We start from the raw sequence: 122820 nt of genomic DNA on the forward strand, positions 1-122820 counted from the left end.
GTCATACTAGGCCTCTAATGCAAGAGTTTATGTTTCAGGGCCTCATCTTACTACACCTCCCATTGACTAGGACAATTGGTCGTGAATGGCTCTGTTCACTGAAACATAAACTCTTGCATTAGAGGCCTGGTATGACGCCTAAGGCCTGAACTAAAGTAATGGTCAAGACTTTGCTAACATAAAGCAAAGTTAAGCTGTGAGCCAGAGGAAAGCCCTGCTCACAGAATCTGGCAAGAAGAGGGCTAATGTTGCAAAAATACACGTACCTAAAATGGTACTGGGCACTAGTTATGGAAACACGTGCCAGGATAGTACCAGAACATGCCGGTACTTGCACATTCCCCAGATAACAGGGACAGGCTGACCTATCCTAAAGACAGGGGCAGAAAGGTAATATGGTAGAGCTGTTTTGTGAGAGGCAGCAGCCTCACATGTAGGGGGGATTGCACCTCTACATGTCAGGAGTGATCTGTAACTTGTTTGAACCTGTGTCTAAGAATGCATCCCTGAGCGGATGTCTGTCTGGCGTAGGGGGCAGTGGTAAATCCCGCCACTGACCAAGCCCGTCCTTTGTCAGGGAGCACATATGTACTAGGAGAACTGCAGACATCTGAACCGGGGAGCCAGAGACTGTGTTTCGTTTGGCAATAAACCTGGCCGGGTGCCTTCATACCTTATCAGAGTCTGTGGTCATTGGGGGTTCTCTCGGGGTTGCTGTGTCAGCGATCTGCACAGAGCTGAGGCAGCACACAGAGGGAACACCCCCCCCCCCCCGCAACCAACTGTTATCAACATTGAACAGAGCAGAACATCACACCCGTGACTTGTGACACCAGGAGCCATCAAGATTCTAAACCGCCATCAGTGGCCCACACTTTGCATAATTACAATAGGACCTCAGAGTTATACTTCATATTTCTAGCTTCAGATACAAGAATGATACATGGATACAAATAGGATGACCACACACAGTAGATTATAAGCTTTGTAATGATACCTTACAAGAGACCTTTTGCCTAAAGCATGTTGCAGTTACATCATTTTCACGTTCTTAAGCACATTTCCATAAAACATATGGAGTGCTACGTCACACCCACACCGGAGGTTTTAATCACTGGCAAAGTGTCTAGAAGCTAGGGTGGAGGTTGGGCTGCAGGGACTGGAAGGATGGGTAAAAATAAATGAAAGGTTTTTGCTAATTTGCTAATGCAAATGGACTTACCAGCATGAAGTTTGCCTCTTTAAACACGGGGATGATTTTGTTGTTTGCATTTCATTTAGGAAGTGAAGGTAGCTTCAGTGTAGGTGGCATTGACACAGTTATTTGCAATTGTGCAAAACACCAGGGATGGCCCCTAATCCTGGCAAAACAAATGGCACTTCAGTGAGCAGTGCCATGCCAGTAGTGAATCAAACAGAAGTTGTCCTGTGTCTTGCTTTAATTCAGCTCCAATTTCACACCACAAAAGGCATATTATCAAGAGTTATTCAAAGCAAATCAGTCGACAAGCGAATTGCCAACGAAGCAAGAAGGAAAACCATGCTTGCTAACATTTCTAAAGGGAAAAATTTCCAAAAGTAATTTTTGTTGTCGATTAAATCCTCCAAATTGTAACTCCCTTTCTGGGTTATTTATTTATCAAACTGAAGGTATGACTATCAGTGTTAGAGAGGGCAGACAATTTACGAGTTTGCCCTGTAGAAGCTTTATACAGAGAAAAATGGATTTATTTGGGGTTTGGATCCCATTGGGAGCTTGCGTATCTGGGTGCTGGAGATAGATAACCTGCTGAGCTGTTTTTAATTAAAGTCTGAAGTTTTGGAGGCATGGACCAGTCCTAGGTTTGTGTTGCAGCAGTCTAGCATGTCTGGCTCCACCAGGCAGGGTTCTGGAGTCCCAAGCTGGCCGGGAAAACGGGCTCAGAGGTAATTCCAGTACGTCAGGTGACAGTCCCAAGGGGGTCTCTGTAACTGAGCCCATCACAGGGGGCAGGACATTGCAGGGACTATCACAGTTTAAAATAAAATACCGCTCCACCACCAAAATGCCAGTCAACAAAACAGAATGATCCCTTCCGGATTGCAAGCACAGAAGCCTGAGCAAACAGGGCTTCCGTTGTTATGACTTCTGTGGTCAAGTTTTAGTAGAGATGAGGCTCACAAAGGCTTTGGCCGCTGTGCTGTCGGGGAAAACCCGGACATATGGGAACCCTATTGAAATGATCCTGGGATCCTTCGCAGAGGACAGCCCATCAGCAGCGCCTCTCTTTTCAAGCAGGGTTCCAGCTCAAGCGGGGGGTGTTGTTTGCTATCACGGCACCGGGAGGCACCAGGTCTGGCAGGCAGATGCGTGCCGAGATATCCACACACACACCCCCGTTCTCTTGCAGTGCAAAGCACCGCCCATCCCTGTCCCCACGGACAGTAAACACAATACACAGGAGACTTCCTCTGTATTTCATGGTCTTCACACAGCCTTGAGCAGTGCACCATACCACATCCGGTCCACACTCACCCCCTGCTCAACCCCCAGCCCTGCCCCAGGCTCCAACCCTTCCCTCAAGGCCCCACCCCAGCCCCACCTCTTCACACCCCCGCCTCACCTTTTCCTGCCCTGTTCTATCCGTTCCCCCAAGCCCTGCGTCCTCCCCCCTCCCCCTCCCCCCAGCCTCCTGCACGCCGCAAAACAGCTGATTGAGGCAGGCGGGAGGGTGGGAGGGAGAAGCACTGATCGGTGGAGCCCGCCAGCAGGCAGGAGGCGCTGGCGGGAGGGAGAGGTGCTGATAGGGGGAATGTGTCCTCTTCTTGGCCTCCAGCCATGTCATCAGCATGTTTTCCCCCTTCCAGGGGTGAAGTAGCTCAGTTCAATAGACCAGCCCCTCCCACAGTGGCAAGTGGGGGGATACCCGGGTCCACCCACTACTCTGGGTCCTGACCCAGGGACCCTGTAGATAACAGCTTCCTTCAGCATCTCCTTAACCTTGCTCCATGCTGCTTCTATTTCCTGGGCCACTTCCCTGCCGCCCCAGCACCTTCTTTCCCCTCTTCTCAGAGTACCCAGCCAGCAAGTCCCAGCAGTCAGCCAGCAGCTCCCTCTCGCTCTGTGCATCCTCCCTCCAATTGGCTGCTCCCTGCACAGCCTGGCTAGGCTGCTTGGAGGACTTGCCTCCACTGCTTTTTTCTGGGACAGGGTGAGGAGGGCCCATGAGGCCTCCATTAACCCCATCTTCTCTGGTGTGGGGTGAACACCTGTAGCCAGACAGCCAGCCCACCCCCCCTCAGACCAGCATTGCTGGAAACACAGGAGGAAGCCGGAGCAGGGCACTTAACATATATTCCAGCCCAGCCTTTGAAGCTGTGAAAGCCCAGGTGTGCTGCTACAATGTGCCTCTGGGAACAGATACAAGGATTAAGCTCACAGCAGGCAGAGGCCCGGTGACAGACATGGCTCTTAGCCCCTACTAAATAGCGTGATGCACACACCCCAACATCCTAGGTGGGAAAATATTTACCCTGATAAAAGAAATGTCCAGTAGTCGACACTTATTGTTTCTCTCCCTTGCAAGTGTAAACTACTCTTGCGAAAGCTGGCGTCACCCAGACAGACCAGCCTCAATTTGGCATAAGAAAGGAGAAAGAGAATAAAGGAGTACAGAGGTATAAGTAGGGGACCTACAGCACCATGATTTTTGAGTGCTTTTCACTATCTATCTGCTGGTCAGATAAGTGACAGCCTCCCAAGGCTTCTGCAGCTAAGAGGGTCCCTACGCCTTGTCCCTTATTCGTCTTTCCGCGGAATTGAGTGACCGATCCTGGCTTGGCACCGCTGGAATCGAGAGATGCAAGGAGGGTAAGAAGCACCCACACCTGATCTCCTATCTTTAGTGTACACATATTTTGAAATAGAGCTCTATACTTTGTTTTCTTTCTTTGGGATTGTGGCTTCAGTTTTGTAACTTGTTTGTGTGTGTAACATCTCTACATTTAAATAAGTAGGCACTAACAATTTTGTAACCACATGATTAGAATCTAGCTTAATAAATTTTGGTAACCATTTGTGCATAAGCCTGACTTGTTTTCTCTGGTTTACTGTAAAGCAGCCAACACAATTAAAGAACCTCAGCCGTTTTGGCTCTAAAGCCTGGCCATTAGGTGAGAGTACTAAGAGCCTAGCGTTGAGTTGTGCCGCCTCCACGGGGCAAACTCTTGGGGCACCTGTCAGTCAATCCTGGCTGCCCGCTGCAAAGGAGCTCTGAGCTCTAGCAGTTAAAGTCACGGGTGTGGAGAGGCTCTTAGTGCTGCCATTGGGGCACCTATCAGTCAGTATTGACTGCCCGCTGCGAAGGAGCTCTGGGCTCTAGCAGTTAAAGTCACGGGTGGTTAGGACCTTGGGGCATCCGTCAGCCTAGCCCAGGCTGCCCGCCGCGAAGGGACAGTGCGTCCTAGCGGTTAAAGTCACGGATGGTATAAACGGGCATAGCTGGCACCTCACCAAACATCCTTGGCCGTCGGCTAACAACACCCCATCACAGAGATGAAGAGATGGAAGGATGTGTGGGTGAGTAGGTAGGGGATATAGGGATGGGTGGGTGGGTGAGTAGCTGGGTTTGTAGAGGCTTGGAGGGATGGATTTTTGAGTAGTTGGGTCCATAGGGAGATGGAGGGTTAGATAGTTGGGTCCATAGGGGGATGGAGGGTTAGATCATTGAGTCCATAGGGAAATGGAGGGATGGGTAGTTGGGCCCATAGGGGGATGGAGGGTTAGGTAGTTGATCCGTAGGAGGTTGGAAAGATGGGTAATAGGGTCCATGGGGGGTGGAGGAAAGGATAATTAGGTAGATGGGTCCGTATGGTGAGGGAGGGAGGGAAGGATAGGTTGTTGGATCCACAGGAGAATGGAGGGAGGGATAGCTGGGTCCATAGAAGGATGGATGGAGGGACGCATGGATGGGTAGTTGGTCCCACAGCGGGATGGGTAGTTGGCTCTGTAGGGTGATGGAGGGATGGGTAGTTGGGTCTGAAGGGTGATGGAGGGATGGATAATTGGGTCTCTCGGGTGATGGAGGGATGGGTAGTTGGATCCAGAGGGGGATGGATAGTTGGGTCTGTAGGGGTATGGAGGGATGGGTAGTTGTCTCTGAAGATTGATGGAGGGATGGATAGTTGGCTCCATAGGGTGATGGAGGGGTGGAGGGATGGGTAGTTGGCTCTGAAGATTGATGGAGGAATGGGTAATTGGCAATGTGGAGGGATGGACAGGTAGTTGGCTCTTAGAGGGATGGAGGGATGGATAGATAGTTGGGTTAATGAGGGGCATAGATACATACCTAGAGGAGGGTGTAGAGTGATGGATAGACATGTAGGTGGCTCAGCATGAGGATGGATGGAAGGAAAGCTAAATCAATCTTCTGGAGCCCTCCTTGCCTGACTCCCCCTTTGCCCCCTCCCCTGTGACAACCCTCCCATGGCAGAAGCCTCCTCCCCATCCCCTAGGAAGCACAGGGTAGTAGGGGGCACTCACCAGCAGTGCACGTTTCTGCCTGGCTCAGCTCAGCCTCACTCTGCTTCTCCTTGGAGAACACTTCAGCTGGCTCAGAACATGGGCTCTGCTCCACCCAGCTACCAGGGAACGGTGGGGCAGAGACGGCAAGGGAAGGAGGAGGGACAAGGCTAATCGCACTCTAGAGACACCCCTGCTCTGATACTAGCCACTGGCACATGGTGACTCAACCCAGAGCCAGTGCCTGGCCCAACAATGGGTCTGGAATCAGGACTCCTGCGTTCTGTCCCCAACTCAGGGCGGGACTGGGAGTCAGGATTCCTTCGTTCTAGTCTACTTCTCCCCTCCCCGCCGTCTCTGGGTTGGTTAATCACAGATCCAGCCCCATGACCAAGTTTGCTATTAACCATCCCCGCTGGCCCCTGGGGACCCTTCCAGGAGGTGTCATTTCGGTTCAGGGAGAGAGACCGCAACAGTATGGAGGGGGTGCCACAGTCCAGGGCCGTCATCAACAACCCGGCCGACATCAGCGTCATCGTGGGCTACTTCGTCCTGGTCATCTGCGTAGGGCTCTGGGTAGGTGAGCTGGGGACACAGCCCTTTGCCCCAGTCCCCTCTCTCCCACCCCCCAACACTGGGCACCAGGGGGAGAAATTGCACAGGGTAGAGACCTGAGCCACTCTTCTGGGACCCAGAACCACCAGGCGGAGAACGAGAACTGACCACCCCAAAATTAGACCCAAAACTTGAGTCAAGGACATCCCCATATACACCCTGCTATCCAGCCATCTATCCACCCATCCCCATATACACCCCTCTATCTATCCCCCATCCCCATATACACCCCTCTATCTATCCATCCATCCACTCATCCACATACACACCTTGCTATCTATCCACCCATCCCCATAAACACTCTCTATCTATCCCCCATCCCCATATGCACCCATCCAGCCATTCCCATATACACCCCTCTCTCTAGTTGTCCATCCATCCTTTCCCATACACCCCTCGCTTTCTATCCCTCTATCCATCCCCATACACACACCCCATCCATCCTTCATTCCCCAAACACACCCCTCTTTCTAGCCATCCCCATACACACCCCTCTGTCTATCCATTCATCCCTCCCCGTACACACCTCTCTCTCTATCCCTTTATCAGACTCCATAGGCACCTCCCTACCTATCTATCCACCCTAATACCCAACCTTCTATCCATCCAGCCCCAAGCAGAGCCCGCTCTTTATCCAGCTACACAACCCTCTGTCCACCCATCCATCCCACTGCTCACCCCTCTCTCCATCCCCATACACACCCCTCTAGCCAGCTGTCTATCCCCATACACACACACATCTACCTATCTCCATACACACCCCTCTATCCATCAGTCTCCAGAACCCCCCCACACTTATCCATCCATCCCAGAATCAAGCATCATCACCCAGGAACTCAGTCTCTGAAACTTGAATTTCCATCTCAACCCTAGCATGTCTCTGTTGTTGGCAGATCCCAGAATCAAAGCCCAGGGCTCGACCCTGGAAATCTGACCCCAGAACTTGAACTGTGGCCCGGGAAGCCCATCCACAAAACAGTGGGGCTCAGAAGGGCCTGCGGCTGAGGCCCACATCCACAGAGGACTTAGATGCCCAAGTCCTAGTTTTAGGCTCCCCTGAGATCCACAAAACTCTCACTCGGCTCCCACCCAACACCTAAGTCATTGTAGTCGAAGTTTCATACCCGCCGGAGTTTCTGCCTCGGGGCACATGAGCTGCTGCCTCCCTCTGGGTGTCCAGGAGGACACGCATTCATGCTACCCACTGGGCTATGCTGATGTGGGACCCCCTCAGTCCCTCCTGGTACAGCTGTTCCACAGTGCCTCAGTGAAGGAGTGGGTACAGCCAGGGGACTGGCCCCAGGAGTCTCCCACCTCCCAGCTGGATGTCCCAAGCACCGGCCCATAGAGTTCTTCTCAAGCTCTGGCCTGCTCTCTCTCTGGCCCAGGGACTCTTGTTCTTTAAAGCCACCATGGAGGAGAAGCTGCACCAGGAGAGACCAAGGGAGCTCGCACGTCTGACTATCCCATTATTGCTCCGTGGCTTCTCTTCAGGCAGAAGGGGGAATTGAACCAGGAGCTTCCACAACCCAGGCTGAGTGCTATAAGCACTGGGCTGGAAGTCGTAAGCTGGGCACCTCCTCCTGTGGCTGGTTTGTGGGGAGCGAGGCAGGCGCCCAACTCATTCTCACAAGGAACAACGGAGATACCAAAGCTGCCCGACCCCAGGAGAGGGATTCCCAGCTCTGGGCCGCTGGCAGAGCGAGGCGCCTCTCTGCAGCTTGGACTAAGGGGGCAAACTGCATGAGAGGGGCAGGACTTAGGACCTCCCATCTCCCACTGCCTGGCTCATCTGGCTCCCTGCCTAGCACGCCTAGCACCCATTCATTATATAGGGAGCCTGGCGCCTAGCTCAGGCTTTCTGGATCCCAGTGTTGGTCCAGTGATTTTTCTCAGCACCTAAACATTAGGTGTTCCCGTGCCGAGCACCATGATGCCTAAGTCCCTTTGTGGAGCCGGACCTTAGAACCCAACAATCTCATGTGATTGACATGCCTAGAACACAAGTCACTGGCATGATTGATGTACCTAGAACCCAAGCCGCTAGGATCTCGGATGGGGCTGTCCTTGTTCCACCACTCCCATGACATTTCTGTCCCTTCTCCCGCTTATCACTCCCTCTACTCCACCCCAGGAGGGCCCCATCTCACAGTGGAAGGGCTGGTGGGGCCTCATCCCGGCTGTACAGTTGGTTTTTTGCTCTTCTCATAGTCTTAGCTCTTTGATCTCAGCTCCAGATTGGGCAGGGACAGGGGAAGAGGTTGTTAATTATTACTGGGAAGTACATGGTCCATGCTCATGAGGCCTGTAATGAGGTGTTGTAAATTTAGCAGATTAGTCAGGGAGCAGAAATGTACGGCGTATGCCCCCTGCATCACTTTGCCACACAAAGTCCCCCGACCGTTGACCCATGGCTTTAATAAGTCACTGCAGCCCCTCCAACTAGCCAGCCCCATCCCCTCACAGCCCCGAGTGCTGGATCCTCCCCCCGCGGACACCTCAGCTTGCTGCAGTACATGGCAAAGACCCAAAATGACGGGACACACTAGAATTACTCAGGCAAGACACATGCACGGCAGTGGGATTCCTCACTCAGTGCCAGGCTGGCTCACAACTGAGGCCCATCTAACTCAGCCTCCAGCAAAGGAAAATGTGACACACACACCCCCCCCCCCCCGCAATATACATCTCAACCTGGTCTCTAACAGGGACCCCCCTGAAGCCTTGCGGCAGGAAGCTGTGTCACCAACTCTGGCTAGTTTCAGCCACTGAAATACCCAGTCCCTCTTTGAATCTTGGCCCCCCACAACTTCTGGTGGCAGGCAGTTCCGAAGGCCGATCACGCCTCGGGTGAAAGTGCATTTCCTGCCTCCTTGTGATTGACTCCAGGAGCTCAATCTATTTAGCGAAACCAAGAGCAGGTTAAGGGGTGGGCTGATCACAGTCTGTACGTACCTCCATAGGGAACAAATCATTAATACGGGGCTCTTTAGTGGACGAAGGTCTGACACGACCCAGTGGCTGGACGTAGGCAAATTCAGCCTGGAACTAAGGGGTACGTTTTTAAGAGTGTGGGGAATTAACCATTGGAACAGCTCACCCAGGGCTGTGGCTGATTTGCCATCGCTGGGAAGTTGGTGCCCCAGTTCAGCCAGGAACGATTTGGGGCAGTTCCCTGGCCTGTGCTACCCGGGAGGTCAGACCTGGCCGGCCTGAGAATCTCTGAGCCCCAGGTCAGTCACTCTCCAGAGGAGATTTGCTCCAGCCCGCTGAGCCGTCCCATCGCCCTTCTCGGAGCCTGGCATCCCCAGACAGAGCTGGGGGGGCTCACCCCATGGAGGGAGACAGAGCTGGCGGGGTATCTCTGAAGCTGGGGGAGAAACCCAGCATCCAGCCCATGAAAACGCCCTCCTCCCGCTCTCGCCCCTGCAGTCTATGTGCCGCACCAACCGCAGCACCATCGGGGGTTACTTCCTGGCTGGTAGGAACATGGTCTGGGGGCCGGTGAGTATTGCAGTGGGGGCGGGGGAGATAGACAGACAGACAGATAGATGGGTGCGTATGGGGCTAACCGTCGATCTCGGGAACGGATTCAGAGATGGATTTAGGGAAGAGGGTTAATACTTGACCCTAGAAGCAACTGGGGTGAGGATGGGGCAGTGTGGGGCGGGGCAGGGGATTGATGTCAGGGGGCCCATAGCAAGGGTATGAGGTTGAGTGGCAGGGGGTTGGCGTTAGGGGCAGTGCCTGGGGGCAGGGGGTGGCATTAGGGGCAGTGCCCAGAGGCAGGGGCTGGCATTCGGGCAGTGCCCAGGGGCAGGGGTTCGTGTTAGGGGCAGTGCCCAGGAGCAGGGGGTGGCATTAGGGGCAGTGCCCAGGGGCAGGGGGTTGGCATTAGGGGCAGTGCCCAGGGGCAGGGGGTTGGGGTTAGGGGCAGTGCCCGGGGGCAGGCGGTTGGGGTTAGGGGCAGTGCCCGGGGGCAGGGGCTGGCTTTAGGGGCAGTGCCCGGGGCAGGGGGTTGGCATTAGGGGCAGTGCCAGGGGCAGGAGGTTGGGGTTGGTGCAGTGCCCGGGGGCAGGGGGTTGGGGTTAGGGGCAGTGCCCGGGGCAGGGGGTTGGGGTTAGGGGCAGTGCCCAGGGGCAGGGGGCTGGCATTAGGGGCAGTGCCCGGGGCAGGGGGTTGGCATTAGGGGCAGTGCCCGGGGCAGGGGGTTGGCATTAGGGGCAGTGCCTGGGGGCAGGGGGTTGGCGTTAGGGGCAGTACCCGGGGCAGGGGGTGGTGTTAGGGGCAGTGCCCGAGGCAGGGGGTTGGGGTTAGGGGCAGTGCCCAGGGGCAGGGGGTTGGCATTAGGGGCAGTGCCCGGGTGCAGGGGGTTGGCATTAGGGGCATTGCCCGGGGCAGGGGTTGGCGTTAGTGGCAGTGCCCGGGGCAGGGGGTTGGGGTTAGGGGCAGAGCCTGGGGGCAGGGGGTTGGCATTAGGGGCAGTGCCCAGGGGCAGGGGCTTGCTTTAGGGGCAGTGCCCGGGGGCAGGGGCTGGCTTTAGGGGCAGTGCCCGGGGGCAGGGGGTTGGGGTTAGGGGCAGTGCCCGGGGCAGGGGGTTGGCATTAGGGGCAGTGCCTGGGGGCAGGGGGTTGGGGTTAGGGGCAGTGCCTGGGGCAGGGGGTTGGGGTTAGGGGCAGTGCCCGGGGGCAGGGGGTTGGCGTTAGGGGCAGTGCCCGGGGGCAGGGGGTTGGGGTTAGGGGCAGTGCCCGGGGTCAGGGGGTTGGGGTTAGGGGCAGTGCCCGGGGGCAGGGGGTTGGGGTTAGGGGCAGGGGGCAGGGGGTTGGTGTTTGGGGCAGTGCCCGGGGGCAGGGGGTTGGGGTTAGGGGCAGTGCCCAGGGGCAGGGGGTTGGGGTTAGGGGCAGTGCTCAGTGCACCTATCCATAGCCCAGTCCCTCTCCCTCCGGCTATGCTGCAGGTGGGCGCGTCTCTCTTTGCCAGCAACATCGGCAGTGGGCACTTCGTGGGGCTGGCTGGCACCGGTGCCGCCAGTGGCCTGGCTGTGGCCGGCTTCGAATGGAATGTAAGTGATTTCGAGTGCCCAGAACTCCCTCCCCCCCCATCACTCCCTCCCTGACCCCACTGCCCCTCCCTGACCCCTCTCCTCTCTCCCTGCCAGGCTCTCTTCGTGGTTCTCCTCCTGGGATGGCTCTTCGTACCTGTCTACCTCACTGCCGGGGTGAGCATCACACTGGGTATAGGCTGGGGTGGCTGGGAGCCAGGACTCCTGGGTTCTATCCCAATCCTGGGAGAGGAGTGGGCTCTGGTGGGTTAGAGCCGGGGGCTGGGAGCCAGGACTCCGGGGTTTTATCCTCAGCTCCAGGAGGGGAGGGCAGTGGGGTCTAGTGGGTTAGAGCAACGGTGGCTGGAAGCCAGGACTCCTGGGTTCTATCCCAACTCTGGGAGAGGAGTGGGGTCTCGTGGGTTAGACCGGGGGGCTGGGAGCCAGGACTCCGGGGTTTTATCCTCAGCTCTGGGAGGGGAGGGCAGCGGGGTCTGGTGGGTTAGAGCATTGGGGGCTGGGAGCCAGGACACCTGGGTTCCATTCTGTTCTCCCTTTACCTGCAGGTGATCACGATGCCCCAGTATCTGAAGAAGCGATTTGGGGGCCGGCGAATCCGGATCTATCTGTCCATCCTGTCCCTCTTTCTCTACATCTTCACTAAAATCTCAGTACGTAATTAATCCTCTTCCAGGGGGTGGGCAGGAGCACCGGCTGTGGGTGGTGTTCCTGGCTTCTCCCAGCAGGGGGTGCTGTGTACATTGGCCCAATGCTGAGACCCCCCATCCTGTATCGCCCCCCCGTAGGTGGACATGTTCTCGGGGGCTGTTTTTATCCAGCAGGCTCTGGGCTGGAATATCTATGTCGCTGTCATTGCCCTGCTTGTAATTACCACCATATACACTGTGACAGGTAATGGGGATGCATCTGGGGTGGGGGCCCAGGGGCTGCTCCAGCTGGGCCCTGGAGAGCGGGGGGGGGGGAGCACAGGTGGGCACCGTTTCACCCCACCCCTTGTTGCTCTCCCAGGGGGGCTGGCAGCCCTGATGTACACCGACACAGTGCAAACCTTCGTCATCATTGGGGGAGCCTTCGTCCTCATGGGCTTTGGTGAGTGAGATCCACCCACTGCTCCCCCACGGACAGGGGCAGGAATTGCAGCTGAAAGGAAGCCGCCGGTGCCTCCAGACCCAGCAGGGAGTGCTGTAGGGAGTGAGGAGGGGGTGCCAGTTGTGGGGGGCTCCCGGTGCCTCCATACCCAGCAGGGGGTGCTGTAGGGAGTGGGGAGGGGGTGCCAGTTGTGGGGGGCTCCCGGTGACTCCAGTCCCGGCAGGAGATGCTATAGGAAGCAGGGCGGGCGTCCTGACTGGGACGGGGGGGGCTCCTGGTGACTCCAGTCCCAGCAGGGGGTGCTGTAGGGAGTGGGGAGGGGGTGCCAGTTGTGGGGGGCTCCCGGTGCCTCCATACCCAGCTGGGGGTGCTGTAGGGAGTGGGGAGGGGGTGCCAGTTGTGGGGGGCTCCCGGTGCCTCCATACCCAGCAGGGGGTGCTGTAGGGAGTGGGGAGGGGGTGCCAGTTGTGGGGGGCTCCCGGTGCCTCCATACCCAGCAGGGGGTGCTGTAGGGAGTGGGGAGGGGGTGCCAGTTGTGGGGGGCTCCCGGTGACTCCAGTCCCGGCAGGAGATGCTATAGGAAGCAGGGCGGGCGTCCTGACTGGGGTGGGGGGGGCTCCTGGTGACTCCAGTCCCAGCAGGAGATGCTATAGGAAGCAGGGCGGGCGTCCTGACTGGGGTGAGGGGGGGCTCCTGGTGACTCCAGTCCCAGCAGGGGGTGCTGTAGGAAGTAGGGAAGGGGTGCTGGTTGTGGGGGCTCCCGGTGACTCCAGCCCCGAGTTCTCCCAGATGTTGGGGGCAGGCTGCCGCGGTCACTCTTGGTCACAGTGCCCCCTGTTGGTTGCTTTGCAGCATTTCACGAGGTGGGGGGCTACCAGGGGCTCTTTGACAAGTACCTGGAGGCCATTCCCAGCAAGACCCTCTCTCCAGCCCCGGCCCTGTACAACATCTCAGCCACCTGCTACCAGCCCCGCCCCGACGCCTTCCACCTCCTCCGCGACCCCCTGACGGGAGACCTCCCCTGGCCAGCGCTAATCTTCGGCCTCACCATCATCTCCACCTGGTACTGGTGCAGCGACCAGGTATGGGGGCGGGGAGTGGGGCCCGGGGCCTTTCCCCTCTGGGGGCGCCGGTTCCCATCCAGCCCCAGGGTGGGGACTGGCTGGCTCAGGGTGTGGGGCCTGCCACGGGGGCATTCCCTGTTCACAGGTGATTGTGCAGCGTTGCCTAGCGGGCAGGAGCCTGACCCACGTCAAAGCTGGCTGCATCCTCTGTGGGTACCTGAAGCTGTTGCCCATGTTCCTCATGGTGATGCCAGGCATGATCAGCCGCATCCTCTACCCAGGTACGGTGCTCCTCACCTCACCAGGAGATAGTGACGGCTGGGTACCGCTGCCCCCTGCTGGCGGGATCCCAGCTGCCCCATGTCTTAGCCCCCTGCCTCCAGGCCTGGCCGCCCAGCTGACCCCGTTTTCTCCCCAGACGAGGTGGCCTGCGTGGTGCCAGAGGACTGCAAGCGGATCTGTGGCACTGAAGTCGGCTGCTCCAACATCGCCTACCCCAAGCTGGTGGTGACGCTCATGCCTGCTGGTAAGCAGTTGGAGCTGGCCCCCAATGCCTTAGTGCATTGCTAGCGGGGCGCAGTGCTGCAGGGAGCGGCCGTGGGACTCAGCAGGGGGCGCTGTGCTGCAGTGGGTTGGGGGGGCTCAGCAGGGGGCGCCGGGCTGCAGGGAGCGGGCGGGGAGCTCGGCAGGGGGCGCCGGGCTGCAGGGAGCGGGCGGGGGGCTCGGCAGGGGGCGCCGGGCTGCAGGGAGCGGGCGGGGGGCTCGGCAGGGGGAGCCGGGCTGCAGGGAGCGGGCTGGGGCTCGGCAGGGGGCGCCGGGCTGCAGGGAGCGGGCGGGGGCTCGACAGGGGGCGCCGGGCTGCAGGGAGCGGGCTGGGGCTCGGCAGGGGGCGCCGGGCTGCAGGGAGCGGGCGGGGGGCTCGGCAGGGGGCGCTGGGCTGCAGGGAGCGGGCGGGGGGCTCGGCAGGGGGCGCTGGGCTGCAGGGAGCGGGCTGGGGGCTCGGCAGGGGGCGCTGGGCTGCAGGGCAGGGGCCATATGACTCTCTGTCGCCCCCTACAGGTCTGCGGGGGTTGATGCTGGCCGTGATGCTGGCCGCCCTGATGAGCTCCCTGGCCTCCATCTTCAATAGCAGCAGCACCCTATTCACCATGGACATCTACAACCGCCTGCGGCCCCGGGCCAGGAGCAAGGAGCTGCTGATTGTGGGCAGGTGAGGGTGGGCTCGGGGCACTGTGCTGCGGGGAGGGCTGTGCCTCTGAGCTCCCTGTGGGCCCAGCCATGCCCCTGCCCCTCACCCTGGTCTCTGGGCAGGGTGTGGATCTTGTGCATGGTGGCCATCAGCATTGCCTGGATCCCAGTGGTGCAGGCAGCGCAGAGTGGGCAGCTCTTCGATTACATCCAGTCCATCGCCAGCTACCTGGCGCCACCCATCGCCGCCGTCTTCTTCCTCGCCCTGTTCGTTAAGAGGGTCAACGAGCCCGTGAGTGCCAGGGGACCCAGGCATTCGGAGATGGACCAGGGAGGGGGAGGGAGGGACCCAGGTGTCCGGGGATGGTGAGAAGGGGCCGGAGGAGTGGGGAACCCAGGTATCTGGAGATGGGGAGGAGGGGTCAAGGGTGGGGGAGCCGAGGGACCCAGGTGACCGGGGATGGCGAGAAGGGGCCATTCTTCCTGGCAGGGGTTTTTATTCCCTTCCCCCAGAATTTAAGCTGGCGGGACAAGGCCTCATGGGCATCTCCTCTTCCTCTGATGCTCCACATTGGGCTGTCTGGTGTCTCTGAGTCTGGCCCACTCAGCTTTGGGCTGCGGGGCTGTTTTGTTGCTGTGTACACGGCCGGGCGCGGGCCAGGGTCTAGGAGCCTGCGGGGTCAGAGGGTCCCAGAGCCCGGGCTCCAGCCCGACCCCAGACGTTTACACAGCAACGTACAAACGCTTCCGCAAGTCTACACACTAACCCCGCCGACCTTATTTAACAACGCTAACACACGGGGGGGAGGCTGGGGCCCAGCTGTGCGGGCCTCAGTGTCCAGCTGAGCTCCAGAGGCCTTGGCCCGAGCTGACACCCGGTCTGCCGGTGTCCACAGCAGGCAGCAGAAGGAGGGAGGGAGAGAGGGACCCAGGCGTCCAGGCAGTGGGGAGGAGTGGGGGGAACCCAGTGTCTAGGCAGTGGAAGGATGGGGGAGGGGTGGCGTGGAGGGTGTGGGGGACCCAAGTGTCGGGCACAGGGCAGACGGACGGGGCGGGGGGACCCAGGCATCCGGGGAGCGGGAGACCAGGGGAGGGTGGAGGGGGTGGGGAATGCGCATCCCTGCCGTGGGAGGATGAGGGAGCGAGGACACAGAAGCCCAGGTGACACCCCCCTCCCCCCGCCTTTCTCCACACAGGGCGCGTTCTGGGGGCTGGTCGGGGGGCTGCTGATGGGCCTGGCCCGTCTGCTGCCTGAATTCGCCTATGGCACTGGCAGCTGCACCTTCCCCAGTGCCTGCCCCCGCCTCGTCTGCGGGGTCCACTACCTGTACTTCGCCATCATCCTCTTCCTGGCCAGCGTCGCCCTGGTGGTGGGGGTATCGCTTTGCACCCCACCCATCCCTGACAAGCACGTGAGTAGCCCTTGGGAGTGGGGAAGGGGGATGGGAGCCAGGCGTCCGGGACAGCTGCACAGGGCGCTCACCCTAGAAGAGAGAGACCAGGGTGGGGAAGAATGCAGGACAGGACCACAGGGTGCTCGCCCCTAGTGGAAGAGACAAAGTGGGGAAAAGGGACCCAGGTGTCCGGGACAGCAGCACAGGGCTCTCCCCCCTAGGGGGAGGGAGCAGGACGGGGAATGGGACCCAGGCACCCCAGTGCAGCGTGCTCACCCTGCAACCCCCCATCCCCAGCTACACCGGCTGGTGTTCAGCCTGCGGCACAGCAAGGAGGAGCGCGTGGACCTGGACGTGGAGGAGGAGGAGAAGGAGGAGAGGAGGAGGAGGCAAGAAATGAGGCGGCAGCAAGGAGTGGCCGTGAATGGGGCTGTGGAGCACGTGCTGGAGGTGGAAGGTGGGGCTCTAGAGGACTCTGGGCTGCAGGGGGTGGGCGGGGGGCTCAGCAGGGGGCGTCACGCTGCAGGGGGCAGGCGGGGGGCTCAGCAGGGGGCGCAGTGCTGCAGGGAGCGGGAGGGGGGCTCAGCAGGGGGCGCAGTGCTGCAGGGAGCGGGAGGGGGGCTCAGCAGGGGGCGCTGGGCTGCAGGGGGCGGACGGGGGGCTCAGTAGGGGGCGCTGGGCTGCAGGGAGCAGACAAGGGCTCAGCAGGGGACGCCGGGCTGCAGGGAGCGGGAGGGGGGCTCAGCAGGGGGCGCCGGGCTGCAGGGAGTGGGAGGGGGGGTCAGCAGGGGGCGCTGGGCTGCAGGGAGCGGGAGGGGGGCTCAGCAGGGGGCGCTGGGCTGCAGGGAGCAGACAAGGGCTCAGCAGGGGACGCCGGGCTGCAGGGAGCGGGAGGGGGGCTCAGCAGGGGGCGCTGGGCTGCAGGGAGCGGGAGGGGGGCTCAGCAGGGGGCGCTGGGCTGCAGGGAGCAGACAAGGGCTCAGCAGGGGACGCCGGGCTGCAGGGAGCGGGAGGGGGGCTCAGCAGGGGGCACCGGGCTGCAGGGAGCAGGCAAGGGCTCAGCAGGGGACGCCGGGCTGCAGGGGACAGGCGGGGGGCTCAGCAGGGGGCGCAGTGCTGCAGGGAGCGGGAGGGGGGCTCAGCAGGGGGTGCTGGGCTGCAGGGGGCGGACGGGGGGCTCAGTAGGGGGCGCTGGGCTGCAGGGAGCAGACAAGGGCTCAGCAGGGGACGCCGGGCTGCAGGGAGCGGGAGGGGGGCTCAGCAGGGGGCGCCGGGCTGCAGGGAGTGGGAGGGGGGCTCAGCAGGGGGCGCTGGGCTGCAGGGAGCGGGAGGGGGGCTCAGCAGGGGGCGCTGGGCTGCAGGGAGCAGACAAGGGCTCAGCAGGGGATGCCGGGCTGCAGGGAGCAGGAGGGGGGCTCAGTAGGGGGCGCCGGGCTGCAGGGGACAGGCGGGGGGCTCAGCAGGGGGCGCAGTGCTGCAGGGAGCGGGAGGGGGGCTCAGCAGGGGGCGCCGGGCTGCAGGGAGTGGGAGGGGGGCTCAGCAGGGGGCGCTGGGCTGCAGGGAGCGGGAGGGGGGCTCAGCAGGGGGCACCGGGCTGCAGGGAGCAGGCAAGGGCTCAGCAGGGGACGCCGGGCTGCAGGGGACAGGCGGGGGGCTCAGCAGGGGGCGCAGTGCTGCAGGGAGCGGGAGGGGGGCTCAGCAGGGGGCGCTGGGCTGCAGGGAGCAGACAAGGGCTCAGCAGGGGACGCCGGGCTGCAGGGAGCGGGAGGGGGGCTCAGCAGGGGGCGCCAGGCTGCAGGGAGTGGGAGGGGGGCTCAGCAGGGGGCGCTGGGCTGCAGGGAGCGGGAGGGGGGCTCAGCAGGGGGCGCTGGGCTGCAGGGAGCAGACAAGGGCTCAGCAGGGGGCGCCGGGCTGCAGGGAGTGGGAGGGGGGCTCAGCAGGGGGCGCTGGGCTGCAGGGAGCGGGAGGGGGGCTCAGCAGGGGGCACCGGGCTGCAGGGAGCAGGCAAGGGCTCAGCAGGGGACGCCGGGCTGCAGGGGACAGGCGGGGGGCTCAGCAGGGGGCGCAGTGCTGCAGGGAGCGGGAGGGGGGCTCAGCAGGGGGCGCTGGGCTGCAGGGGGCGGACGGGGGGCTCAGTAGGGGGCGCCGGGCTGCAGGGAGTGGGAGGGGGGCTCAGCAGGGGGCGCTGGGCTGCAGGGAGCAGACAAGGGCTCAGCAGGGGACGCCGGGCTGCAGGGGGCGGGCGGGGGGCTCAGCAGGGGGCACTGTTCACATTCTTTCTTCCACCAGGCCCCCCAGTAGGTCAGCCCCAGGGCTGCGTGGGGCGCTGCGTAGCCTGGCTCTGCAGCCTGGGGGGCGCGGCGCAGCGGGTGCCGGAGCCAGGTGTGGACAAGGAGGCCGAGGAGACACTGCCGGACATCACGGAGCAGCCAACCTGGAGCCGGGTCGTCAACCTCAACGCCATCGCCATGATGGCCGTCGCCCTCTTCCTGTGGGGCTATTACGCCTGAGCCGCTGCCCGCACCCCCACCTCTGCCATGCGGAGCCCCTCCCCCGGGTCTGAGCCCCACCGCAGGGAACCCACGGCAGCTTCTGCCTCTGCCACGGGGAACCCACAGCACCTCGGCCCCCCACTGCCGCCAAATAAACCCTTTTTCCCTTCCCCCGTTCCTGTAGCCCCCACCCCCGCCCCCACTGCACCCTCTGTCCAATGTGGCCTCTCCCTGTGGTGGGGTCCCCTCTGCCCTATGCCATCGTCCCCCTCCCCCCCCGGCACTGTGCACCTCAGCTGTCAATGAGCGGCTTGTGTACACCCCTTCCCCCACCCCCAAGGTATTCTCTGGGGGCTCCCCTCCCGCCCAAACCCAGTGCTGCGACCACAGGAAGAGGGTGGAAATGGGAGGGGGACAGCATGGCCCCCAACCTCTCACCGACCCCCCAGCCCAGCCTCCTACCAGGTACCCCCCATGAAACTCAGGCTGGGAAGAGCGTGGAGGGAAAGCAATAGACAAATAAATGAATGGGAAACTCCAGCCAGTGTTTGCTTTTCTGGGAGGGAGCTGGCGCCCCCTAGAGGGGAAAGGCCCCGGGTCCCATTCCTCACCCCCCAGAGCCAGCCAATCCCCTAGCCCAGGGCCGGATCACAGCCAGCGCCCCGTAGAGGGGAAAGGCCCCAGGCATTCTCCATCCCCCTGAGCCAGCCAATCCCCAAGCCCAGGGCCGGATCGGAGCCAGCACCCCCTAGAGGGGAAAGGCCCCAGGTCCCGTTCCCCACCCCCCCGAGCCAGCCAATCCCCTAGCCCAGGGCCGGATCGGAGCCAGCACCCCCTAGAGGGGAAAGGCCCCAGGTCCCGGTCCCCCCCCCCCCCCGAGCCAGCCAATCCCCTAGCCCAGGGCCGGATCGGAGCCAGCACCCCCTAGAGGGGAAAGGCCCCAGGTCCCGTTCCCCACCCCCCCGAGCCAGCCAATCCCCTAGCCCAGGGCCGGATCACAGCCGGCACCCCCTAAAGGGGAAAGGCCCCAGGTCCCGTTCCCCACCCCCCCGAGCCAGCCAATCCCCTAGCCCAGGGCCGGATCACAGCCGGCACCCCCTAAAGGGGAAAGGCCCCAGGTCCCGTTCCCCACCCCCCCGAGCCAGCCAATCCCCTAGCCCAGGGCCGGATCACAGCCAGTGCCCTTTAGAGGGGAAAGGCCCCAGGTCCCGTTCCCCACCCCCCTGAGCCAGCCAATCCCCTAGCCCAGGGCCGGATCACAGCCGGCACCCCCTAAAGGGGAAAGGCCCCAGGTCCCGTTCCCCACCCCCCCGAGCCAGCCAATCCCCTAGCCCAGGGCCGGATCACAGCCAGCGCCCTTTAGAGGGGAAAGGCCCTAAGTCCCGTTCCCCACCACAAACGCACTAGGACAAACAGGCTGTATATGAAAATAGAAAGGTCTATTTCAGAGCTATTCTGCCCCCTGGCGTTCAGACCGCCTTATGGGGATGGGATGCAGGGGCCGGGGCGGCAGAGAGGACTGTACAAAAGTTTCCCCCCAGATTTCAACCCCAAAGGATCTGGGAAGGAGCTCCCCAGAGCCCCATTCACATCATCCCCCATGGGAATTAAGGGGGGGCCTCGGATCCACCCCCATACCCTCCCCGCTGAATCTGGTACTCCCCCACTTAAAACCAAGTATCTTCTTTTTACCCCCATTGGAATTAAAGATGGGGGGCCACAGATTCACCCCATATTCCCTCACTGGAAAGTGGGGTCCCTTCTCCTAGTATGGGGGGGCTCTCGGTTCCCCATCTTGAAAGTAGGTTCCTCATGCTCCTGCCTCCAAAAATCCCATCCCCTGCTAAGATCAGGGTCCCACCTATGTTTCCTCCATGGCTCTTAAGGGGTGTCAAAGCCCCCCACATTCCCCAGCAGAAAGCTGAAGGGGCTATTGGGATGGGGGACTCTTCCCTTCCCCCCAGTAAAGAGGGGTCCAATTCTCCCATCTGAAGTGGGGGTTTCCCTTCTCCCACAAGTCTGGTGTCTCCTCCCTGTTACCCAACTGAATCTGGGGTGTCTCCCCCATGGCAGTGAAGGGGTTCTGCAATCTCCCCAGGAAAGCGGGGTCCCGCCCGGAAATGGGGGCCTGCTCCTCTGCCCGCCGCGTCACAGGCTGCCCAGCGCCTGCCCCACCCGCACCCTGCGCCCAGCACTGGCGCGGAAGCCAAAGCGCCGGGGCCCCTGGAAGAGGAGGACGATGGTGGAGCCCAGGTTGAACTCGCCCAGGCCAGCCCCCTTGGGGGCGGGGACTCCAGCTGGCTCCGCCCAGGCCAAGTAGCTGCAGTCATGGTAGCAGCCCTGCACGTGACGGGCACAATTGGTGCGAAGGTCCTGCCGGAGAGAAAGGGGGCCACGGTTACCACGGTGACGGGCACCCCCCGACGCCACGTCTGCTCTGGTTTGCAGGAGCCATGTGACTGTGCGCTCACCCCCCCCTCCACATGCGATCCCACCAAAGCATATGCTCACCAGGCCCCCCCACATGCAATCCTATGGGAGCACATGCTAACCGGGGGCCCCCCACGTGCAATCTCACAAGCGCCTGCACACTCACCAGGGCCCCCCCCTTGTCTGATCCCACAAATATGTGCGCGCTCACCAGGGGCTCCCCCACATGAGATTCCACAAGCACACACAGGCTCACCAGGGCCCCCCCACATGCAATCCCATGAGCCTGTGCATGCTCACCAGGACACCCCCCCCCGCAACCCCCACAAGCGCACACGCTCACCAAGGACCCCATCAGGACACCAGAGGGCTGCCCCCCTCTCCAAGGCTCCCAGCTCCCTCTGCCCCCAGCCCTACCTGGTCGCAGTAGATGCGGATGGAGCCCACGTTGGTGGCCCCCACGGCAGTCAGGGAGAAGAAGCCGTGGGCCCACTCCCCGCTCAGCACCACCCGCTCGTTGTGGCAGAACAGCCCCGGGATCCAGCGCACCACACTCGGGCTCACCGACATCAGGGACCCTGCCACGGACGGGCACGGGGCAGGGCAGGGCAGGCAGACAGATGGGAGGGAAGAGGAGACCCCAGCGTGAGTGACAACCGGGTCCATGCCCCCCGCCCCCCCAGCCTGCTCCCCCCCTCAGCTGTGCCGTACCAGGGAAGTGCCGGCGGTGCTGGATGTGCCAGTTGGTGGGCGAGTGGAAGCGGTGGTAGTCGCCCGGCGCCAGATAGATGACGCACTGATAGAGCCGATGCCCCCGGTGCCACCGTGGGGAGAGACCCCGGCCTGGGGGAGAGAGACGGACAGCAAAGGGTTAATTGGGGCCTGCCTTGGATTGGGGGAGACACACCCCACATTGGCCCTCCAGCATGGCCCCCTTGGGGCCCAGATTGGCCCCTGGGATCTATCCCAGCCACCCCCCCTGGATTGGATCCTGGGCCCAGCCCCCCACCGTCAGCCCACCCCCAACCCCTTGCTCACCCCCATCTTCCCTCCAGTCCTGGGGCCCGAGGAAGCTCTCCAGGGAGTACGTCACCCCCTTCACCTGCTCCAGGCGGCTCCTCCGCACCCGGCCCAGGTGCACGATGCAGCCGTCCGCCGGGCTGACCTGCAACCAGCCGGGACAGGATGAGAAGCGGGGATGGCCTCACAAGGGGATTCACGACGGCAGGCCAGGGCGGTCACACCTGTGGCAGCTGAGCGAAGATGGGGGAGCTCCCAATCCCCAGGGAGCAGCGCCCTGGGGAAGGCAGGGGCAGGGCTCTGGGGAGGGCCCATGCCGGCCTGTGCACAGACAGTGCAAAGCTCTCGTGAAGAGCCAGGCTGTGAAGGCACCCGGCCCGGAGCCCCGGGGAACGCGCTTGTGTCTCGCACGTGCGGGAGGCTCAAGTGCCGCGGCTGGCACGGCCATGTTGAGCGGTGGCCAACGCCAGCTCGGGGCACTGCTGGGCACACGGCAGGCGGGTAGGTCTGGGACCCTGGTGAGCCTGGCCTCAAGGAGGGACGTGCATGTGTACTGCCACTGTGGGCATCCCCACGAACCATGTCAAAGGGGTGTCTCGGGGCTGGAAGACCCATGACATGGGGCACCTGGGGGAGGGGCCAATGAGACATACCATGTTGGGGTGGGGGTGGGACATACCATAATTGTACAGGAGGGGTGGGACATACCATGCCATGGCGGAAGGAGAACAAAATGAGACCTATCATATTTTAGGGGGTGCAGGAGTGGAATGTAACCATACCGTGGAATCATAGAATCATAGAATATCAGGGTTGGAAGGGACCCCAGAAGGTCATCTAGTCCAACCCCCTGCTCAAAGCAGGACCAATTCCCAGTTAAATCATCCCAGCCAGGGCTTTGTCAAGTCTGACCTTAAAAAAACCTCTAAGGAAGGAGATTCCACCACCTCCCTAGGTAACGCATTCCAGTGTTTCACCACCCTCTTAGTGAAAAAGTTTTTCCTAATATCCAATCTAAACCTCCCCCACTGCAACTTGAGACCATTACTCCTCGTTCTGTCATCTGCTACCATTGAGAACAGTCCAGAGCCATCCTCTTTGGAACCCCCTTTCAGTAGTTGAAAGCAGCTATCAAATCCCCCTCATTCTTCTCTTCTGCAGGTTAAACAATCCCAGCTCCCTCAGCCTCTCCTCATAACTCATGTGTTCCAGTCCCCTAATCATTTTTGTTGCCCTCCGCTGGACTCTCTCCAATTTATCCACATCCTTCTTGTAGTGTGGGGCCCAAAACTGGACACAGTACTCCAGATGAGGCCTCACCAATGTCGAATAGAGGGGAACGATCACGTCCCTCGATCTGCTCGCTATGCCCCTACTTATACATCCCAAAATGCCATTGGCCTTCTTGGCAACAAGGGCACACTGCTGACTCATATCCAGCTTCTCGTCCACTGTCACCCCTAGGTCCTTTTCCGCAGAACGGCTGCCTAGCCATTCGGTCCCTAGTCTGTAGCTGTGCATTGGGTTCTTCCGTCCTAAGTGCAGGACCCTGCACTTATCCTTATTGAACCTCATCAGATTTCTTTTGGCCCAATCCTCCAATTTGTCTAGGTCCTTCTGTATCCTATCCCTCCCCTCCAGCGTATCTACCACTCCTCCCAGTTTAGTATCATCCGCAAATTTGCTGAGAGTGCAATCCACACCATCCTCCAGATCATTTATGAAGGGGAGGGGCGAGGGGACCTGCCATGACATGAGAAGGCAACGAAGGGGCCGGTGAGACATACCATGTCATGGGAGGGCAATGGGGAGGCAGGGTGGGACGTACCATGCCATGGGAGGACAATGGGAGAGACCTACTATGTCATGGGGGGGCAGGGCAAGACGTACCATGGCATGGGAGGACAATGGGGGGGCAGCATGAGACATACCATGCCATGGAAGGGCAATGGGGGACAGGGCAGGATATACCACGGCATGGAAGTGCAATGGGGGGGAAACACAGCAGGGCGTACCATGCCATGGGAGGGCAATGGAGGGCAACGAGGGATGTACCATGTCATGGGAGGGCAATGCGGGGGACAGGGCAGGACATACCATCTCATGGGGTGCGATGGGACGCACCCAGGGCTTGAGCGGGCGTCGGAAGAGCTCCCCAAGGCTGCGGTAGCTGCTCAGATCTTCCTCAGCCGCCTCGGCCATGTTGACGGAGAAGGCCCAGACGTAGAGCGCCAGCAGGGGGCGCCGCAGCCAGCGGGGCAGCGCCAGCCCAGTCAGCACCCCCCAGAGTCGCGAGAGCAGCCGGGTGGGGGCGCGACGGTACACGGCCTGCGGGGGGGGGGGAGTCAGCAGGGGGCACTCGCCCCATAGCACCCCGTATATACCCCCTCCCCCCACTCCTCCCCTCCCACCGCTTCTTCTGCCCCCCTTCTCCCCAGCTCCTCCCCCTCGCTGGCCCCTTGTCTACCCCCCACGCCCTGACCTTGCTGGTGGGCTGCAGCCCAGCATGGGTGAGGGGCTTGAGAATCTGCCAGGAGCGGAGCCGCAGGGCATGGCCAGGCATCTGGGGTAGATGGCGCCGCAGGGAGAGCCTGGGGATGGCCATCCTGGAGGGACACGTACAGCACCGCACACACACCACGGCTCACCCCTGGGGGTGAAACTGGGAGTTAGGAGATGCTCTGCACAGCCTGCCTTTGCCTGGGATGATCCCAGCCTGGGGCAGAGGGGAGTCACTGCCCCAGGCGCATCCCCCAAAGCCAGGCTGGGCCCCCCACGCCCATCAGGAGAGCAGCGCCCCGGTTCAGGGCTGCCATGGGGTCAGAGGGCACCCCCTAAGACAGAGCCAGCCCACTCCCCGAGATCACACACAGTTAGACACAGCATAACACAGACACACAGTGTCATACACACAGAGCATAACAGTGTTGTGCACAGGCAAGTGTAACACACAGAGCGTAACACACAAACAGCATCACACAGAGTACAGCAGTATAACACACACTGATACAGAGATACATAGCGAAAGTGTTGCACATACAAATGTAATACACACAGGGTGTAACACACAAAGAGAGCATAAGCCACTAACAGTGTAACACAGAAAGTGTAACCGCATCACACACAGAGCACAGTGTAACACACACACCAAGATACACAGAAAGAGTAAGAGGTGCACACACAAATTTAACACATAAACAGGGCATAACACAGTGTAACACACAGAGAGCATAACAGTATAACACAATAACAGATGTGATACACTGACAGACTAACACAAAATGCACAGTGTAATTCACACACACTGCGTGTCTGTGTGTAACACACAATGTCGCAGTGTAGCACAGTGTAACACGTCACACACACAGTGTCACATACACACAGACTATAACATAGTGTAACACAGAGAGAGATATACACACACATAACACACAGCAGCTGAGAGTGGGGTGTGACTCCCGAAAACCTTCAAACAAACACCCACCAATATACACACACACACTGATGCACAGTGGCTGGGAGAGTGACTCCTAGCCTTTGGGTCACACACACACGGAACAGGACACCCCCCACACGCAGTAATAATGTAACACACACCTGCCCTGAGTGATGCACCCTGCTATTTATACACACAGGAAACAAAACTCACACACACTCGCTGACAGCAGAACGGACAACTGGCACAGATACAACACACACATTTGACACAATGACCCACACCCTGCATCATGTACACACACACACACACACACACACTGATAGCAGGATGATGACTCTCAAGACAGCTGATATCTACTGATGTTGGTGCACACATATGCACACAAACACACCCCACAACTCAGCACAGACACACCCCCCAGCAGCCTCCTACAATATGGCACACAGAACAGTGACACACAGTCACACACACAAGGGCATGCGGAACAAGACACACACACATGTGCGCACAGTGACATACAATCACACACACAAGGGTACAGAGAATACTCCTAACACACAATCACACCCACTATAACAATAGAGGGTAACATTCACACAAACACAAAATCACACTGACAGAACACTAACACAATCACAAACACACAAACACAGAGAAAAACACTGAATGACACTAACACAAAATCACACCCACTACAAGGGTACAGAGAATGACAACACACAAATAACCACACACACACACAGGGCGAGGCCAGCCCAGACACACTCACTGGGAGCAAGGGTGTTGCTGGCCCGGATCTGTCTCTTCCTCCTCGCCAGTGCTCAGCAATGGCCATCACACAACACGTGCACAATGACTCACAAGGCTTGCACGGGGGGGCCGGGCGCTCCCTCACGGAATTGGCTCTGCACAAGCCTGTGGTCTCATCATCACCCCACACAGCAGGACCATGACATCACCGGGCCACGCACACAGGTGGGATTGCAAACAGAAGGGGCTTGAACTATGCCCCAGATATGGCTGCATCTCAGCCCAGGCCAGGCATCCCCATATAAACAGCCCTTGAACCCCACCCCAGAGGGGGCTGCGTCTCAGCACCGGGCAAGGGATCCCCATATAAACAGCCCTTGAACCCCACCCCAGAGGGGGCTGCATCTCAGCACTAAGCAAGGGATCCCCATATAAACAGTCCCCACACCCTGCACCAGAGGTGGCTGCATCTCAGTGCTGGGTGAGGGATCCCCATGTAAACAGCCCCTGCACCCCAACCTAAAGGTGGCCCCATCTCAGCTGTTCCTCCTAGCAGGGAAAAGCCCCAGGTCTATGTATATATATTAAAACTTTATTTCCAGCAGTACAGGGGTGCAGAGCACGTTGAATTCCCAGCGTCTATAACTCTGGTCCCACATGGAGCTGAATCCAATCCACATCCTTCAGTCACTGGTCCCAGTCAGCTCCCTGGGATGAGCCCACTAAGGCACTGAATGTTTTGGTCCCGTTGGGGTTGGTACCGATGCTGGGGAGGGGGGCCGGCCTACAGGACTTTCTTGTCCTTTGGGGTCCAATCCAGACGCCACTCCTCTGCTCCAAGCAGGTTCCGATCTGTGACCCAGCCCGCCGAGACTAGCCCTGCAAGAGACAGACCAGCCCAGGGCAAGGGGATGGTGTGTGTGTTTCCCCAGCAGGGGGCGCTCTCCATAAGAGAGGGGGCAGCAGGGAACACCCCAGGGCTGGAAATGCAGTGGGTGGGGGTGTCTCGCCAATCTCCCCAGGGCAGGGGCCCATGGGGAAGACCCCAGCGCTGAGAGCATGGGGGTGGGGTCTCCAGAGCACAGAGTGCTCTTCCCAGGGCACGGGGCCTGCAGGGGGTGGGACCAGGACTGGGAGTGCAAGGAGTGGGGATGTTCCCCAGCAGGGGGCGCTCTCCCCAGACAGGGGGGACACAGGGAAGGGCCGGGGCTGAGTGCAGGGGATGGGGATGTTCCCCAGCAGGAGGCGCTCTCCCAGGGGTAGGGGCACCAGGGAGCTCAGGGCTGAGTGCAGGGGGCGCTCTCTCCAGGGAGGGGCACTAGGGGTCCCTGAGGGCTGAATGCACAGACATCCCAGTTACCTGCTAGGAACCGGGGGAACAGCCTGTCCAGCAGCTGGTGAGTTTCCGTTAGTGCAGCCCACACCTCTCCGTCAGGGGCTGAAAGACAGAACAGAGCTGGCTGGGGATGAAGGATAGGTGCTGGGAAACCCGTAGTTGAGCCCCCCTCCCCGCACACAGGATCAGGCACAGGGGGTGTCTGGGCACCCCGCCCCCCTGCCCGGCACCTCACCTCCACACAGCTGCCTTTGCAGCTTCTGTACCGTCTCTCCCTCCACAGCACCCGGGGGCAGGGCCTGGCACAGCAGGGTCTCCAGCAGCAGGGCGTGGGAACAGGCCTGGATGGTGTCCACACTGCTCGCCCCATGGTGCAGGGCCACGGCCACAGTGCCTGTGGGGAGAAGGGCACAGCAGGGTGTCCCGCACCATCTCACCGCACTGCCATCCTGGACGTCTGGATCCCATTTCCCTTCCCAGTCTCTGTCTCCTACAACTGCCATCCCGGATGCCTGGGTCCCATTTCCTCTCCCAGGCTCTGCCCCCTACAGCTGCTGTTCTGGACACTTAGGTCCCATTCCCCTCCTGGTCTCTGCCTCCTATGGCTGCCATCCCGGACACCTGGGTCTCATTCCTCCTCCCGGTCCCTCCTCACCAGCTTTTCGGTTCAGAGCGATTAGATAGTTCCTCGAGTTGCCCTCGCAGGCCTGCTGGAACTCAGCTACGCTGCAGGATAGACAGAGGGAAAGAATACGCAAAGAAGGCGATGCTCACTATGAATGGAACAGACACGTTTAGCCTCTGGAACTCCCTGCCACAAGATGTTACAGGGACAAGATCCACCAAAGACACAAAGGTTTCTGTGAGCAGGAACAGCAACTAGAATAAATGTCGAGGGATGTCCCTAGAGACTTGTGCTGGCTGGGCCGAGGGGCCAATCCCTGGGGAGGGATGAGGGACAAGTTAAACCTCTGTTACTAACCTGGAGACCAGCAGGTGGAGTGGGGCGCCCAGAGTTACCCTGAGATGCCGCTGGAATTCTGTGAAGAAGTAAGGAGCAAAGAGTCTAGTCAGCTGGGTATGTGGGGGGAAGGGGACATGGGGCCTTTCCCCTCTCGGGAGCGCTGGCTCCAATCTGGCTCCAGGGTGGGGAGACTGACTGGCTGGCTGGCTCAGGGGGTCAGGGAATGAGACATGGGGCCTTTCCTCTCTCGGGGTAATTGGTCTCTGCATCTGCCCATGCTGGGGTTCTCCTCTTCCCCTCTCCCCCCGTATCCTCTTCCCCCCATGGTCACCTGGCAGCAGGGGTTCCTGCGGGTTGGCATGGGCGGGCGTGGGGACCCAGCCCTGGCACAGGAAGTGGCGCAGGGCAAGGCGCAGCCGGGCCCGGTTGAGCGTCTCCATGCAGACGGCGCGCACGGCCCGGTAGTTGGCGTAGAGGTGTAGAGCCGTGAACAGGCCATAGAGGGCGTAGGTGAGCCTGGGGGGGTGGAGGGCAGGGACAGGGATCAGAGACAGGGGCAGGCCCAGCCAGACCTAGAATCCCCCACAATCCCATGCCTACCACCACCCTTCCCATAATCACTTTTGCCTCCCACCTCCCATAATCCCCCACAATCCTTCCCACAGTCCCCTCTGACCCCCACCCCCATAACACTTGTGCTATCCCTGCCCTTGGGGTCACTCACTGGAGCCTGTCAGTGACGAGGGGGATGAGGAGGAGGCTGACGAGCAGGCCGGCTAAATTCACCAGGGTCTCCTGGGGGTCGGGGAGAGGAGTGAGTGAGGGCGTCTGCAGAGGTGGGGTACAACTCCCATCCCCATGGCATTTCCGCCCTGCTGCATTCTGGGAGAACCTGTCCCCTCTGCCCCCTGGAGCTCCCCTGCTCGCTGCACTGTGGGGTGCCCCTTAACATTGGCCACACCGCCCCAGCAGGATCCCACCTGGCTCCCGTCTTTGGCCGAAACGTCCGCCATGTTGTCCCGCCGGGCTTGGTGCATGGTGAGGGCTGCCCGGGTGGCGCCTCCGGCTACTCCCACGATGCACTGGGGCAGAAAGAGAGAGAGAGAGGAGAGGGGTTTGGGTGTGGGGTGCAGGACTCATGTCAACGAGAGTCGGGGGGAAAGACTTAAGAGAGAGCCGTATCCCATAGGAATATGTGGATCAGGGCGGTTCCACCAGAATTTCATCAGGGGGAAAAAAAGAAAACGGGAGAAAATGTTCTGACAATGTCCTGACTCTTTGTTTAGAAAATAATTTTTGCTTGGATTGTTTTTATTTCATTTTGGTATCGATGGCCATAGAATTCTCTACTGCATAGACCTCAGTATGGAGTATACGCTGTGTTATATAGTAGAAAGAGGTGAAACTAAAGCAAAATCTTTCCAACGAGCTGAAATGAACGTTTTCTGGAATTCTCCTTCGTGGAGAATATTGAAATGGTCAGGTTTTGCTCTGATGAAGAATGAGGCCAAATTTCAAAAGCACAAAATCCTTCGTGAAATGGAACTTCTGCCATCCACGCAGCTCTGACACCATCCCCTGCCCCTCTGCCAATCCTCTGCCCCACTGCCAACCCCCTACCAATCACCCCATGCCAATCCCTCCCCCTGTGCCAATCCCCCAATGCCAGCCCCTCATGCCAACCCCTCCCACCAACTCCTCACCCACATAGAATCATAGAAGATTAGGGTTGGAAGAGACCTCAGGAGGCCATCTAGTCCAACCCCCTGCTCAAAGCAGGACAAACACCAACTAAATCATCCCAGCCACGACTTTTGTCAAGCCTGACCTTAAAAACCTCTAAGGATGGAGAGTCCACCACCTCCCTAGGTAACCCATTCCAGTGCTTCACCACCCTCCTAGTGAAATAGTGTTTCCTAATATCCAACCGAGACCACCCCCACTGCAACTTGAGACCATTACTCCTTGTTCTGTCATCTGCTACCACTGAGAACAGTCTAGATCCATCCTCTTTGGAACCCCCCTTCAGGTAGTTGAAGGACGCTATCAAATCCCTGCTTACTCTTCTCTTCTGCAGACTAAATGACCCCAGTCCCCTCAGCTTCCCCTCGTAAGTCATGTGCCCCAGCCCCCTGATCATTTTTGTTGCCCTCCGCTGGATTCTCTCCAATTTGTCCACATTCTTCTTGTAGTGGGGGGGGACCAAAACTGGACGCAATACTCCAGGTGTGGCCTCACCAGTGCCGAATAGAGGGGAATAATCACTTCCCTTGATGTGCTGGCAATGCTCCTACTAATACAGACCAATATATCACACCGCCCCCTCCCCCGAACCAACCCTCTTACCCTCATGCCAACCCCCACCCCAACTCCCAATGCAAACCCCTTGCATCAATCCCCTCTCCCCACACGCCAAACCCCCTCATGCCAACCCAGTCCCTGCTACCTTGAAGAAGCCGCTGATGCAGATGATGAGAGTGAAGCATGCTGGGAAGGCAGGGGCCAAGATCTCCATGAAGATGGCCAGGTCATTGAGCCCATCTGCGAAGAGCCTGAAGGGCACAAGGGGTAAGAGTGGTGGGGCATGGCAGGGTTAGAGGTCACATGTCACCCAATGGGGTTCAGAGGACACTGGGCACTAAACAGGGGTCAGAGGTTCAGGATTGCCTGCTGATGGTCAGGAGTGAAGGGTAAGAGGTCATGGGGGAGGTCAGAGGGCACTCAACGGGGTACGAGGTTGAGAATTGCACCATGAGATTCAAAGAGTGAAGATCACCTATGGGTCGAGGTCAAACGTCAAGTATTGCTCAACAAATGTCAAAAGTTGAGGTTGGCTCAATGGGGGTCAGAGGGCAAAGGTCACACAGTGCAGTCACAAGGCAAATGTTGCCCAATGGACAGTCAGAAGGTGAAGATCACACAATGGGGACTCAGACGACAAATGCCCAATGAGAGATCAGAGTGTGAGGGTCACCTGAGAGGCTCAGAGGGGAGGATCGTCCAATCACATGCAGAGGGCAAGACCAACACATTTAAGGTTCAGAGGTCAAAGATCATGTAATAGTCAGCAAGCGGGGATCCGCCACTGGGATATCAGGATGAGGGGCATCCCAGGGTGTTGGGGTGAAGGGCGCCCCAGCGATGAGGGGTTGGGGGAGGGATGTCCTGGGAAAACGGGGGGGCGGGTCCTTTCCTCACTCACCTCCACTGCTTGGCGTCACAGTCCAGTTTGCTCCTGGGGGAGAGAGAGAGAAGAGGTCATGAGGAGAGATAACCCTACCACCACTGGTGACCCAGAAACCGCCCCCTCCACAGGGTGTACCACTCACCCTTTCATCCAGGCAAAAAGGATCCGGCCAAGCATCCCCGTCCCATCTGCAGGGGAGACAGAGAGGGCTGTCAGGGGGAGTGAAGGAAATGGCAGATCCCGCAGGGTGAATGGGGGGTTCAGGGGACTCTGGGGGGGCAGTATTGGGATTAGTGGGAGGGAGTGGGCGATGTCCCAGGCCGGCATGCATCAAGGAGGGGAACCCAGGTATGGGGGAGTCCCAGGACAGCATGGATTCACCAATTCATTGATTCCAAGGCCAGAAGGGACCATTACGATAATCTCATTTGACCTCCTGGATAACACAGGCCAGAGACCTACCCCAGGGTAATTCCTAGAACGGAGCTTGTAGAAAAACATATCAAATTAATTTTAAAATGGTCACTGATGGAGAATCCACCACAACCCTGGATAAATTGTTCCAATGGTTAATTCCTCCCACGGTGAAACATTTACCCTTATTTCCAGTCTAAATTTGTCTAGCTTCAACTTCCAGCCATTAGATCCTGTTAAACCTCCCTCTCCTAGATTGAAGAGCCCACTATTAAATATTTGTTCCCCACGTAGGTACTTACTGACTGTGATCAAGTCATCCCATAACCTTTTCTTTGTTACGCTAAAGAGATTGAGCTGTCACTATAAGTCAGGTTTTCTAATCCTTTAATCATTCTCACGGCTCTTCTCTGACCCTCTCAACATCCTTCTGCAATTAAGGATGTAACAACATCCTTCTGGAATTGTAGGTTCCAGCACTGAACACAGTTGCAGACACACCAGGGATAAATACAGGGGTAGAATAACCTCTCTGCTCCGACTCAAGATCCCCATTTATGCATTCCAGGACCGCCTGACTTCTTTTGGCCACAGCTTCACACTGGGGTCTCCCGTTCAGCTGATTATCCACCAGGACCTCCAAATCTTTTTCAGAGTCCCTGTCTCCCAGGACAGAGTCCCCCCATCCTGTAAGTCTGGCCCACGCTCTTTGGTTCCTATACCTATATATTTAGCCGTATCCAAACACATATTGTTCACCTGAGCCCAGCTCAAGTGATCGCTCTGTATCAGTGACCTGTCCGCTTCGTTATTTCCCACTCCCCAGACTTTTTGTGTCATCAGCGATGATTTTATGTTTTCTGGCACGTCATCAATGCAAATGTTAAACAGCAAAGGGCCAGCTCTGCGGGACCCCACTAGTAACACACCCACTTGGTGGGGATTCCCCGTTCACAGGCACATTTTGATACCTATCCGTTAGCCAGTTTTCAATCCATTTGATGTGGACCGTGTTCATTTTACATCATTCTAGTTTTTTTAATCAAAATGTGGTGCAGTACCAAGTGAAAAGCCTTACAGAAGTCTAAGTATATTACAACAGTGTGACCTTTTTCAAACTTGTAATCTTACCCAAAACAAAGTTAGTCTGACAGGCCCTATTTTCCATAAATCCATATGGACTGCCATTAATGATATTATCCTCCTTTAATTCTTCCTTAATAGAGTCCCGTATCAGCTGATCCATTTTCTTTGCTGGGATCAAGGTCAGGCTGATGGGCCTATAATTACCCAGATCATCCTGTTTACCCTTTTTAAATGTTGGCACATTAGCTGTCTTCCAGTCTTCTGGGACTTCCCCAGTGCTCCAAGACTTATTGAAAATCAACATTAAAAGTCCAGGAAGCTCCTACTCCAGCTCTTTTAAAACTCTTGGATGCAAGTTATCTGGACCTGCTGATTTTAAAATGTCTAACTTAAGTAGCTGCTGTTTAACATTCTTCAGAGATACTAGTGGAATGGAAAAAGTGTTATTCTATTATATGACAGCATCATTTGTTTTTGCCCTAAATACAGAACAAAAACAGTTATTGAACACTCCTGCCTTTTCTGCATTATTATTGTTAATTCGACAATTTCCATCTAGTCATGGACCAATATCACTGTCAGGATTCTTTTTGTTCCTAATGTGCTTAAAAACTTCCCTTGTTACTGTCCTTAACTCTGCTGGCCACAGATTTCTCCTTGTGTCTCTTTGCTTCCTTTATCAGTTTACTGAAACTCCTAGCTTCTGATTTATAATAATTACTATGAGGTTTCCCCTTTCTTCTATTCATTACATGTTATTTTTATATTTTTGAAGATGCCGTCACTTCCCCACCAAACCAGGTCAGTTTTTTAACCAGTACGGCCTTCTTCTGGTGGGATCAGAGATAGGGATTTGTGGAGTGGGTGTCTCCAGGATGATTCAGGGAGTGTGTCTCACCTTTGAGTATCCAGGTGACAGTGGCTGCAGCAACAGTCGAGGTCTGGTCCCCCACGCCCACCCCCTTTAGCACAGCCTGCGTGGCCAGCGCCCCCGTGATGCTGCTGGCAAAGGCCTGGGAGGAACAGGGAAGGCTGTTACTACTGGGGCAGCCCCTGGAGGGGCAAGTACCCTGACAAACCCCTCCACACCTCTGGCTTCCCAGTGCCCGCCATTACCCCCATCACACCCTTCTGCCCTCAGCCAGTCCCCCGCATGCTCTAGTACTATAAAGAGGGGGACTGGGCCACACCCCACTGCACTCTGACCCCCAAAACCCACTGCTAATCAGCAGGGGTCCCCCAATACCTCCAGGGCTGGGGCTGGGTTCCCTTGCCCCCCCAGTGCCCTCTTCCCCCAGGACTGGGTCCCCTTGACTCCAAGTGCACCCCCAATCCCCCAGGTCAGGGGCTAGGTCCCCTCCTCCCCCAGAGCTGGGGTGGGTCTCCCCCTCTCCACCACCTCACCTGCACGGTGTCCCATATCTGGTAGGGCAGGTAGTCCTCGCTCACACTCTCGGGGTACCCCTGAGGCAGAAACACGGACTGCAGCGGAGAAAAGTGGGGGCCAAGGGTGAGCAGAACAGCGACCTTCCCCTGGGAATCAGAGACCACACGTCCCACCCTACATCTCCACCTGGTCAACAGCATGTCCTGCCCACCCCCCACAAATTCTCCAACACCCACCCCCCGTAAACTCCTCCAAGCTCCCCAATCGCCCTTCCCCTCATCTCTCACCCTCAGCTCGCTTTCATAACCTCCAACCCCCCCACACTCAGATCGAGCCTGGCTAAACCCCCTTCCCAACCTGTGCCCCCCACCCTGATCCCTCTGACTTCTGAACCCCTCCTCCCCTGCCCACCTCTGAATTACCCGTCAGCCCTCCTGGCTCCCCCCCAACTCCCCACCTTTGCCCTCTGACCCCCACCCCTCGTCTCACCATGAAGATCTCCTTTAGCGAGCGCCATCCCACACGCCCTGGCTCATCCCCCACACAGCTTAGGCGCCCGTCAGGTGACGGCAGGTAGCACCGGGCACCACGGGAGCCGTACTGCTCCGTGCAGAGCGGCTGCACCCCCAGGCTGGGCATGGCCGGAGCGGGTCTGTGGGGAGAAGACATTAGACAGAGCAAGGAGGAGTCCATGGGTACGAGAAGAGAACACAACCCACTGACTGCATACACACACACACAATGTCACAAGTATACAGTGTAACGCAGAGACTGCCGCCGGGCAATGGTACACTCTGTCTGTGCACGCTGCCTGTGCGTTACACGCCGTGGGTATGTTGAGGTGTGCGGGCGCAATCTGAATGCAGCCTGTGTCTGCGGTGAGTGTGTTACACTCTGTGTGCGCATTAGTGCATGTGTGCAGTCTGTGTTAAGCGGGGTGTGAGAGTGTGGTGTGCGTGCTACACATTTGGTGTGCGTGCATGTTACACTGCATGTGTGTTATACGGTGTGTATATGTGGGGGCGTGGGGGCATGTTACACTCTGTACATGTGCGCAGTGTGTATTACATGCTGTGTGTAGGTCTATTGCACTCTGTGTGCATGTGTGTTACACTCTGTGTGCACCTGTTACACACTCTCTGTGTGTGTTCCACTGTGTTACATGCTCTGTGTGCGCATTACACTGTGTGTCCGTGTGTTACTCTGTGTGTTACACGCTCTGTGCACATGTGTGGGTGTTACACTGTGCGTGTGTTGCACGCTCTGAGTGTGCGCACACGTCTGGGTGTTACACTGTGCGTGTGTTACACGCTCTGAGTGTGCGCACACGTCTGGGTGTTACACTGTGCGTGTGTTACACGCTCTGAGTGTGCGCACACGTCTGGGTGTTACACTGTGTGTGTGTTACACGCTCTGAGTGTGCGCACACGTCTGGGTGTTACACTGTGCGTGTGTTGCACGCTCTGAGTGTGCGCACACGTCTGGGTGTTACGCTGTGTGTGTTACACGCTCTGAGTGTGCGCACACGTCTGGGTGTTACGCTGTGTGTGTTACACGCTCTGAGTGTGCGCACACGTCTGGGTGTTTCGCTGTGTGTGTGTTACACACTCTGAGTGTGCGCACACGTCTGGGTGTTACACTGTGTGTGTGTTGCACGCTCTGAGTGTGCGCACACGTCTGGGTGTTACACTGTGTGTGTGTTACATGCCTTGTGTTTCTGCACGCGTGTTACACGCTGTGTGTGTGTGCATGTCGGTGTTACACACGCAGTGTAGCTGCCTGCACACACAGAGCTATAAATACGCTGTGGGTGTAATGGGGGGGAGTTAGTGAGTTACACTGACCCGCCCCTCCCGGCGCAGGCTGCACCCCCGGGGCAGGAGCGAGGCGCCCCGCAGGCCCGGTGTCCGGCGCTGCCCGGGGGACACGTTGGCGGGGGGAGGGGCCCGGGAAGCGCCCCTCCCCCCAGGCCGGGACACACCCCGGGGCCCCGGCTGCCCGCACTTACCTGGGCAGGGGGCGCGGGAGCAGCGGGGACCCGAGTCTGGCCGGTGCAGCGGACTCCAGGCAGTGGGGTTCTAGAGCGCCCCCACCCCCGCGCGGGGCATTGTGGGAGGTGTAGTTCCTCGCGCACGGCATTCTGGGGGGTGTAGTCCCTGTCGGAGAGCCTGGAGGGCGGAGGAGGCCATGTAGGGGGATAGAGCGAGATGGGGGGTTATGAGGTTGGGGCTGGGAGGAGCTATGAGGATAGAGAGATACGGGGGGGTGTTTGTGAGGATGAGGGTATATGGGGGGGCTAGAGAGATGGGGGTTGTATGGGGCTGGGAGGGGCTATGAGGATAGAGAGTTACGGGGTGTATAGGGTTGGGGGTATGAGAGTATATGGGGGGCTAGAGAGATGGGGGTTGTATGGGGCTGGGAGGGGCTATGAGGATAGAGAGATATGGGGGGTGTATAGGGTTGGGGGTATGAGGATGAGGGTATATGGGGGGCTAGAGAGATGGGGGTTGTATGGGGCTGGGAGGGGCTATGAGGATAGAGAGTTACGGGGTGTATAGGGTTGGGGGTATGAGAGTATATGGGGGGCTAGAGAGATGGGGGTTGTATGGGGCTGGGAGGGGCTATGAGGATAGAGAGATATGGGGGGTGTATAGGGTTGGGGGTATGAGGATGAGGGTATATGGGGGGCTAGAGAGATGGGGGTTGTATGGGGCTGGGAGGGGCTATGAGGATAGAGAGTTACGGGGTGTATAGGGTTGGGGGTATGAGGGTATATGGGGGGCTAGAGAGATGGGGGTTGTATGGGGCTGGGAGGGGCTATGAGGATAGAGAGATACGGGGGGTGTATAGGGTTGGGGGTATGAGGATGAGGGTATATGGGGGACTAGAGAGATGGGGGTTGTATGGGGCTGGGAGGGGCTATGAGGATAGAGAGTTACGGGGGTGTATAGGGTTGGGGGTATGAGGGTATATGGGGGGCTAGAGAGATGGGGGTTGTATGGGGCTGGGAGGGGCTATGAGGATAGAGAGAGATGGGGGGTGTATAGGGTTGGGGGTTTCTATGGGGGTATGGTAAGGTCTATAAAATCATGCCTGGTGTGGAGAAAGTAGATAAGGAAGTGTTGTTTATTCCTTCTCATAACACAAGAACCCGGGGTCACCAAATGAAATTAATAGGCAGCAGGTTTAAAACAAACCAAAGGAAGTATTTCTTCACACAACGCACTGTCAACCTGTGGAACTCCTTGCCAGAGGCCAAGACTATAACAGGGTTCAAAAAAGAACTAGATAAATTCATGGAGGACAGGTCCATCAACGGCTATTAGCCAGGATGATGTCCCTAGCCTCTGTTTGCCAGAAGCTGGCAATGGGCGACAGGGGATGGATCACTTGATGATCACCTGTTCTGTTCATTCCCTATGGGGCACCTGGCATTGGCCACTGTTGGAAGACAGGAAACTGGGCTAGATGGACCTTTGGTCTGACCCAGTCTGGCTGTTCTTATGGATTGGGGGTATGAGGGTAGAGGAGGTAGTGCAAGGGGCTAGAAATAGGTACAGGGGGTGTATGGGGATAGAGAGAGAGTTATCTCCCTCTCCAGCAGACAGCCAGAGTGCTGGGCCTCCACAATGTGCTGGTGGCCAGTCTCAGAGCTGCACAAACCTGCCCTGACAGCCTGAGGCCAATGTGGCTGCTATTCAGGGGCACCTAACACCCTGTTTGCAGCAGCACTGAGCACCCCCTAACATCAACAAGGGCTGCCAGCACACAGCAGAACAGCCCTGACTGGGAATCAAACCCAGGGCCTTCCCTTTCACCTCACAACATGCTGCCACTTGAGATGGAGTAATGCCACCTGCAGGCTGCCATAGTAAGCTGTTATCTTCCACGTACAGCAGGCCCCTGCCCCGAGCCACCAGCACTATTGCATTCAAAGCCTTTGGGAGGACAGCCCAGCCAGGCTCTCTCCTATTTGAGTCAAGCAGCAGTAGTAGGTTGTTCTTCTCTCTTGACTACTGCCTATGCCCATCAGCCCTGAGCTCTGAAAGGAGTCATCCCTTTGCTGGTAGCAGCAGTGGGCTGTTATCCACTACGCAGGCCAGCCACTGGAGGGGAGTGTGGCAAGTACCAGAGAATAGGTACCAGCCCACAGGGAACAGCTGGCGACCCGTGACACGGGGCAGAGAGGATTCTTCAATCACTATTAGCTAGCGGGGTTTGTGCTTTGCTGCTTATGCAGCCCGCACTGGACACCCTGCCGGCTCCCTCACCTCCCACTCTAACAAGTCTCCCGCTGGGTCCCGACCCTCACCTCTTCCCCCACTTCTGTCAGGCCCTGACCAAGATCGGGGCCCCCATCGTGCCAGATGCTACACAGACCCCAGCTGAGATCGAGCCCTCGTTGTGCCAGGTGCTGCACATGGAGCAAATGAGGAAAGCCGGTGGTGAGGGTGACTGATTTCAGCCAAGGGGTATTACCACATTACACTGAAAAACAGACCAGGTCCAAAATGACTCTGGGAGCTTTAACCGGTTGAGAGGAAGGATTTGCATCTCTCACACCCACCCTACAATCGAAGTGAGATGTCTCCCATGGGGGATCCCCCAAACAGGGCACTCCACTGTGAAATCTCAGTGCCTCGGGGAAGAGCCATGCAGCTGCTCTGAACGCCCGTCTGTAGCACCCTGCGGGAGAGCTGGGCTGAGAGTGCTGGGTTCGATCCATAGGTGCTGGAACTAGGAGTGTATGGGCTGACTTGAAGTGGTTTCCATTATATCCAGGGTCTACAGTTTGGTTCAATGGCTCTCACCACCCCCCACTACACAAATTGTCCCAGCACCACTGGTTCAATCCCCGGTCCTGGGTGGGGAGTGGGGTCTAGTGGATGAGAGCAGGGGATGGGTGCCCTGGCTCTGGGAGGGCTGTGCTGTGGAGTGCAGAGGGCTCTCTTCCTTGCCAACAGCTGGATTTTGTCCTGCCTTGGGGCTTGTGTTCCCTCTAGGACAAAAGCTATTTTTCTTGCCATCTGGATTTCACGTGGGCTGATGGTGAAATGGCGAGGAGGGGGTTTGTGAGGGGGGGAAAGTGTCTGATATTACCACTTAGATACAGAATCACACAGGTACCTGGGTTCATTTACTCCACTAGGGGGCAGCAGGGATCCACACAGCCCTGAATCCCTCCAGCAGGGGACAGCGCTGTGCACATGCGCGCACACACACACACACACACACCTGATTCCCTCCAGTAGAGGGCAGTGCTGCACACATATATGACAGATTCCCTCCAGCAGGGGGCAGTGCTATGCATGTGTACTCACACACAGCCCCGATTCCCTCCAGCAGGGGGCAGTGCTGTACACACACCCGTGCACACCCACCCACACACTCTTACTTTACACCGGGGGTTCTCAAACTGGGGGTCAGGGCCCCTCAGGGGGTCATGAGCTGTCAGCCTCCAACCCTGACCCCGCTTTGCCTCCAGCATTTATAATGGTGTTAAATACGTAAAAAAGTGTTTTTAATTTGTTGGGGGGGGGGGGTCGCACTCAGAGGCTTGCTGCGTGAAAGGGGTCACCAGTGCAAAAGTTTGAGAACCACTGCTTTACACCCTTTATTAATAATGTCCCCAGCTCTCCTCTCCAGCAAGTAAGTCCCCTCAGGGAGCTTGTTTAATCCACCCCCGCATTCTCTGGCAGCATGTCCGAGTGGGGTCCAGTTGGTGTGTCCATGCTGTGGGGGAGTCCTGGGTGTCAGACATCGTCAGACCTTTGACCCCAGGCATCCGATGCTGAGAGGCGGGTCTCTCTCCTCTCCAGCATGACCTCTGACCCCAGCCATCCCTAAGCCACATGGTTCATCTGCAGCTGCTCAGCCAGGTCCTGGGCAGGGCGATGGAGGGCCTGGTGCTGCAAGAGATTGGATCTCTGTGTGAACGCCTTCCCGCACTGGGGGCACTGGTAGGGCCGCTCCCCAGTGTGGATGCGCCGGTGCTGGGCGAGGTGGGAGCTCCAGTTGAAGCCCTTCCCGCAGTCAGGGCAGCGGTGGGATTTCTGGCCCGTGTGCAGGGAGCGGTGCTGGGTCAGGTGCTTGCCGTGACGGAAGCTGCGCCCGCACTCGGGGCACGGATAGGGTCTCTCCGGCGTGTGGGTGCGCAGGTGCTGCAGCAGGTTGGAGCTGTCACCGAAGCCCTTCCCGCAGTGGGTGCAGACGTAGGGGCGCTCGCCGGTGTGGACGCGCCGGTGCTGCAGCAGGTTGGAGCGCTGGCTGAAGGCCTTGCCGCACTGGGGGCAGGGGAAGGGGCGCTCGCCGGTGTGGACGCGCCGGTGCTGCGCCAGGTGGGCGTTGTGGCGGAAGCCGCGCCCGCAGTCGGGGCAGCCGAACGGTTTCTCCTCCGTGTGGACGCGCCGGTGCTGCGCCAGGTTGGAGCTCTGGTAGAAGCTCTTCCCGCACTCCCCGCACTTGTAGGGCTTTTCGCCGGTGTGGATCCGCTGGTGCCGGATCAGGAGGGTGCTGCGGGCAAAGCTCTTCCCGCACTCGGGGCACTGGTAGGGCCGGCCCAGCCCACCCTGACTCTGCCCCTGCTCGGGGGTCCCGCGCAGCTCTGCTCCCAGAGGCCCTGCCTGCTGAGGAGTCTCTTCCTCCATGCCGGCACCTGCTGGGAGAGAGAGAGAGAATCCAGGTGGGGCTCGGTCCCTGCGCCGGGGTGAAGGGGGGGCAGCAAAGGGGTTTGTCGCTGAGCGGAAAACCTGATGGGCAGGACGTGAATCCCCCAAACCCTTCCCTGAGGGGAGAGGGGGGCCGGGGCTGCCCCAACAGCCCAGCTGAGCCCCCAGGGAAAGGCTGGGGGAGGGGAGGGCTCCTGCCGGGGGGATCCGGGAGTGACACCTGCCGTGAGGACAGGGACCTGCTGGGGACGATACTGGGAGGAGGCAGAACTGGGGGCTCCCGGCGGCTTTGCTGGGGTCCCAGCTGGTCCCTTCCCGCCCGGACGGTCTCCGAGCCGGTGTCGCTCACCCCTCACCTGGGTGGGCGCCTCTCGGGGTCTCCCCGTCCTCGGAGCCCGGGAGATCCGGGACCCTCGGCTCTTCCCCTGGCTCCGCGCGGGGGATCCCGGCCGGGACGGGGAGTCCTGCTCTGGGGAAGGAAACAGGCGAGACGGGGCTCGGTGAAATTTGCCCCGAGGTCTCGGTCCGGAGAACCCGCCCTGGCTTGAACCCGGGCCCCGCTCCCTGCTGGGGGGACACGGGATCCGCGCTGGGGGGTGACAGCCCCTGGGCTGCTGGGCCTGGGGGCCGCGGGGCTGGTCCCCCAGAGATCTCAGCGGGGACGAGCCCTGAGCCGGAGCTGCCCCGGGGCCGTCAGAGCCCGCGAGCTCCTGATCCCCGCGGGGCAGCGCCGCAGCCAGCGAGCCCGGAGCCTGGTAATTCTCCTGCGGCGCGTCCCGCAGCGCTGCCTCTGCCCGTCCGCCGGGAGCCCCCCGCCCCGCGGGAGCCTCCTCCAGCCCCGCCGGGAGCCACCGGGGCGGGCACCCCGCGCCGCACCTGCCGCTCTGGGCAGGAACCAACGGGGTGGGAACGGGCTGGCGCGGGGAGCCTGTCCCACGCTTCGGTCTGTCCCCTTTGCAAGGGGCTCTGGGAAATGCAGTTTCCCTTTGCAATGCACCCTGGGCAGGGTCGGCCACTTGGGAGGTTTCTGGCCCACCTCCTCTTGCATATTCATGAGGGGGGTGGGGAGCTGTAACTGGCCCCGGTGGTCGCCTGGCAGGGACAGGGAGCGCCAGGAGGCAGAAATGAGAGCGAAGTGAATGGCCGAAGGGCAAAGCTGTGGCTCACGATCAGGGGCACTAGCTCTGATCCAGCCCCAGCCAGAGCAGGGGACTGGCTGGCTCTGGGAGGTGGGGAATGGGACGTGGGGCCTTTCCCCCTTTGGGGGTGCTGCCCCCTACTGGTTGGGGTCTGTTACACCCACTCATAATGCAACAGAGGCTCTTTTGTTGGGGTGTTTGAAGCATAACCAGGATGGGGAAGCCCCCTGCTAAACTTCAGCGGGAGGCAGACAACAAGGAGGGTGAGCAGTATTGCCAATCCCAGATATTCAAAAACCAAGAGTCAGGCTCACCCAAAATCATGAGATGAGGTAAAAATAATAGATGTGGGGGTCTTTTTCTTTGCCTTCTGCTTTGTGAGTCTTTAGGCTGCACAGGGGTCGCATGTTGAAGCTTTCTCCACAGCCACGAGGGCTAGAAACATACTTTTTCTGTAAGAATGAAGGCTGAAATTATCACATCTCCACTTGACTCCAGGAGCTGGGGCTTTAAGGAAAAATAATTATCATGAGACTCATGAAAAATCAAGAGAGTCAGCAACACTGGGGGTGGGGATTCTGCCCTGCCCTGTCTGAGGTTTCTCCCTCTCCGCAGGAGGCTGGGGAGGCAAACCAACATCCCCTAGGCCAGTCCCCTGTCTGTGGGACCAGAGATCCAGGCATCTCATGAGAAGTATGCAAGAGCAGTATACATGCTGGATTAATATGCATTGACTATCTACATAATATAGATTCCTTCCCTCCCTCCCCCCGCAATTTCTGTTTGGCTCTGTCCACCCGGCCACAGCCCCAAGGCCTCCCTGACCGTGGAGCACTGATCCCCCACAGCCACCCTGCAGCCACAGAGATGTAGTTAAGAGTGGCTGCCTGCATTGGTCCACTCTATCCATTATGTCACCCAGTGCACTAGCGTTGCCCAGGATTGTAGGCCAGCTGGGAGAAACTCCAGGGCAGGGTCTCTATGGTGAGTTTTCCAAGCACCCTCCAGGAGTCTAATAACCATAGAGATACAGTTTTCTCTTCCAGCCTTGCCACAGAAATATGGCCAGAATGACCACCTGTGTAGTACCAATCTAGCCATGTCACTGTCCATCTCTCTATGGTTATGGGTTGGGGAGCATTATGATCTAGGGCAGAGTTGGCACTGCGCATAAGCAGACTAAGCAATTGCTTAGGGCCCTGAGCAGCTCAAGGGGGACCCCTATTTTCTTGTTTTAGTATTGGGGGGAACCAAACATGTTTTACTTCGGGCACCCAGTGGGCTAACACCTGCACTGATCTAGGTATTTTCAAGCTTTTTGATCCCAGGGACCGGCTTGCTGCCTTCCTAGACTGTGTTGGGGAGATCTCAGAGACCAGCAGTGGTCCACAGACCGGTCATTGAGAAACACTGCTCGAGAGTACAGTGCCCTGGAGGGTGTTACAATCTAGGAGCATTCTTGGGGAGTCTCTATTATTTGGTCTCCTGCAGAGGTTACACTCTGGGACGTCTGCCAAGCATCTCTATGGTTTAGAATCCTGAAGGAGTCTGGGAGGGCTGCTGAGGGTTGCTATGATTTAGAGTCCTGAAAGGATTACACGGTGGGAGGATTCGCGAGTGCCTCTCTGATTTGGAGACCTGATGGCGTTACGCTTGGGTAGAGCTGCTAGGGGTCTCTATGGTTTAGAATCCTGGAGGAGGTTCCATTCTGGAATGTGGGAGGTCTCCCAGGAGTCTCTATGGTTTAGAATCCTGGAGGGGGCGTTACAGTCTGGGAGGTCTCCCTGAGGTCTCTATCAGTATAGTCTGGACCCCACCACAGAACTGGGAGCCTCCTGGCCCATCTGGGAGCCCAAGCAGCATCTGGGCTTCCGTGCCGGCACAGCGACATGTCCAGGGCCATGTCCAGGGCCATTCTGACCCCCAAGACGGGGTCCACAGTACAGACACGGAAGGAGGCAAATCACAGAGGAAGGGAATTTATTTCCTACAGATACAACTTGATAACACAACAAGAGAGCCCATCGGTCACAAAATCCAGCAGGGGAGCAGGATCCAGGCACCTGCTGGGAACAGAGGGTTTGGGCTGGGGCCAGACTGACTTCTGGGAAGGTCTCTGTCTGCTCCAGGCCAGGAGGGGATGTTCCCCAGGTGTCACTAGGCTCCTAAATGAACAGCTCCATGCGCTGCAAAGAGAGGAGCCAGGCGCTGGAGAGAAGGAGACAGGCTGCCCCCCATCTGGGTGTGTCCGTTTGTCCAGCCTCTCAGGTACTCAGCAGTCTCACACGCCCCCCACAGCTCCCGAACCCCCTGGTGCCTGTGAAAGGGGAAGGAGCAGAGAGCAGGGTCCAGAGGCAGCCAGATTCTGGAGAGTGAAGGGATGGTCTCCCCCGCCCAGGACGGGCACAGACATTAGGGGACAGGATGGGCCTGCAAGAGTTAATGATCCCTGCTGAGTGGGGGGTGGGAGAGCAGGAGAGGCCCCCAAACTGGGGCACTTCTCCCCCAGCTCCAGCACGGATGGGATTCCCAGGGCACCAGGGAGAAACTCGAATCCTTCTTTCTCCAACGTTCCCCCAAAACCTCTTCTTCCGTGGAGTCCCCACCCTGACCCAAACCTCCCTCCCCACCCTCTTATTTGCCTCCTCCCCCTCCCTCCACATGAATTCTAAATAACCCATCCGTCCCCTCCCTCATTGCACTCTGATCCCCTTCAGATGAGCCTATGTATCATGCGGAGTTCCCAGCCAACGCTCTTCAGCCCTAGATCCCAAAGCGCGTTCCCGAAGGTGGGTCAGCAGCACTGTCCCCTTTTTCCAGATGAGGCACTAAGGCAGAGACAGGGGAAAAGACTTCCCCAAGAGCACAAAAGCAAAATGTCAGAGCCAGGGTAGAACCCAGGAGTCCGGTCTCCCACCTTGCTCTCACCGCTAGACCCCTCTCCTCCCAGAGCCGGGACGAGAACCCAGGAGTCCTGTCTCCCTGTCCCTCTTTCTCTCACCCCTGGACCCACTCCTCTTCCAGAGTCAGGGAAAGGACCCAAGTGTCCTGACTGCCAGCCCCCTGCTCTAACCACTAGACTCTACCCCCCAGGGAACCTAGGCGTCTTGGTTATCAGCCCCCTCCCTGCTTTAAATCCCCTCCCCTCCCGGGGACACCCCCGTGGGGTTCCCGTGTCCCCTCCGGGTCAGCCAAGGTATTTCCGAATGCGTCCGAGCGGGCCAGCTCCCCCAGCCACGCCCCAGGCGGGGCTGGCGTCTCCGCGGTGCGTACGCCGGTGCTGGTGCAGGTTGGAGCTGAGGCTGAAGGCCTTGCCGCACTGCAGGCAGGCGAAGGGCTTCTCGCCGGTGTGGGTGCGGTGGTGCTGCAGGAGGGCCGAGCTCTGGGCGAAGGCCTTGCCGCACTCGGTGCAGCGGTAGGGCCGGTGCCCGCGGTGGCTGCGCTGGTGCTGGGCAAGGTTGGAGCTCTGGCTGAAGCGCTTGCCGCACTCGGGGCAGGGGTAGGGCCGCTCGCCCTTGTGGCTGCGCTGGTGCTTGGCCAGGGTGGAGGAGACGCTGAAGCGCTTGCCACACTCGGGGCAGGGGTAGGGCCGCTCGCCGGTGTGGGTGCGCCGGTGCTTGGCCAGGTCGGCGCTCTGGCTGAAGCCGCGCCCGCACTCCGCACAGGCGAAGGGCTTCTCGCCCGTGTGCACCCGCCGGTGGGTCACCAGGTGCGAGCTCTTCCCGAACACCTTCCCGCACACCCCACAGGGGTGGGCCTTGGGGGCGGCCGGGGGGCGGTGGTGGCTCTTGCGGTGCTGCGAGAGGGCTGAGCTGAGGGGGAAGCGGCGCCCGCAGGCCCCGCAGCGGTAGGGCCGGCGCTCCGTGTGCTCCCGCACGTGCTGCACGAAGTCCAGGCTCAGGGCGAAGGCGCGCCCGCAGTCGGGGCACTTGTAGGGCGGCTCGCCCCGGTGGGTGCGGCGGTGCTGGCGGAGGTGGGAGCTCTCGGCGAAGGCCTTGCCGCACTCGCCGCATTTGTGGGGCCGCTCCCCGGTGTGGGTGCGCTGGTGGCGGATCAGGTGGGAGCTGAGCGTGAAGCTCTTGCCGCACTCGGTGCACTGGTAGGGGCGCTCCCCGGTGTGGATGCGCTGGTGCTGGCTGAGGTTGGAGCCGCGGCTGAAGCTCTTCCCGCAGTCGGGGCATTTGTAGGGGCGCTCCCCGGTGTGGGTGCGCTGGTGGCGGGTCAGCAGCGAGCTCTGGCTGAAGGCCTTGCCGCACTCGCCGCATTTGTAGGGGCGCTCCCCGGTGTGGATGCGCTGGTGCCGGATGAGGTGGGAGCTCTGGTGGAAGCTCTTCCCGCACTCGGGGCACTTGTAGGGCTTCTCACCCATGTGGGTGCGCTGGTGCACCAGGATCTCCTGCAGGGGGCTCTCGCACGCCGTCTCCCAGTCGGGCCGGCCCTCCCCCTGCTTGGGGCTCCCGTAAGACTCCGTTCCTGCAGGCCCTTCCCGCTGGGGATTCTCCTCCATCCTGGCACATGCTAGGAGACAGAGAATCCAGACAGGGCTCATTCCTGGGCCCAGGGAGACAGCGGCTGGCAAAGCAGAAAAGCTGATGGGCAGGAAGCTGAATTCCCCCCAACCCTTCGCAAGAAGGGAGAGGAGAGGCCACGTCTGCCCCAGTGGCCCAGCTGCCACAGGGGACCCACGACTGCTGCCCTGCCAACTCACAGTGGGATCGGCTCTGCTCTGCTCTTCCCTGCCCATACCACAGCGATAGGGCCTAGAACATATATCACCCTGCCCCAGCACCCCAGTAACTATAGAGATGGGGCCAGGAGGTCCCTACCCACCTGTAACCATAGTGATGGGGGTCTAGCCCCTTTCACATCTCCCCATCCCATCTCTATGGAAACGGAATTGTGGGGTGGGGCATTGCTCAGGGAGATGCTGCTGGGGAGATTTTAGGATTCTCAGTGGCCCTTGGGGTTCCCCAGCTGTCATGGGGGGAGCAGAAAGAGGCAGTGCTGAGCATTGGAGGACGCAAGGGGGGGCATCTGGCCCCACAGGGTGCAGGAGTTGGAGCCCAAGTCTTTCCCCCCCCACCCCACTGCTGGGCACATGGCTGTGGATGGGGTTACACAGTAACAGGAATAGGGGAGTGGAAAACAGAACTGGAGGGGGGCTCCCAATGGCTTTGCTAGGAAACCAGCTTTTCCCTTCACTCCCAGTCTCTAAGCCGGTGTCATTCATTCCTCACCTGTGTAGGCACCTCTCGGGATCTCCCTTTCCTCAGAGCCCTGGAGATCCGGGACCCTGGGCCCTTCCCCTTGCTCCATGCGGGAGATCCTGGCCGGGTCGGGGAATCCTGGGGCAGGGGCAGGGCCAGGCATGATCCCAGTCATGTGGAGTGAGCTGCTGAATTCAAACACATTGTTACGTTTCCCCTTCTCATTCAGGTGCCATCCACGGTTAGCACCCCACTTTCAGAGGGACCCTTAACCAAGAGCTTAATTAAGATGGGACCTAATCACAGCACCATCACTCAACACCCCCCAGCCCGATACCTGGCATTGGGACAATTTACAGCCACAAGACATTGCATTATTCCCAGCTGATTCCACTTCCGCATGCCACAGGCCCCACACAGAACGCTCCACTGCTGCCCTGGGGCATTATCTGGCCCTAGAAAGCAGCCGTTGATCTCAATGAGTTTTCCATGCTAAAGGTTTTAATTTCATCACTTCTGAATTGAGATAGGCTAGGCATCGAATAAGATGAAACCAGAAATCAGAAGAGACATGTATTAAGTGCCCAGAATGCACAATTAGCAGTAGAACCTCGGTTTTCACATGTTTCTAGATGTCACAGGTGCGCAGAAAATCTGGAGAACATGACCCAACATCTGCCTGAGTCTGCAGAGAGCCTGAACTGATCACGCTGAGGCCTGGTCCACACGACACAGCTAGGCTGACGTAAGGCAGCTTACATCGGCCTGGCTCTGTAAGCATCTACACTAAAATGTAGCTCCCACCGATGTAACTTGCCCACTGCACCGACTTAATAACTCCACCTCCGCGAGAGGCGTAGCGCTTAAGTCGATGTAGTTCGGTCGACACAGTGTCCCGTGTAAAAACTGCGTTACTTACATCGACCGTTGCTGCCTTTAGGAAACCATCCCCCACTACCCCACGCTGGTAGCTAATAAGGTCCTGGTGAGGACGTGCACCGCTGACACAAGGAGCGTAGTGTGGACGTGTAAAACCGATTCAATTACTGCAAGGGCCGTATTTAGGTCATAGCGTAGACTTGCCCTGAAAGGCATGAATTGCCTCCACTCTTCTCACTGGGGGCATCGACTCTGAAACCTAATGATGACGTGTAAAACGTCAAAGTCGTTGAGCTGCCCTGTCCAGCTCATGCACTTATCTCAACCCATCCCCCTGGGTGCTCAAACCTTCAGCCAGCCCCGACCCCGCTACCCCCAATACACATGCCAATTCGAGGAGGCAGACACCATCAGCACAGCAATCCCTGGGGCCTGGAGAACCAGGAGGGCAGGGGAGAAGATCAAATACCCAGACACCCTCCACACCCCGGACGCCTGGGTTCCATTTCTGCACCATTCAGAACAGGCCTGGGGGAAGTTATTTAAACAAGGCTCCTGCACAATTTCCAGCTGGAATTAAGGGCCACATGCCCGGGGGTGCTGTGCGGTGGGGGGGGGGCTTTGCAACCTCTGCTCCCAGGGACCCCCGTGGCCAGATCACCTGGGTTTAGCATCTTTCCCATCCGCAGCCCCACCCCGCCGCTGCCTCGGAGCTGGGGACCCCGCTGGGCTCAGCTGCACAGACCCCCTCCCCGGGCTGCCCCGGAGCTGGCTGGGGGCGGGGGCGTCTCTCCGGTCCCCAGCCCCGATCCCCTCCTCACCGCGGCCGCTTCCTCCGGGCAGCGATTTCCTGCCTCGCCTGCTGTTCGCGCCCCCGCCCAGCCGGGGCGATCCCCTCCCGGGGCCGGGGCTGCAGCCGGAGACGCAGCCCCGAGGCACGGGTGGCAGCGGGTCTCTTTGTGTGCTCCCCTCCCAGCTGCCAGGCTCACACACACAACACAAGCCGGGGGGATTGCTGGGAACAGGAAGGTCCCCGCCTTATTCCGTCCCCTCCTTGCAATAGTTCCTCATCCCCTCTAGGAATCGCCCCATTGTGTGTGGGGGGTGGGGTGGGGGGTGCGAGCATGGCCCTGGACCCCCAGCGGAGACGGCAGCCAGGGCAGGGGGGGCATTAGCACGTGTCCTGAAACCCGGGGCTACTTGACCAGCTCCTACGGGCCCAGCAGGGTCACGGGATCTGGGTCGGAGTGGGGTGAGGGCCTCACAGTCACTGCTGGCCCCAGACTGGTGCTAAGGGGTCACTGCACCCAGAGCGGGGTGGGGGCTCAGTAGGGGGCGCTCTCCCCTTGCAGTCAGCGCTAGCCCCAAATGCGCCACTAGGGGGTGCTGTGTACTCCCTGCAGCAGCCCCTGGGCTCGGTGTGAGGCATTGCAGAAGTCTGGCCCCAGCCCTGCTAGAGGTGCTGAACCCTGGGTCAGTCCTGACCTGTTCATCCACAGCCCCAGGGCGTTCATGGAACAGCAGAAACCAGCCCCCATGAGACCAGCTGGAGCCCAGGAGCAGAACTTCACTCACCCAGCTTATGTTGCTCAAGGAGGCCCCAGCTCTAGGTCTAGTGGGTTAGATCGGGGGGCTGGGAGTCAGGACTCCTGGGTTCTTAGATGTCTGTAGACTAATGCTAGAAGTATGGAGAATAAACAGGAAGAACTAAAAATATTAGTGAATAATCACACTTGGGCCATCCCTGACATCACAGCGACTCGGTGGGACAATTCACATGACTGGAATATTGGCATAGAGGGGTCCAGCTTGTTCAGGAAGGACCGGCAGGGGAAAGAGGGAGGAGGTGTTGCCTTGAATATCCAAGATGCGTACGCTTACACTGAGATTGAGAGAGAAGGGAAGCAGACAGCTGAAAGTCTCTGAGAAAGGATGAAAGGAGTAAAAGATAAGGGTGACGTCATGGGAGGGGTCTACGAGAGACGACCACACCAGGAAGAAGAGGTGGAGGAGGCTTTTCTTAAGCAACTAACAAAATCATCCCAAGCCCCAGACTTAGGGCAAACGCCCCCTTAAAACGCTGCATCTAAGATGACAGAAAAGAGCTCTTCCTTTGGCATAGTTAATCCACCTCCCCAGAAGGTGGTAACTATGTCGACGGAAGCAACTCTCCTGCTGCCATAGCGCTGTGTACACAGCAGGTTAGGCTGGTGTAACTTGGTCGCTCAGACGTGTGGATTTTTCACACACCCCTGAGGGATGAAGTTATACCGATAGAAGTCTGTAGTACAGACCAGACCTTAGCGGTGATGGGGAACTTCACCTACACAGACAACTGTTGGGAAAATAATACAGAAGGACACAGATTTTCCAACCAGTGCTTGGAATGCATTGGAGACAACTCTTATTGCAGAAGGTGGAGAAAGCGACTAGGTGAGAGGCCGTCCTAGAGTGGATTCTGACAAACAGGAAGGAACTGGTTGAGAATTTGAACATGGCAGGCAGCTTGGGTCGACGTGATCATGAAAAGATGGAGTTCACGGTTCTAAGGAATGGTAGGAGGGAAAACAGCAGAATAAAAAAAAACAATGGACTTCAAGAAGGCAGGCGTTAGCAAACTCAGAGAAATGGCAGGTCAGAGCCCATGAGAAGCAAGTCTAAGGGAAACAAGCGCAGGGGAATTGGCGTTTTTTTAAAGAGACATTATTAAGAGCAAACTATCCCCGGGCTCAGGAGAGAAGGAAGTACGGTAAGAGACCACCCTGACAACTCCAGATCTTCAAAGACCTGAAACTCAAAAGAGAGTCATATAAAAAGTGGAAACTAGGTCAAATTACAAAGGATGAGACCATGTCAGGACAAAGTTACAAATGCCAAGGCACTAAACAAGATTCAATTAGCTAGGGGCATAAAGGGTAGTAAGAAAACATTTTACAAATACATTAGAAACCAGAGGAAGACCAAGGACAGGGTAGGCTCATTACTCAATGAAGAGGGAAAGACAATGACAATAAAAAACACAGCAATGGCCAAAGTGTTAAATGCTCTTTTTGTTTCAGTTTTCACCAAACAGGTTAGCAGTGACTGGACATCTAACATAGTGAACATCAGTGTAAATGGGGTAGAATCTGAGGCTAAAATAGGGAAAGAACAAGTTACGAATTAAGTTAGATGTCTTCAGGGGTCAGCAGGGCCTGATGAAGTAAGTCTAGAATACTTAAGGAACTGGCTGAAGAGATCTCTGAGCCATTAGTGATTATCTCTGAGAACTCATAGAGAATGGGAGAGATACCTGAGGATGGGAAAAGGGCAAATACTGTATCTACCAAAAAAAAGAGGAATAAGGGCAACCCAGGGAATTATAGACCAGTCAGCTTAACTTCAGTACCCAGAAAGATAATGGAGCAAACACACAATCAATTTGTAAGCACCTAGAAAAAAAGGTAATAAGTAACAGTCAACATGAATTTGTCAAGAACAAATCTTATCAAACCAACCTAATATCCTTCTTTGACAGGATAACAAGACTTGGGGATTGAGAGGGGAAAGCAGATGTCACATATCTCAACTTTAGTAAGGTTTTTGATACGGTCTCACATGAATTTCTTATCAGCAAACTAAGGAAATACAGCCTAGGTGAACCTACTATAAGGTGAATGCACATCTGGTTGGCAAACGGTACTCAGACTAGTTATCAGTGGTTCACAGTCATGCTGGAAGGGCATATCAAGCAGGGTCGCACAGGGATCAGTTCTGGGTCCGGTTCTGTTCAATATCTTCATAAATAATTTGGACAATGGCGTAGAGAGTACACTTATAAAGTTTGCAGATGACACCAAGAGGGGAGGGGTTGCAAGCACTTGAGGACAAGATTAGAATTAAAAATGATCTTGACAAACTGTAGAAATAGTCAAATAAATAAGATGAAATTCAATATGACAAATGCAAAGTACTCCACTTAGGAAGGAACAATCAGTTGCACACATACAAAACGGGAAATGACTGCCTTGAAAGGAGTACTGCAGAAAGGGATCCGGGGGTCATAGTAGATCACAAGCTAAATATGAGTCAAGAGTGTCACACTATTGCAAAAAAAGCAAACAACATTCTGGGATGTATTGGTGGCAGTGTTGTAAGCAAGACAGGAGAAGTAATTCTTCTGCTCTACTCCACACTGATTAGGCCTCAACTGGAGTACTGTGTCCAGTTCTGGTCACATTTCAGGATGGATGTAGACAAATTGGAGAGAGTCCAGAGGAGAGCAACAAAACTGATTAAAGGTCTAGAAAACAATTGAAAAAACTGAGTTTTTCTGGAGAAGATTGAAGGGAGTCATGATAACAGTCTTCAAGTATGTAAGAGGTTGTTACAAAGAGAAGGGTGACAAATTGTTCTCCTTATACACTAAGGCCAGGACAAGAGTAATGGGCTTACATTGCAGCAAGGGAGACTTAGGTTAGATATTAGGATAAACATCCTGTAGTTAAATGCTGGAACAGGTTACCAAGGGAGGGTGTGGAATCTCTGACACTGGAGGTTTTTAAGAACAGCCAGAATTGGACACACACCTGTCTGGAACGGTCTAGATAATACTTAAAGTGCCTCAGTGCACGGGACTGGACAAGCTATCAAAGTCCCTTCCAGTCCTACATTTTTATGATTCTATCCTCAACTCTGGGAGGGGAATGAGGTTGAGCCAGCTGGGAGGTGGTCAAGAGTCCCACGTTCTATCCATGGCTCTGGGAGGGGAGTGGGGCCTTGTGGGTTGGGACTCAACTCCAGGGTTCTCTGCCCCAGTTCTGGGAGGGGAGCAGGGCCACATGAATGGAGCAGCACCATCCCAACAACAGGGTCTCCTCCCCAGCCCCTCTCAGCCATCATGGCAGCAAGGCGGCTGATGGGATGCAGCATTCCCCTTACATTTCACTGGGTGGATGAAGACTCTGGGGTCATGGGACAACCCTTCCATCTCAGCTCAGCAGCTCCCAACTCTCCAGTGCTGACAGGCTGGAAAAGGAGGCACCCCCCATTCCCACTCTCCTGGAGCATGGAAGCTGCGAGCTGCCACCTGGCAGTGCCCTGCCTGACCACATGCAAAAGATTTGCCGATATTTTAAAAGGGTAAACAGGATGACCTAGATAATCATAGGCCTGTCAGCCTGACCTCAATCCCACTGAAGATAACAGATCAGCTGATGGGGGGACTCCATTAATAAAGGAAAGCAAAGTAATTAATACCAAGCACCATGGGTTTACGGACAACAGATCCAGGCAAATGTTGGTAACTTTGTTTGGATGAGGATATATTTAGACTTCTGTAAGGCCTTTTAATCACAGTCTGATTAAAAAACAGGGTCCTAGAACCTGGGCTCCAGCCCAAGGCCGGGACTCTATGCTGCAATTAAACAGCCCACAGCCCGAGCCAGCTGGCACGGGCCAGCCACAGGGTTTTAATTGCAGTGTAGATGTACTGTAAAAGCTTCCTGCGTGACCCCCGTGTTTGTGGTCCTCCCCCGGTTCCCCTCCCCAAGCACCGATACAGACGCTCCCAGGCTGGAGGATCTGGCCCCAGTGGGACTCTCCAATTTTTATTTCCCACATAACCAAACATAGTATTTAAAAATAAAATAAAATCCAAATAGAATGAACAGTCCCCACCCCGCCACACACACAGTCAGCTGCTGCCCTGCGGCCCTTCGCCCCCAAGGGCATCCTCTCGGCACAACAGGGCTCTCACCGGGGTTCAAATATCAGAGGGAGGAGACCAGCCCCAGGGGAGCAGACCCCGGCAGAACCCACAGAGTGAGCACAGAGCAGAGCCTGGGGGAGGATCCAGAGAGCTGTGAGGAGCAGATCCTCAGGGGATCGGGCATCATTTGGGTGCGATCCTCAGTGATGGGTCAAGGGAATCCTAGCAGCACCTGCTGAGCGGATTGCAGAGGGCAGGAGGGAGGGGACCGCCACGTGGATCCTGGAGGGGGTGGATCTGTGGAACGCTGGGCTAGGGGATGGGGTGGGAAGAGGAACTGCAGGTGCTCAGCTGATGTAAATTCGGTGGAAGTCGTTGGCGCCGAAGGCAGCATTGCACTTGGGGCACTTGCGCTGCCGGGTGTCGTAGCGGGTCTTGACGCAGTCAAAGCAGAAGACGTGGAAGCACTTGGTGAGCACCGCGTCCTTCTTGCGTGTGTTGCAGCAGGGACAGGTCAGCTTGGCCTAGGGGGGCAGGGAGGGCACAGACCCTGTTAGTGGGGGGGGGGCGGGCTTCCTTCCCCCCAACCCCAGAGCCTGAGCACAGGCCCTCCCCAAGCTTCGTGCCTCCCTGCACCCCCCGGCCCCCGTGCCAGGCTTCCCCCTCCTCCCGCAGCTGCCCCCTGCCCACCTTGTACTCTTTGATCTCCTCCTGCAGTATCTCGTCAGCGTCGGCGTACACCTCCACCTTCTTCTGCTTCTCCAGCTTGCGCCGCAGCCGGGAGATGTCCTCCTGGAGTGCAGGGAAGATCCAGTCAGCAAGAGGGCCCGGGCCCTCCCTGCCCCTCCCCCCAGTATGCCCCACAAGCCCCCACCCCCTACCTGGGCCCTCTTGAGGTTGAAGGACTCCTTCTCCTTGGCAGCGCGGTTCTCGGCCATGCAGGCCTGGATCTCTTTCAGCTTGCACTGCACATGCTCCTGCTGCACCTTCAGGTCCTCGGCCAGCTGGGCCGCTTCCACCGCCTGCAGGAGGAGGGAATGTCAATCATTGCGAGCTTCCCCCTGAACAGTGCCTCCGGCACTGTAATCTACCCCTATGGGAGTGCTCCCACTGGGGAACACCCCACAGCACTGCCAGCTTCCCCCCACAGGAGGGCCTCAGCCACAGAGCCCATCCCGATGCTGGTAGCTTCCCTCCAGCAGCATCACCAACAAACGTGGAGATATTGGTCATATTTTTATAACCAACATGTGTGACTCAGTTTCCCCACCCGCTGAGCGGAACTGGGCAGGTGACTCCTAGGGGAGAGAGGCATGAGGCCTGGCCAAGCATCTGGGATGAGATCGGGTACACTGGGATCCACACCTGTGAACAGGAACCCCAATGACAGACCAGGAAGCAGAGGGACTCTTGAGTGGGAGAAGGCTGGGCTGAGGCAGCAGAAGCTTAGCCAAGAAATAAGGGTTCTCCCAGGAGACTGCCCTGTGGGTGCAAAAGAGCCGCCGCCGCCACCCCACTCCCCCTCGCCTGCGGATCGCCCTCATCAACCCCCCCGACCCAGGTCCCCAGCCCACAGCCCTGCCCCCCAACTCACCTTCCTCTTGTTGAGCTCGAGGGCCTGGCTACGCAGGGTCAGCTCCTTCTCCACCGTGCCCAGGTTCCCCTGCAGCACCCGCTCCTTCTCCTCCAGCTTCTGCACCACCAGCAGCTGGGCGTCCACCTGCAACGCAGCCCGGTCAGGAGAGCGCCGCCTGCCGACTCGCAGCCAGCCAGCTGCCCCCACCCCCTGCCTGCCAGGGGAGAGCACCCCCTAATGAACCCCCACCCCAACCACACAGGCCCACCCTGCTAAACCCCCATGCTCCTCTGTGCAACCCAGTGCCCCCTAGTGCCGCACTGAGGCACACGCTGCTTGTGTGGGAAGAGCGGTCCCTAATGAGCTAGGGTCGCTAACCCTCCCAGTTTTCCCAGAAGTCTCCCGGAATTGGGCTCTATCTCCTGGAGGCTACTGAAGCCAAACAGGGAGATTTTAGGCGCTAAAAGTCCAGCGGCACAGTGGGGCTAAGGCAGGCTCCCTGCCTGCCCTGGCCCTGCGCCGCTCCTGGAAGCGGCCGGCACGTCCCTGCGGCCCCTGTGGGGAGGGAGCAGGGGGGTCTCTGCTCACTGCCCCAACCCCGAGCGCCAACTCTGCAGCTCCCATTGGCCAGGAACTGCAGCCAATGGGAGCTGCATGGGCAGAGCACAGAGTCCCCTGGTGACCCCCCGCAGGGACATGCCGGCCACTTCCAGGAGTTGCAAGGGGCCAGGGCAGGCAGGGTGCCTGCCTTAGCCCCACTGCGCCGCCCATTGGGAGCTGCCTGAGATAAGCGCCGTCCTGCTGTAGCCTGCAGCCCCTCCAGCACCCCAACCCCCTGCCCCACCGCTGAACCCCTTCCCGGAGCCAGCACCCCACACCCTCACATCCCTGCCCCAGCCCTAAGCCCCCTCCTAGAGCCAGCACCCTACACCCCCTCCCGCATCCCAACCCTCTGCCCCAGCCCTGAGCCCCCTCCCGGAGCCAGCACCCCACATGCCCTCCCATACTCCAACCCCGTGTCTCAGCTCTGAGCCCCCTCCAAGAGCCAGCACCCCAACCCCCTGCCCCAGCCCTGAGTCCCCTCCCGCACCCAAACGCCCTCCTGCACCCAAGCCCCTGTCCCAGCCCCCTCCTGCATCCAAACTCCCTCCCAGAGTCTGCACCCCTCACCTTGTCCCGCACCCCAACCCCCTGAGCCCCCTCCCACACCCAAACTCCCTCCCAGAATCCACACTCCCTCCTCCATCCCAAGCCCCTGCCCCAGCCCTGAGCCCCTTATAAAACCCAAAGTCCCTCCCAGAGCTTGCACCCGCATCCCCTCCTGCACCTCAACCCCCTGCCCCAGACTCAGCCCGGAGTCCCCTCCCACACTGCAAACCCCTCAGCCCCAGCCCAGAGACGGCACTCCCTCCCGCACACTAACCCCCTGCCCCAGCCCAGTGAAAATGAGTGAGAGTGGAAGAAGAGCAAGCGACAGAGGGAGGGGGGATGGAGTGGGGAGGGTGGGGCCTCGGAGAAGAGGCAGGGCAAGGGTGTTTGGGTTTGTGTGATAACACAGTTGGCAACCCTACTACTGAGCCCCCCATCCCACTCCCTGCAGCACCCCCTACCTGTGACTTGAGAGCCAGCACCTGATCTGCCAGCTCGTCCTTCTCCTCACGCAGCAGCTTGTGGATCTGGTTGGACTTGATCCGCTCTGACATGAGCTTGAAGTTGGCATCGTCCTTCTCACGCAGCTGCTGCATGAGGCGCATGTTCTGCTCCTGCATGTCCTCGAAGGCCTGGCCAGTCACATCCATCTCCGACAGCAGGGCCTCCTCCTCCTGAAGCCCGAGGCCGTGAGGTCAGGGGGGCCTGGATGCTCTCCCCTGCTAAGTCCTTTCTGCCAGATTGCCCAGCCCCACCCCCAGAGCTCCCCAATCCTGCCAGTTCTCCCCTCCCCACCCCATTCAGGGGAAACTCCCACCACTAACCACCCCCAACCCAGCCGCCCTCCACTCCCCTACCCCAGTACCTGCTTGGTAGCAGCCAGTTTCTTCTGCAGGTGCTCAATCTGCTCCTCTGCCAGCTTGATCTTGCGCAGGGCATCCTCGTCGGCCATCTTCTTGCTCTCCTTCTTCTCCTTCTCCTCCAGCTCCCGTACCCGCCCTCGCAGCTCCTCCACCTGCATGGGGCAGAGATGGCGTCACAACCCCATAGCTCCCCCCCCGCAGCTCCTCCACCTGCAGGGGGCAGAGATATGGTGTGTCAGCCCCATAACCATTCCCGCAGCTCCTCTGCCTGCAGGGGGCAGAAAGACGGGGGTCACTGTCCCATATCTGCCCATACAGAGAGTGAGGCAAACCCTACCCCTCAACCTGCATTCTACCCATAGACCCACCCTCCAGACCCCCCCAGCCCACAAGGGTCTCACTCACTTCGGCCTTCGTCTTCTTCTCAGCGGCCATGAGCTGCACCTTGTCCCGCTGCTCCTTGGGGGCTGATTTGTACATGTCCAGCAGCAGCTTCATCTCCTTCTGGCTCTCCTGGGCCTTCCTGGGGGGGAGAAGAATCAAGGCCCTGCACACCACAGCCAGCCTGGGACCCCCTGCGAGCTCCTCCCCCCCACCCCCTTCCCCCGGACGCCTGGGTTTTCTCACTTGAGCTCAATGCGCAGCTGCTTGAGCAGGTCTGAGTCCTTCTTCTTGGGGTCATCGCTGCTCTTCTGGCGGTCGCGCTCACGAGCCGAGCCATCCCTGTCGCGGTCCCGCGAACGCTCCCGGTCCCCACCACGGCCCCCCTTGGGGCGCTCTGGTGGTTCCTTGATGCGAGGAGGGGGGGGCGGCTGGGGAGCCGGTGGGAGTGGCTCCTCCTCCTCCTTCTTCACACCCCCTTCAGGCAGGGGCACTGCCTCCTCCTTCTTTACCACAGCCACCACTGCCTCCTTCGGCTCCTTCTTCACCTCTAGGGCAGGCGTGCCCCCCTCTTCCTCCTTCACCGCCACAGCTGGGACCCCGCCCACCGGCTCCTCCGGCCCAGGTGCGGGGGGCAGCACAGCTGAGCCGCAGGGGAAGCCACTTGACTGCATTCGGATCTGGGAGAGAGAGAGAGTCGGAGTGAGACACCTGGGCTGCAGATTCCCTAAACCCCACACCTCCCCAACCCATCCCTCCCTGACCCCCCTAAGCCAATCCCCAAACCCCGCATCCCCCCCACAGATCCCTCCCTGGCCCCCCAAGGGGATCCTTAATCAAGCCTCTCCCCTAGAACAGATCCTTCCCTGCCCCAAATGGATCTCTAAATGCAGCCCCACGCTTCAAGTGGATCCGTCTCTGCCCCTCAGAGCAGATCCCTAAATGGATCCCTCCCTCCCTCCCTGCCCTTGCTCCAGTCAAGCCCTCCCCTCCCGCAGAGCGGACCGTTGAGCGCACCCCTCCCCAGCGGATCTCTCACCTTGTTGATCTCAGCCTGCACCTCACGCAGCTTGCGCTTGTATCGCTGCACGTCTCCTTTCAGCTGATGGTTGTGGTTCTGGAGGCTGCTAATCAGGTGGCGCATCTCCCTGTTAATGGGACCTGGGGGGGGAAGGGCAGGGTTACACAGGGGGAAGAGGAATCTGCTGTCTCAGGACGGGGGGAAGCACTTGAGAAACGGGGGGCATCTGCCATGGGGGGTAGGTGGCTGGTGGCAGGGCACTGGTGAGGGAAGCTTCCAGCAGGCAGAGACAGAGCTCCCTTATGAGGGGCCGGCCTGCCCACCCCACTGGGCTACACTACGTGGGGGAGGCACGCACTCCACACAAGGCTGTACCACAAAGTTACACACTGGGCCGGGCGATACACCATGCCGGCCTGTACCACGGGGCCAGGCATGGGGGAGGGGGAAGTGTCTCTTTCTCACCCGCTTGCTCATTGGCAGCCAGGTTCTGCTCGAACTCGATGCGCAGCATCTCGTATTCCTTGCGCACCTGGGCCAGCGTGTCCTCCAGCTGGATCACCTCCGTGCGCAGCTTCTTCTGCAGGTTCAGCTCGTCGCTCTGCATTGGGGCGGGCGGAGGGTGAGAGACGGGGGGAGGAATCACTCTCCCCCAACCCCAGTTGGCTTCCCTGCAGGCAGCATGGTAAGCGCTCCTCCACCCCTGGCCACCCACATCCCAACGCAATGAGGCACTGCACCAGAAATGGTGCCCTCCAACGTGGCACAGGCTCTCCCGAACAGTAACCGCCCCCTGCACAGAAGGCGTGGCGCATTCCCCTCACAGGCCCCGCCCCTCCCAAGAGGCCCCGCCCCCACCGTGACTCCTCCCCCCAGCCTCACCTCCATGTGCTCAATGTGGCGCAGGTGGCTGTTCTTGGTGGTGAGCAGCATGGCGCGCGCCTCGTCCAGCTGGGTCTTCACCTGCAGGCTCTCGTTGTAGAGCAGCGAGAACTGGGACTGCAGCACCTTGTAGTCCAGGGTCTCCTTCACCGCCTCCTCGGGCAGCGACCGCAGCGCCACCTGCGGGCCTGGGGAGTCACTGCCACAGACACCGGCCTCCACCCCCAGCCAGCCTCCCCACATCTCCCCCCAGGCCTGGCTCCAGGGGGCGCCACCCTCCACCCCTCCCAGCCAGGCCCCACCGCCCAGCCTGGCTCCAGGGGGCACCGCCCTCCACCCCTCCCAGCCAGGCCCCACCGCCCAGCCTGGCTCCAGGGGGCACCGCCCTCCACCCCTCCCAGCCAGGCCCCACCGCCCAGCCTGGCTCCAGGGGGCACCGCCCTCCACCCCTCCCAGCCAGGCCCCACCGCCCAGCCTGGCTCCAGGGGGCACCGCCCTCCACCCCTCCCAGCCAGGCCCCACCGCCCAGCCTGGCTCCAGGGGGCACCGCCCTCCACCTCGTTACCTTGAGCTTCTCATTGGTCCTGACAGCCTGCTGCAGCTCCTGCTGCAGCTTCTCCAGCTCGGCCATGCGGCTGTTGGCCAGCTCCTGGTTCTCCTCCAGCTCCGCGTTCAGCATCTCAAACTGCCGAGACAGACTCTGTCATCGGAGCCCTATCTCCCACCCGCCTCGAGACCCCCACCCAGCGGCTGCCTCAACACATGCTATGAGACCCCATCCTCCCAGCCCCGCTCCTTCCTGCACCAGGACCCCACCCAGCACGAAGATGCTCCCTAACCTCAGGGCCAGACTCCCCCACCCCAGTGCCAGAGAGCCCCGCCCCTCTCTGCACTGGGACCCCACCCACTGAGACCCTCACCTCCCCTGCCCAAGTGCCAGAGATCCCTGCCCCTCCCATGTCCCCAGCTCCCTCTGCCCCCTCACCTTCTGCATACTGAGCGTGATCTGCCCGCCCTGGAAGCCCCCGGAACTGCCTGACACGTAGTAACCGGAGTTCAGCTGCAAAAGGCCAGAAAGAGAGTCAGCCACCCCCTTGCCGATCAGGCCTCCCAAGTGCTCTGAGCAATGGGCAAATGTGGCAACAAGCCCCAGATATGGGGGATGAGGGGGAGAGGGACCCAGATATAAGCGGCAGAGAAACTATGGCTCCAGCTGCAATGGGGCCAGATGGGAGCAGTGAGACACAGAAAGGGGCCTGGGGGGATGAGGAGAGGGAAGCCTTGGACATGGGGGCAGGTCACCTGCTCCAGCGCCTCAGCTAGGTGTTTGTTGAGCTTCTGCTCACGCTTGCGCAGCTTCTCGATGTCCCACTGCAGATCCTCCACCGTCGTCTCCATCTCCAGCACCTTGGTCTCCGACGATGTCACCTTGTCCTGCAGCTCTGTGTACTGCGCCAGAAAGAGACACAGATGAGTGGGGCTGGATCCACTCCAGGCCAGATAGCCCCTGACTCTGCGGTCAGAGCCAGTGTCCCCAGAGGGGAAAGGTCCTGCGACTCATTCCCTACCCCTGTGCCAGCCAGCCAGCCCCTCTGCCCTGAGAACCGGCTTGTACCTCCAGCGAGATCTTGTGGTGTTTCTCCTGCAGCTGCATCGCCAAGTCCTGCAGCCGCTGATTCTCTCTCATCAGCTCTTTGTTCAAGGACTTCAGCGCCTCATCCAGCTGGTCCAAGTCAGCTGAAAAGGAGTCACACCTCTGAGAATCCAGGAGTCCTGACTCCCAGCGCCCCAACTCTAACCCCCTAGATCTCACTCCGCTCCCACGGCCAGGATGGAACCCTGGCATTCGGCTCACCACGGGCATGGATCTTCTGGCACAGCTCCTCCGTGCGCCGGTGGATCTTGTTGGAGACTTCGACCACACGGGACACGGCGGCCTTGGAGAACTCCATGCGTTCCTGCAGCTGCAGTTCGATCTCCTCGCTGCTGCTGCTGGCCAGGGTGGCCAGGAATGACAGGGCTGGCTCATTCAGCAGGAGCCCCCCGGCCTTCCAGGGGGTTGACGGGGCTGCAACAGGTAGAGCTGTTTCTGCGGGGGTGGAGAGGACAGAGAAGGGTTTAGCACAGGGGTGACCAAACATTTTGGCCCAAGGGCCACATTTGGGTGGGGAAATTGCATGCAGGGCCGAGTGTAGGGCTGGGGCAGGGGTGCGGGAGGAGGAGCAGGAGGGGGTGCGGTGTGTAGGAAGGGGCTCAGGGCAAGGGGTTGGGGTGCAGGAGGGGTGTGGAGTATGGGAGGGGCCTCAGGGCAGGGGGTTGGGGTGCAGAACGGGTGTGGGGTGCAGCAGGGGGCTCAGGGCAGGGGGTTGGGGTGTGGGGTACAGGAGGCGTTCAGGGTGCGGGCTCCAGCCGGCACCACTTACCTGGAGCGGCTCCAGGGTGGCAGCGGTGCGTACTGGGGCGAGGGCAGGCTCCCTGCCTGCCCTGGCACCTCGCTGCTGCCGGAAGCAGCCATCACCACATCCCTGTGGCCCCGCGGGCTGTAGTTTGCCCACCCCTGGTTTAGCGCTATGTTGAGATCACTGCGAGGGGAGAGCACCCCCTGCTGAATGCCTCTGCCCCGCTGAACCCCCTGCCCTAGTGCAGCACCACCCCTGACCCAGCGCAGCACCCCCTGCAGCCTGGTACCTCTCCCATGCTCACCTGTCCTATCTGGGCCCTCGGTACTAGGGCTGGCTGTGTTCTCAGGGTCCGGTCCTGTTGGCTCTGGCCCGGGTTCCTCTGCAGAGGGGACAGCAGGGGCTGCGGGAGGTGGGGGCTCACAGTCCCCATCATAGCCTCTCAGCAGGACCTGCACATTTTCATCCAGCTGCAGGGAGATGGAGATGGGGGTGGGGGTGTCAGCCCAGCTCAGGTTTGGGAGAGGATATAAACACCTGTGCCCCCCTCCGCTGGCTGGGGGAAACGTACACCCAGGAGGAAGGTCTCTGAGAGGGACAAAGAAAGACTGTGGTAACAGAGCTAAGAACCCAGAGGTCCTGGCTTGCAGCCCCCAATCACTCAACCCCACTAGAGTACAGCAGGCTGAGGTCTCACTGTAGGCAGCCTGTTGTGGTCACTGGGAAATATGCTGAGGGTCCAGAGGGAGGGCTTTCCAACTGCAGATGACGATAAACAACGAGGCAGGGTGGGGGATGCATGGCAGGGGTATGGTGGTGGTGATGAGGCATTGCAACAGGGTAGTGCAATGCAAGGCCCGAGGGTTGTGGCCGGGAGGGGAGGAGGGGTGGGTGTGGAATGCACAGTCGGGGGAGGCGGCAGGAGAGATCGTGGGGAGAGGGCCATGGCCGGGGGAGGGACATGGGTCTCACCTGGCTCCAGTAACGGTTGACAATGAGCAGGGTAGCATCGTCTGTGGCCTGGCGCTTCTCCAGTTTCTCGATGCGCTCACGCAGCTCATCCTCAAAGGCCTGGCGCTGCTCCAGCCGCTCCGCCAGCTTCTTGTTCTTGAACTGCAGCACCTTCAGGTCCATCTCCTCCTGGGGGGATCAACGGGGGGGGGGGTCAACAGTGGCTCCCTGCCACCCCCACCACCACCGCAGCTGCCTCTTCCCCCACTTCTCAATCCCCCACCCTGCCCTCCCCAAATTACACCCAGTGTCCCCACGCCCCCATCCCACCTGCCCAATCAGGGTTCCCAAATCCCTTCCATGCTCCCAGTTTCTCTTGACCTCCCCAAATGCCCTCCATCCACCAACCCCCCTTGCCCCCAACAGTCCCTAGCCCAAGCACTGACCGTGGAGGAGATGCCCCCCAGGCGGATGGGTTCGATCAAGGTGGTGGTCGTCTTCTCCTCCCGGTTGGCTTTCTTCTCAGGGGGCCCTGAGCCCCCATCCCCAGCCGCCCGCTTGCTCCCCGGCCCCGACATGATGCCGCTGGCCGGGGGCTCTGGAAGCAGCAGCTGGGGGCGGGGGATCAGCCCAGGAGCTGCACCTCACCTGGAGGGGAAAACAGAGAGGGGTCAGAAACCTCCCTACCCTCATGATCTCTGCCCCCCCGCCCCGCACTCCCTGGACTCTTACCCAACCCCCCTCATCTCCCTTTGCTATCCCCAAAGCCCTCACCTCCCCAACACCATGGCACCCCTTAAATTCCCCAACCCCTCACCCCCTTGCCACCCACACCCCCAACCCTCACCGCTCCCCCCCTTGCCACCCCTCCCCCCAACCCCCACCTCTCCCCCCCTTGCCACCCCTCCCCCCAACCCCCACCGCTCCCCCCCTTGCCACCCCTCCCCCAACCCCCACCTCTCCCCCCCTTGCCAACCCTCCCTCCACCTCTCACCCCCTTGCCAGCCCTCACCTCCCTCCCCCCCCTCGCCACCCCTCCCACTCCCTCACCCCCATGCCCCCCCTCACCTCCAACCCCCACCGCTCACCCCCTTTGCCTCCCTCCCCCCGTTGCCAGCCCTCCCGCACCGCTCACCTGCCTCGCGCTCCTACTCCCAGCAGCTTCCCGTGCCAGGCCCACCCCCAGCCGCACCACTGCGCACGCGCTGACCTGACACTCCCAATACCCGCCCCCTACCTCGCGTTGCACATGCGTGGGACGAGTTTTTTTCTCCCTTCTTCTCCCATTGGATGAGAGCGAGAGAGGGGCGGGGTTAGTCGACGAGAGTCCCTGCCGAAGGTTGGCTGATGTTAGAGACAGGCTGGGGATTGGCTGAGAGGTGAAAGAGGCTTTCTGTGATTGGATCATGGAAACCAGCCCTCAAAGAGAGACATGCGCTGATTGGCTGAAGCCCGCTGAGCCGAAAAGACCGTTTTTGATTGGCTGAAGGAATTAAAACTCGGTCGTAGCCCAGCACAGATACACATTGTGATTGGCTGGACAAAGACGACCTCGGCGATTGGTCAATGGGCTCTCACCCATCCAGTGAATCCTTCTCTGATTGGCTAGAGCCCCGATACCCTCTCTGATTGGCGGAGCGGGGGTTGCCGTGGCGACGCGTCCCACGCATTAGCGGGAGCCGGCGCCGCCGCAGCGATGGGGCCGGGGGACCGCCTGAAGCAGGTGAGCCCGGGGCGGGGCGGGGCGGGGCGGGGCGGGGGCCACGCTGCTGCCGCTGCCATGGCAACCGCGCCACAAAGACCCAGCCTCGGGGGGGGGCCGCGGCTCTTCGACCACCTCATGAATATTCATCGGCTCCTGAATATTCATCGACTCATGAATATTCATCGGCTCGTCATGGAGGCCTCTGATTCGTGCCTGGGGGCCGTCCCTGTCCACTCAGGGAGCGTGAGCAAACCCCGCCCCCCCCCCCCGCATAGCCGCTCATGAATATTCATGAGCATGTAAATATTCACCGCCCAAGCGGCAGGCGGGCCGGGGCGCGTCCCTCGCTCGTTTGCCCTTTAGCCCCCGCCCACGGGCTGATCGCTCCCCCCTCGCACCCCGGAGGAGCCCCGCCCTGGGCCACGCCCCCTTGTGCTCGGCGCTGCACGTGTTTATTCCGTGCCTGAGGGTGGCAGCTGGAGGCCCCAGTCACAGACCAGGAGGAGCCCGGGGACCTTGGCGCGGGACAGACGCGGAACCAAACGACAATCCCAGTGTCGCACAAGACACCGGAGGGCCCAAGGGAGCAGAATTAGCCAGCGTGGTCTGGCACCCACCGGCAGCCGAACCCCTGTCACGTATTCACATCGACCGCGAGGCCCAGCTCAGGCTCCAGTGCGCAAGGGCTTCCCTTGGGAAATTGCTCCGACGCGTTGTCACGGCTCGTGACCGACGGCAGGACACCGAGATCCAGCCGATAACACATTTGCTGTTCCCACGCTCCTCTGCGGCTGCGAGACCTGGGAGACCTGTCGACAGCGCCTCAAGCGTCTGGGGAGGTATCACCAGTGATGCCCCCGGAAGATCCTTTGCGTCAGGTGGCAAGATCGCCGCACTAACGCCAGCATCCTCGCTGAAGCCAATGTCACCAGCATTGAAGCAATGATCCTCCTGCACCAACTTCACTGGGCTGGACACTGTGCGCGGATGCCAGACTCTCGCCTCCCAAAACAAGTCCTCTGCTCTCAGCTCGCCCGTGGTCAGAGATCCCGTGGTGGTCAGAGGAAATGCTGCAAAGACACACTGAAAGTGTATCTTAAGAAAACTGATGTGGACATCACAAACTGGAGGAGCAAGCCACCAGCCGACCCCGATGGCGCCATATCCTTCATCAGGCAGTAGCCCGCTTTGAGGAGAAGCACCTTGCCCTCAAAGCTGAAAAGAGAGAGAGAAGGAAGGAAAAAGAAAGAACTAACTTTCTCCCAGCAGGCAGCTGGCCTGCCACGAAATGTCTGTACCTTTAGGGGATGGGTTGCAGTTCCAGGATCCAACTTCTGAGTCATCTCAGGACCCATATGTAAATCCGTGGTAGAGATCAGCCTTGAATCACCAATCATTTTTAATTGTCATTGCTTTTTAATAAAAAGAAAAGGAGTACTTGTGGCACCTTAGAGACGAACCAATTTATTTGAGCATAAGCTTTCGTGAACTAAGTGAGCTGTAGCTCATGAAAGCTTACGCTCAAATAAATTGGTTTGTCTCTAAGGTGCCACAAGTACTCCTTTTCTTTTTGCGAATACAGACTAACACAGCTGCTACTCTCAAACCGCTCATTAATAGTAATTCAACATGACTATTCACTCCTCGATCACCTCCTTAATATGCATCATCTCCTGAATATTCACCATCTCATTTACCTTGATCACACTCTGAATATCCAAACCCAGCATTACCTAATTACTTCCCCCTCAGTAAGATTTGTCACCTACTGAATTTCCACAGCTTTAAAAACACTCATCACTGCACGTATGTCAATGCTACGGACACTATAATATAGAGGTGGCCAACATATGGCTCTTTTACCATTAAAGTGCAGCCCGCAGCCTCCCCCCCTTCACCTGCCAGATTTGGGGGTGAGGGGAAGCTCAGGACCTCTGCCTTGCAGCACCCGCTAAATGCAAGGCGGAACAGGTTGCTTAGCATAAATAGTTAGAGCTGTGGTACTTGGAGTACCTTTCGTGGAGCTGAAGAAGAGCTCTGTGTAGCTCGAAGGCTTCTCTCTCTCACCAACAGAAGTTGGTCCAATAAAAGATATTCCCTCCCCGCCCCGGTCTCTCTAATATCCTGAGACTGACACAGCTCCAACTACTCTGGTTGGACATATGACCAGGGAAGAGTATAAAAATATTGCTCGGGCATGTAGGAATGATATCAGGAGGGCCAAATCGCACCTGGAGCTGCAGCTAGCCAGAGATGTCAAGAGTAACAAGAAGGGTTTCTTCAGGTATGTTGGCAACAAGAAGAAAGCCAAGGAATGTGTGGGCCCCTTACTGAATGAGGGAGGCAACCTAGTGACAGAGGATGTGGAAAAAGCTAATGTACTCAATGCTTTTTTTGCCTCTGTTTTCACTAACAAGATCAGCTCCCAGACTGCTGCGCTGGGCATCACAAAATGGGGAAGAGATGGCCAGCCCTCTGTGGAGATAGAGGTGGTTAGGGACTATTTAGAAAAGCTGGACATGCACAAGTCCATGGGGCCGGACGAGTTGCATCCGAGAGTGCTGAAGGAATTGGCGGCTGTGATTGCAGAGCCATTGGCCATTATCTTTGAAAACTCGTGGCGAACCGGGGAAGTCCCGGATGACTGGAAAAAGGCTAATGTAGTGCCCATCTTTAAAAAAGGGAAGAAGGAGGATCCTGGGAACTACAGGCCAGTCAGCCTCACCTCAGTCCCTGGAAAAATCATGGAGCAGGTCCTCAAAGAATCAATCCTGAAGCACTTGCATGAGAGGAAAGTGATCAGGAACAGCCAGTATGGATTCACCAAGGGAAGGTCATGCCTGACTAATCTAATTGCCTTTTATGATGAGATTACTGGTTCTGTGGATGAAGGGAAAGCAGTGGATGTATTGTTTCTTGACTTTAGCAAAGCTTTTGACACGGTCTCCCACAGTATTCTTGTCAGCAAGTTAAGGAAGTATGGGCTGGATGAATGCACTATAAGGTGGGTAGAAAGCTGGCTAGATTGTCGGGCTCAACGGGTAGTGATCAATGGCTCCATGTCTAGTTGGCAGCCGGTATCAAGTGGAGTGCCCCAAGGGTCGGTCCTGGGGCTGGTTTTGTTCAATATCTTCATAAATGATCTGGAGGATGGTGTGGATTGCACTCTCAGCAAATTTGCGGATGATACTAAACTGGGAGGAGTGGTAGATACACTGGAGGGGAGGGATAGGATACAGAAGGACCTAGACAAATTGGAGGATTGGGCCAAAAGAAATCTGATGAGGTTCAATAAGGATAAGTGCAGGGTCCTGCACTTAGGACGGAAGAACCCAATGCACAGCTACAGACTAGGGACCGAATGGCTAGGCAGCAGTTCTGCGGAAAAGGACCTAGGGGTGACAGTGGACGAGAAGCTGGATATGAGTCAGCAGTGTGCCCTTGTTGCCAAGAAGGCCAATGGCATTTTGGGATGTATAAGTAGGGGCATAGCGAGCAGATCGAGGGACGTGATCGTTCCCCTCTATTCGACATTGGTGAGGCCTCATCTGGAGTACTGTGTCCAGTTTTGGGCCCCACACTTCAAGAAGGATGTGGATAAATTGGAGAGAGTCCAGCGAAGGGCAACAAAAATGATTAGGGGACTGGAACACATGAGTTATGAGGAGAGGCTGAGGGAGCTGGGATTGTTTAGCCTGCAGAAGAGAAGAATGAGGGGGGATTTGATAGCTGCTTTCAACTACCTGAGAGGTGGTTCCAGAGAGGATGGTTCTAGACTATTCCCAGTGGTAGAAGAGGACAGAACGAGGAGTAATGGTCTCCAGTTGCAGTGGGGGAGGTTTAGATTGGATATTAGGAAAAACTTTTTCACTAAGAGGGTGGTGAAACACTGGAATGCGTTACCTAGGGAGGTGGTAGAATCTCCTTCCTTAGAGGTTTTTAAGGTCAGGCTTGACAAAGCCCTGGCTGGGATGATTTAACTGGGAATTGGTCCTGCTTCGAGCAGGGGGTTGGACTAGATGACCTTCTGGGGTCCCTTCCAACCCTGATATTCTATGATTCTACTCTGCGTACAATTAAAGATTCTGGAGCGCTTGGAAATTACTGAGGAAAAGCGCTAAGAAATTGGTGGTATTATTATTATTATCAGAATAAAACATTTTGACATTGTCAAAAGTGGGCAATTCCACATTGTCGAAACGAAACGTTTTGATGGTTCCAAAGAACAATTTTTCAAAATTTCCACAAGAAATTTCAGCTTTTTGTTCTGACTCGGAACAAAACCAAATTTCAAAATGTCAGGAGGGAAATTCTGTTTTGTGATGTAGGTTCTTGTACGTATGTAGGTTGTACATGTAAGCATGTCTCAAGAAAAGTCAGCATCCACAGCTGATTAACCATGTCCTCATGAATATTAATCACGTTGCTGATCGCCTCATGAATATCCGTCACCTCCTGCCGGCTGATTGTCTCCTCACTGATGTTGAGCACATTGTTGGTTAGCTCATGATATTCATCATTACATACAGGCAAATTGTCTCGGATTCTGATAATCTGATATGAATTAAACTATCGAACACCCCCAGCTTTACCAACCCGTTAGGAACATCAACCAGCTAATTCTTATGGCCACTGGCCAGGCTACCCCCTCTCAGGGTGGGGCATGTGTGACCTGTCATTCCTCCCCATCCCAATGTCTTGGCCACACCCCATCCCCATCATGTTCACTGACACCCCACACCACTCTCTCTTTCAGCCCCAGTGCCATGAAGCCAAGATCTGCATGTGGTGAGTAGCATCCAACCCCTCCAAAGGGGGCGCTCTAGGCACATCGCTCTGTGGCTGTTACACAGCCAGAGGCACCTTCATCTCAGCGCCAGGCAAGCCATCCCCGTGCAGCGTCTCTGCATGGCTCTTGCCCACCTCCCCACCCCAGAGGCAGCTGCATCTCAGTGCCAAGCAAGCCACCCCAAATGGTGTCGCTGTGTGGCTGCTACCCAGTTGCCCGACCCAAGATGCAGCTTCTGATAGTTATGTGTATTTTATTGATTGCTCCCAAAAGTAGGTGGAGAACAAACAAGACAAAAACAACAAAAAAAGAAAGCAACTGGAAAGGCAGGAAAAGGAGAGTGCCATGTTGGTTTCCATCTGCTAGGAATTAATCAAAAGCATCTAAAAAGTCATACCAGATCTTTTCAAATTTGTCCGAGGTCCCTCTTCTCTGAAACGTTCCCGCTCGTTAGCTGCCATGTCGGCCAAGTCACCGTGCCAGGCTTCTGCTCTTCCATCTCTCCCCCACAGATCGTTTGGCTCCGAGCACTGATCTAGAGAACCAAGCTTCCCGGGAGCTGAAGCGTTTCTAAATTGATGGGATTTAGCCCACAGCCCAGTTCTGGGAAGGCCGTTTATCCTCCTACCTACTTCTAGCCAAAGGGTTGTATCTTGGGCCACAAGGATGGCGCTCGGTAGATCACGTGTTGAGTTTGTAATGCTTTGCAAGGCACTACCCGCTTGGCTTGGGTTCCAGGCCTGGCACAGGCAATCTAAATTAGGGACGGCCTTTGGGGTCAGGGTACATACCAGGCTACAGCTGATCAGGTGAACCTATCTCCCCACCGGTTCTGGAGTCTCTGGTGCACCCAGCACATAGGACGAACTATGTTCTTAAAATGCAGATAATGCGAACGCCCTGCAGCTAGAGCAGGGAGGGGGTATGCAGTACTTGGGAATGGCAGAAACGGCTCAGCTGGGAGACCCAAAATATCTCCTTAACCTGCCATATTAATAGATGGTCTCTTGTCGACGTTCCCCAACGGGCTGTTGAGCCCGTGCTGGGGCTTCAAATGATGCTCTTTCACGGCCTTGGGGCCCCTCTCCCTGGTGCAGGAAGTACCTGGACGTTCACTCCATGGACCTCATCAACAAAGCGCAGACCACCGACGAGCTGAAGAGGTAACTGATTGTAGGACTCAGGGAAAACTCTAGGTCAGTGCCCCGCAGTCCTGGGGGGATACCCCCATCCCCTGCACCTAGGCTTGGAGTCCCCCCCATTGTCCTTCCATGGTAGGGAGAGCACCCCCTATCAGCCCCCCGTACTCTCAGGTCCTCCCTAGGGCCCCCCACCCTGGAGGGGGCCCCTGGGTGGGGAGACACCCCACCCCTGGACTCTGTGGCCCCCTGTTCGCAGGGTGCTGGCGGAGCTGTTCCAGCTGCAGGGCTGGGAATCGGACCCACGGGCCGCCATCTTGCTGGATCTCTACTTCTACACGGTGCAGTTCAGCCGGGAGCACAGCTTCAGCCGGGAGCAAAGCTCCGCCTTCTTCACCATCGTCAAAGACACCCACGAGGCCTGTGTGGGTAAGAGCGGGGGCCGAAGGGAGGCACTGCTGGCCTCTGTGGGAGGAGGGAGTCAGGGAATTGGGGCGGGGGGGCAGGAGAGCCTAAAGAAAGGGGATGAGTCTCAAGGGAGGAGCCCACAAAAATGAGTGGGGTGTAGAGGACCCTCCGTGAGTAGGGATGGGCACAGGGAGGGGGAGGAGCCTACAAGGTGGGTGGGGCTCTCAGGAGAAGCCTGGAGGTTGAACATGGCTGTGGAGAGAGGCAGTGGGGGTGGGCATGGGGAAGGAAGAGGAGGAGCCTGGAAGATGGTGTGGCTGGCGGGGAGGAGCTTGCAGGGTGGGAGGTGGCCATGGGGTGTGCGGGTCCCTCACACTCATGTCTGCTCCCCCAGAGACACCCCTGCCCAATGTGGAGGAATGTTACCGCTACTTCACCGAGCTGCTCTTCTGCCACGCCATACGGGTGAGCCCCGCCGCTCGGCACCGCCCACGGGCCAGGGAGGGACAGCTCCAGCCAGGGACCCCTTGCTGCTGCCAGCTCCCCCCCGGCAGGGCCCAGTTAGAGGGATGAGTGTGGGGTGGGGAGCCTCTGCCCATCTCCTGCCTCACCTTCTCCTCTCCCCACCCCCAGCGGCCTCCATTCAGCATCGACCTCTTCAGCCAGGAGCAGCTGGTACTCATAAGCGACTATGTGGTGAACACCTACTTCCGCCACTTCAAGCTGTACAAGTACGCCTTCACACCGCAGGTATGGCGCCCCCCGGGGAATCCCATGGGGTATGGCACCTCCAGTGTCAGCCACACCCAACACCCCCTGGGGACCTGGCCTGCCCCACCACCCGCATGGCTTAGCTGCACACAGGCCCCCTTTCTGAGTCCTCCACCCACATGGGGAAGCTAGCAGAGGGCAGGCGTGCCCAGCCCAAGACCTACCTCAGCCCCTACAGCTTCCAGGACGGCCCTGTTTTCTCCCCTCGCAGATCCGGCTGGACATATCGCTGTCCTACGTGGGAATGCCAGAGCCGGAGCCCGCAGCTGAGCTGGGTGAGTAGCTGGTGCTCACCAGACCCCAAAACCTCTCGGCCATGCGGCTGAACTCAGAGGAGTTTACCCTCCTTCGTACCCATGGGAGGGGTTTGGTTGGGAGGTGCAGGGGGGAGATGGTTGGGGCTTCTCCTTTCTGCTGCTGACCAAGAGCAAGCCCTGGGGCCTCGGAGCCAAGGTGAAAATGCTCGAACAGGACGGCAATTCCCAGCCAAAGAACGTTGAGACAGTGGCTTTTTGATGCCAGCAGAGTGGGGCACCTGAGGGTGCTGGGCGGGACAAGCTCCCAGACACCACAGAAGGGAGGAGGGGGCTTTAGGAGGTACGGGAAGGTGGAGCATCCAGCCAATGAAGCCAAGCCCCACCCTGATTATCCACTGTCTTCACCCCCCAGCAGGAGAGCTGGGTGAGAGCGTGATGGCACCTGTCCCCCCAGTGCAAGAGGAGGAAGCAGACAGTGGACCTACAGCCCCCAGTGAGAGTAAGAGAGTGAGGAAGAGTGAGGCCTGGAATGAGATATGGGGCCTTTCCCCTTTGGGGGCAAACGGGGCCTCCAGACTGGCCCCAGGGTGGGGGGTGGGGAATGGGACCTAGGCTTTTTCCTTCTGGGGGGCACCAGTCCTGCTCCAAATCTAGGGTGAGGGATCTGGTTGGCTGCTTTCTTCACCCCTCTCCCCACTCCAGGCCCTAGGGCCCCGCTGCGGGAATACATCTCGGCTCAACTCTGCCAGGAGATGGCCCAGCTGCGGCTGGCAGTGGAGGAGCAGCTACGGGCCAGCGAGGAACAGTTCAATGCCAAGCTGGCCCTGCTGGAGAAGGTGCCCAACTCCTCCAAGGGGGGCGGCCGGGGCCGCCGGAAGTGAGGGGAGAGAAGAGTGCAATAAAGGACTCCAATTCTACGGTGGTGCCATGTCTCACTGCCCTGGGAAACTGCACCCTGCTGGGGGGGAACCCCAGTCTCAAGGTCCCCCCCCACTGCCCCTGCCCCAGGGACAGTGCCCCCTGCTGGGGAGACAGCTCCCAGTCCCTGCACTCCCAGACCTGGGGCCCCTGCTGGGAGTACAGACGAAGGAAGGACCCCCAGGCGCTGTAGGGGTCACAACAGATTTTTATTCTAATTCACAGGAATTCAGACTACAGGAAAAAAAGTAAAAATTAACCAAGCTACATCAGCGGGGCCTGGCTAAGCCATGGCGGGAGGGGGGGAGCATTTGGCCCCATCTCCCCAACTCTGCCATCTAGGTGGAGGGGAGGATTTGGCCCCATCTCCCCCAGGCTGCAATACTGACCAAGTTTAAAAAAAAAAAAAAAAAAAAAAAAAAAAAGACACGGGCAGGGGGATGCACACAGCACACCAGCCCCCTCCCTGCCAGACACACATGGGGTCCTTAAACCTCACCCAGTCAGGACTGCCCCTTCCTGTCCAGAGATCCCTGACAAACCTGCATTAGGGCCCCCCCTGCAGCCCCCCAGTGGAGGGTTCCCTGGCCTAAAGTTCAGTGCAACCATCCCTACCCCCCACTCGCGGTTCCCAGGCTAGGAGGGGGGTCACCCCAGGATCTCCCCCAGCCCAGCCTGGTCCCTGCCTCCTAGTGGAGAGGAGCAGTGGTGCTCCGCCCCCTCGCCATGGCCCAGCTCCACCCCCTCGCCCTCCGCGCCCAGCAGGGCCAGCAGCAGGGCCTTGGGCAGGTTCTCGAAGAGGGCGGCGCGGTTCTGCTGCTCGCCCTTCTTGACCCAGTGGCCGTAGATGCGGAAGGCGCAGGCGTCGATGAGCTTGCGCACGCCCTTCAGCGCGTAGGGGTCACGCAGCAGCAGCTCCCGCGTCACCGGCCGCGTCCGAACCCGGTAGCTGTTGAACATGCGGATGGAGGCCAGCACTGTCCACACCAGCACCTACCACGCAGGACAGACCATCAGCAGGAGGGTGGGGGTGCGTGGGAGAGACCATTATCCCAGTGGGTGGGAACACAGGAGAGCCCAGTATCCCTGTTCCTGATGTGGGGGGAATGAGGCAGCAGGGGAAACCATTAGCACAGGGCAGAGGGGGAGGCCACAGGGGAGACCACTTTCCAATTGCAGAGGGGAGGAATGGGATGGCAGAGACCATCATCCCACTGTAAGGAGGAGGAGAAGCCAGGTGGCAAAGGAGAGACCATTATCCCCACCATTGGGGAGGCGGGGGGGGGGAGCACATAGGAGATGCCATTACTCCAGTGCTGCGGAATGGTTATTCCAGCAAAGGGGAGAATGGAAAAGGAAGAGGGATAGGGGGAGTCACAAGAGCCCCTTAAGGCAGCACATGGAGGAGGGGGGCACGTACCCTGAAGAACCCAGCAAAGTCCATGAGCTCCGTGCAGTGGGGGGGAGAGGGAGAACCCAGGAGAGCTCAATTCAGGTGGGAGGGGGAGAGGGGAACCTGGGAGAGCCCATTAGCTCAGTGCAGGCCGGGGGGAGTTATTGGGGACTCAAGAGCCCACTGACCCAAGGGAGGGGGTTCTTGCTGGAAGGCCCATTACAGTGATGGGGAAAGCCCTGGAAGAGCCCCAGCTAGTGGGGAGGGGGAGAAGGAGGTGACTCACCCTGAACCGGCGGTAGGGGCTGAACAGCCGGACCGGGCGCCCCACGCAGCGCTCGAAGAAGGGATGCTGCAGGGCTTGCTCCGCCGTCAGCCGCTCCGCCGGCTCCACACACAGCAGCCGCGAGATCTGCAGGGGCAGGAGGAGTCAGGGGGGCCTAAGCCACTAGACCACGGGGTGCCAGGGGACAATCCACTCAGCACAAGGGCATTGGGGGGGGGGGACTGTTTTATTCAGAGGGGGTGGGGGGAAGCTGATTGATTTGGGGATGGAGTTGGGGGGTTGCGACTGCAGGAGGCGGATCCAATTGGGATGGCAGGGGGGCCTCCTGCTCTCACCAGGTCCTTGACGGTGTCGGAGCGGTCATCCCACTCAGGGGAGCTGAACTGGTAGTGTCCCTCCATGATCATGCGCAGCATCAGCATCTGCTTGCGGTGCCAGAATGGGGGTGAGCCGGCCAGCAGGGAGAAGAAGATCACCCCACATGCCCACCTTGGGGGAGGAGAGGTGGGGGTGAGGTCACGCTACGGTTCCATGAGTAAGACCTAGGGTAGGCAGAGCCACTGGGAGGGGGACAGATGGACAGACACAGACCAATGGGTGGAGGGATGGACAGACGGATCATTGGCCTGGAATCACGGACACAACTCAGCCACCGTGAATCTGCAGGGAGGGGCCAGAGGGTGGAGCCAGGAGTGGGGGATCAGCAGCAAGAGGGGCCAATGGCCACTGTGTGGGGAGCTGGGCCCCTCCCCACACCAGATGGCAGACAGGGCCACCTCCCCCACACGCTCTCAAGTCAGACCCATCACTTGCCAGGTGGGACCATGTGTACGGGGCTGGGACAGACACAATGGGGCGGGAGGGGTCAAGTCATTCCTACCGGATCCATCAGGGCGCTGGTACTGGGGGGAGGGCGGGCATGGAAACCACTAGCTGGGGACCTGGTCAGAATCCCACACAGAGGGTGGGTGGGTGGCCAGCCAGCAGGGGGCACATGGGGGTGTCTAAGAGCCATAACAGGAACTGAGGTAGACAGGGCAAGCCCACCCACTCCCCCCCCGCCCCCCCCAGAATGAGCCCTTCTCCCCACAGCCCAAAGGTGGTTGCTGGAACAGGGACTCACAGGTCCACTTCCTGGCCGTAGCCCGGGTGCATCTCATCCATGGAGCACTTGAGGATCTCTGGGGCTAAGTACCCGGGGGTCCCGCACAGCTCTGGTGTGGGGGAGGGGGAAGAGAGACACCCCAGGCATGGGTGAGCGGGGACCAACAGTGCCCTTCAATTCCCTCCCAGATCAGCCCCATGGATCAGCCCGCCCCCGCACCCCCCCCCCCACCCCGAAGCAGTCCCCAGCAGCTCCCCCCTTCCACCCAGCCATGTTCTCCCTTCCCCCAACCCTGAATCGCTCAGCCCCCCAGACTGGGGTGTGTGCTCCCCTCCAACCCCTCCCCACCCATCAGTCAGCCCCTTGGCCTCTCCCCTCCCCACAGTCCCCTGGATTGACCCAGCTAGCTCAGCCCTCCCACTGACAATAGATCAGCTTGGCCTCCCTCCTGTCCTCCCCCCAGGCCCAGCCAGCCAGTCCCCTCCCACCCAGCCTGCTCTGACCCCGCAGTTTCTGCCCCGGCTCCAGCCGGCAGGAGAAGCCGAAGTCAGAGAGCTTTATATTGAGCTGATCGTCCATGAGGATGTTCTCGGGCTTCAAGTCACGGTGGATGATGTGGCTGGCATGCAGGTAGCTCACTGCCTCCAGCAGCGCTCGCATGATGCACCTGTGGGGGGAGGGGGGAGGAGAGGGAAGAGCCAGATCGCTCCTACAGCCACTGCCTCACCAAACAGAGGGTGCTGGGGGGAGCAGGGCAGGAGCGCGGCTGCGGGGGAGCTCCTGGCTACTGCAGCCCCAGCTTCCCCCAGCAGCGGGCATTGTACGGTACCTGGTCTCCTTCTCACTCAGGGTCACTTTCTCCGTCAGGTAGTCAAAGAGCTCCCCACGCCGCATCCTGGGGAGAGAAGGGGGTTGTCAGCCAGCTTGGGGGGGGGCGGGCGGCTGTGGTGGGGTGACAGGGCAGATTGGGGGTGATCAGCCCTGGTGGGGTGGGTGGAAATTGGCCCAGGGAGCGGATGGAGTGGGAGGGAGCCCAGGCAGGCAGTACAGGATGTGGGGACACCACCTTTCCTGATCCATGGGCACAGGCACCCCACACCACAGCAACTCTGGGGTCTGCAGGAGGTAGGCTGGTTCCATTCCTGGTGCGAGAGCCCCAGGGCACGGGGGGCCCCTACAGGGAGTGGGGGCACACGTGAGTGTGCCGGAGGCCCCTGCGGTGTGGCAGGCCCCTGCAGGGGTGGAGGAGTGGGGGGGGGGGGGAATCACTCGTGGTAGGGTCCTGGTGGGAGAAGTGGGGGCTGGGCAGGCCCCTCTGGGGAAGGGGCATGGGAGCGCAGGAATCTCATACTCACAGATCAAACACCAGGAACATGAACGTGGACGACTCGTAGGAATCAATCAGTGAAACTGTGGGGAGAGAAAGGAGTGAGAGGATGGGGGGGTTACAGCGGAGCACTCCTTGTGTCGGGGGTGGGACTTCCTGCCAGAGGGGTGCCCAGAAGATTGCTGGGGGGGGGTCACTGGGTACATAGGCACTGCAAACAAGGGATGTTCGTAACTGGGGTTAAACTACCAGTGAAGACGCAGTGACTTGGGTTAGCCGGGGGAAACTGACACCAGCCGTCTAGGCTTCAAAGCTCCGCTAATACCAAATTCTAAGTAAGTCTCGCATGCAGTGGCTGGAAGCAGACAGGGAGAGGTCACCCTTGGTTTGTTTGCTGTCTGCTTGTCTCAGGTAAGGGACGCAGAAACAGTAAAGCATCACAATGAGCAACAGCGAAGCAACTGCAAAACCAGAGCTGGCCAGGCTGGAGGCAGAAGAAAGCAACAGAGAACATGAGCACCAGAAACGGTGAGCAAATCAGGGAGCTGCCTATTGGCAAGCCCTAGAAGGTGAGAAGCAAAGAGAAGAGTGAGACGCAGCAGCTCATGCATGAGCTGCGGAGCTGAGAGAGAAAGAGATCCAAGAAGAGGAGCAGCGGATGTATAACCTGGACAGATCCCAGCATCACCAATCTCTCCCTCCACTCAAAGAACCCTTAGCTCAGACAAGTTGTATCCTGTGTACAGGGAATCAGCCTGCACTAAAGAATATCTGACCACATTTGAAAGGCTCTGTGAGATTCACAATATTCTTGAGGACAAGAAAGACCCCCCACTGACTGCAAAACTGTCTGGTAAAGCTTTGAATGTATTTAATGAAATGCTGATTCAGGAAGCGTTGTTATACAGTATCGTACATTTCAAAAAGCTGTTTTACAAGGTTTCAAGTTACTCCTGAAGCGAATAAGACGTGCGACAACAAGGAAATGGATAAAGGGGAAGAGGGCTGAGGATTACAACTAATGATTCGATATCTTTGCTCCAGAACATTTCCTGCATATGTGCACTGACAACATTAGGAACAGTCTGAGAGATAAATCTTTAAAATCTGTGCAAGAGATGGCCACTCTGGCTGACTCCTTTGTGCAAGCCCAGAGGTGCAATGAGTGCAAGCCACAGAAAGGAGGGACCCAAACCCAGCGTAAAGGGGATCCCATTTTACCCCTGGGAAGGAGGCCTAAGGACTCACCCCTGCAGAATCATTCCCCTTCTGAAAATCCTCATCACAAACCTCCTGTGACAGAGGAGGGTCCCAGTCAGTGTTTCCATTGTAACTCCACTGACCACCTGAAAAATCAGTGGCCTGAGCTAAAAGAAACCAGGCCCCAGCCAACCCACATTAACGCAGCTGTCCTTAATACAGGCGCTCCAGAGCTACCCCCAGGGTATAATGATGAGTTTTCTGAGGACTGACCCCGAGGGGGTAGCTATGGAATTTATTAAGGCTTCCAGAGTAAATACCAAGGAGTGCATGATGTGGAGAGACACCGGAGCCCAGATCTCTCTGGTCAAGGGAAGCATGGACCAAAAGACTGACCTGTTACCTGACCAGAAGGTGGAGCGTCTGGCTGTGGGGGGATATAACATTCCTGTACCTTTAGCCAAGGTGCATGTGGACTGGGAAGGTTTGGAAGGTGTCTTGCCGGTACGGGTGCGGGATAGTAACCCCATGGAAATGCTTGCTGGGAGTGATATTTTGCTTATGGCTATTAATGTGGTAACTTGTAGCAAAAGGTAATCATATGCTGGGATCCCAGAGGAGAGTGGTAAAATCCCAGAGATTGCTTGGGGGGGGGTCTATCTAGCTCCTCTGCAGCAGACGGAAACTGCATTTCCACATGTGGGAAAGGGTTGAGGCTGTGTCCTGCACGGCAGAGAAAAACAGCATGGCCTCGGGCTAGGGGCAGGGCAGAGAGAGGATGAGCCCTGTGACTGAAGACACTGTCCCAGATATCAGATTTTTTTGTTTGTTTTGCAACTGAACAAAGGATAAACCCCACTCTAGAGAGCATAAAAGAGTGTGTCCTAGATGAGGCCCCAAGCAGGGAAGATGGGGAGAGGTTTTTTAAAGAAGATGGGAGATTGCATAAAGATGCTCCATTGACAAAAAACCAAAAGCCCTGGGCGTCCCTCTAAGCAGTTGGTTGTGCCCACCAGCACTGTGGGGAATTAATGTTGTTAGCACATGACTGACCTTTTGCTAATCACCTGGGGCCACACAGAACCTGAGACGGGTTAAAAGAAAATGTCTGCTGGCCAGGAAAACAGAATGATGAAAGGAATTATTGCAGAAGACCTGCAGGACCCCAGACAGTTCCTCTACACCCCTTGCCTCTGATACGAGAGACATTCCTGAGGGTAGCAATGGACATTGTGGGGCCCATGTCCTACCAAAAGGGGGAAAAAATCTATTTTGGTGGTGGTGAATTTGCCACTAGGTATCCTGAGGCTGTAGCTCTGACTAACACCGAGACAGAGAAAGAGCCAGTAACTGAATATGTACACAGGTTAAAAAAGGAGTTAGAAGACATGATGGCTGGTAAATGAAGATATAAATCATGTTAGAGAGCCTTATGGTAATTTTGTCCCACAACTAGTCCATGTGAACAGACTTAGAGCCTATCACAGCAGGGAAGCCATGGTGAACATGATCCACTGTGTAGAGGGGGAAACTGAGGCACACCACCTCATTGATTGAATGGCTGAATGCCAAACTGACTCAGCCCTGGAAAGCATCACTATCTGCAGTGCATTAACACCAGTTGAAAGGGCAGAGGTGTTGTCTGTGTTGCAATAACACAAAGAAGTGTTTTCTCACGAGCCAGGGAAGATCCACTTGCTAACTCAGAAGATCATTACAGAAGGGCCACAGTCGCCCCCCAGCAGACCCTCCAGGGCCACTTGCAAGATGCAGGAACAAATTCAAACAGCAATACAAAACATGTTGGACCTGGGAGTAATTAAAGAGTCTGACAGCATCCGATGAAGTGAGCTGTAGCTTACGAAAGCTTACGCTCAAATAAATTTGTTAGTCTCTAAGGTGCCACAAGTACTCCTTTTCTTTTTGCGGATACAGACTAACACGGCAGCTACTTGGAAACCTGACAGCTCTTAGGTGTCACCTGTGGTCTTGGTCTCTAAGAAATACAACACTTTATGGTTTTGTGTTGATTATAGAAAACTCAATGCTTTGCAGCACCAGATGTGTATTTCATCCCTAGAATTGATGATATAATGCACATTTTAAGGAAAGCTAAATATCTCCACTCTTGATTTAACTCAAGGTTACTGGCAGATTCCTTTAGATAAGGGTGCTCAGAAAAAAAAAAATCGGCTTTCATCACTGATATGGGACTCTGGGGTCATAATGTTACCATTTGGGTTAATTAATGCTGGAACCAACTTTCAGAGGCTGGTCAACCCAGTGTGAACATAGACCCTTGCAGAGCTCTGCAAACCATTTAAGGACATCGCAGTGTTTAGCAATACTTGGGCAGATCACAAAACACACTCGGAAGTTGTGCTATCAAAGCCCAAAGAGCTAGGCCTAACCATAAAAGCCTCTAAGTGTAAAATTGGAGCAGCCACAGCTCCTTATTTGGAACACTGGGTAGGGGGAGGGTCACAGATCCCATGAGCGCTTAAAAAGTTGAAGCCATTGGAAACTGGCCTGTACCTCAAACCAAAAAACAGGTCCACTCTTTCATAGGTTTGGTAAACTATTACTTGAGGTTTGTTGGGGTTACTTGGGGTTCAGCAACATTGTATCTGCAATCACAGACCTATGTCACAAAAATAAATAAATAAACCTAACAAAGTCATATGGACAAAGGCACATCAAGAGGGATTTGATAAGGTGAAGAAAATCTTGTCCAAAAAAGCTAGTCCAGATTTTGACAAAATGTTTGAACTGTGTACAGGTGCATCAGACATTGGTCTAGGCCAGGGGTTTCAAACATGCGGCCCCTGGAGTTATTTCCTGTGGCCTGCCATAGGCGCAGACTCCACCGGCTGCCAGGCTCCCCTGACCCCCCGCCTTCCCGCCCAAGCGCGCCACATCTCCGCCTACCTCCCAGCGCTTCCCGCTGCTTAGGACTTTCCAGGAGGGAGGAGCGGGGACGCGGCATGCTCAGGGCAAGAGGTGGAGAAGAGGGGCCTGGGAGAGGATTTGGGGAAGGGGTTGGAATAGGGGCAGGGAGGGGGCGGAGCTGGAATGGGCGTGGGGAAGGGGCAGGGCCTCATGGAAGGGGTGGAGTGGGGAAAGGGCCAGGGGCAAGGTGTGGGGCTTTTGTATGGAAGGGTTTCAGTGATGCTGCCCTCGGGCCAATGTACTAGTCCTCATGTGGTCCTCGTGGTTATTTGAGTTCGAGATCCATGGTCTAGGCTCTGTGCTGAAGCAGATGGGGGGAAAAACAACAAATACCCCATCACCTTCTTAAACAATTGACACCCACCGTACAAAATTATCCTGTCATAGAAAAAGAACATTATGCTACAGTGTAGGCAGTCAAGCAATTAAGGGCCTATCTTATTAACAGAAAATTCAGGGTACTGATGGATCATTCGCCATTAATCTTGTTTAAAAAAACCTGAAGGCTCAATTTCCAAGCTTCTATGCTAGAGTCTTATACTCCAAGAATTTGATATGGAAATTGTTCATATAAAGGGAAGGGAAAACATGGTGGAAGATGCCCTATCCAGGAAAGAGGGCCCTGACCTGCTGCCTCCAGGTCAGCCAGTGACTAATCTTACTGCAGCTCTGTAAAGGGGGAGGTGTGACAGAATGTACTTCTGAATTCACACCCTACGCACTATTGTTATAATCTTTGTAAAAAGCACACCCTGCAAGGGATCATTTGAAAACTCATAATTTGCTAATCATTGTCATCCTGATAAAATATGTGTGGAAATATTGTACGTGAAGTTATAACATTCCTCTGTATGGTGTTAAGAACATATGTTTCAAACCGAGGTTGGCAAACAGGTCTATCACAAACAAAGGAATGGGTGCTCTGTTTAATTTGCATTTAAGCAGTAAAAAGAGTCATCAAGCAGGAAGGGAAACAAAGGAAGCTCAAACAGGTGAGAAAAAAGCAGCAGGGAGCATCCTTCCACACAGACTTTTTTATCTCTTGGAACCAAGTTTTAAATGTTTTTCAAAAGAAGAACTGAAACTACAAAAGAGAGGGAAAAACATCCCAAGACACCCCTCTCTCTCTGTCCATCGATTCTCTACATCTAAAGGGACAAAGGAAGCAGCTGTTGGAATGCAGAAGGGGTCCTAAGTTAAGAGGTTTGGTCAAACCGCTGAGTATCAGGGGGGTACCCGTGTTAGTTTGTATCCACAAAAACAAATCCACAAACTGCTGAGCACACGCGGTCAGAAAACAAACTGTTAAATTCAAAGCAAGGTTAAGTTAGGCATCGGTTGCATTTTATCTTTATTTTTCTTGTACCCATTTCTGACATATATGCCTCATTACTTGTACTCACTTAAAACAACAATAAAAATAGTCATAAATTTAATAAGTACAAAGAGATTTTATCTAATCAAGTATGTTTAAAATGAAGTGTCTGGGAAACGCCACTGGGGTGGTAAGTTGTGTGCATTATTCCTATTAAAGAAATAATGCACTAAATGTAACTTGTACTGTCCAGGAGAGGGTTGGGCACAACAGGACATACATTTCTGGGGGGGAAATCTTAAGACTGGGGGTGTATTGGGGGTCACCCTGCTGTATAACCCAGGCTGGTGAGAGCCAGATTGTAACCCAGGTGTGGCTGGCAGGCTTCAGCTACACACAGGGTGTGACTTGCATGCTGTTTGTGAGCAGCCCAGGTGGAAGGCACTTCAGCAAGGTTGCAGGCAGGAGTGACACAGCTGTTCATTAGTCTGGACTGCATCCTGGTATGTCACAGGGGATGGTACCAGGGGTGGGACTTCCTGTCATAGGGGTGCCCGGGAAATTTGGAGGGTGTTACCCGGTATAGAGGCACAGCAAAAAGGCGTGTTCTTCACTGGGGTTAAACTAGCAGTGAGTTGGGTTAGCAGGGGGAAAAAAAAAATCAATTCCAGTCCTCTAAGCTTCAACCTGAGCTGTTAAATCTTCATCTCTACTTCACAGCTCCCTGGGTGCAAGCAGCGATGTCTGTTTCACTACAGTCAAATGTATATCTGGGAACAAAGAATGTGGGCCATACTACAAGATGGGTGACTCTGTCCTGAGAAGCAAGTGACTCTGAAAAAGATTTGGGGGTCATGATGTATGATCAGCAGATCATGAACTCCCAGTACAATCTAGCAGAGAAAGGTCTAATACGATCCAACGGCTAGAAACTGAAGCTGGACAAATTCAGCTCAGAAATAAAGCGGACGTATTGAACAGGGGGCATAATTAACCATTCAAACAAATGACCAAGGTTCCCGGGGGATTCTCCGTCACTGGCAATTTTAAAATCAGGACTGAATGTTTTTAAAAACACCCACTCTGCTCCATAAGGAATAGCCCAGGGAAGCTCTCTGGCCTGTGTTATACACGAGATCAGACTAGATCATCCCAGTGGTCCCTTCTAGATTTGGAATCCATGAACTCAAGGCCACACCTGTTTTTTGCAGTGTAAACATACCCACTTACTGACATAGGGTGTCCCAGGGGGACGGAGGGTGTCACTCACTGATGTAGGGGTGCCCAGCCACCTGACGCAGGATGGCAATCTCCTTGCCCGTGGAGGTCCGCACCTCCTCTAGCTGCTGCGGGGTCATGCGCTCCGGGGTCACCTCAATGATCTTCACCGCAAACTCCTGCCCCGTCTGCTTATGCACGCAGCGCCGCACCACGCTGCTCACGCCCCTGCCATGGACAGACCAACAGACACCACTGTGAGACAGACACCCACAGCCCTCCACACCCTGTTGATTCATACGTTTCAAGTCCTGATGGAACCACTGTGATCATCTAGTTCCAATAGCTAGTTACTTTCACTGTGAGATGTTTACAAATTCAGACTACAGATAAGATGCACAGTTTCAACCTCCAGCCGTTGGATCATGTTAGACCTTTCTCTGCTAGACTGAAGAGTCCATCATCGAATTTTGTCCCCCGCATAAATACTTAGAGACTGTGATCAAGTTACCCCTCAACCTTCTCTTTCTTAAGCTAAATAAATTGAGCTCCGTAAGTCTATCGCTATTAGGCAGGATTTCCAACCCTTTGATCATTGTCATGGCTCTTCTCTAACCTCTCCAGTTTATCAACATCACCTGCTCACCCACCTGCTGCGGACAGACAGGCACCCTGGTGAGATAGACAGACTGACACCCACAACCCCCCCACCCCACGCTGCTCACAGACCTGCCATGGACAGATGTAGCCACCCATCTCTGTGTGCACAGAGCTCCCCCTCACCCCAACCCCCCCCCCCCCCAGTAAGGAGCGAGACCCTTCCCCCTGCCCCACCTGCCGATGACGTCCTTGGGGTCATACTTCTGGTAGAACTCCTTAGCGCCGGCCCAGTCGGGCAGCTCATCGTCTAGCCCTACATCTCGGGTCATGCTGGCCGGCTCCCCAGGAGCTGAGCTCCAGGACCCCCGCACCTGCTGGGTGAAAGAAGAGTCAGACAGCAAGTGGGGAGGGAGCAGTGATCTGTCCCATAGACCCTTCACACACACACCCCACCTTCCCCTGCAGCATGGGAGACCCCCAGCGCAGCCAACTGGCCCCATTCCCTCTCCCGTCCAGCCCACTTCACTTCCCCCAGTTCCCCACTTCTCTTCCCCAGCAATCCCTTTTCCAGCTAGCATACCCCCTTTCCCCTCCAGATAACCAGCCAGATCACCCACCTCCTTGCATCCCCCCCAGCCAGCCCCACCCATGTGACCCCACCCAGACACCCTCCCACAGAGTGCCCCCTCCCCACCCACGTGCCCCTCCATCCCAGCCTCCTCCCACGGAGCACCCCCTCCCCACTCACGTGCCTCCCCTCCCCAGCCATCTGACCCCCTCCCAACACTCCCTCCCCAAGCCAGCCAGCCCCCCTTTCACTGTGCCCCATTCCCAGCCCCCAGGCTTGGGGTGATCAGACCTCAGCAAGAGCCACTTTGAGGGGAGCCATCTTGGAAGGGTCTAGACAGGAGCTGGAAGGCAGGGGGAGCTCCGGGTGGGATGGAACAGGAGCAGAAGGGTGAGGGAGCTAAGCCAGGCCGCCGGCCTGAGCAGCGAGGGCAGGCTGGGTGGCAGCAGGGGTGATGCTGAGCGAACAAGCGGGGAATGTGCGGGGTGCAGCCAGCCGAGCTGGGATCCCACCCACCGCAACCACTGACTGGGTCCGCGCCAGCGCCCCGCCACAGGGTGCCCTGATCCCCACCTAGGGGACCCAACGGGGCATCCCCCAGCCTCCCCCCCACGGGGCATCCCCCAGCCTCCCCCCCACGTACCCCCCCGCCACGGGGCGTCCCCAGCCTCCCCCCCACGTACCCCCACACACACGGGGCCTCCCCCCCCACGTCCCCCCCCACACACGGGGCGTTCCCGAGCCCCCCCCCCACGTACCCCCCCACACACGGGGCGTTCCCGAGCCCCCCCCACGTACCCCCACACACACGGGGCCCCCCCCCCAGGGGGCCTCCCCCCGAGCATCGCGCTCCCGCCCACTCACCCGGCACCTCGGTTTCGAGCCGGACTCCCAGCCCCGCCCCCTACGTCTGCCCCGATTGGCCCGCACTGTCCCACCCCCACGGGAGGAGAGGCAAGACGGCCAATCAGCAGGCAGGAAGAGTGAGTCGCGAGCCAGGGGTCATGAGTGGGGGAGCCAATAAGAGGCGGATCTAAGAATTAAGCCACCGCCTGATTGTCCAGTCGAGCTGTGGGGTGGGGCCGGGCGTGGTGAGTGGCGGACACCCGGACCAATGAGGAGTCCAAGGCGGGGTTTGAACCTGAGTGAGGGCTCAATTGACCGACCAGGAACGGGAATGTGGAGCAGCCCTATGATTGACAAACCAAACGGCCAGTCAGCCGAGGACAGGGGCGGGTAGGTCTTTAAAGCTAACCAATCAGGAGCCAAGAGAGGGCCCGCCGGAGGGGAACAGGGGGAAGCTCTTAGAGGAGCAGCTTCCTGGGTCAGCCAAGGGGCAGCCGGGTGACCTCTGACCCCAGAGGCAGGGTTAGGGGCCCTCACGCCAAAGGGGGTGCAGCCTGGTCACGTGACCTGACCGGTGCCCTGGGCTGTCACATGGCAAATGCTGACCCCCAGCTGACCCCATGGTGCCCCCCGGTCACGTGACCAGCCGGGGGCACTGCAGCAGGGGGGGCTGCCCTGGACCCATCCTGCCCCCGAGGCCCCGTAGAGCCCGGGGCGGCCAGTGTCCCCCCAGCCCCCCCTGCACGGAGCCCAGCCACCGGCCTTCGGCTGCACCCGGGGTCGGCCCCCTTTCAGTGCCGAGTCTTCACTGAGTCCCCCTCATTTAGGGTTTCGCCTGCCGGTCGTGCATGGTACCGTTTTTAGAGGGTCTCTTTCTAGACGTCCATAATCTATCACTAAACTATTGTTGTATGTCAAGTAAATAAGGTCTTTAAAATGTTTAAGAAACTTCATTTAAAATTAAATTAAAACGGGGAGCCCCCCCCACCCCTCCCACCCCACCCGGAGCGGTGGCCAGGACCCAGGCAGTGTGAGTGCCACTGAACATCAGCTCGCACGCGGGCCATAGGTTGCCTGCCCCTGGGCTAAAGCATCTTCCAGAAAGGCCTCTGGGCTGGATGTGAACAGGGGGTGGCGGGACCCCGTATCCCTCTCCCCAGTGCGCCCGATTCACCTTCCTGCTCCTCTGCGCTCCTCCCCTCCTTACCCATCCGTGGCTCGCGTCAGCCCCTTGTGCCCCCGCGCCGTCCTGGGAGCTCGTGTTTGTCCGCCCTGACCCCTAGATCCGTTTTGGCGTCACTGCTGCCCTGGCTACAGTCCCCCATTCGCGTGCTCTGGCCTGCGTTTCTCGAGCCCAGCTCTGCATTTGGTTGTGTAACCCACATACCTCCCAGGAGCGGTGTTCTGTCCCATCTAGCGGCACCGAGACCACTTAAAGAGAGAGATAAAATGAGTCTGCTTAACAGCCAGGTGGCTTTTAGCTCATGAGGTAGAGGCTCATGCACTAAGCTCCAGAGCTACCCATTTGATCCCGCCCGCCGATGACCAGGATCTGTTGGTGTTACAAGTCGGGGCTCATCTAGGATATCACCTGGGAAGTCTCTGAAGCTCGGGATGCACTTCCCCAGCTAGGGGAACTGTGTAATCCACACACCTCCTGGGTGTGGTGGTGTGTCCCATCTAGTGGCACCAAGACCACTTAGAGAGAGAGAAAACGAGTCTGCTCTAGAGCCTTAGCGAACAGCCAGGTGACTTTTAGCTCATGCGGTAGAGTATCAGGCACTAAGCTCCAGAGCTTCCACGTTCAATCCCGATGACCAGGGTCTGTCGGCATTACATTAGGGCACCTTTTGTTTGAATGGGCCCAGCTTACTCTGACCCAGAGATCCCTTAATGCTAACTGATGGATGACATAAGTGATGCACAGAGGTTTACAGGCATCTCCTGGGGCTGGTATATGCATAATAATTCACCAGTGGAGGGGCATGTGAGGTCTCCACTGACCCAGTAGGCCACTAATCAGCTTAATCTTTGCAAAATGATAATAATATTTAAGAAGTTATGTTTCTGTACTGAACATTATGGTTTTAAGGTGTGTAAGTTAAGACAGGTCAACTGAGGGTGGAGGTGCTTATCTCTCCCGGGCTGACCATTGCGTATTGTGTGTCTTACAATGTAAATCTATTTGCATCCGGAGCCACCAGCTAATCAAGACTGCAAAGTCAACAAGAGATCACAAAATCTACAGGAAGAACCACACAATAGGAAGGTTTGTCCTGTTTATGACTAAGATCAAAGCATTCGTCTGGTATATCAGGAGGAGCATGCAGAGAGAGATACGGTATCCTTCACCCAAGGGACAAGTGGCCTGCCTGCTTGTCTTATGAACGGAGGATCACAGCCGATCTGCTTGTTGCTCACTGAGAGAAAGACTTTGGGTGACCTAAACTTCATAAGACCATGAAAGTGTCTTGTTATTTAAATCTAGACTCTAGAAGGCACATGATTATTTTGTTTTAAACATAACCCATTGTTTCCAATACTTTTACCTAATTGCTATTATATGAATCACGGTTGTTTGCTTTCACTGTACTTCTTTTCACCATAAACAAAGGGAAGTGTTGTGTGTTAAGCAGAGCTGTGATCCTGTGGTAAGCTGAGGTGTGGTGTTCCTTTGGGAACAGCAGGTCTGTGAATTCTGTGTGTCCAGCAGAACAGAGGCTGGACACTCTGCAAATTTATCAGCACCTATTTACTTTCAGATCGTTAATGAAAATGTCAAATAGCATCTGGCCTTGTACCGATCCCTGCAGAACCCCACTAGAAACTCCCCCATTGACAGCTGCTTCTTGAGCTCTGCCAGTCAGTCCGTTCTTAATCCATTTAACTTGTGCTCTGTTGATGTGGCATTGTGCTATATTTTTAATCAGAATGTCATATGAGTCTAAGTCAACAGCTTTACAAAAACCCTAAGTATATTACAGCTACGCAACTGCCTTTATCAACCAAATTTGTAACCTCGTTAAAGAATTAAATCAGCTTTGTCTGACAAAAATGTCTTTTCCATAAAACAATGCTGTCTGACTTTAATTACATCTTTTCAGTCTTTGTTGATGGAAGCCCTTATCAGCTTTTCCCTTGTGTCGCCCAGAATTGATGTCACGCTAACCAGCCTATAATTCCCCTGGTCACCCTGCTTGCCTGGCACAGTATTAGCATTCTTCCAAAAAGAAAAGGAGTACTTGTGGCACCTTAGAGACTAACCAATTTATTTGAGCATAAGCTTTCATGAGCTACAGCTCACTTCATCAGATGCATAAAGTGGAAAATGCAGTGAGGATGTTTTATACACACAGACCAAGAAAAAATGGGTGTCTATCATTTCAAAAGGTTTTCTCTCCCCCCACCCCACTCTCCTGCTGGTAATAGCTTATCTAAAGTGATCACTCTCCTTACAATGTGTATGATAATCAAGGTGGGCCATTTCCAGCACAAATCCAGGGTTTAACAAGAACGTCTGAGGGGGGGGAGGGGGGGAGGAAAAAACAAGGGGAAATAGGTTACCTTGCATAATGACTTAGCCAATCCCAGTCTCTATTCAAGCCTAAGTCAACTGTATCCAATCCGCAAATGAACTCCAATCCAGCAGTCTCCCGCCGGAGCCCGGTCCTGAAGCCTTTCTGTTGTAATATCGCAACTTTCATGTCTGTAATCGCGTGACCAGAGAGACTGAAGTGCCCTCCGACCAGTTTATGAATGTTATAATTCTTGACATCTGATTTGTGTCCATTTATTCTTTTACGTAAAGACTGTCCAGTTTGACCAATGCACATGGCAGAGGGGCATTGCTTGCACATGATGGCATATATCACATTGGTAGATGTGCAGGTGAACGAGCCTCTGATAGTGTGGCTGATGTGATTAGGCCCTGTGATGGTGTCCCCTGAATAGATATGTGGGCACAGTTGGCAACGGGCTTTGTTGCAAGGATAGGTTCCTGGGTTACTGTTTTTGTTGTGTGGTGTGTGGTTGCTGGTGAGTATTTGCTTCAGGTTGGGGGGCTGTCTGTAGGCAAGGACTGGCCTGTCTCCCAAGATCTGTGAGAGTGATGGGTTGTAGATCCTTGATAATGCGTTGGAGAGGTTTTAGTTGGGGGCTGAAGGTGACGGCTAGTGGCGTTCTGTTATTTTCTTTGTTAGGCCTGTCCTGTAGTAGGTGACTTCTGGGAACTCTTCTGGCTCTATCAATCTGTTTCTTAGTCTTCTGGCATTTCATTCCAACATCTATTAAAAATAAACATTTGCAGGCCTGCGATCTCCTCCGCCAACTTCATTGGGACTTTGGGGGACGATTTACCTGGGCCTGTGATGTGAACATGTTTAGTAGACGTTGTTTAACATCCTCCTCGGTCACTAATGGGCCGGAAAGTAGTTCACCATCCTCATGGGATGCGAGTTCATCATCCTGCTTCTCTCCAAATACAAAGCCCTAATATTTATGGAACACTTCTGCCTTCTGTACATCCTTATTAACAGCTTTACCATCTCCGTCTAGGAACGGAATCGGTCTGGTCCTTAGCCCTACCAGTCATGGATTTTTCCTTGATGTTTTTAGGTTCCCTTATTGCCATCTCTGCTGGGAATAGACAGTCACGGATGATCCTGTATCACATCCCACCCCGGTCTCTCTCAAGTCTCAGTCCCAAGCCACAGAGAAGCCAGAGCTGCTCCAGAACTGGCAGGGCTGGGGAGATTCCAGGCCAGTTGTGGTGAGATGCAGCCAGGGCAACTCCCATCCTGCAGTCCCAGGAGAGGAAAATCAGATCTGGGAATCCCCCTGATCCCCCAGAGCCAATGGGGATGTGGCAGGAGATCATTCAGCCTTGGCAATCAGGTAGGAGATGAGTCCCATGAGCAGCGGCACCAGGATGAGCAGAGACACCCAGACCCCGATGCTGAGAAGGGAGAACCGGAAGGACTTCCGGGCCCAGAGATCTGCGTCGAGAGAGTTTGTCTTCCGCTTCTCGTTGGCCTGGGGAGAAAAGGGAGAGTCACAAGAAGCACAGCCCTGTCATCCTCCCTCTCTGCTATATCCCAGCCGCCGGTAGTCCCCAGCACCGAGACACGACCCCGTACCCCCTCTATATCCCAGTCCCCGGTAGCTCCTGGCACCAAGACATGGCCACGTACCCCCCGCTATATCCCAGCTCCTGGTAGCCCCCCATGCCAAGACATGGCCCCGACCCCCTGCTACATCCCAGTCCCCAGTAACCCCTGGCACCGAGACATGGCCCCATGCCCCCACCACCCTATCCCAGCTCTTGGGAACTTCCAGCACCAAGACATGGCCCCAGCCCCCCCTCGCCCTATTATATCCCAGCCCCAAGAACCGTCCAGCACTGAGACATGTCCCCATCCTCCCTGCTGTATCCCAGCCCCCCTCACCTTGACAGCATAGATTAGGGCCAGCACTCCCAGGCAGGAGCAGCAGCAGACAATGCTGCCTATGGCCAGGTAGCGGAGGGCATGGGGACGTGGGGTCCAGGCAGACGGCTCAGGCTGTGAGGGCCCCTCCTGGATCATCACCACAGTCTCTGCCTCATCCCCTGCGGGTTTCCCAGCGCAGCCGTTCCCCACACCGAGGGCCATCTCCTCCCCCATGAGGCACCGAGGGCTCCCCCAGCATGGGGCCGCAGGGGCACCTACAGGACAGAAACACAGATAGCCACATGCCACAGCCCTGCCCTGCCCTGCTGCAGCTGCTGTAGCCCCAGGCATGGCTAAGCTCCCCCTCGGGGAGGGGAATCGGGGTGGCCAACCAGCTCAGGGATAGGGTGTTGAGCCCAGAGTTATTAGGGAGCACCCGCCCTCCCCGCACCAGCTCCCTTAAGGCTGGGTCCCCTCTGAGCCGGGTCTCCTCATCCTTTGCGGGCTTCCCCTTTCGGGCTGTGTCTGTGCTTGGGATTACCTGCGTCCTCCCTGGTTTCCATTGCCCTGAGTCACTGCCCGCAGGGGATTACCTGGCTGCCCAGGGGAGGGGGGGTGACACCGGGGAAGGGAGGGTGGCACCGAATGCCAGGACACAGCCCATTCCTGAGCTTCCAGGGACAGCAGCTGCCTCAGCCAGCAATGCCCCATCCCCCAGTGCCCCCCAAGAGGGGAAGGGCCCCATGTCCCACCCCCCCCCCCCGCCCCCTGAGCCAGCCAGTCCCCCCCAGTCTCTGGTTCAGAATCGTTCCTTCTTTCTGTCAGCTCTTTTCAAAGGCGCTTTAAAGGTGGCTTTGAGCCAGAGCAAACAACAGCCCCTGGGCTTCACAATCACATTGGTAACGTTCCCTCCGGTCCTCTCCAAACCCCGCTGGGTCCTGACAGCGACTCTCAGGCCACACCTAACAGCCCTGGCTGGAAAATCATCCACCACTGCCCCGGGTGGGGGGCGGGGGCCTCTAGCCGAGAGCAGGGTGCTAAGGGGAGTAAAGATCCCCTCGTGCCAGGGCAGCTGTGAGTCTGGTCTGCCCTAGGGAAGGGCAGGGAGTAGACTGCGGGGAGACAGGCTGGATGGGCTCTGATTGGGAGTTGTCTCCATCTCTGCTGGGGAAACGGACTCTTGGGGAGGGGGCTGTGCGGACGAGGAAGGGGTGGGGTGGAAGAGAAGAGCCCCCCACCCCCATGGGGAATTGTCTCACCTGGTGGCAGGGTTCTGGCCTGGGATCCCAGCTCCACCCGTCGCCGTCTGCCTGTTTGTCTGCACACCTGTGAGTTCCCAGTCCAGGTTTGGCAGTGCGTCTTTAGGGCTGGGCCCAGCCTCTCAGCATGAGCTCATTGACTCTGACTCAAAGCTGGCCGGCTGCCTCGTCAAACGCCCCCACCCACCTTGCCAGGTCCCTGCGTGGATAGTCAGGCTGGGCTAGTGGCTTGAGCGTTGACATCCCCCTGCCTCTGGGGCGTGTGAGGGGGGAGGGCTGGTCGGTGGGCTAGGAGCTAGTTTCTGGGGCAGGGGGAGCCGTCTGATCAGCTATGGCTGCCTCCTTCCATTAGCTTGGGAGTTTTGCTCTCTCCATGCCTGGCAGCCCCCTCCCCATGGGCAGCAGCAGGACAGGTGAGTCTCTGTGTGTGTCCCTCTGCCTCTGAGCATGTGTCTGTCCAGCAGCCCCAAGGCCGAGCAACCGTGTCACGAGCCACCGCTCCCTCTCCAGGAGGGGCTGAATCAGAAAGCACTTGGGGCCCAGTGCTGAGGACAATCCACCCTGGGACTGCCCGAGCCAGCTGGGAAACTGGTCTTCACTCATTCCTGTGGCATGCCCCGGGGCTCCTGTGTGACAGCCCCACGCCCTCATATGGCATAGCTGGGGGTGTGTCACTTCCCCATGCCCTTATATGGCACCTCCAAGTGTCATGTTCCCAGTGCTAACGCAATTCAAAGGCCTGCAGAGAGTACGTTTTAAACGTGTACTCGCTGAGGGTTAAAGTTTGGAGGGATAAAATTAAAACGACATGTGTGCCTGGGGAAATGAGTTGACACAAATTATGTTTCAGAGCTTGTATGAAGCTGTAAGAATACTTTGTATGACATTAGCGAAATGCGGCTGAACAAAGACGACGTTCAACATTCCACACGCCGTTCTGATTATTTTATCTAGCACTCTGGCGGGGTCGTCAGCCTCTGGCGCTTTGTCCACCAGCTCTGGTCTTTGAGCTGAGCGATTCTGTGTGAAACAGAGGCACTGTAGTGTGCATGCAACGTGGTAATATTTTAAACACTCTCCGTGCACAAATTAACACAAGTATCTTTGATTTTATGGTTCACGTCATCAAAAACATAAGAGTTGCCATACTAGGTCACAGACCATGGTCCGTCTGGCTCAGAATCCTGTCTCTGACAGTGGCCCATGCCAGAGCTTGAGTGTGCACAGTACAGGGCAAATATGGAGTGATCCACCCCATCTTCCACTCCTGGCTTCTGGTAGTCAGAGGTTTAGGATAACCTTGAGCATGGGGTTCCATCTCTGACCATCTTGGCTAATGCCATTGATGGATCTGTCCTCCATGATTTTATCCACTTCTTTTTAAAAGCCTGCTATAGTGGGGTCATCACCATGGCTGCTCTGGCCAGGGGCATCTACAACACAACCTGGGCAGTCCTCAAATTGCTTCTCTCTCAGAAAGTTATTGGCCTCCCCCAAGGAGGAATTTCTATTTGGGGCAAAGTAGATTAGGGACCATAGTTGAAAGGGCAAAGACATTTGCACACTTAGCTCTGCATTATTTTTCTCATACATATTGATAAGTTAGAGTTTGTCCAGAACAAGAGACACGTGGCCCCATGTCCTCCCAAGTGTGCAGTAGGTCTATGGGCATCTAGGCCTACACAAAGTACCCCTCAGGCACTCAACTCCTACCATTGGTGCACATGGCAACCAATTGATCACTGTCCCCTTTGTAACAGCCTTTAACATCTTTGAAGACTGTTACCAGGTCCCCCCTGAGTCTTTTTATCTCAAGACTGTAGCATGGGGCACAGGTCACTTGCTGGAGGATTCTCTGCACCTTGAAGTCTTTAAACCATGATTTGAGGACTTCAATAGCTCCGACATAGGTGAGGGGTTTATTGCAGGAGTGGGTGGGTGAGATTCTGTGGCCTGCACTGTGCAGGAGGTCAGACTAGATGATCAAAATGGTCCCTTCTGACCTTAATATCTATGAGTCTAAGACTAAAAACGACCGTGTTTTTAGCCCTTCCTCATAGGTCAGGTTTGCTAAACCTTTTATCAATTTTGGTGCTGTCCTCTGGCCTCTCTCCAATTTCTCCACCTCTTTCCTAAAATGGGGTGTCCACATCTGGACACAATGCTCCAGCTGAGACCTCACCAGTACTGAGTAGAGTGGGACAATTACCTCCCGTGTCTTACATACAATGCCCTGTTAAAACACCACAGAACGCTATTAGCCTTTTTCACAACTGCATCATATTGTTGACTCATATTGAATTTGTGATCCACTATAGCCCCAGATTCTTTTTTGCAATACTATCATTTAGCCAGTTATTCCCCATTTTGTATTTGTGCCTTTGATTTTTCCTCCCTAGGTGTAATATTTTGCACTTGTCTTTATTGAATTTCATCTTGTCAAATTCAGACCAATTCCTTAATTTGTCATGGTCATTCTGAATTCTAATCCTGTCCTCCAAAGTGCTTGCGACCACTCCCAACATGGTGTCAGCAACAAATTTTATAAGCATACTCTCCACTCCATTATCCAAGTTATTAATGAAAATACTGAATAGTACTAGACCCAGGATGGACCCCTGCAGCACTCCCCTAGATACGCCCTCCCACTTTGACAGCGAATCATTGAGAACTACTCTTCCAACCAGTTTTGCACCCACCTTATAGCAATTTCCTCTAGACCACATTACTCTAGTTTGCTTATGAGAATGTCATGTGAGACTGTGTCAAAAGCCTTATAACATATCTATTGCTTCTCCCCTAACAGGGCTACTGGCCTAGTGGTTAAAGAAGGAAATTAGGTTGATTTGGCATGATTTATTCTTATACCCACTTTCACTTCAGCAGTGCCTCTTAATTCCTCCCCAGTCTCTCTGCATTAGGCCTTTTGTTATCATAACACCTGTTTTCAGTAATGGCTCAGCTCTCTCATCGACTGACTTGTATGATTTAATGCTGTTGAGTATCTAGAGTTACAGCTTGCATAAAAGTAAAATGTAAAGTGTTATATATTTATATCAGTAAGAACAGAAAAAATCATTCTTTCGGGCCCCTTGATTGTGATGATAAAAACAAAGAAAGTCATTGTTGCTTTCCAGATACTGCTACAAAATATAGTCCATCATGTACTCCCTCCTATGCTTTTGTTAAGGGTATTTAAATCTTTCTTTACAATTGACAAGCCTAGTAAGAGACCTATGTCCCATCTTTGTCAACTGCCTTTGTTTCATGTTCTCTGTGTATATAAATCTCCCCACTGTATTTTCCACTTGACCAGAAAGGAGACCAGAAAGGAAAAGTTTATAGAGGTGTTCCAGTCTGCTAGAGACCAGATCTTGAAGGGACTTCGCATTGTATAATGGACTGTTAAAACAAGTGTCAGGTGCATCAAAGCAGACGGAGAGTCTCTGTATAAATTATAAACTTTAAATTGAACATTTCAGCTGTTAGCAGCATTGATGGAGGAACTGCAACTTGAGCAAGCAGAACTGCAAAAATTGTCCAAGGGCTGCAAAGGGCCCATAGAAAGCAACTTGTAGAGGTAAATTGCTGACCGACGCAAACAAGTCAATGCTCAAGATATGTCCCAAGATGATTGTACCAACAGTCATGGCCTAACTTTTACACAAGCTGGTGTGATAAGATGTGCTGCACAACAAGACTAGAAAGTTCCAGTCCCAGCTGCAAAATCTCAAAAGCTGATGTTTCATTCCCTGATTGGATGGTGAGAAAGGATGACACTTTTCAAATCTTCACCATCTGCTTGGTCCACACCAGCACTTCCAAGAAAAGGAATCCATCCTGTCTCCTTCAGCACACAGCTTCCTGAAGGCTGACGACACCCGGAAGGGAGAAGACAGAGATCCTGAGTTGATGCCCTAGGAGTGCTCCTGGTGACATGAAGTACCTGTCTCAGATAGGCACTTTTAACTGTCTCTATTTTCCGGCAATTCAGGTTGCCTGCTAATACACTGGGAAAAGACTGTGGTTGTGTGTGTCCTTTGCTCCACCTGTTACTGCAATGTCAACTCTTACTGTAAATAATAAAAGCACTGAAAGCTGACAAGTGAGCAAAGATCTGGTAAGTAACACACAGACTCTCTCTGGGGTGATGACCTAAGTCAATCAACTGACCACTTCCTGAAACTGCGTTCCTAATTAGTAAGGAAGCGTACATGCTTGTGTATGAGTTTTAAAGAGTGTCACAGAATGTGTACTTGTTTTGTAGCAAATTCCAATCAAGATTGTTGTACAGTACCTTGGACACTGAACAAATTACTGTTGTTAACTAAGATGGCATAACACTGTATGCACGTCTACCATAGTTCATGTTCCATACTGCTGTCCCAGTTCAGGGCAAGCATAGCTGTATCTGCCCTCCGTGGTTCAGGTTACCTCAGGCTTCCAGCACTGCAACTGTTGCCTTTATTGAATAGAGACATGGGTCCCTCTCCCTTCTGACCAGGGTATTTCCAGGATGGACAGTTCCCTGCCTTTGCTCCCAGCACAGACAGGCTGCCCAAACAGACCGGCTTGCTTCCTCTTCAGAGACTAACAGAGTGATTGCCAGCAATACAAGTTGCCATACCAAGTTTTCTAAGCAAGCCGACTTTATTTTTAAAGGTACAAAGCAGGACAGAGAACCATTAAAACCAACAAAAGAACTGGCACGTGTACTAATAAGTTTACCAGATTTCAACCCAACTCTCACATGGGCTGTGGCAAGACCCCTCTTTCAACCCTCACTCCTGGGGGCTTCCTTGTGATCACCAGTTCAGCGGAGCTTTAGTCACAACAAGCACACAGACTTAAGAGGCCTCGTAGGCCAAGTCCTTCCAATCTTCCCCTGTGGATTGGGGCCCTCCAGGGAGCAAGGGTCCAGTCCGTTTGCTGGATCAGGAAGAAAGCCCCAGCTCCACCTTAGCTGTTGTCTGGGGGGCTCTGGAGAATCCAGTTCAAACTAGTCTATGCATATCTCCACAGGAGGGGGAGAAAGAGTTTGAAGGCTGATAATGCAGGAAGTTCGTTAGCACCCTACTCAGAAGGTACGTACAATGCTGCAGGAACAGACATAGCTGCATTTTTAATACCATGTACCCCAAAGGCATTAACCCTAATTCAATAAGGTTTAATTTAACTCCGTAAAGCTTCTCTTAATTCCATATGGTTTGTTCAGGACATTATGGAATATTGTCAGTGTGTCACACCTGCTGGTCAAGTGCTAGGCACATACAGATAGAAAATGAGACCAAGCGGGCAGGCTTCTTGATCTGCACTAAGTCTGCCCAATGATTCATTAGAACCTAGGAATTCATCTTAGCTACTTAGAACCGTTAGAGCCTGGGGCTAATCTCACTCCTTGGGAAACAGGTAACCAGGGTTGATTACTATGCCTCCGTGGGTGAACTGGCATATAAGTAATTGGCAGATCATCTTCTACTCTAGCTTTGGGTGGTTTTTCCTCGGGTGTGATAGCAGCACTGAAGTTGCTGACGCAAACAAGCATAAGCGAGACCCTGATTTGAGTGACAGAGTAAAAGCGTTTTCAAGGGTGGTTGTGTGATTTGATTCTGAAAACCTACATGGTTATATTGACCGTGCTAGTTTATGGACCCACATAGTCCAACACTCTTCTCGTCTTCTTATGTCCTAAACTCGTAGTTGTTGCTAAGGATATTTAATCCTATTCAACTCCTATGACCTTTTCTTTAGTTAAGTAATCAACATGAGAAGAACCCTAAGAAAGGTGAGATGGGTACTCAGATAAGCAGTTGCTTAACCAAGGTTTATTTTATACCCTGTATTTCTTACAAGTGCCACCCATTTCTTGCTGGGTTGAGCCCAATGACTTCAGTTAGATCAAATCATTTCAGCCTTGGTGTGAGACACAGGAAGAGAACAGGGGGGACCGAACTGCCACCCTGAGGATGTGGCAATGGGAGGGAATTGATGAGGTGAGAGATGCCTGCTGGGGTCATCTGGGTAAGCACCCCTGCAGAGGAAGGAGGTCAGAGGAGATGGGCATTGCCTTGAAGGAATGGAAGAACAGAAGCACACAACTCACTGCAGAGGATGTGCTGGTAGTTTTTCCCTCTTTATTTTTTAAAAACACTTGATTCATAGCATTATTCTGAAGAGAGTTTACGTCAGCCCTCTGTACACGTTCTCAACATGCTTCAGGGGGAAAGACAGCTCCGGAGGAACACCTCCCCGCCAGCTCCTGATCTCCCAGCTCCCCAACCACATACTCCCTGCCCCCTCCCAGAGAACGGCTGCTGCCCCCAGTCCTGCCGCGGAGAGGGGAAATGCTGCGTTCCCTTATACAAAACACTGAGGAGTCAATTTAAATTACCGATCAATGGCACATCCGCTAACCATGCTCAGTCAGTTTATTAAGCAAAGATAGATCAGCACAATACAGAAAAGCAAAGGTTAGCACTGTACCAGCTGGGGATACAGGCTCGCAGCAGTCTTCAATCTGTTCCAAAATCATGAGCTTAGCTGACATTTATATCCTGCATTTTCAATAGGCAGAACACCCTCCGCTCCCCCACCCACCCCCATCTCACAGTAGCATCAAAGACCTAATTTCCCTATTCTTATCTACTTTCCCCACCTGTTTTTCAAGGTCTACAGACATCTTCACCCAAGACACCTGCACCAATCACTCCTATCACTTTATACCCTGTATTTTGTACACTAATTGTTATTTGGCAAGCCTTAACAGAACATACATCTTGCTTGACAGTTCCTACACTTACAAATACCACAGGTTATATACAGCTCACTCCGTAGCCTTTGATTAATTTAGAGCGCACAAGTCACTGATCACGGTACTCATGCAGCTACGTAAAATGTATCATACCAACTGACATTGGTGGGTCTCACACAGATCTGAAGACTTTAACATCCAACTGAAAAGGAAACAGCAAAATGTTTCCCTGCCTTGCACATGCTCCCAACCTTATGGAGACCACCAGAAGCATCACAGGTGAAGACGGAAGAAATAGTAAGTGGAGAAACACCATAAGTAGACATGATTCCACTATCCTGTCATCCTGGTGTATGGAGTTGGTCTGACCAGCTTTTAACTCATTTTCCAAACACCCCACCAGATTATTTGAGACCGTAAGCAAGCCATTCCTAGCAAAGAAAAAATAAATTTTTAAATATGGACCTTTCAAAATCAGCTCAGGGGTCACAAGTCAACAACTGTAAGCTTAGCATGAACACAAAGCATGCTAGGAGTCTGCTTCATAGTTACACAACTTAGCAAAAGTGCGAAAATACAAAACCGTCAGAAACATGATATTGGCTAATAGCCCCTCCCCGCTCAGATTTATAGCAACAGGGTGACTCCCTGGGGGGAAAAAAATCACCTAGCTGATGTGAAGGCATTTAACTGAAGTTTAGGCTGTTTTAGCAAAACACATGACAAAACAAAACTGACACACGCAAAATCAATATAATTAAAGCCTTAAGAGTAATCTCTGTCCAAGCATTAGACGTAAGTATTTCTAAGTCACCATCATGCCTGTGATTATACAGAGCCTTTTCTGCTTTGTGCATGACATTGTTAATCTGATTAAGATGCGTATCTCTTCAGTCTAATGATATTTTTACATTTGAGGTTAGTGGATCAACGTATAGGTTGAACAACTGGTATTATTTTTCAACTTCATCCTGGTGACGGGGTTCACTTTGGATAATGGATTCACTGATGCCTGTTCCAACCTACACGTTATGGTTCGACTTGCAACACTGTGGGTCAAACAGAAAGTTGGACTGAAGCGAAGTCTCCATAGGTCAAAAAAATTTTTAACTGGTTACTATGCAATCCCATCTCTCCAGAGCCTAGGTCGCCCTAACTGCTGGTTGTCACCAGTGGATGAGTCTTGCAGGACAAGGTGCTACAGCCTCTTGTTCATCTGTCTCGTTGAGCCGTGTCAGGCTGGCATGGCCACAGACAGTAGTTATGATGGCAGGCTACATGTGGTGGGCTCCAGGTTTGCACTGCTGAATGAAATACCAGTAGCTGTGGTACATCCAGACACACGTTGCGGAGGTCTTCTTCCAGGTAATCAAGTGACCGGACAAATGCCAATTTATTAAACATGTCAGCGCTAAGATTCGGACAACGGAAGCCAAGACTGTTTAGATCAACAAGTACCTCTGGTATGATGAGGTGTCACTGACCCCAAATTACAAATTGTGCTCAAGAGAATCTGTTTGCAGGATTTGAGACATTGCTGGTTTACAAGAGCCTTTGAGATACACTGATGGAAAGACCATTTAGCTAATTTTTTGTCAGTGACAAAAATCAGGAAATTTATCCATTTCATCATCACTTGACAAACTGGTTATGGCAGTTAACACAACTATCATAAATTGTGCAAATAATCTTCTTACCTACGCCATGTTCCTTTTCTTTTCTGTAATTAATTCATTAATCTTGGTGTCTGGCTAAACAGTTTAGCAATGTCATGCTTATTATACACACACACTATACCTTTCCTCAGTAGTTAGGCCATTAATGGCATATTATAGGTTTAGAAACTGTTTCCACTGCCTGGTACTTGAACTAGTTAATGTGTCTTTTGATATTTTCTGAATCTCCCGTTTGAAAAAAGACATCCCTGATCTAAATAATCCTAAAACTGAACGAACAATTCCATCAAAACTTCAGAGTTGCCTATTTTGAAAGATACCAGACTATGTAATAGTTTCTGGAGCAGCTCCCAGATTTTGCACTTGTCCCTGATAAAATGCTATTAAGTCTAATAACAAAGATGCCTACAGCAACAATACATTTGTTGTTACACAGTGGACAAATTCAGCAATATTCCATTGAGAAAGATTTAAAACAACAGATATATGCATAAACTACACATTATTAAGCAAAGCACGAGGGACTGAAATAGCAGTTAGACCAGTAAGCGAGCACAGTCCAACCTTAGGGCACTGTAACATCTCTATAGCTAATTGCATACTCAGTTGTTCTTACAGAGTAGGTGGAAGTGTAATTGGCTCATCTGTCACCTGTAGGTTTATCTTTTCCCTTCCAATGCCTGGGGGTTTCTTCACTATGCACTGATATACCTTGGTGTCTTTGGTCTGGGTGACGCACTTCTAAAACATCTGAAGTTGGTTAGCATGCTAAACTTTATCCACATTTCTCTTATTCCCAGTAACCCGATTACACATAAATGAGTTTAATTTACCCACAGTTCAATGGAGAGACAGCCATTTATTATACAAATTATGCTTCAATAAGCATAATAGAAGCATGACCTGGTCTCCTACTTTCCAGTCATTTTCCTTTATCTGTCAAAATACACTTTTGCTTTTCACTTTGATATTCCCCATTCGTTAACTATGTACACATGTGCTTGTTTAAGGTAGTCTTTGAAAGTTTTGCACAAAACATCCATTTTTATTCCCTCAATCTCATGCATCATTAGTTTTTCATAGATGTTTTGAAAGTCTCATTTCTCCATGCGTCATTACCTCAAACAAAATGCAATTTCTTGCACTAGCAAAGCAGCCCCGAATGCCATGTCAAGTAATGGAATGAGACTGTCCTGGTCTCTTCCCTTTAGAGAGAAACTTTCTCACCATCAGTTTGACGATTCTGTTCATCCTTTCCACCTGTCCTGAGCGCAGTATGGACTGTGGAACTTTTGTTTTGTCCCTAACACCAAAAGACAATTCTGGAAGATTTTTTCCTGTAAAGTTAGGTCCTCGATCTGATTTCAATTTTGCCAGTAGGGCCCAATAGGAGAATAGCTAGACTACCAACACACGAGCCATTGCTGAAGAAAAAAAATATTTATTTCCTTTTTAACTTGCAGGTAGCAGTCCCACAAAATTAATCTGCAAAGTAGACCACGGCCCTAAATTTTTATGAGCTTTAAGGGGAGCACTGTTCTTATTACTTTAAGATCATTTTGCACACAGATTAAGCAATTGTCACAGCATTATTTCACATTATTTCTTCTCTCTGGCTACAAACCTACTCTTGCCAATCTTTGCCTGGTTTTATCAGTCCCTTGCTATCCTCCTGAGGGAACGTCATGGACCAAATAAATCAAATTTTCAAATTAGTGCCCCATTCCCTTTTTACATAAGAAAGCAACTCTCCGTGGTTCTCTATTTTGGTTTGTAAGATTTTAAGAGTTAGTCCTATGACAACTCCTTCCTTAGCCTGATCCTGTTTTATTGCTTCTGACAATATGGCAAACCACCTCTGCTGAGCCTACAAAACAGGCAGTCTCCGCAAGACTGATTGCTAGAACAGAAATGCTCACAATTTTATGGAAAGAGCCCATCACTTCCTTGTCACCCCTTGATCACTTGGTGTAGCAAGAGTTAGTGATAAGATTTGCATAATGAAACAGAGCCGTACAGCTTTCTTCATTAGCATACTGGTGAATATCTCCGCCCGTCTTGCAGCACACTGGGGTCTGATTCCCGACAAGGAGGCTGTACTTCAAGGTTTAGGAATTGACCAGTGACTTTGGTAAGAACAGAGTACCTTTATAAACAAATCACGTAATGAAATGAGAAGGGCGAGGTGGGGGACACAAAAATAAAATGACGAAGAAAGCAAGTACCAAAAAAAAAAAAAGAAAAAAAAATATAGGAGGACAGCGTAGAATACGGGAGGAAAAGCAATTTATAAGAGATGGGAGGGGAGAGTCTATGGCCAGGGCAGGAGGTCAGACTAGATGGATCACAATGCTCTCTTCTGGCTTGGGAATCTAGGAAACCTTTAGAACCTAGGGGTTACAGTGGACAAGAAGCTGGATATGAGTCAACAGTGTGCCCTTGTTGCCAAGAAGGCAAATGGCATTTTGGGATGTATAAGTAGGGGCACTGCCAACAGATTGAGGGACGTGATCGTTCCCCTCTATTCGACATTGGTGAGGCCTCATCTGGAGTACCGTGTCCAGTTTTGGGCCCCACACTACAAGAAGGATGTGGAAAAATTGGAAAACATCCAGTGGAGGGCAACAAAAATGATTAGGGGACTGGAACACATGACTTATGAGGAGAGGCTGAGGGAACTGGGATTGTTTAGTCTACAGAAGAGAAGAATGAGGGGGGATTTGATAGCTGCTTTCAACTACCTGAAAGGTGGTTCCAAAGAGGATGGATCTAGACTGTTCTCAGTGGTAGCAGATGACAGAATGAGGAGAAATGGTCTCAAGTTGCAGTGGGGAAGGTTTAGGTTGGATATTAGGAAAAACTTTTTCACTAGGAAGGTGGTGAAACACTGGAATGCGTTACCTAGGGAGGTGGTGGAATCTCCTTCCTTAGAAGTTTTTAAGATCAGGCTTGACAAAGCCCTGGCTAGGATGATTTAGTTGGGGATTAATCCTGGCTTTGAGCAGGGGGTTGGACTAGATGACCTCCTGAGGTCCCTTCCAACCCTGATATTCTATGAAAGGGAGAGGATGAAGCGAGGGAAGCAATGTAGGAAAGGAGAGAGGGAAGATCAGGGGTAGGTTTATTAGAAAAGTTGGAATTTGGTGAGGGCATTGCATAGCCATGCAGAATTGGAAAGCGAAAGCAAGGGTATGAGAAAACCAGTGAAGCGTTCCAAAGCACAGGCAACAGCACCAAGTTCAGCACCCTGAGTTGAGTGAGGCATGAATGAGGAGAGAAAGGAGCAGACCATAAACACCGAAGCCTTTGAGTTAAACCATCTTCATCAGACAGTGGTGTGGGAATTTGAAGATTTAAAGGCTGCTCTTTTTAATTTTTAGACCTGTTCCTTTCTTCTCCTTTTCTACATTCTGAGTGAGCCACTGATGGGCCCCGTTTTGCTGTTGCTAACTGCTGCTGTGCTGCGGGTGGAGCGGGCTGGGGGGTGTTCAGGGGCACTGCTTTCCCCCAACGAGTTGCCATCTGGCTCCACTTCAGGGGTGGTGTTCTGGGGTGGGAGCAGGGCCGAGGTCTCACCGCCCAAGTCTGGCTTTTCTTTCTGCCAGAGCGGGGCCATCCCATCCTCACTATCCAACGAGCTCTCACTGCCGGCCAGGACAGGCTCCTCCTTCCTCCACCGCCTCCTCCTCTTGCGGCCAGGCAGAGGTGGCTCGTTCTCAGCAGAGGTGTCACGGTCTGAGGCTGACCCGGAGCACAGGACTGCCACCTCCACGCGGGGCAAGGCTGGGCTCTTGGAGGGCCGGCCCCGCTTGCGCTTGGAGGGTGATTCAGCACTGGGGGCAGCCGGGGCCCAGGGCACCTTGGGGGGCCGGCCCCGTCGGCGCTTCTCCAGAGGCTGCTCACTGCTTACTGTCTTGCTCCTGGATGAGACTGGCTCAGGGGCACTGGATCCTGGCTTCTGGGCATGCGGCTTTGGGGTGCTGGGTGAGGGCTGTGCTTCCGCCTCCCCTGGCAGTTCTGAGGTCCTGCTCCTTGGTGAGGAGAGCTCAGGCATCTTGGTCTCCAGCTTCATGACATGGGATGTGGGGACACCGGGTGGTGGCTGTACATCCCCCTTGTTGATTTCTGGAGACTTCTTTTTGGAGGGCTGGTGCCACTCATGGGGCAAATCAGTATGGGGGATGACCAGGGCACCGTGCACCTTGGGAGGTCGGCCCTGCTTGCGCTTCTCAAGGCGGGAGTTGCTATCACTGCTGTCTGTCTCGCTCCCGGGTGAGAATAATTCAGGGGCCTTGGTCTCCAGCTTCCTGATGTGGGACTTAAGAGTGCCGGATGGCAACTGCTCCAAAGACTTGATCTTGGGAGGCCGGCCCCGCTTGCGGGGCAACTCAGTGCTGGGGATGACTGGGGAACACTGTGCCTTGGGAGGACGACCCCGCTTGCGGGGTGACTCAGCACTGGGGGTGACCAGGGAACATTGTGCCTTGGGAGGCCGTCCCCGCTTGCGGGGTGACTCAGCACTGGGGGCGACTGGGGAACACTGTGCCTTCTGAGGCCGGCCCCGCCCACGGGGCGACTCAGTGTTGGGGATGACTGAGGAACACTGTGCCTTGGGAGGACGGCCCCGCTTGTGAGGCAACTCAATGCTGGGGGGGACCACTACCAGGGAACTTTGTGCCTTGGGAGGCCGGCCCCGCTTCCGGGGCGACTCGGCCCTGGGGGCGACTGGGGAACACCATGGCTTGGGAGGCCAGCCCTGCTTGCGGGGTGACTCAGCACTGGAAGCGACTGGGGAACACTGTGCCTTGGGAGGCCGGCCCCGCCCACGTGGAGACTCAGCACTGGGGGCGACTGGGACACGGTGCGCCTTGGGAGGCCGGCCCCGCCTGCGCTTCTCAAGGGAAGAGTCATTCTCACAGATCTTCTTGCTCCTGGGTGAAGAGGGCTCAGGCGCCTTGGTCTCTGGCTTCCTGGCATGGGACTTGGGGGTGCCAGCTGGGGGCTGCACCTTCCCCTGGCTTGGCTGCTGCACAGACTTGTTCTTGGGGGGCCGGCCCCGTTTAGGCTTGAGGGGCACTGGGGAAAGGCTGAGGGCCATCTCTGGCTCAGAAGCTTCATCATCACTCTCCACCTCGACCCTGTGGCTGGCAGGCTGGCTTCGGTGCTGCAGCAGCTCCTCGCCGCTGGAGGACAGCGCCAGCTCCGAGATGTTGCTGGCCCAGCTGCTGCCGCTGTCGTTGTCTTTCTGGTCCAACTCCCTCCTGCCACCCAAGTCCGGCAGTTTGTCCTCAAGCCCCATGTCCTGGGTCATGCTTGTCAGCTTCTCCCGGGGCTAGGCTCACAGACCTGCGGGCCAGCTGGGGGAGGGGAGAGACAAACAGCAAGTGGAGAGAGGGCAGCGACTCACCTCTATCTGCACTTCCCCCACCCCCAACCAAGCATTAGAGCCCCACCCCCAGGTCCCCCTCCCCTTCCCGAACCACCCCCTCCCTGCAGCCAGACAATCCATCTCCATCTCCCCCCTCAGCCAACCATCTCCCCAGATACCACCCAGCTCCCCCTCCTCCAGCCCCCCCACCCAACCAACCCACCCTCCCCCCAGCTCCCCCTCCTCCTCCAGCCCCCCCATCCAACCAACCCACCCACCCTCCCCCCAGCTCCCCCTCCTCCTCCAGCCCCCCCATCCAACCAACCCACCCACCCTCCCCCCAGCTCCCCCTCCTCCTCCAGCCCCCCCATCCAACCAACCCACCCACCCTCCCCCCAGCTCCCCCCAGCTCCCCCTCCTCCTCCAGCCCCCCCATCCAACCAACCCACCCACCCTCCCCCCAGCTCCCCCTCCTCCTCCAGCCCCCTCATCCAACCAACCCACCCACCCTCCCCCCAGCTCCCCCTCCTCCTCCAGCCCCCCCATCCAACCAACCCACCCACCCTCCCCCTCCAGCCCCCCCATCCAACCAACCCACCCACCCTCCCCCCAGCTCCCCCTCCTCCTCCAGCCCCCCCATCCAACCAACCCACCCACCCTCCCCCCAGCTCCCCCTCATCCTCCAGCCCCCCCACCCAACCAACCCACCCTCCCCCCAGCTCCCCCACCCAACCAACCCACCCTCCCCCCAGCTCCCCGTCCTCCAGCCCCCCATCCAGCCAACCCACCCACCCTCCCCCCAGGTCCCCCTCCTCCAGCCCCCCCACCCACCCTCCCCCCAGCTCCCCCTCCTCCAGCCCCCCCATCCAACCAACCCCCCCACCCTCCCCCCAGCTCCCCCTCCTCCAGCCCCCCCATCCAACCAACCCACCCACCCTCCCCCCAGCTCCCCCTCCTCCAGCCCCCCCACCCCACCCTCCCCCCAGCTCCCCCTCCTCCAGCCCCCCCCACCCACCCCACCCTCCCCCCAGCTTCCCCTCCTCCAGCCCCCCCCACCCACCCCACCCTCCCCCCAGCTTCCCCTCCTCCAGCCCCCCCATCCTCCCCCCAGCTTCCCCTCCTCCAGCCCCCCCATCCAACCAACCCACCCACCCTCCCCCCAGCTCCCCCTCCTCCAGCCCCCCCATCCAACCAACCCACCCACCCTCCCCCCAGCTCCCCCTCCTCCAGCCCCCCCCACCCCACCCTCCCCCCAGCTCCCCCTCCTCCAGCCCCCCCCCCCACCCCACCTTCCCCCCAGCTTCCCCTCCTCCAGCCCCCCCACCCACCCAACCCACCCCCCAGCTTCCCCTCCTCCAGCCCCCCCACCCACCCCCCAGCTTCCCCTCCTCCAGCCCCCCCACCCACCCAACCCACCCCCCAGCTTCCCCTCCTCCTCCTCCAGCCCCCCCCACCCAACCCTCCCCCCAGCTCCCCCTCCTCCAGCCCCCCATCCAACCCACCCACCCTCCTCCTCCTCCTCCTCCAGCCCCCCATCCAACCCACCCGCCCTCCTCCAGCCCCCCATCCAACCCACCCGCCCTCCCCACAGCTCCCCCTCCTCCAGCCCCCGCACCCACCCACCCACCCTCCCCCTTCTCCAGACCCCCCCACGCCAGAGCCCCCACGCGCTCAGCACCTCGGTTTCGGGCCGCGCGGTTTGGATGGGGCCGCGCGCCGTGCCCACTTCCGGAGAGGAGCCTGACCACCCACGCGCCAAGAAGGCAGGACAATCAACGGGCACTGGCAGGGAACAAATGAGGGGCGGACCCGGGAGAATTGAGCGGCAGCCAGATTGACCAATCGAGCTCCGGGGCTCGGCCTCGGCGGGTGAGCAGCGGGGAGCGTGGCCAAACAGAAGGGGAGGGCGGGGTTTGAAGCTGAGAGACGGCTCAGATAGCCAATCAGCAATGGGAATGCTGCGCAGCGCTATGATTGACGAACCAATCAGCCAATCAGACGGGGAGGAGGAACGGTTTTCCCAAGCAGCCAACCAATCAGAAACCGAGCAGGGGGGCGGGCCGGCCAATAGGGGAAAAGAAGGCGCTCTTAAATGGATAGCTTCCTGGGTTAACGTGGGGTCAGCCAGGTGACCTCTGACCCCAGAGGCAGGGTTAGGGGCCCTCACGCCAAGGGGGTTGCGGCTGCAGCATGGTCACGTGACCTGACCGGCGCCCCGGGCTGTCACATGGCAAACACTGACCTCTCGGTGCCCCCGGGTCACGTGAGGCCCCGGTGACCCCGGTGACCCTCAGCGGCCGGGCCGGGGCGCTGCCCTGGGCCCATCCTGTCCCTGGCCAGGCCCAGGTTGGCCGGGGCCAGAGGGGCCCATCAGGCCCCGGAGCCCCTCAGCGCACAGGGGGGAATCTCTCCCCCGGGACGAACACACACAGCCTGGGGCGGGGGGTTAGGGTGACCAGGTGCCCGCTTTGCGGCTGGACCAACCTGGCGGCTCCGGGCCGACTGGGCCATTAAAAGCCCGCGCGGGGGTGCTGCGGCTATAAGGCCGGCCAGTCCCTACCTGTCCTGGCTGGCACCGCGCTGCGTGCGCCCCGGCAGCAGCAAACGACCAGCCGGTCCGGCTCCTGGGCAGCAGGGCCACGGCAGCTCTGTGCTCTGCCCCAAGCACCGGCTCCGTGCTCCCATTGGCTGGGAGCTGGCCAATGGGGGTGGGGGAGCAATCTCTGCGGGCGGGCGGAGCCTCCTGGCCCACCGCCTAGGAGCCAGACCTGCTGGTTGTTTGCCGCTTCCGGATCATGCGCAACACCGGTGGTATCTGGGGCGGTGCCGGCATAGGCGGGGGAGGTGTGTGTGTTGGGGGGTGCCTCCCCTGCCTATGCCCTGCTCCCAGACCTCTGCCCCACAACCCCTCACCTCACCTGGGGGGCCTCGGGTCCTGGGCCCCTGTGGCGGCCCCACCCCCGCTCCCAGGCCTCTGCTCCCGGGTATCGCTTGCCCCTTGCCCGTAGCCCCGCACCTGGCCCCATGGACGGGGCTCTGCTCTTGGCCCCGCACGTGGGGTCCCAGTTGCTGGTCCCTGCCTGGAGCTCTGCTCCTGGCCCCATGCCCTCCCCCAGCTGTCGCCTTGGCCCCCTTATCCCTGTCCGGGTCCCCCGCTCCTGGAGAGACAGCCCTGCTCCCAATCAGGGGCAGGGGTGGATGGGTAAGGGGGCTGGCTTTCAGCACCCCCACTACTAGAAATGTTCCAGTGCCACTAGGTGCCAGGACAGGCAGGCAGCCTGCCTTAGCCCCCCTGCTGCACTGCTGACCAGGAGCTGCCTCAGGTAAGCCAGTGCCCCAGCCCTGAGCCCCCCCAAACCCACAGCTCCAAACCCCTCATCCCTGGCCTCACCCCAGAGCCAGCACCCCCAACCCAGAGCTTTCACCCCAACTCCCTGCCTCAACCTGCAGCCCCCTCCTGCACTTCAAATCCCTTGGCCCCATCTTCCAGCCTGGAGCCCCCTCCTGCACCTCATACCCCTCATTCCCCAGCCTCACCCCAGATCTGGCACCCTCAGTAAGAACCCTTCCCGCACCCCAACCCCCTGCCCCAGCTCAGTGAAAGTGAGTGAGGGTGGGGGAGAGCGACCCACCCAGGGAGGTGGAATGTAGTGAGCCGGGGGGCGGGGCCTCAGGGCTCCGGTGTTTGGTTTTGTGCAACTAGAAAGATGGCAACCCTAGGGGGAGGGGTCTTATGCCAGGCTATGGGGGTGGCACCATGCCAACGCTGTGGGCACAGGAATGTGTAAAAGACAAGATGGCTCTGCAATTTCCCTGGCTCGGGCAGTCCCAGGGTGGATCATCGCCAGCACTGGGCCCCAAGTGCTTCCTGATTCAGCCCCTCCTGGAGTGGGAGCGGTGGCTCGTGACACATTTGCTTGGCCTGGGGGCTGCTCCCCAGACAGACACATGCTCAGAGGCAGAGGGACACACACACACAAAGACACACCTGTCCTGCTGCTGCTGCCTGGGGCAGGGCCTGCCAGGCAGGGAGAGAGCAAAACTCCCAAGCTAATGGAAGGAGGCAGCCATAGCTGATCAAATGGCTCCCCATGCTCCAGAAATTAGCTCCTAGCCTATTGCAAACAACCCTTCTCCTGCCATATGCCCCAGAGGCATCCCGATTTCAACAGAAATGCAGCATCAACAAGGGGGAAACTGAGCCATGAAGAGGGGAAGAGACATGTATTACGAGACAGAGGAAAGGCTAGGAATGACTCACAGGCCATCCTCTGGTCTAACCCACAGATCCCTGCCTAGCACTGTGGCTAGAACCCAGGAGGGCTGATTCCCAGTCCCCATTGCTTGAACCAGCCTGAATGTCCACCGTATCCTGGGGACCTGGCGGGGACTCGGCCAGAGGGGCAAGGTGGATGGGGGCGTTTGAGGAGGCAGCCAGCCAGCTTTGAGTCAGAGTCAATGAGCTCATGCTGAGAGGCTGGGCCCAGCCCTAAAGAGGCACTGCCAAACCTGGACCGGGAACTCACAGGTGTGCAGACAAACAGGCAGAGGGAGCTGGGATCCCAGGCCAAGACCCTGGAGGTGTGTGTGGGGGGCTCCTCCTTCCACCCCACCCCTTTCTTGTCCGCACAGCCCCCTCCCTAAGAGTCTGTTTCCCCGGCAGAGATGGAGATGACTCCCCATCAGAGCCCATCCAGACAGTCCCTCTCACCTCCGAGGCTGGGTCGTCCCCCCAGTGTACTCCCTCGGGCACACCAGATTTGTAGCTGCCCTGACGCTCTGGGATAGTTGCTCCCCTTAGCCCCCTCCTCTCGGCTAGAAGTTCACCCCCTTTCTAGGGCTGTGGTGGATGATTTTCCAGCCTGGGCTGTTAGGTGTGGCCTGAGAGTCGCTGTCAGGACCCAGCTGGGTTTTTAGAGGCACTGAGGAAATGTTATCAAGGGAATTCAGAAGCTGGGGGCTGGTGTTTGCTCTGTGCTTGTAGCCGCCTTTAAAAATGGGAGAGAGGAAGTGGGTGGAGTAATCTGTTTCACAGGCCCCAGCTATGTTGGTGAGAGAGACAAGCCACACAGAGCTCCTCTTCCACTCCAGGGAAGAGTCTGGTCCGTGAATGGTTCTCCCAGTCGGGGTTGCCAGCTTTCTAATCAAACAGAATGGAACACCCTTGCCCTGTCCCGCCCCTTCTGCAAAGCCCCGCCCCTTCTCCAAGGTGCCCTCCCCGCTCACTCCATGCCCCCCTCCATCCGTCACTTGCTGCCCCCACCCTCGCTTACTTGCTCATTTTAACTGGGCTGGGTAGCAGGTTGGGGTGAAGACGGGGATGAGGGGTTTGGGGTGCAGGAGGGGGCTGCTGGCTGGGGTGTGTGGCCGAGGTGTTCGGGGTGTGGGAGAGGGCTCCGGGCTGGAGCAGGGGGGTTGGGGTGTGAGAGGGGGTATGGGCTCCGGGCATGGGCTTGGGGGTGAGGGCTCTGGGGTGGGGCCAGAAATGAGGGAGGGGGCTCTGGGCTGTGGCAGGGGATTGTTGGGGGGGCTCTGAGCTGGGGGTGCAAGCTCTGGGGTGGGGCTCGCGATGAGGAGTTTAGGGTGCAGGAGGGGGTTTGGGGTGTGGGCTCTGGCTGGTGCAGTTCGAGGGGGCTCTGGGAGGCTAACTGAGCCCAATGGCTTTAGTTAACATTTCCCAGAGATGGAGGAAGTAAGTACGTACAGCTCCCAGGAAACAGTGGTATGTCACTCCGGCTCCTAGGCGGAGGGGCGACCGGGGAGCACCACATGCTGCCCCTGCCTGCAGGTGCAGCCCTGAGTGCTGGCTCCGCAGCTCCCACTGGCCACAGCTGTGGCTCCCTGGATTCACGCCCACCGTGGATTCCCAGCTAATGGGAGCTGTGGAGCCGGTGCTTTGGGTGGGGGCAGCGTGCGGAGCCCCCCTGGCTGCCCCTCCACCTAGGAGCCGGACACGCTGGCCGCTTCTTGGGAACCGTGTGGAGCCGGGCAGGGAGCCTGCCATGGCCCCGCTGCAGCTAGCTGGACTTTTAATGGCCTGGTCAGATGTGTGTCAGGTTGCCAGAAAACCGGACACCTGGCAACCCTAGTCACAGCTAAACAGGAGGAGGAGCAGATAGTTAGCATAAGCAGTTAACGCCTGTGCTAAGGGCCCATTCAAGGTGAAGTGGCCCGTTAGTGGGAGGGTGTTTCAAATGAGCCTAGAGAGAAAAAGAGAAATTAGACCTGGGGAGGGGAATTGATTGTGAACCAGAGACTGGGGGGGACTGGCTGGCTCAGTGGGGGGGATGAGATGTGGGGCCCTTCCCCTCTTGGGGGGCACTGGGGGATGGGGCATTGCTGGCTGAGGCAGCTGCTGCCCCTGGAAACTCAGGAATGTGCTGGGCCCTGGCATTTGGTGCCACCCTCTCTCCCCTGGGAAGCTGGGGAATCCCCTGCAGGAAAACCGGGAGGGGGCCATGCACAGACAGCCCAAAATGGGGGCCCTGCAAAGAACGAGGGTGCCCAGCCCTGGGGCACCTCCCAAAAGGAGAGTGGAGCCCCAGGGGGCTGCTTCATCACTCTTTGCTCAGCACCCCCTCCTGGAGTTGCGGGGGACCCTGGCACCCTGATTCCTCTGCCCAAGGGAAGAGCTGGAAGCACACCGGGACTGCAGCAGCCGAAGCGGGGCAGGGCAGGGCCGTGTGACTGTTCATGTCTCCATCCTGTAGGTCCCACCCTGGGGGAGCCCTCGATGCCCCATGGGGGAAGAGATGGCATTCAGCGTGCAGAACGGCTGCGCTGGGAAACCCACAGGGGATGAGGCAGAGACTGTGGTGATGAACCAGGCACTGACCTCACGACATCAGCCACCCGCCCAGACCCTGTGCCATCCTGGTACTGGAGGCTGGAATATAGCAAGGGAACAGGGCTGTGTCTTGGTGGCAGAGGTTCCTGAGAGCTGGGATATGGTGGGGGGATAGGGCTGTGTCTTGATGCCAGGGGTTCCTGAAGTTGGGTATAGTGGGGAGTGTGGGGCTGTGTCTCGGTGCAAGAAGTTCCTGGGGGCTGGGATATAATGGGGGGGGGCACACAGGGATCAGTTCTTGTCCCTACACTATGTAACATTTTTATGAGTAGCCTGGCCCAAAACATAAACGCTTCACTGATAAAGTTTGTAGATGACACAAAGATTGGGGGGAGCAGTAAATATAGAAGATGAGAAGTCACTGAATCAGAGCAATCTGGATTGCCTGGTAAATGGGTTGCAAGCAAATATTGTGTGTTTGAATATGGTTGAGACCTAGAAACCCAGAATGGTAGAAAGGCCATGCTGAGAATGTGAACCAGGCAGAGCGTGCAGCGGCTGGGTGTAGAGCAGGGTGTGGGGTGGGCTGGGAGAAGACAGTTACCTTTTTCTGTAACTGGCGTTCTTCGAGATGTGTGGCTCGTGTCTATTCCACAGTAGGGTACATGAGCAACACATCTCAAAGAACACCAGTTATGGAAAAAGGTAACTGTCTTTTCTTCTTCGAGTGATTGCTCATGTGTATTCCACAATAGGAGATTCCAAGCTATATCTTTTGGAGGTGGGTAGGAGTTCACAGATTCCCGGGACGGAGTACAGCCCTACCAAACCCGGCATTCGTCCCTGGTTTGAGAGACAATCGCATAGTGCGAGGTGAACGTGTGAACAGAGGACCAGGCAGCGGCCCTACAGTGTCCTGAATTGGGATGTGGGCCACGAAGGCAGCTGACAAGGCCTGTGCCCGCGTCGAGTGTGCCTTCACATCGGTGGCGGGGGAACTCCTGCCAGATCGTAACAGGTGCGGATGCACAAGGTGATCCAGCGAGAGAGGCGCTGGGTGGAGATCAACCGCCCCTTCATGTGCTCAGCTGAAGCAATAAACATTTGCGAAGATCTGAATGGCTTAGTCTGTTCCAGAAAGCCAGTGCCCTACATACATCGAGCATGTGGAGGAGGCGTTCTTCATTGGACGCGGGAGGCTTGGGGGAGAGGACAGGCAGGAAGATGTCTTGGCCCATGTGAAAGACGGAGATCACCTTAGGGAGGAACGCGGGGTGTGGGCGGAGCTGGACCTTATCCTTGTGAAAAACCGTGTACGGGGGTCCAGAGCTCTGATACCTGCCTGGCCGATGTGATGGCAACCAAGAAGGCCACCTTCCATGAAAGATGAGACCAGGAGCACGTGGCCAGAGGTTCGAAGGGGGGTCCCATGATACGGGACAACACCAAGTTCAGATCCCACTGTGGGACAGGGGGCCTAGCATATGGGAAAAGACGGTTCAATCCCTTGAGGAACCATCCGGTCAAAGTATGGGAGAACACCATACGACGACCATACACATGATCGAGGGACGTGATCATTCCCCTCTATTCGACATTGGTGAGGCCTCATCTGGAGTACTGTGTCCAGTTTTGGGCCCCACACTTCAAGAAGGATGTGGATAAATTGGAGAGAGTCCAGCGAAGGGCAACAAAAATGATTAGGGGACTGGAACACATGAGTTATGAGGAGAGGCTGAGGGAGCTGGGATTGTTTAGCCTGCAGAAGAGAAGAATGAGGGGGGATTTGATAGCTGCTTTCAACTACCTGAAAGGGGGTTCCAAAGAGGATGGCTCTAGGCTGTTCTCAATGGTAGCAGATGACAGAACGAGGAGTAATGGTCTCAAGTTGCAGTGGGGGAGGTTTAGATTGGATATTAGGAAAAACTTTTTCACTAAGAGGGTGGTGAAACACTGGAATGCGTTACCTAGGGAGGTGGTAGAATCTCCTTCCTTAGAGGTTTTTAAGGTCAGGCTTGACAAAGCCCTGGCTGGGATGATTTAACTGGGAATTGGTCCTGCTTTGAGCAGGGGGTTGGACTAGATGACCTTCTGGGGTCCCTTCCAACCCTGATATTCTATGATTCTATGATTCTATGACCCTGCACCAGCGGATGGAAGGCCAATATGGCCGCCCGGTGCACCCTGACCGAGGAGGGGGCCAGGCCCTGGGTTCTAAGGTGGAGGAGGTAATCCGGGATAAGCTGAATTGGGGTGGCCGTTGGGGAAACACCGTGCTCGACAGCCCATCTGGAGAACCTGGACCACTTTGCCAAGTAGGCTCGGCGTGTGGACAGCTGCCGACTCTCCTCGGACCCTTCCGAACATGCCCGCTCCTCCCCGCCTAGCCATTGAGCAGCCACGCCGTGAGGTGGAGAGCCTCTAAGTTGGGGTGAAGGAGACGGCCTCAGTTCTGGGAGAGCAAGTCCGGGCGGAGAGGCAACGGCCGTGGCGGGGCTGCCACTAGGCTCATGAGGGTCCCATACCAATGCTGCCAGGGCCAAGCTGGGGTGATTAAAATGACCCGTGCCTTGTCTAACTTCACCTTCTCTAGGGCCTTGCTGATGAGGGGGAAGGGGGGGAAGGCATAGAGAAGCTGGCCTGACCACGGCAGGAGGAAGGCATCTGAGATAGCACCCTGTCCCAAACCCTCCCTGGAGCAGAACCGGGGGCAATGCCTGTTCTGCCTCGTTGCGAACAAGTCCACCTGGGGAATTCCCCGTGCTCGGAAGGTCTGGTGAGCCACCTCCGAGTGGAGAGACCACTCATGCTGGGAGGAGAAATTCCTGCTCAAATGATTGGCCCGTGTGTTGCGGGCTCCCGGCAGGTGGAAGGCCCTCAGGGAGATGCCGTGGGCTATACAGAAGTCCCACAGCCTGAGGGCTTCTTTGCAGAGGGCCGAGGACCAGGTCCCGCCTTGCCTGTTGATGTAAACATCAAGGCCGTATTGTCCATGAGGACCCTGATTATCTTGCCCTGTAAGTGTGAGCGGAAGGCCACACACGCCAGGCGTACCGCCCTGAGCTCCCTGACGTTTATGTGGAGGGACAACTCCGTGGTCGACCACAGCCCTTGGATCTGAACTGTCCCCCCCAACCCAGGTCCGACGCATCTGACACTAGCTCCAGTGACAGGGCCAAGTCCCGGAAGGGAACCCCTTGGAGCATGTTGCTCAGGGAGGACCACCACTGTAGGGAGGCAATCACCGGGCCTGGGAGAACTGTGAGGCCAACCAAAGTTGGAGAGGCCTCATCTGGAGTCTGGTGTGGCGTACTACATACGTGCACGCCGACATGTGACCCAGGAGCTGTAGGCACGCCCTGGCCGTTGTCATGGGGAATTTCAAGACCGAGGCGATTAGCCCTGTCAGGGTCTCGAACCTGCCCAGCAGGAGGGAGGCTGTGGCCGTGGAGGCATCCAGGAGCGCCCCGATTAACTCTATGTGCTGGACTGGAACTAATGTTGACTTGGCCTTGTTTACCAACACACCCAGGGTGGCACAAGCGGACAAAAGGAGTGCCACGTGGTCCCGCACCTGCAACCAGGAGCTGCCCTTGACCAGCCAGTCGTCCAGGTAGGGGAAGATCTGGACCCCCCGGCACCTGAGGTAGGCCACCACCACCGACATACACTTCGTGAACACCCTGGGGGCAGTGGATAGGCCAAACGGGAGGACCGTGAGCTGCTAGTGGTTCTGCCCCACTTGGAACCGGAGGAAGCACCTGTGCCCCTCGAATATATGAATATGGAAATACGTGTCCTGCAGGTCCAGGGCCGTGTACCAATCCCCAGGGTCCAGGGAGGGTATGATAGAGGACAGGGAGACCATGTGGAACTTGAGCTTGACCATGAACTGGTTCAGGTCCCACAGATCCAGGATAGGCCTGAGATGTCCTTTCGCCTCGGGGATAAGGAAATAATGGGGGTAAAACCCCTTGCCCTTGAACTCCATGGGCACCATTTCCACAGCTCCCAGACTGAGGAGCCGGCCCACCTCCTGCTCTAACAGATCCACATGTGATGGGTCCCCGAGACCAGCGAGGGATGGGGGGGGTGGTTGGGCAGGGGCGAGACAAACTGCAGCATGTAACCCCGAGAGATGGTGTTGAGGACCCATTGGTCCGAGGTTAGTCACGACCATTCTGAGAGGAAAGCACACATGCGATTGCGGAAGGGAAGCTTTATTGAAGGGGGAGTCCCCTCGGGAGTTGCCTGGGTACACCCTGGCGCCCCATCAAAAATGCCTTTTTCCTGCCTGCTTGCCCTTAGGGGGGCCAGGCTGCAGGGCAGGACGCGACTGCCTTTGAGGGCGCCCCTTTCGGTCCTTAGACCTGTTATAGGCGGGCTCATATCTAGGCTGAGAAGCCTGGGCAGGGGCCTGCTGCGGCTTGAACTTGGCTTTGGCCAGCGGTACGTAAAGGCCCAGGGTCTGCAAGGTTGTGTGGGAATCCTTCATGCCACGCAGCCTGGCGTCCATTTGTTCTGCGAACAGAGCCTTCCCATCAAACGGGAGATCCTGCATAATTGGCTGGGACTCCGTGGATAGCCTGGACAGCAGGAGCCATGATGCCCTCCGCCTGGATACTGCTGAGGCCATGGATTGAGCAGCCATGTCCACCGCATCCGACGCCGCCTGTAAGGCAGCGTTGGCAGCAGCCGCACCCTCCTCCAGCAGCACCTTGAAGTCTTTCTTGTCTCGCTCTGGGAGGGAGACCTCAAATTTTGGCAGTGAGCCCCACAAGTTAAATTCATATCTGCTCAGGAGAGCTTGGTGGTTAGTCACCCACAGCTGGAAGCTTGAAGATGAATACAGCTTCCTACCGAAAGAGTCCAGTCTCCTCGAATCTTTATTTTTGGGCATGGGAGCTGGTTGGCCCTGTCTCTCTCTGTGGTTGACAGATTCGACCACCAGGGAGTTGGGCACCGGGTGGGTATAAAGGTATTCATGCCCTTTGGCAGGTACAAAATATTTGCGCTGTGCCTTCTTTGAAATGGGGTCCAGGGAAGCTGGCGTTTGCCACAAGGTGTTTGAAATGTTTGCCAGCCCCTTGTGGAGGGGCAAAGCCACCCTGCCCGGCACCGGGGAGGACAGGACATTAAAAAGGGAGTCTGAGGGCCCCTCCATCTTCTCTGCTTGGAGGTTAATACTCGATGCTACCCTTTTCAGGAGCTCCTGGTGTGCTCTGAAGTCCTCCTGCAGGGCCGCGGGTGGCGGGGCCGCAACTGTGTCATCCGGAACAGGGGAGGAGGCCGGCATGAAGCTCTGAGTGTCTGCCGGCACTGGAGGGTCCACCCCTTCGTCGGACTCCAGGCGGGGCGCCAAGGATGTATGCCCCACCGATTTAGCTCCCAGGGGCCTAGAGAGTGAGGCCAACAGCGCCTCTGAAGCTCCGGTTACTGAGCGAGCCCCCACCTGGGGCTGCGTCGGAGGCCACAGTGCCCACTGGTGCCACTGCCCTTGCTGCAGCACGAGCGGCACCGGCTGGTCGGCTTGACTAGGCTGACCCAAGGAGGGGTGGCTGCGAGCGGAGGTCGGGCTGACCAGTGACCTGGCGCTATCACCGGAGAGGGAGGAATGGCGGTGCCTGGAGCGACGGCGTCCACGGGACCGCGACCCCGACACAGAGGAGTGGTACTGCTCATAGCTGCTGCTCCGCGATCTGCTCCAATGCGTGGACCTTCGATGGCACAGTGCTGGCAATCTATGCCTCGAGCCGCAGGGACGGTGTCTCGGCGGGGAGTGAGAGCAGGAGCCTAACCAGGAGCGGCGACGGTGCCCATGCTCTGACCGACTGCGGTAGCCCCGACCACTCGGTGACTGTCTGCGACGCCTTTCTCGGTCACGTCGGTAATCGCTCCGTGGTGTGGAACGGTGCCGGGAGCCCTGTTCGGAAGGCAGCCAACCAGACAGTCTAGCGGATGTTGATGGCGATGCATGAGGACTGCGTCCTGAACGATCGCTGGGCGGCTAGCGGGGTCGGGAGCGGTCTCCTGACCAAGACCTGTGCCAAGCTGGGGGTGATTGCGGGGAGCCCAGCGGCGGTTTGCCTCTAGAGCGGGGGCCCCAACACCCCCGGTACCAGCATGGCCATGACGTCTCGAGCCGCTTGCAAGGCCTCCGGCGTCCAAGGCATCCAGACATCCGGACAGGCCTGACCTGACACGGCCGGGCTACTCCGCTCAACATGAGTCAGAGGCCTAGGGTCCGGAGGGGAACAGGGGCTGCCCGACATGGGTCTAGCCTCTGCCCCTACTTTCTCTCGATGCCACTGCGACGGTTGGCCTTTCCTCGGCTTCTTCTGTCCCGTAGCTGGGGAGCAGTGCCAGCTAGTGGAAGGCACCGAAGGGTCGCCGCGCACCGAAGGCACGGGGCCCGGAGCTGAATCGGCATGCCGGAGCCAGGGTCAGCGTTGACTCCATGAGAATGGCCCGGAGTCTAATGTCTCTTTCCCTTTTTGTTCGGAGTTTAAAAGATCTACAAATCTTACAGCGGTCGCCGATGTGAGTCTCGCCCAAACAACATAGGCAATCCGCGGGCGGGTCACTTCTTGGCATAGAACGCCGGCAAGTGTCGCACGACTTGAAGCCCGGGCCCTGGGGCAGGCCCCAGCCCGGGTACTTGAACTGAACTGACTGAAAGAACTGACTAGCACTAAGCGAACCGAAAAGTTCTGGGGACGAGCTACAGCTAAGCTGGAGCAGAATAGTTCCCATGCACCTTCACTGGCGGCAGGAAGGAACTGAGGGTGAGGGGAGCGCGCAGCTCCCCTTATACCGCGCCATGAAGGCGCCGCTCCAGGGGGCGCAGCGGTGCTCCCCCTACGGGTACTGCTAGGGGAAAAACTTCTGGCACCGGTGCACGTGACACGGCAACATGCACCCTACTGTGGAATACACATAAGCAATCACTCGAAGAAGAATGGGATGTAGAGCAGGGCGAACGGGGGAGGCTGGAGGCAGCGTGTGTGGGGCACAGGGCAGACGAGGGAGGGTGGACAGGGACTAGGGTGGGCAGGTGGGGTGCCGGAGGTGGGGAGGGCATGTGGATTGCTCAGACGCACCAGGCTCTACGAGATACGGGAATAGGGAGAGGTGTGTATGTATGAAGACTCTCAGGGGCACGAGGAGCCGCCATGTGCCAGGCTGTTACTCCGCCAGCTGTACCATGTAAGGGCAGAGGGAGGGTGGCGTGGAGTCACAGGATCTGTGCTCTGTCCCGGCCATTCATGTGCCAGGCGCCCAGGGCTCCTGCTGTACCCCCAGGGCAGGTCCCAGGCCCATCCTGCCAGGGTCTGTGAGCTCCAGCACCCCATCTCTCAGGAGTGAAGCCAGCGGAGTATTCGCAGTGATGCTGCACCTTTTCAAACAAGGCAGTAGCTGTTAAGTCTCCTAGAAGCCAGCATGAGAAAGTCCTTAGGGCGGCCTGGACAAGCCAGGCTTCAGAGTCCCCACTGGAAGGAGCCATGGCCCCGACGCTGCCCTGCTCTTCTGAGATCCATCCTGGCTCCCTCCCATGGCACCTTTTCCCCCGCTGCGGGTCATTTCCTCCCATGGAATAATGGCTCTTCCTTTGCCAGCACAGGGTCTGCCCTTCAAGGGGTGTAGAATGCAGCCAGTCTGGGCTCAACTCAAACCGCAGCCCTGATCTCCCCTGGCCCAGGGAGAACTCTTTCCCCCGCCCCCTCCCCTCCAAGAGGTGGCCATACAAAGTGGGAAGAGGCCCTGAGTCAGCCAGATGGGTCATAAAAATGGCCTGTGATGGGATATTAGATGGGGTGGGATCTGAGTTACCCAGGAAAGAATTTTCTGTAGCATCTGGCTGGTGAATCTTGCCCATATGCTCAGGGTTTAGCTGATCGCCATATTTGGGGTCGGGAAGGAATTTTCCTCCAGGGCAGATTGGAAGAGGCCCTGGAGGTTTTTCGCCTTCCTCTGTGGCACGGGTCACTTGCTGGAGGATTCTCTGCTCCTTGAAGTCTTTAAACCACGATTTGAGGACTTCAGTAGCTCAGACATAGGTGAGGTTTTCGGAGGGGTGGGTGGGTGAGATTCTGTGGCCTGTGTTGTGCAATAGGTCAGACTAGATGATCATAATGGTCCCTTCTGACTTAAATATCTATGAATCTAAAAATAGCACAAAAAATTCCCACCCTCCTCAGCTGCTGTCATGCCCCCAGCAGTGCCATCAAAGGCCCAGGGAGGTGTCCGGTACCTGACTATGGTATCTTACTGGTACAGGGATGTATGAAGGGCACAGAAGGATGCCAACCATGGGGCTGAGCCATACAGGGGCCCAGGGAGGTGTGACAACTATTGGAACTATGTGCGGTATCTTTGGGGAGCGGGGTAGTTTCACATTTAAAGCCTGAAAACCTCCCAAAAGCCACTACAGTGAGCTAGGCCGGACAGTTTGAAGCACACAATGTTTACAGCCCTTTGTAGCAATACAGCTGATGAGTCTGTGTGTGTCCCTGGCTTGCTGGTCCGTCCCTTCTCCCCCGCCCCCATAGGGTGGCCTCAATGTTTGCGAAGACTGTGGCCCACCAGCCTCCAAGACAGGCCATTCCTGGGATGGCAAGGAAACCTTTCAATACTTTTGTTTTTAAAAATATGTTTTCACGGTGATGCTTTTGCTCTAAGAACAAATGCAGTGGAGGGTCTTGGGTTGGAAGTGCCGTCGTGGGTCAAGGTAGATTCCCCATCCCTGGGAGTCCTCAGAGACAGAGTGGATGGGCCTCTCTCCAAGAGACTGACGGGAATGGGGCTGGTTAGAGACAGAAGGGACATGATGAAAGCCTTTAAAATATTGATGGGCTGAGAGTAGGGAGGGTTTGTTTCCCCTGACTTACAACACAAGAATAAGGGGACAACGAATTACAGTAAGAGGAGAAGTTCAAAACCAAGCAAAGGAAATCCTTTTCCATACACTGAGATTAGCCTGCAGAACTCACCGCCACATGATAAGGGCAACACCAAGGCTTTGAGGCCTGCTAAAGTGATTGGTCATGTCTATGGATAACGCGAACAGCCAGAGTTAGCGTAGCTCATGCTAATACTGGTGGGGATATTACTTCTCCTCTGGTTGAGCCTGATCTTTAATTCTTTGATCTCAGGGTGCAAACCTAAAGCAGGGTCAGATTATCCTACATCTGCTATTGGGAGGTTCTCACACCTTCCTCTTAAGTGGCTAGTACCGGGCGCTGCCAGATGGGATACTGGGCTAGATGGCCACTGGCTCCGAGCCAGTCCGGCCGTCCCTACGTCCCTTCTTAAAGAGATGCTCTAGCTTGGCCACCAGATACAGGCTTCAACCCTGGAATCGTGGCCTGGGATGCTGCGGACGGGGCTGTTTTACGGATTCCAAGTCCAGAAGGAGCCCCACAGAGCATCTGCTCTGAGCCGCTGTAGAGCACACCCCGTTCCCCATGTTGAGCCCAATGGCTTTAGTTAGCCCAAAGCATTTCAGTTCTCTTCTGAGCCACAGAGAACCGGGGGAGGG

General features: G+C 56.8%; 10 protein-coding genes across 18 annotated transcripts; 2 read left to right on the forward strand and 8 right to left on the reverse strand.

The window, feature by feature from the left end:
* The first annotated feature begins 5953 nt into the window (after positions 1-5953).
* Positions 5954-18944, forward strand: SLC5A2 (solute carrier family 5 member 2). Its single transcript, XM_084632441.1, has 15 exons — positions 5954-6076; positions 9548-9619; positions 11073-11177; positions 11274-11333; positions 11723-11827; positions 11963-12068; positions 12186-12266; positions 13119-13348; positions 13476-13611; positions 13749-13856; positions 14390-14540; positions 14642-14810; positions 15715-15930; positions 16210-16369; positions 18202-18944. Exons 1-15 carry the CDS (start codon positions 5978-5980, stop codon positions 18420-18422), a joined length of 2019 nt encoding a protein of 672 aa, XP_084488567.1. The 5' UTR covers positions 5954-5977; the 3' UTR covers positions 18423-18944.
* A 903-nt stretch (positions 18945-19847) lies between these two features.
* Positions 19848-26922, reverse strand: LOC311521964 (phosphatidylserine decarboxylase proenzyme, mitochondrial-like). Its single transcript, XM_084630721.1, has 7 exons — positions 26805-26922; positions 24337-24504; positions 23952-24182; positions 21873-21999; positions 21546-21677; positions 21252-21412; positions 19848-20777 (listed from the first exon to the last, which is right to left on the reverse strand). The coding sequence occupies exons 2-7, from the start codon at positions 24457-24459 to the stop codon at positions 20553-20555; spliced, it is 999 nt and encodes a 332-aa protein (XP_084486847.1). The 5' UTR covers positions 24460-24504; positions 26805-26922; the 3' UTR covers positions 19848-20552.
* Positions 26614-36522, reverse strand: RUSF1 (RUS family member 1). Its single transcript, XM_084630720.1, has 15 exons — positions 36426-36522; positions 34907-35069; positions 34435-34512; positions 33929-34043; positions 31673-31718; positions 31546-31578; positions 30790-30895; positions 29324-29425; positions 29068-29138; positions 28675-28859; positions 28362-28419; positions 28035-28105; positions 27615-27773; positions 27404-27481; positions 26614-26922 (listed from the first exon to the last, which is right to left on the reverse strand). Exons 2-15 carry the CDS (start codon positions 35054-35056, stop codon positions 26828-26830), a joined length of 1347 nt encoding a protein of 448 aa, XP_084486846.1. The 5' UTR covers positions 35057-35069; positions 36426-36522; the 3' UTR covers positions 26614-26827.
* A 3465-nt stretch (positions 36523-39987) lies between these two features.
* Positions 39988-41778, reverse strand: LOC311522440 (uncharacterized protein). The gene is made up of 2 exons (XM_084631777.1): positions 41442-41778; positions 39988-41075 (listed from the first exon to the last, which is right to left on the reverse strand). The coding sequence occupies exon 2, from the start codon at positions 41062-41064 to the stop codon at positions 40261-40263; it is 804 nt and encodes a 267-aa protein (XP_084487903.1). The 5' UTR covers positions 41065-41075; positions 41442-41778; the 3' UTR covers positions 39988-40260.
* Positions 41779-44885: 3107 nt separating this feature from the next.
* LOC311522809 (uncharacterized protein) lies at positions 44886-49328 on the reverse strand. 3 transcript variants are annotated; one of them, XM_084632313.1, is made up of 3 exons: positions 49132-49328; positions 47462-47616; positions 44886-46742 (listed from the first exon to the last, which is right to left on the reverse strand). In XM_084632313.1, exons 2-3 carry the CDS (start codon positions 47604-47606, stop codon positions 45412-45414), a joined length of 1476 nt encoding a protein of 491 aa, XP_084488439.1. In that variant the 5' UTR covers positions 47607-47616; positions 49132-49328; the 3' UTR covers positions 44886-45411. The 3 variants fall into 3 exon arrangements, with proteins under 3 accessions (XP_084488439.1, XP_084488438.1, XP_084488440.1); XM_084632312.1 differs by having other exon boundaries at positions 47462-47619; XM_084632314.1 differs by lacking the exon at positions 49132-49328 and having other exon boundaries at positions 47462-49114.
* A 4264-nt stretch (positions 49329-53592) lies between these two features.
* On the reverse strand, positions 53593-64449 carry RNF40 (ring finger protein 40). Its single transcript, XM_084630384.1, has 20 exons — positions 64357-64449; positions 63668-63869; positions 63243-63410; positions 62575-62740; positions 61727-61960; positions 61487-61608; positions 61174-61320; positions 60857-60931; positions 60437-60556; positions 59872-60051; positions 59455-59590; positions 59008-59129; positions 58215-58648; positions 57993-58110; positions 57590-57739; positions 57186-57398; positions 55594-55719; positions 54881-55021; positions 54690-54791; positions 53593-54523 (listed from the first exon to the last, which is right to left on the reverse strand). Exons 2-20 carry the CDS (start codon positions 63797-63799, stop codon positions 54347-54349), a joined length of 3063 nt encoding a protein of 1020 aa, XP_084486510.1. The 5' UTR covers positions 63800-63869; positions 64357-64449; the 3' UTR covers positions 53593-54346.
* Positions 64450-64838: 389 nt separating this feature from the next.
* CFAP119 (cilia and flagella associated protein 119) lies at positions 64839-73207 on the forward strand. 4 transcript variants are annotated; one of them, XM_084629826.1, is made up of 9 exons: positions 64839-64944; positions 69683-69714; positions 70813-70878; positions 71114-71283; positions 71657-71727; positions 71896-72012; positions 72245-72308; positions 72703-72789; positions 72993-73207. In XM_084629826.1, exons 1-9 carry the CDS (start codon positions 64918-64920, stop codon positions 73169-73171), a joined length of 813 nt encoding a protein of 270 aa, XP_084485952.1. In that variant the 5' UTR covers positions 64839-64917; the 3' UTR covers positions 73172-73207. The 4 variants fall into 4 exon arrangements, with proteins under 4 accessions (XP_084485952.1, XP_084485953.1, XP_084485955.1 ...); XM_084629827.1 differs by having other exon boundaries at positions 72706-72789; XM_084629829.1 differs by lacking the exon at positions 72703-72789.
* A 191-nt stretch (positions 73208-73398) lies between these two features.
* On the reverse strand, positions 73399-86106 carry PHKG2 (phosphorylase kinase catalytic subunit gamma 2). 4 transcript variants are annotated; one of them, XM_084631555.1, is made up of 10 exons: positions 86034-86106; positions 84836-84975; positions 84054-84229; positions 77348-77402; positions 76822-76887; positions 76496-76659; positions 76011-76101; positions 75223-75376; positions 74888-75013; positions 73399-74201 (listed from the first exon to the last, which is right to left on the reverse strand). In XM_084631555.1, exons 2-10 carry the CDS (start codon positions 84928-84930, stop codon positions 73857-73859), a joined length of 1272 nt encoding a protein of 423 aa, XP_084487681.1. In that variant the 5' UTR covers positions 84931-84975; positions 86034-86106; the 3' UTR covers positions 73399-73856. The 4 variants fall into 4 exon arrangements, with proteins under 4 accessions (XP_084487681.1, XP_084487682.1, XP_084487679.1 ...); XM_084631556.1 differs by having other exon boundaries at positions 84836-84972; positions 86034-86072; XM_084631553.1 differs by lacking the exon at positions 86034-86106 and adding an exon at positions 85461-85724.
* Positions 86107-89184: 3078 nt separating this feature from the next.
* TMEM265 (transmembrane protein 265) lies at positions 89185-92113 on the reverse strand. Its single transcript, XM_084630350.1, has 3 exons — positions 92035-92113; positions 91460-91716; positions 89185-91046 (listed from the first exon to the last, which is right to left on the reverse strand). Exons 2-3 carry the CDS (start codon positions 91673-91675, stop codon positions 90888-90890), a joined length of 375 nt encoding a protein of 124 aa, XP_084486476.1. The 5' UTR covers positions 91676-91716; positions 92035-92113; the 3' UTR covers positions 89185-90887.
* Positions 92114-99081: 6968 nt separating this feature from the next.
* Positions 99082-108296, reverse strand: LOC311522921 (uncharacterized protein). Its single transcript, XM_084632507.1, has 2 exons — positions 108174-108296; positions 99082-106484 (listed from the first exon to the last, which is right to left on the reverse strand). The coding sequence occupies exon 2, from the start codon at positions 106436-106438 to the stop codon at positions 104531-104533; it is 1908 nt and encodes a 635-aa protein (XP_084488633.1). The 5' UTR covers positions 106439-106484; positions 108174-108296; the 3' UTR covers positions 99082-104530.
* Between the last annotated feature and the right edge of the window lie 14524 nt (positions 108297-122820).

Source organism: Lepidochelys olivacea (assembly GCF_965140295.1).
Source record: "Lepidochelys olivacea isolate rLepOli2 genome assembly, chromosome: 6".
Taxonomy (NCBI): domain Eukaryota; kingdom Metazoa; phylum Chordata; order Testudines; family Cheloniidae; genus Lepidochelys; species Lepidochelys olivacea.

What these genes read in the sequence shown, in the direction of transcription:
- LOC311522809 (XM_084632313.1), bottom strand. Translation starts at nt 47,606, where the DNA reads ATGACTGGGATCATGCCTGGCCCTGCCCCTGCCCCAGGATTCCCCGAC. An exon ending in CCCGAGAGGTGCCTACACAG is followed by an intron (nt 46,743 to 47,461) that starts GTGAGGAATGAA and finishes TCTGTCTCCTAG; the next exon opens with CATGTGCCAGGATGGAGGAG.
- RNF40 (XM_084630384.1), bottom strand. Translation starts at nt 63,799, where the DNA reads ATGTCGGGGCCGGGGAGCAAGCGGGCGGCTGGGGATGGGGGCTCAGGG. An exon ending in GGCTGCCAATGAGCAAGCGG is followed by an intron (nt 59,130 to 59,454) that starts GTGAGAAAGAGA and finishes TTCCCCCCCCAG; the next exon opens with GTCCCATTAACAGGGAGATG. An exon ending in TGCTGGCTCTCAAGTCACAG is followed by an intron (nt 55,720 to 57,185) that starts GTAGGGGGTGCT and finishes GCTGCGTTGCAG; the next exon opens with GTGGACGCCCAGCTGCTGGT.
- CFAP119 (XM_084629826.1), top strand. Translation starts at nt 64,918, where the DNA reads ATGGGGCCGGGGGACCGCCTGAAGCAG. An exon ending in GAAGCCAAGATCTGCATGTG is followed by an intron (nt 69,715 to 70,812) that starts GTGAGTAGCATC and finishes TCCCTGGTGCAG; the next exon opens with GAAGTACCTGGACGTTCACT. An exon ending in GGAGCCCGCAGCTGAGCTGG is followed by an intron (nt 72,309 to 72,702) that starts GTGAGTAGCTGG and finishes TTCACCCCCCAG; the next exon opens with CAGGAGAGCTGGGTGAGAGC.
- RUSF1 (XM_084630720.1), bottom strand. Translation starts at nt 35,056, where the DNA reads ATGCCCAGCCTGGGGGTGCAGCCGCTCTGCACGGAGCAGTACGGCTCC. An exon ending in GCATCAGCGGCTTCTTCAAG is followed by an intron (nt 29,426 to 30,789) that starts GTAGCAGGGACT and finishes TTTCTGCCCCAG; the next exon opens with TGCATCGTGGGAGTAGCCGG. An exon ending in CGCTCTGAACCGAAAAGCTG is followed by an intron (nt 27,774 to 28,034) that starts GTGAGGAGGGAC and finishes TTCTCCCCACAG; the next exon opens with GCACTGTGGCCGTGGCCCTG.
- LOC311521964 (XM_084630721.1), bottom strand. Translation starts at nt 24,459, where the DNA reads ATGGCCATCCCCAGGCTCTCCCTGCGGCGCCATCTACCCCAGATGCCT. An exon ending in CCATCGCACCCCATGAGATG is followed by an intron (nt 22,000 to 23,951) that starts GTATGTCCTGCC and finishes GGCTGGTTGCAG; the next exon opens with GTCAGCCCGGCGGACGGCTG. An exon ending in GCACCGCCGGCACTTCCCTG is followed by an intron (nt 21,413 to 21,545) that starts GTACGGCACAGC and finishes CGTCCGTGGCAG; the next exon opens with GGTCCCTGATGTCGGTGAGC.
- SLC5A2 (XM_084632441.1), top strand. Translation starts at nt 5,978, where the DNA reads ATGGAGGGGGTGCCACAGTCCAGGGCCGTCATCAACAACCCGGCCGAC. An exon ending in CACCATATACACTGTGACAG is followed by an intron (nt 12,069 to 12,185) that starts GTAATGGGGATG and finishes TTGCTCTCCCAG; the next exon opens with GGGGGCTGGCAGCCCTGATG. An exon ending in GCACGTGCTGGAGGTGGAAG is followed by an intron (nt 16,370 to 18,201) that starts GTGGGGCTCTAG and finishes TTCTTCCACCAG; the next exon opens with GCCCCCCAGTAGGTCAGCCC.
- LOC311522921 (XM_084632507.1), bottom strand. Translation starts at nt 106,438, where the DNA reads ATGACCCAGGACATGGGGCTTGAGGACAAACTGCCGGACTTGGGTGGC.
- PHKG2 (XM_084631553.1), bottom strand. Translation starts at nt 85,490, where the DNA reads ATGGCTCCCCTCAAAGTGGCTCTTGCTGAG. An exon ending in TCAAAGTGGCTCTTGCTGAG is followed by an intron (nt 84,976 to 85,460) that starts GTCTGATCACCC and finishes TCTTTCACCCAG; the next exon opens with CAGGTGCGGGGGTCCTGGAG. An exon ending in GCCGGGGCAGAAACTGCGGG is followed by an intron (nt 76,102 to 76,495) that starts GTCAGAGCAGGC and finishes CCCCCACACCAG; the next exon opens with AGCTGTGCGGGACCCCCGGG.
- TMEM265 (XM_084630350.1), bottom strand. Translation starts at nt 91,675, where the DNA reads ATGGGGGAGGAGATGGCCCTCGGTGTGGGGAACGGCTGCGCTGGGAAA. An exon ending in CCCTAATCTATGCTGTCAAG is followed by an intron (nt 91,047 to 91,459) that starts GTGAGGGGGGCT and finishes TTTTCTCCCCAG; the next exon opens with GCCAACGAGAAGCGGAAGAC.
- LOC311522440 (XM_084631777.1), bottom strand. Translation starts at nt 41,064, where the DNA reads ATGGAGGAAGAGACTCCTCAGCAGGCAGGGCCTCTGGGAGCAGAGCTG.